General features: G+C 35.3%; 1 protein-coding gene across 4 annotated transcripts; it reads right to left on the minus strand.

Moving 5' to 3' along the window:
• Positions 1–17,240: 17,240 nt before the first annotated feature.
• On the minus strand, positions 17,241–112,800 carry LOC121383065 (uncharacterized protein ZK1073.1-like). Of its 4 annotated transcripts, none has more exons than XM_041512832.1 (14): positions 112,684–112,800; positions 112,423–112,473; positions 90,045–90,102; positions 88,395–88,512; positions 49,287–49,349; positions 48,791–48,851; positions 46,648–46,734; positions 45,020–45,097; positions 41,415–41,426; positions 34,017–34,132; positions 32,472–32,507; positions 31,254–31,398; positions 30,701–30,752; positions 17,241–23,277 (listed from the first exon to the last, which is right to left on the minus strand). In XM_041512832.1, the coding sequence occupies exons 1-14, from the start codon at positions 112,693–112,695 to the stop codon at positions 23,060–23,062; spliced, it is 1,107 nt and encodes a 368-aa protein (XP_041368766.1). In that variant the 5' UTR covers positions 112,696–112,800; the 3' UTR covers positions 17,241–23,059. The 4 variants fall into 4 exon arrangements, with proteins under 4 accessions (XP_041368766.1, XP_041368765.1, XP_041368764.1 ...); XM_041512831.1 differs by lacking the exon at positions 41,415–41,426 and adding an exon at positions 44,825–44,878; XM_041512830.1 differs by lacking the exon at positions 41,415–41,426 and adding an exon at positions 44,813–44,878.
• Positions 112,801–115,000: the final 2,200 nt, after the last annotated feature.

Consider the following 115,000-nt stretch of genomic DNA (forward strand, 5'->3'; position numbering starts at 1 on the left):
CAAAGTTGACTACGTTGAAACAAGACAATGTTTCCATTTGTCGGGACCTTCCAACGGTTACCAATACCTTAAGCCAAGATGTGCGCTTGGAACCCAACGCTACACCGATTCGACAGCATGCCTATCGGAGAAAACCTGGAAAACGTGCGACGCTGAAAAAGAAGGAAACGAAGTTCCATTGGTCAGGTGAATGTGAGAAGTCATTCAACCGTCTCAAGCAGAGGCGCTACTCGTCTCCCGTGATGGCAGCACCAGACTACCGAGTGCCTTTCAAGCTAGCTGTGGGTGCCAGTGACGTGGGTGCTGGAGCTGTGCTGTTCCAAGAAGACGAAGACGGACTGGACCATCCTAATGAAAACCTCCAACCAGAGAGTTTTGAGATGGAGTCTTCTTCTGCAAGAATACCCAATTAACATTGGACATATCAAGGGCACATCCAATGTAATCGCTGATGCCCTGTCCCGAAGTTGAACGTTATGATAATGTGTTGACATTCTTGATTTCTGTTTTGTTTATATATATTTTATTTGTATACCAGGGACTCAGAGACTCAGTGTGATTACTGGTAGTCACCTTATTATTACATGTGTTATAAATGCCCGTATGCGTCGGTTAACGCACATTTTTGTTTAAATGTAGTATATTTCCCTATTCCTAGAGTAGAGGAAATATCCTTTTTGAGGTGGGGGTGTGTGACGGTACATGCTCTTAAATTTGTTTCGCCTGTGGCGATTTTAATTGTGTTAGAGGGCCGTGTGCAGTTTCATTGCACTTAAGCCCAGATGGGCAACTTGTTACGTAATACTTCTGCGCGACGGTCCTCGATCGGTACGCCTAATACACACCCAGCCAGGTGCGGAGGCCATGTGGCTAGTAGTTTCGTAATATCTCCGGTAGTGCTGTTTATGGCCAGGAGATTGCTCGCGGTTGGCGACAGCCAGACTGAAGATCAGAGAGAAATATACCGACTCTAGTAGAGTTGGAATATGAGATGATACGTGAGGTACCGCCTTGTACCCCCAGGCAAAATCCTGATTTATAATAAATAGCTAGTGTTTTAGAGATATCGAGGAGAACGAATTAGGAAGGCTCCAGGGGATCACGGACGTCGTCCACTGAACGAAATATATTAGTTCAGACGGGACTTTGGTAAATATCATTTCTGCTCTGTGTATAACCTTGATGTGATTGATGTGACTTTTAAATATTCTAATACTGTATTATACCAATATTCTTTAGACAGTGTCTTCGGTCATCTGACGAAGTAAATCGTAGACTTCTTGTTCTAACATTATATGAGTATTTGGTAATATAAAGCTTAGCCAGTCATCCTAGCGGACCTAGGTACACTGTAGGTTATTGTCTTTATTGTGTTCGGTACCAGTATTAATTCTGTGTCACAAGGTTACTGAATGAGTAGTTAGGGTTAATTAAAAATTAACCCGTTAGGAATAGAGCTGTAATTCCTTTATTAATTAAGTTCCCCTGGAAGCGTTCCCAAATTATCACACGTTACTGAACGAGTAGTAAGGGTTAATTAAAAATTAACCAGTTAGGAATGGTGTTGTAATTCCTTTATTAATTAACTTCTCCTGGAAGCGTTCCTAAATTATCACACGTTACTGAACGAGTAGTAAGGGTTAATTAAAAATTAACCAGTTAGGAATGGTGTTGTAATTCCTTTATTAATTAACTTCTCCTGGAAGCGTTCCTAAATTATCACACGTTACTGAACGAGTAGTAAGGGTTAATTAAAAATTAACCAGTTAGGAATGGTGTTGTAATTCCTTTATTAATTAACTTCTCCTGGATGCGTTTCTCAATTATCACACGTGTGGGTGTGGTGTAACGGTGAAGTGATTCGCATATTGTGTAACTAGACACCTAGAGATTAACTAATTAAGTGATCAGTTCTGGGTTGTTATTATTGCTGTTATTAATTAACTACTACGGCTGTACATTTGTCAGCGTAGATTAATACAGATTCCAAAGTGTATTGTGTTTTGTTGTGTTTCTAGTGAGCTAAACGTGCTATAATAATATATACTTTATATAAGATCGTATCTCTGATCATACCTAGAGACGAGCCATACTGGGGTTTAACCGCCTGTTACAGAGAGATCTAATAGATATACAGTTAGGAGAGATATTTTGATAATCGTGTTTTATTCAGTTACGGGTATTATAGAATCCCCGTGACAGATATATAGATAATTAGAGAGGAAACCCGCAGCCAAGGGCTACTATTTTCTACTAAAGCAGCAAGGGATATTTTATACGTACCATCCCACAGACAAATGTGAAACATTAGCAGGAAGGAGAAATATCCCAATGAGCTGACTGACAGGGGTCGATCCTAGACCGATTGCGCATCAAACGGGCGCTTTACCTCTGAGCTATGTTCCGCCCCTCGAATGCAGAGATTGAGATAGACTGGGGATGATTCGTCTTCAATCATCTGCGTCTGATGTCTGTGTTTTGGAAACATTCCTAACTGGCCGAGCGTACGGAACTAAATGGAATAAGTCTGCTTAATTCTGGACAAGATGGAACACGGATTTCCCATTGTAAATAAGCAACATTAATGGAATCCCACGCTGCCGCAAGCATTGGGTTACACTTTTGGCCATAAACTGGGTTACCGCTGGGCACGTTCTTCACTTACATTAGGTGCAATCAAAGGTACTGTCCCGAATTTGCAGCCATTGTAAGATGTCTCCGACTAACAGAGCCTTTTTAACGAATAATAAAATCACACTTTAAATACATGTTCTTGTTTAGAACATCAGTTGATCCATACCTAGTGTATTTCTAATCGTCCTAATGTTTATAATAGCTTAAACCTTTTTTTTCACAATTTATAGTCTTTCATTCGTACAAAATTATTGGGAGATAAAATCTACAAACATTAGAACGACAAGAGACACACTGAATATATAGCGAGCGATATTCTAACCAGGAAAATACATTGTATATTTAGTAGTAGTTGTTAACAAAGCCGTAGGTTTACTAGTAGGGAATATGCTACAATACCAGCAAACTCAGGACAGTGTCTTTAATATGGGAACAATTATTTTGGTACAGTGCTAATGTTGAGATTTGAGTTTGGTACATTGCTAATGCTGAGATTTGAGTTTGGTACAGTACTAATGTTGAGATTTGAGTTTTGTGCAGTGCCAATGCTGAGATTTGGGTTTCGTACGGTGTTAATGCTGAGATTTGAGTTTGGTACAGTGCTAATGCTGAGATTTGAGTTTGGTACAGTGCTAATGTTGAGATTTGAGTTTGGTACATTGCTAATGCTGAGATTTGAGTTTGGTACAGTGCTAATGTTGAGATTTGAGTTTTGTGCAGTGCCAATGCTGAGATTTGGGTTTCGTACGGTGCTAATGCTGAGATTTGAGTTTGGTACAGTGCTAATGCTGAGATTTGAGTTTGGTACGGTGCTAATGCTGAGATTTGAGTTTGGTACAGTGCTAATGCTAAGATATGAGTTTGGTACGGTGCTAAAGCTGAGATTTGAGTTTGGTACATTGCTAATGCTGAGATTTGAGTTTGGTACAGTGCTAATGCTGAGATTTGAGTTTGGTACGGTGCTAATGCTGAGATTTGAGTTTGGTACGGTGCTAATGCTGAGATTTGAGTTTGGTACAGTGCTAATGCTGAGATTTGAGTTTGGTACAGTGCTAATGCTGAGATTTGAGTTTGGTACGGTGCTAATGCTGAGATTTGAGTTTGGTACAGTGCCAATGCTGAGATTTGAGTTTGGTACAGTGCTAATGCTGAGATTTGAAAATCAGCCACTCCTCCCCTTTATGTACGATTATATGGTGTCAGACATATGGTTAATGACCACAGATATTGAGATAGGAAACCCGATGTAGCCACTCCATCGGTTACTCTTTTCGATTAGCAGCAAGGGATCTTTTATATGCACCATCCCAAAGACAGGGTAGTACATACCACGGCCTTTGATATGCCAGTCGTGGTGCACTGGCTGCAACGAGAAATAGCCCAATGGGCCCACCGACAGGGATCGATGCCAGACCTAACGTGCATCGAGCTACAACATCATAGTGGGAGAATCATCGCTGTGTTCACTGCCAATATGTGTTGTTGTAATCGTCTCTCCTGGTCTTTGTAGTAAGTAAATTAGGACCCATCAAAAATCATTAGTTTATCATCCTGGTAACCTGAACAAAATGCAATGCTGGCGGGCATTGGGTTTTTTTTTTTAAGTTTCGGGTGTGTGTGATTTTTTTTTTTAATTTATTGCCTCTACTAAATTGAAACCTCAGAACTATTTTTACAGGGGTGAAGGTCAGTAAACCAATTTTAAAAATAAGGTGTTTTTAGAAGCATACAAAATAGTACAGATGAGGTGTTTTGTTTGGTTGTTTGTTTGTTGGGTTTTATGTATTTTTGTAAAAACAAATTTAATTTGAAAGACCTTGGTATTTAAATGACATCATTCCCTATAACAATAAAATTTAATGGATGACGCTTCCGGGTTTTTTCCTCATTAGATTTGGACGAATCACGTGGGTTAACTTTAAAAAAGACATTTAACAATGTATGCGATGCTGGATCGCCATGTGAGCGGGAATGATACACTAATGATCAGTTAACTACCTAAACAAAATTGTGAGATAAAATTAACGTTGGTTTTGTTTAATGACTCCACTAGAGCACATTGATTTCTTAATCAATGTAATCATCGACATTTTATAGTTCTGACATTCTTCAGAGCAATCCTGTATAACATGTATAATAAATGTCAAACGAAGAAATTGCAATGCCACAACAAAATAAACAAAGTATCAGTTTTCACCATTGCTTTATTAAATATCTATACATTAGGGTATTCAAAAACCGTGACTCAAATGTTTACCAAATGATCAGTATGTTACAAACGTCAGTGGCGTGCTTAGGGGGTTGTACGTCGTGAAACTACCCAAAGTTCTGCTCACGCCTAGGGTATCCCAAACATTTGGTAAATATTTTATTGCGGGAAGAAGTTAATATGAGTTTTAACTACCACCTAACAATAAGTTCTTCAAAAAGGTGTTTATCTTTCCACAATTTGAAACCACTATGGGCTTCATGCCCAGAGCTCTGTGGGAATCCTAAAAAAAACAATATGCATTGATATACTTAAAGTGCCACAATCATAAACATTTATAATCAGGGCCGTACCCTGACCAAAATCCATGGGGGGGCACTAAATTTTATAAATAATTTTTAACATACTATAAAGATTAAATCTTGACATTTCTATGCTATTACTGGAGATATATAAAAAAAAAAAAAGGACAAGATTCTCAGGGGGGGGGGGGCAGCTGCCCCCCCCCCCCCCCGGAGGGTACGGCCCTGATAATCATTTGATATTTGATTATATTAAAGACGCAAACCCTAGTTCAGCCCGTAAAATAAATAACACTTAGTCTGGTTAGTATTAACATATATGGATAAAGTTACAACAAAGTGAAACAATTAAGAGCCTATGACGTTGAAATGGACAGATATTCTCTAAAAGAAATAATCTAGAACGCATCTCCATAACCGTTACTTCTCAGAGGTATGTGGGGTTTTAGAATTACGAAACATGCATTTCAGGATAATTACAAACATTTCTGGTGTTTGGAAATAGAAATTCTAAACAATAAAATGTAAGTAATGTCAGTTGAATTATCAAAAACGTCTCTAATAGTAAAAAGTATGTCATAGTGTTTAAAAACTAAGATGTTACTTTAAATTAAGTCCTACAATATATCTTTTGGCCGTCACAACTTGTTTGGAATGTTGAATTACATATTATACTAAGTCAAAACATTTTTGAAAATGTGCCTAAAAAAAGAAAACTCGTGACATTCAGTATGAAATCAGGCACTGGATTTAATTTTTACATCATTTGTGAGGAGATTTTTAGTACAAAAAGTATTGCGTAACTTGCTGTCATTCAATGATCGAAAGTAGCTTGTATTTTAAATCAGCACCAACTTGCTAAACGTGTTTGTCCTAGTATACTAACGCGTTCTTGTTTAGATCTGTTAGACTAGTCTTAGAAGTGGCAGTCCTCTTACAAATCACAACGCAATAGTGGCGACCTTGTCAAAACGTCCGTTTGACTCCCTTGTGCAGATATGCGATTTTGAATAAGATCACTGTTTTATCGTTCAGGTTGAATGGTTAATTTGAGTAAATCCAATGTATTTCTCATCGTTGTGTTATTTTTAGTAGTGATGAATACATTGTATGCGAAACGTCATTAACTAGGACCTGTGACGTCAAATATATGGGGAAAATATTTCACTTCATAGTATCAAAATCGTTGATATCTTGAATCTTAAAATTGAAATATTTTGGTGGGTTTTTTAACGGAATTGCTAATTTCCAAAAATATAAACAAAGAAACAAAGATAGATGGACACAAACAAACAAAAACGAATAATAATAATTACGCTAAATGGACAGTTTTATTACGTGAACACAATATTATTCAATAGGCTACAACAAAACCAAAATGTCCTTTTGACGAATAGCGAATATGATTGTAGCACTTTAAGCTTGGTAACCAAGATGTAATTATTACATGAATTTGGTTGTTTACATCTTGCATCGATAAATTAATTAGCCATTTACTGACGATGAAATGTTTTGACAAATTCTATTTTACAAAACAAAATATCAACAATGAAAAAGACACACACACACACGCACGCATTTTAAAATCAAATATATCCTCAACAATAAAAAAAACCCTAAATATTTTAAAAGTCTGTCAGATCAGGGGCGTCGCTGGCGCATGGGGTAGTGCTACTTTTAAAAATAAATAAATTTGGGGGGAAAAGTCTTTAAAATAGCAAATTATTATCTCTTTCCTTGGTTTTGATTTATTCCCGTATCCAATTAGTTAATGGACAGTGAAAGAAACGCCTGTATATTGGTTTTAGACCTTTCCACAGAGCCGTTAAATTTACTCTGAGTTGGTGCCGGTGCAGGGATGCGAACCCACTACTTGCTATTGACATCTTGTTCAAGTCATGCCCATGGTTTAGAATTAGATAGCGACAACTCTGGCTACATTGAACGAGGTGAAACATCTTTAAAAACATTTTTTATTTTATTACATACTTCTTTTTCTTCAAAAAAGAGAGAGGAAAATAGAAGAATAAAACCCAGAAAAACAAAAAAGAAAACTCCTACAGAGCCGTACCTCCAGTTACTGTGTCCTCTCTGCTGATCCCCACTTCATCCCAATATTTATTTTTAATCAAAGTCCTTCATCGCCACAAAATGCTAATTTAGCATAACGTACAACAACATAATTAAATGTCTTTTTACATCTATTTTCATTGTTTACCAAAAAAATTCACTTTCAACACATGCCAGCTTGATGATACGCCAACTATGAATCATAGGACCCCCTCCCCGCACACCCTCTACCTTCTAAATCAACTACAGTCTTGTACTAGTACAAAGAGCCTACTGTAGCTGAAAGTTTGAGCAGTTAGTATTAGTGAGCATATATAATTTAAGACTATAATTATGTTTTAAAATCGATGGAATTAAAATACTTTTGGTGTTTCTGCTCTAAAATAGAATTACAACATACATAGATAAAACAAAAACACCCACATATACATCAAAAATAAACTACGAGCACAGAAGAAAGGCAATATAACAGAATGTAAAAAAATAAATATTATAATAATGAGTATAGTTTTATAGCTCGAGTCACCTCTAGCCCTCCCGTTGTTGATATGTTGTAGAGGAGGGCTAAAGATGACTGTGTGTAATATTTTGGCAATCGTCGACGACCAAATGGTAGCCAGCTACTGTGTCTAAATACAAAACAATTCCTAAATCTGACGTCACAGAGTTGACGTCCAGTCATGACATTAAACTTGCATGTTATTAACCAGTATCAACGTTACACGAAGAAACCCGACGTCTCTGTGCGAAACGAACCTGCGCTGTACTTTCGTGTGGTGACGTAGAGCAAAGTGTGTGTCTTCACTACAGAATATAAATAAGGGGAGGCTAGAGGTGACTCGAGCTAACTGTTTTAATACATGAGGTTTGAGTTGCCTGTAGTACATATTCATGTACACATGATTTAGAATAATTGTAGAAGTTGCCAATAAACGTTAGGACAAATAAAAAACTATGTGTGGTTCTGGTTAAATATGGGGGAAAATATAGGATAGGTAGGTAGGCTATAACTTTTTATTCATATTATTCCTCAAATATTCCAAAATGTTCTTAGCAAAGAGCAGTAAAGTAAAATTTCAAAGAACTGTTTCGTCCTTTCATTGTTTTGAAGATCAGTGGGTGGAAAATAACTTTAGGGTCGGCGAAAATGGCGAACAAAATTAAGGTCGGTCGGGTAACCGAAACCACACGTAGTTTTTTATTTGACCTTAGTAATAAAAAAATATAATAAAAATATAATACTGCGCCGGTAACAAACATAGTGCCAAAAATAAGGCAAAACATAATTTTTTTCTTCATATTGTTTTTGCTAAATTCATAAATAAAAATCATATGACAGGAAATTACATACTTTATACTTTTATTACTTTTTGTACAACGAATACATATTATAATTATTGCTATTACTACTACCGCAAATTTGTTTTACGATAACTTAAAAAGTGACGCAAAAATTAGTTTTGCTATAGATCCCAAATGTAGAAGAACATTATGGCAATAATGACTGCAAGATAATTAGACTTAAAAGAACGTAATCAAATAATCTTGGTTATTAAAAATATTATATTAGAGACACAGGTTAAGTTTGTTATTAAAACTAAATGGACTCAATCAGCTTGCATTTAGTATTACAGACTATCAACTTACAAATGATTAAAATAAAAATGACACTTCTATAACGAGAAAAATTAAAATAACACACTTTAGGGCATTAGTATTTACACTTACAGAGGTATAATAAACCCGACTTCTTGGCTGCTAAAATGATAGACAATAAACTTTGTTGTGACTATTGACTGTAAAGACCCCGAGGAACACGATCGACATGGGTTCAAGGCTATTAAAATTAAAGGGAGGTAACTAATGGCATAGCTATTAACAATCAAGGGACACAATCAACTTTGGTCCATGGCTGTCGATATTAAAGTGACATAATCATTTTAATTTAATTCGCACATTTCAATCAATATAAACAATAATAACAAAAAATTATTATAATCTACTTAATTAGCATATTCGAGTGAAACTAGGTTTTCAGTCTCATACGGAATAATATGCTCTTTAACTGAGTAAAAATAATATGTATACAATTAACTGACATTTCCTAATTATATAAAGCCTAGTTGTGTGAGTATTACACGTCATGAGGTACTTATCAACATAAAAGACTGACTGTTTAATCTTCTTTGTGTATTTGTGATTAATTTACCATTTCTGCGGGAGCATTTCAGAAAACTGTCACAGGATAACAAATAGTTTAGTTCTTCTAGAGAAGAAAGAACTTTACCGTTAATATATCAGTGTTGCTGTGTGTAATTAACTGTATACTAGTTAGCGGTAGTCTTGAAAACGCTCCCGATGGTGTCATTTTTATGAACGAAGTATGTTTCTAATATTTGTGCTATCAAAATATTAATATAAATGAAAAAGTCTGAAATTTAACTCGGCTATTAATTAAAAAGTATTCTGCCAGTCTAACTTAGTGGGTTTAAAATAAGCCAATACCATTTCTTGTTCAATTAACCTTTCGTAGATAACAGTTATTAAATATGCGTGTTTATGCTATGAAATTGTGCCCGTGGTGTTTTGACTACTTGAATAGTATTGGCTTTGACTGACACCAAAATTTCAACTTGCAAATTGCATTTCTAAATTATTTATTAAGCGTGAACATTTATAATGATTTTGTTAGAAAAAAAACTACAAGAAGAGATTGAATAGCTGATCCTTACAATGCTATAATAATATATTAATGCCACTGTTGCAAAATATCCATGTCATTATTTAATAAATAAACTCATTTTAAGAAAACAATTTGCATATAATTTTCTGCTCTTTATTTTCCACACACGTAACCAGATAAAAATAAATCAGTTTGCTAATCACGGACAGCCTATGATATAGGAAGATGACAGTACAATTGCTGCCAATAAAGGATACACACGAAAACAGGTCGGCACTGACGCCGGAAGTTCAAGAATGTCAGCTGCCAAAAAATCAGCGGTTGTCAAGGACATAAGTAAAATATTTTCATAGTAGAAATAAAGGTTAGTGTAAGCCTTCGAAACAACAATAATAGTATTATTATTAATAACAGACTATTTCTGAATCAAAGAAATAAATATACACAATATATCTGAATCATCATTGTTGTCATTTGTTCTATAATATTTTTCAAAGTGTATTTAGCTTATGTATCTTTTTACATGCATCAAGTATGCAATACTATTTCTATCAGTAATTTTTTCAGTAATAAACAGTCTCCTCATTAAAAATCCACAAAAGTCGACCTTTAATTATGATATTTAATTGAATTCCGAAATTTCTATTTTAAAACAGAAGAAAACAAAGTTGATTTATTTTTAAATAATTTAAAAACTTAATAGTCCTTACGTCAACAATGATAATGCTCGACATAATATTGGTTAGGCTATATCCTGATAATATTTATCTGGCACAATCTATTTCAGTATGTTTAAAAACATATAAAATCTATATCTGTATTTATATTTAATGGGTTGTTTTCTCTAAAATAGTTCATTCATTTTTATAACACTTTATGCTTAACAAAAATATCCATACACAATAATCTAACTTCAACGAGATAGTGCTACTTTAAACAGTCAGTTGTCTTTCACGAATTCTGTTCCTTCAACTTGTCGTACAAAATGTACTTCCGGCGCCCATGCTGATATCAGTCATGATCAACCAACAAAACTCAATTTTTATAGACAATAACTTGTAAAATGTGTAAAAGGTTTCTGCAAACAGTTTTTCTTCTTCTTCTTCTTTCCGCTGGTTATTAAGACACGGAATTTAGCTGGGTGGACTAGATGACAGGACGCATTCTTCTATGGGCGGACTGGTGCCCATCCTGGTGGGGGATGCGTTTTGACTGCCCAGGAGGTTCCGGTACCAGCCGTGAGGTTTGTCAGCTTCTTGCATGGACATGCTGCGAGTTCTGCCCGGCGGAGTGACGTATTCATTCGATGGCGTGTAGGCCAGAAGCGGCGGTATGCAATCACCGCCCGCTGAAAAATACAGAAACGAAAACACCTCTTAAAATGAAAAAAAAGAAGAAGTTTAAAATTCATTATATTATAATGGCTGTCCAGTATTGTGTTAAAGTTACTCCATTCAGCAACCTATATAATAACCACGTGTGTACAAAGAACACCTAGTTTATCTTGAAAAAATAAAATAAAATGCAAAATATGTGCATTGGAACGAAAGACCCTTTACCGCAATCAAAACTCGAATCTCAGCACACGGCAGAGTCAAAAGGATGTTTTGACAAGGTTGAGACTCCTAATAGTCTGAGTTGCAGAGGGACAAAATACAACTTAACCCTACACCACTTGGTACTCTTAATGTAGGTGTACTTTATGATTCATATTCCATTGCTGATTACACATTAGGACGCTTCAGAAAGTTTTGACTCTGCGTAGGTACTTATTTCAGGTCAAATGCAACATGGCCGCCAAAAGTGTCCAATTTTGTACAAATTACATGTTTGGGTCCTACATCACTAATTATGAACCAGTTGAAGCACCAATGGTTTTAAAATACTCGTAAGAAGATTGTTTGTGACTTAACATAATATAAGACCTCCTAAATAGTTGTAATTTATTTTAAATTATAAATAATAAACAACATAGCAGACCCAAATGACATCATTCATGGCGTGTAAACGCTTCCGAAGAACAAATACAACTAAAAACGCAACAAATGCAAATATATGCGTTTCGTATTGAGATGTAAAACTGACTGACGAGTAGAAACTGACTCCATTCAGGATATCTTATTTAGTAAAGCCAGATATTTGGATGACAATGTACTTCTCAAAATTAAAGCTCATGACTTTAAGAGCCATCAATATGGTTGTAGCAAACGTTAGATGTTGCAAGTGTTGCTATCACAGATTATGAAAGCAAAGAGAAAAAACAGCATCCGTATGTTGTGGCATTTGATGCGTTGCTTCTCGCTGGCATTGTAAGTCTACTGGACCGTGGCAAGGTATGTTAACAAAGCTGGTTTCAATGCCGATACAGTTGAACAGTAGTATATATCTTGGAATCCTTTATATTAGTTGTCCCTCACGGGGGGCCTATGCATGACATGGTGTGCTCAGTTCAATTAACAGCTGTTGTTCTCTTGAAAGTATAGATAATCTTGAAGACAGAAATACGAGGGAACAGTAAATGAAGATTCGAAAATGTGAAAATGGTTAAAACCTTGGTGCTAAACCCAGCGAAGGTGTGATAAAAATGCCATTTAAAGTAGCTCTGGAAATGCATACTGAGTGAAAATGCTAGTATATAAAAAAAATAGATTGAATGACAGTAGCTCTACTGCCTTGGCTGTCGCATATTGTTAAGTTCTTATACCAGTCCCTGCCAAGCTACTAACAACTTAGCTTGCTGACTTGTTAATAAAACTGATGCTGAAGGCAGTGGCATCCTTGATAACAATCCCACTGATGAAAGCACGCGTGAATTCCAATTCGACCTATATTGCCTGAACTACTTTAAATGATATATTCATCACATCTTCGCTAGATTTAACTCCAGAGTTTTCACAATTTTCAAAATATACACTATGTATAATAAATATTATTCAACTATATAGCTGCACTAAAGCCATCTTTGCTAAGGTGAGATCAATACGTGTTTCTCAACATCCAGACACAAAAGACCTTGTAACTGACCAATGATCCTAAATCAGATGCCATGACGTATAGATTCTGCTTTTTTCCACATACTAGTAATCTATCATTTAACATATGATATCCAACCTCTGCCACAACCATGAGCTTCAGTTTGGAGAAGTAGTACATTGCCACCTAACTCTATTCGTTTATCAAATAATATCTTCTGAACGAAGTCAGTTTTTGCTTACCGCAATTTGTCATTTCTATAGTTGGTGTTGCATCTTTACATACATTTTATAGAGTGACACTTGTGTAAGTCTGTCTGCACTAGAACTCTCAGACACATATTCATTTCGTCATTTTACCTGTATGTTTTAGTTGAATCTATTTACACGACATGAATGATGCTATTTGAAGATTTTAGAGACAAAAATGTTCCTTTGCAGGGGCAGATTATGCTTTAAGTAAGGGGGGGGGGGGTTCCGAAACAATATGTAAAATTAATGTTTATAATTTAAAATTATAAATTTTACGTGGACATCAATTTAGATCTACGTGGTGGGGTGTGTTTTTTTTTTTTAGCTGGGGATGGGTTCCGTGAAACAGGGAACCCTCCATAATCCGCCCCTGCTTTGCCAAAACATTTTTTTTTTAAATCTTAAGAGAATTTCTGTTGAACTATTTCTTGTCACAATACGTGAAAATCTGCGGAAAAAAAAGGTATAAAAACTATCTTATCTCTAAAAAAAATAAAATAAAAGTAAATATCAACTACTATTTATTACATTTTGTGTTATACTAGTTGTAGGATAATTTTCATACAATCATTCGAGACCATTTGTGCTTATATCGGTTCATAATTAATGATCTGGGACCCAAACACGTAAAATGTTCTAAACTGTACAATTTTGGCGGCCATGTTAGATTTGATCCCAATGAGTATCATCGCAAGGTCAAAATTTGGTGCAGCGCCCCGATTTGTAATCAGCAATGGAATATGTATCATAAAATCCACAGATATTAAGGGGCCGTGTGGAGTAGTAAAGTTCTATTCTGAGATGATACTGAATCTGGGCCCCGTTCCATAAAGCGATCTTAGCGCTAAGATCACCTTAAGTGCATATGTTAGCTGTGCAGTTACGGTGATCTTAGGGCTAAGATCGCTTCGTGGAACGGAGCCCTGGATCTCAGATTATGTGGACACAAAGGAACTGCATTGCCTGAGTCACAAACGATATTTTATGAATACAAAGCCTACAGAGATTGAGGCACAGCTATTAACAACTATTGCAATAATACATTGATATGTATTGAGGGTTTTACCTTTCTTTTTTCCTTTTTTAAACGTTTTGACTATTCCAAGTAGAGTAGCGCCCCATAATTAAAAAATGACGACTCAGTCTGAAAAGAGTTTTTGTCCTATGGTAAGATAACCGTGTGGCGCTGGAGGAATGATGTTGCCAGTTCTAATTGGTGTAACAAGATTACAATGTTTATAAAGCCTTAGTGATGCAGTGATTAATCATCTGGATTGAGACTGCAATGCAATGTTTTTTTGTTTTGGTTATTTTTTTCCCTTTCTAAATCAGCTCCAAAAGACTTCATTTCACCTCTAGATTATGTGGGGTTGGTGTAAGATTGGTTACTTATGGATGCCAAAAAAAATATTTATTTTTATAATATATGCAGCTGTCAGAGACAAATGAGTACAGTGACTCAAGGGGTATAATTACTTTGTCTTGAGAGGGAGAGAGACTGAGACACTGAGAGAGAGAGAGAGAGAGAGAGAGAGAGAGAGAGAGAGAGAGAGAGAGAGAGAGAGAGAGAGAGAGAGAGAGAGAGAGAGAGACACACACAAGGGCAAGTGGGAGAACAAACAACATGCCCTACCCATTTAGCATATTTTGCCAACCATTTGAACAATATGATCACAGCTAAACCTTTGCTAAGTTTACCAAAGTCAAAACAAGACTTTATCAAACAAATCTTTGAACATAACACCAAATACTGGAGCAGAAAGAATTTCACTAAACGTTTATACTGTACATGGTATTGGACAGGGATATTTATCAAGTGATGCTCAATGCTTACAATACTTTCAATATTAGTGAAGTTTAAATGATTGATGACAATCACATGTTGATCAGGTTGGCTCCACAGATGTGATGATTGATTATAAAAATTCATAATCAATTGTGTGTGATAATGTTAGCGTAACTGTTCTTTCAGTTTAGATGATGGAATTCATGTAAATATGTTGGGGTTGGTGTCTGTACCGGTGAACAAAACAAAAGGTTAGTGGTCCTTATAAATCAAATCCTTGTTATGTTCTTGTAAATCTAACCAAATATGTAATCGAAAGTTTAGATGATGGAATTGATGTAAATATGTTGGGGTTGGTGTCTGTACTGGTGAACACAACAAAAGGTTAGTGGTCCTTATAAATCAAATCCTTCTTATGTTCATATAAATCTAACCGAATATGTAATCGAAACTTGGTGCAAATTATTATAACCACTGATCGATGATGACATACCAACCGATTCACATCACTACCAATTATGGTTAAAGAATCTGGCAGACATGAGAAGATATAAGGAGGAGATGGAAAGACATCACTGAATACCATAAATCACCAATAACAAAGAGCACAAAAAACAAGGACTGCATGTAGTTTTCTTCAGAGATGATAAATCACAGTGCAAACAAGATTACAACTAGCCAAGACATAGACACAAACAAGGCTATGGAGAAAAGAAAAGCATGAGATGCATAAAAAAAGTGTGATGCCACAATAGATTAAGAAGGAAATCTAGTGCAATAAAGCCACTAACATCCTATACTAACATCTTTTGGTGGGAACATCTATCTCTGGCAAAATTTATAATCCATACACACTGTATGTTTAATAATGCATGCCAAATTCAAACAATAGTCTCCTCTCTTGTCAACGCGGTTGGTCTGGGATCGATCCCCATTGGTGAACCCACTGGGCTATTTCTCATTCCAGCCAGTGCTCAACTGGTGTAACAAAGGCTGTGGTATGTACTATCCTGTCTGTGGGATGGTACATATATAAGATCCCTTGCTGCTAATCGAAAAGAGTAGCCCATGAAGTGGTGACAGTGGGTTTCCTGTCTCAATACCTGTGAGGTCCTTAACCATATAACTGTAAATAAAATGTGTTGAGTGTGTCGTTAAATAAAACATTTCCTTCCTCCCTTCCTCTCTTGTCAAAACATTTCAATCAAATATCACCTTAGGTCCCTGGTATGAGTTCACAATGAGGAATACGTCCATACTGACACTTGTGTTTAAAATAGCCATCTGTTTTTCTACTACAGCAAGGCGGTCTTCAAACAACTACAATTTAATTAAATCATTTGGTATCCCCAAATTACAACTTTCCATCTATTTTAGTCTTAGCAAGTCCATGAACAACTGTAATTTCAGACCACTGACATTGATAGGCACGTTATTCCTAAATGTCATGTGTTGACAACGATCAATAAAACCAAAAGATGTCTGCTGCAATCAATAGTAAAATAAACATGGTTTGAAAAATCTGTAGAATCTAAATGTTAACAAATAAGATGCATAGATTTAATAGGTATAAAAAGCAATAATCATTACTTTCAGTATACCAAAATATCTCGGTAATCAAGTTCATGCAACTTCTGCTAGTTGAGAATCACATTGTAAACACACAAATACTACAAAAATCCAGTAAACGTTCTAGAGAGCTGGACATATCTAACACCTACCAACAAAGACATACCAAGTATTAAAAAAAAAAAAAAAAGTAACACACAACACACAGAAACTCTTCTAGGTGACAAAATACAGATCAAACACAGAGAATGGGGTGTGGGAAGTGGAACGGTGAAGAACACAAAATCATTGAAACACTCAACCTCAACTCATAAGGAACAAAATGTCACACACTGGATTACAAACTACCAAACCAACTTCTACGGAGTAATAAAAGAAAAGTATTAAGGTAACCAAACAAACTAAATAACACCCTGAATGATTTCCTGTTGTATCAATAACTGAACCCAAAACTGTCCAAAACCAGATAACAAGTTACCGTTTGAACAGTTTATGGTTGTTGTTTTTTTTTTGTTTTTTTTTGCAATATACTACTGAATCTCCAGACTTGGATGTCATTGTAATTTTAGAAGTAAAAATATGCTGTCAAAATGGAGGTGCTCACAAAATGACCATGGATCATATGTCAACATGTGTTTACATACATATGCAGCGGTCTTTAGAACTGTATCTTTAACTGAAAAAAAAACAACCCAAACAAATAAGCAATCCCCATATGCTTGAAAAGTATTTCATTATCATTTCATAAATAATTAAGACCAAATTGCTATTTTATAACTTGTTTATTTCCAAACAAAATTTATACATCATTTTATGAGGTTGGCTAGTTATAATATTGGATGAACATTTGGTTATATACTTGATTAACTATAATTGTAACTATGCTGCAGTTTTAAAGTAGCATTATCAAAGTTGAAAAATACTGTTTTGCTAATCAAACAGCTCTGGAATGTCATTATTAAAATCTGCCAATGGATGGGTTGATTATAATAATCCCAAGTAAAATTACATTTTTCAATCCCAATTTCACATACATGTACCATTACAAGAGACATCCTGAATTATTTTTTTATATATTTTTTTTCTCATTCTCCAATTGTTTGTTCAGTCCCAATCAGTGCCCCACGACTGGTATATCAAAGACTATGGTATATGCTGTCCTGTCTGAGAATTTGTGCATATAAAAGATCTCTTGCTGCTAATGGAAAAAATGTAGCAGGTATCCTTTGAAGTCTATCAAGTCTAAAAATTACCAAATGTTTGATACCCAACCACCATAAGTCAAAGTGCTCTAGTGGTGTCTAAAAACAAACTTAACTTTTAATTTCTGTTTTTTTTTTGTTGTTTTTTTAAGATACCCCCCCCCCAACAAACCCCCCCACCTTTCACTCCCCCCAAAGGAAAAGAAAACAAAGATAGACAAAAATAAATCAGATATGTCATAAATAACACATCTCTGATAATGCTACTTTATTAAATGAATACTGAAATAAAAGACTAGAACTTAATCTTTAATAACACACTCACTACAAATGAATAAAAGCAATAAAAAAAAAAAATGTCAATACAAAAATGAACAACAATTACTGCCATGGCAAAACAAAAATATACTTGTAAAAAGATAACAAAAGGGGAAAAACTGTTATCGAAAAATAGCCAAAGCACTAATACACACAACCTATATATATAGCATGATTCCTTCTCAGTAAAATAGTAAAACCCTTATACCAAATGATACATTTAACAAGAAGAAGAACAAGAAAAATCATAAAAATTAATTAAAATCAATACTCAATAAAAACACTAGTTGTTTTTACAGGCATTAAAATGGTTTTTCAAATACATATAACATACATATAAAGCGGCATATTTGACTCAAGCCAATATTGATGCATTTGTACTAAAGAAAAAATCAACTATATTGTAGTGGTACAAATATTCATGTACCAGATACTGAGATGGACCCACTAGTCTATATTAATAGAAATTTGCTAAATTTTGTTCAAACATATACAGCCTAATTAAATTTTCCTTAAGCAAACAAAGTGCTATGAAATAAAGCTTTGATATGCATGCCAATTGACAATTTTATTTTGAAATATATTTGGCAGTTTAAACCCTGATGTACTATATACATATTATGTCCAGAATATAAATTTTTATTCACGCAGATAACAGATATCACTATGGATGAATAGCTGCCTACATGAATAATACATGTATCGTAATTAAAACAAAAATTAACCTCAAACTAAATTCTCGAGTTGTTTTGAGTAACAATGTTCCAAGTTTACTGTTTGAATATTTTTTAATGGAATCCATTTATGATAGTAAAAACAAAATGGACATACTGGAAATAAAGACTTATAGCTACTTGTATTTGAAATGGCAGTAATGCATTAACATGGAATGAAGTCGAATATGCAGTCTTGATATCACAATATCATCCGAATATTTTAATGGTGTACAAGTCGACTACAAAACATGTAAAGAAAGTGGCCAGTTGGAGCTATAAAATTACCATGTCCTAGGTATTGATAATCCTAAACTGGATAATTTTAAAGAGTGTGTTTACTGGTTTAAACTGAAGACTGTTACCTAACTACTGCCACTTGAAATTAGCATTTAAACAGGTGAAAATTTAATCAAGTTAAAATATTTAACTGTGAATACATCTTATGAATTCAGGGCTTGAAATTAAGAATTTATCACCTATTGCAAAATGCTCAAATAGAACAATTTTGAGTCTGCCCGTGCCAATTTTAACACAGTAACTTTTGCAACAAATATAAAACCTAAAAAGTTGCTCTTCAATTGACAGCAATAATGTTTATCCAATGGCAAAAAAACCAGCCATTGGTAAATTCACTGATCTACGGCACTTCATATTGCAATTACGGTAACTGCCATTTGTGATGTCGTTAAGTTCGAGCCCTGCGAATTAAAATGTGTTAAAGCCATGACAGTTTGGTTAACGTCCAATAACAGCTGATGATATTACAGACAAGTCAGTGGTAACTAAACAACAAGTCTTAAATGACTGTAACTTCATTATCAAAGCATTTCCTAATATTGAAACTCCAACCTGAAACTGGGGCCAGAACTAGTAATAAGATGCTAATCAAACAAAACTCCAGGTCAGCTGGGAATCAAAATCTAAGAAAAGCTGCAACGAAAACCTACTTAAGTACACACATGTAGTCCCGTGCTGAAATTTAATTCATAACAAATCCTAGTATTAAAAACAGTAAAATACTTGAGGGTTCCCCATTTCATGTACAATCCCACGTGTGACTAAGATGTGAAAAATGAATTTAAAACAAACTTTAATAACAGTAACAATTACATTATTAACTATTAAAACATGGTAACAAAATGAATTAGATGCATAAAAAAACTATTAAAAAATAAAAAATTGGGCAATGTGCAGTTTGAGTATATATGCAAGTATAAGTAAACAAAGCTTAAAATAGCAATATCAATGGAATTAAAATATACTGTCTAGTATACACTTGTGAATCAAGGTCAACTCAGTGGTGACAGCAAGTGTTCAGGATTGTTAAATGTACTTTCCCCATTAGGAGCATCAGTTAGAATTAAAGTCATTTCTTGAAAATTAACCACATCATTACCAACAGTACAATGTGATGATAGTATTTTGAGTATGATAGAATTTGTTTGTACTAGAGAAACATCACACTAACTATACTCAAGCTGTAATTATTAAAATTATGTAGAACGTTTCTGTAAATATTAAGTAGTTCTATGATAGTATATGGTAAATGTCAATCACAAATAGGAAATACTGTAATGTGTTTAAAAAATTAATAATAATAAACTAGAATTTACATGTGGTATGTGGTTTCTCCACTTTTGGTTACATGAAAATACTGATTTAAGTAATACAGAATTTGTGACTACGTTCAGTTTTGGTAAACATATGCTTTATATGCTTCAAAGTTATTGTTAAAATAAGAATTTTTTTCAAAATATAACAAAATATTATGCAATATTCTGACAACCAGAGGTACCGTGAGCAAAAATAAATGTTTAAAAGTTAATTATAGATAAGTAAATGTATTTATATAAACAGATTTTATCGCAGAAATTAAATAATCAGGAGTTTTAGTCGTATTCAAGGTCAAAACACACAACACTCAATAGAATCCTTACCTTTACCAGTTTACAAATTATTCAAAATATATAAACACGTGTAATGAAACATACTAAAAAAACACACAAAAAACTATCTACTGTCGAGTTTATCTATCTATTATTTTGTACTGAACATGAGTACAAGACATTCAACAAAAAATAGGGTCCACATATGTATTAAAATTAATTAGTACTAGACTTGTATTGAAAATGGATTGTAAGAGAAATTCTTAACAATAAAATTGAGCAAAATTACTGGGGGGTTTTAAAAACTAAATTCTTGACCCAGAAGAATATAAAAATAGTTTTTCAGGTATCAACAATGATTTTGAATCTAAAGTAGCCTGCCCTTGGTACTGAACTGGAAAACCACATTCTGCTACAGAACCATGTGCAATATATAAAACTAAAGTAACTCATTACATTATAGCTTCAAATACAATGAGTAATTTAATTTTATAATATCTGTGATTAGCTTTTGTAACTGAGAAACAGACCACTGAACAGAGATATAATTATGGCAACCCATTTAGAGATCTGAACACTTAGATAATACTTATCCATAATCACATACATGAATACTGTGATAAACAACAAATGTAGAGAAAAAGAACATATTGCTAATACATGGCATCTGTCTTGGCACATTTGCCAGAGAAAAATAGACATTTAAGTTGAAAATGCCTGGGTTCTAGTGAACAAACTGATGGTCATTGTAAAACAATGAAATAAAATAAAATAAAATAAAAATGTATCAGTGTTTGTATAGTTATAAATACAAGTATTAAAGATTGTCATTTTAACAATCAAAAGTTGGAGCCAACATAATATTATTGCTTTATTCTCATAAAAATATATTCTAGTATTCTGAGTTAATATTGCTTAAATTTGTTAAAATGGGACAGAAAGCCCTATTTCAGGTTCAAGATGATACATAACAGTTTTTGAATCTGCACTTGCTGAATGGTAGACACATGTACATGTCAAAATGAAGTCCTTAGATAATAAAAACAGTATGATAGGTGTCATAACAATACAAATGAATCGGGGTTCAACCACTGCTCTTTTTTATTAATATTACTGTGCATTAAAAATGTCACAAATCAGATAAAAAATAGTACTGAGTACTTTCCATGAAAACAAAACAAAATAAAAATCAGTTCCTTGTAACATCGTTTCTTTCAGTCTGTTTATAAACTAAACATTCGTGAACCTTTGGATATATTCAGAATTTGCCAATTCATTGAACAAGTAAAGATTTTGAGCACTTTCAATATTTTCATTAAAATATCTGAGCTTCATGGATTTTGCAGTCCTTCAAAAACAGACTTGTGTACGATGAGCACTTCTATGCATAATAACAATCAAAAAACTGTTTGAATAACATCTAAAATGTGTACAAATATGTTTCTCTACTTACTAGTAAATGTTTTTAACAAAAGAAAATTCATGGTTTTGCAGGAGAACAAAGGCCATGGATATAAATAGACCAAAATGGAATCAATGGGTGCAAGATTTTAAAAATATTCTTAAACTAGGTTTTTTTTTAAACAATATTTATTTTAAAATAACATTTGTATTAATATATTTTAACTAGTTGTATTGTGGAATTCTAAATTTTTGTTTCACCTTTTATAATTCAATATTTAATGGTTAAAGTGAAGTCTGGGACACATAAAATAAAAGGATTTTCAAGGTCTAGGTACAAACCCATGCGTTTTTCAATGTGTTTTCAGGTCTTGGTTAATAAAAATTGATTCTTCACTTCATGCAAAAACAAATAATTGTTTTATTTTCCAATCAGATTGTGTTTTTTAAATCTTGTCTTTGTTTTTTTCCCCTTAGAACCAGTGATTTTGGGCTATGTACAACAAAACAAAATTTGAGATGGACACATAATTATGAAGATATTAATTGAATGTAAAGATAGATTAATTTACCAGCAGCCTCAATGACATTTAAAAAGAAACATTTTTAATTTATTATTATTATTAATATGGACTGTTATGACAATAATATGAAAAAGAACAATCAGCAAATTTTACTGGACAGTTCATATGTCAAACACATCTGTATAGAGTACGAAAACCCCCCAACCTAAACAGAATAAACTCTATATCATGAAAACAATACCAATAAATAGTACAGCAAAATATATAACCTTGTTTGCTAACAATGTAGCAACCAATTATCAAAAGAAAGAATGCATAGCATTTGGAAAAAAACAGTTCTTATTGGGTGGGTCTAACCATACATGTATGTTACTCTGCTAAAGGACATTTTCTCCATTGACAAAAAGTACACTCTAAATCATACGTCAGTATGACCTGGTGCAGACCTATACAATTTACAGTAAGGCAGATATTTGACAACTTTAAAAAATCCTAGCATATCCTGCCTCTAACCGGCGACTGACTGGCAGTACGTTTAACTCTTGGGTGGGCTTGACGCCACTGGGGAGTCCTCCATGGGAGCACTAGTGCTTATGGCGACGGGGGAGGTACTGTACTTGGGGGGGCTCTTGGAATAAATGCGAGTAGGCTGGTCGGCCTCCTCCATTGACATGCTGCGGGTTCGCCCAGGAGGAGTGCCGCACTCACCGATAGAAGCCGATCTCTGCACACGTGGCATCGGAACACCTCCAACTGAAAAATCAAAATCAAAATGTTGTTTTTATTAGATATCTGAAATTTTGATTTTTAATTTACTGGGCATAAAAAGCAAGCAATGTGAGATTACTGCTAAAGCAATGCATGTCCCCTACCAGGCCCAACAAATTCCGTATCTCCTAAGTCCAAGGGCCATAACTCTGTGGAAAACTGGGTCAATTGCCATGAAAGTTAAACTTGATCTGCACATGATAAAGCTATACACAAAACTTCAGCTCAATATCTCAAAGCATTTTGAAAAAACCCATCTAGAAAATTAAATGTGAGTCAGATGGAAGGACAGACAGATAGACATACAGAAGGATGGAGATGAAACCTATAGTCCCCTCCAGTTGGACCGGTAGGGGACTAGAAATAATTGCAAAAATAAATCTATATTTAAAAGACAAAATGGTGAAAACATATTTTATTTAATTTCAAAATTTAATTGTTTTGTAGGTTTATTTGGCCACATCTTGTTGGCCACCATGTAAGACTTTCCATTTGATGAGAATACAACAACTACAACTCTAGAGCACTAATGAGAATTTCCATAATGATTAAAACATTCAGTAGTGCCAGCAAACATGCTGGTACTCATTTTCCACTGCATGCTATGGCTGTCAGCAAATTATGCAGGCATCGAAATAAACAAAGTGCCTTTTAGGGTGTATATACTACCAAATCAAATCCCATAGACGACAATAGTAATATATGTGGCTAAAACTCCTACCTGCAACAATCAATCGACATAAACGCCACAGATATAAATACTACCACCCCTCACCCTTAAAGTGAATCAGAAAAAACTGGGGGTCAAGCTGCTCATTCCTGAGATAACAGGTAGCACCTATGACTACCCTAGTTCCGCACAAAATCTGAGTACTTTTTTTTACAGGTACCCCATACATGTTCCAAACACAAGCCTACTTAACACAGTATGTGGTACTAGATGAAATAAAACTGCATACATTTTTAGCTCAGATGAAACACTTTTATATTTACACACTTTTACACTATTATAAAGCAAATATAAGCAAAATATCTTCCACCCCCCCCCCCCCCCCCCCCCCACTTCCTATGCCAGTGCATACAAGGACAGCTTAAAATGCACATATACACAAGTTTGTATACACAACAAGCACAAAAATACATGTTTTGGTTGCTTAATGCCAAAGCAATGTCAACCAGACATTTTATCATTCTAATAAAATGGACACAAACTGCGTATCTAACCACTGAGGTAGCTATAAGCATCATAACATCATGTACCTTTCAACACTTATCTTGTATCATAGCAACACTTAGAGAAGAAACCTAATATACATCATTGTTGAATCACTTCAGACTTTACTTCTTTAGAAACTGGTTTTATAGTGATACCAAGTAAACTGGGTTATTTGTGATCAAAATGAGAGAAACTTTAGGTGGAAGACCATAGCCATTTGATAAGCTTCTATAGTGTTCAAACCAGTCCATCAGATCACTTAAGGTCAGGTTATGTATAATACTGTAAAGTAACAGTTCATTTGGAGAAAAAATGTTGTTCTCCTCAGTGAAGTGTCAACAATGTCTTCATGTTTTAGACACTCATTCTCATATAGGCCTACAGACTGAACTGATGGACAACATCTGACTTAATTAAAGAATATTATCAGTAATGCACATGCTTACTTCTTCTGCTTCAATCAACATTATTACACATGAATAGCTTTTCTACTAATGAGCATGGCCATATTGCATCCCTGGTTTCTCTTGTCTTCATGCTTTACATGAAGCACACTCAATGTTTGTAAGGGGCAGGACGTAGCCCAGTGGTAAAGCACTCGCTCTATGTGCGGTCGGTCTGGGATCGATCCCCGTCGGTGGGCCCATTGGGCGATTTCTTGTTCCAGCCAGTGCACCACAATAGGTACATATATCAAAGGCTGTGCTATGTACTACCCTGTCTGTGGGATGGTGCATATAAAGAACCCTTGCTGCTAATCGAAAAGAGTAGCCCATGAAGTGGCAACAGAGGGTTTCCTCTCAATATTCGTGTGGTCCTTAACCATATGTCTGAGGCCATATAACTGTAAATAAAATGTGTTGAGAGGCACTTGTTCAAATGGAAAAGACTCAAATGAAATGCCTTTTGAGCAAGACATTACTCTTATCAAATACCGGAATGACATTACTGACATAAAAAAAAAAATCAATATAGTTTCGTCAAGAGATATTATAAGTAGACCTACAGTCATCCCAGTCTTATAGTACTACTCGACTTTCAGTGAGGATATTTGAAAAACCATATGTCAAGTAAAGCACCATATTTAATGTGTTTATTTGTAGCCATGCATTAATATTATGATGTACAGAACATCAAAACAACACAGTCTCATTGATCTCATGTTGCACAAATTTAAGATGTGCACACAAATTGTTGATCATGACATATATTTGGTATCTCCCTATTGAAAAATTAGTAGTGCATTAAATTTTTTTTAAATCCTGATCTCACCAGGACTACATGTAGATGTGTTGGTCTAATTGTCAATTGGAACATGTTCTACAACTGTACACATTCCTCTCTGTGATATTGCGGCTACTTTTAGAACTTGACACACTGATCTTTCTCACTCTGAGGAATTGCTCTTATAAATATCAACACACTGCGCTGTCTGGCTCTGGTGTTTTCTTGTGATTCATTAATTTACACTTATTTTTGTGCGAGAGAGAGAGAGAAAGAGAGAGAGAGAGAGAGAGAGAGAGAGAGAGAGAGAGAGAGAGAGAGAGAGAGAGAGAGAGAGAGAGAGAGAGAGAGAGAGAGAGAGAGAGAGACAGACAGACAGACAGACAGACAAAGAGAGAGAGACAGAGGGAGATGGAGACAGAGACAGAGGGAAACAGAGACAGAGACAGAGAGACTGACAGAGAGAGAGTAGTTGAGTCATTGAACATGTTCTGAGTGGGAGCCATGGATGGGATGGGAACTCTATTTACGTGCCCATATCCACAGAGGTTCAGGCATGCCCACCCTGGGCTTAACCTCTGACTTCGCCAGTGACCAATTCCGGGGCAGGATGTGGGAGCCATGCAGTACCGGGATGTGAACCCAGCCTTAAGTCTGATATCTTAACCACAACAGCACTGTATTGTTATGAAAACCACTCTGTCTAGCTGTCACCAGAGCTACTTGCACTTGTAGATTGATCAGACACATTGGTAATCTTGGTACCAGAAGTGGGACTTGTCTTTCACTGAAGTGCAGTCAGAGCTTTACATCTCACTAATTTGGACACAACAGGTTTTCTGTCTGTTCTGAATACAGGGAGGTCTTTTTATAGAACAATAATGTTATTAACAACTGCTGTAGAGTTATATACATGTACATGTACGTACAGAAATACATTTGAAATTATTTTAATCTAATTCAGGTAGTGGTTTTGAGGTGAAAGTCAAGTCAAGTTAATAGAGGGGGCCTAAAACCTGTTGTAGTTTTTGAAAATAGAATTTACAGGTCCTTGACAGGTTGATGGGATAAGTTTGCATATATTTTTATATTCTAGCCGAAATCTATATTGTCTGACCAAAAGTAAGCCCCCCTCCCCACCTCCAGACCCCTGCCTGAATCGACATCTAAATGTTTTTGAGCTCAGCATGTTTGTACTTAATTGAGCATGCTTATTTTGGGTATACTTTTTGGGGGCACAGCTTGTGTTTATCACGTTAACTTTGGTGCAATCTAAAGCCCTGGCAGTCCACTGCTCAGGCAAATCTGCAACACACGTACTGTACTGATAGCCACCTGGAAGCAGCATGCTTCAACCTGTTGTGTGCTTGAGTCTTATATACAGAGTGATAATCTTTTAGGTCTTATGAATATTTAGCACTCTGGTTCAAGTAATACAAAATGTCAATAACAGTGTAGATTCTTAACAGACACTTGTACAAATACACAAAGAAGCCTTTTCTGGTTGTTTATAATGAATAAAAGAAAAACACTGTTGTGTCAACCAGTCATGATACTTGCATTACCACACCATCAAAACGCCAAACAATTTTACCACGCAATACATCTCTTGAAAGTTAAGATAAAATATGTTTTCACTTCTCAGCCTTTGCATGTTATAATGTAAAGTATGATTCATGGACCAATATGCACCTTTAGCAATATATATATATATATATATATATATATATATATATATATATATATATATATATATATATATATATATATATATATATATATATATCTATATATGTATATATATATATATATATACATAATTCAAAATAAATAAATAAATAAAGTAAATATAAATATATATATACTGTAGATCCTGAAATTAACACGTCCCTAAATTAATGTGAGTGATGGTCAGCAGACTAAAATGCGATATGAAATTAATGCGAGTAGCCTCCCTATGTAATATTACTAAGTACTTTACTAATAACACACATCTGTGTACTTTTCGTTTAAATCTGAGTTACAGGTGTCTTCAATGAGATCAACTCACTAACAGGTCCGTGTACAGGTCAATTAACCTGTTTAGTCCCTAGTGTTTTTGGTGAGATCAAGTCAAAACATATTTTTACAGCAATGATTTACCTAATGTGTATAGTTACCTAAATCTGAATAAACATTAGCATACATGTACCATTACAACTATATCTTCCTAAGATATGCCGACAAAGTTGCAGCGAACTTAATTGAACAGTAAAAACAAAGAAATGGTTGACCTCAGGATCAGCTTGCTAAAACCTATTTACACGCGATGAATCGTGTCAGTTTTTGCTGGACTATTAGACAATTAGACACGATGAAATGTGCTCCACTTATTTTAAATATATGTATTATAATTTTAATCTTTGCTTGTTTTAATAGCATGTGACACATAGCTTGCTGACTATTGCTGGACAAAACATAAAAATAAATGTGTAATATTATTAATGTGAATAACACAATCTTGCATTTTTCACATTAATATTATGATTGCATTATTTCAGGATCTATAGTATACACACACACACACGCACGCACGCACGCACAAATGCACACACACAGAGACAGACAGACAGACAACACACACACACACACACACACAGTCTCAGTGTTTCTGCCAGAAAGCCAGAAAGAAATGTTTGGGTATGGCACTATGGAAATGAATGAAACCAGTCAACAAAGGGTATGGGGGCCTCCCCTAGAAAGAAAATGGATTAATTTTAGGGTTAGAGTTCAGAAAATCATACAATAATGATAAAGAGTAATTAATTTTGTCAAAAGGTTCACATAAAAAAATTAAATCTGCAAAAAATGTGGGTATATGGTGCCATTACCATTTTATCCTCTGGCAGAGCCCTGAATTATCTCTATATATATGTATATATATATCTCTGTGTGTGTGTGTGTGTGTATATATACTCTTCAAAAAAAGAAACGCAAAAGGGTACAAATGGGTTATAACTCCGATTTTATGTTTCCTACTGGTTCATGCTTTGTGAATATAAGGTCATTGCATGTCCCAAACACATTCCCACGGTTACATTCGATAAAACGCAGCTACTGTACAATAAAGTTCCAAAATGTGAATATTCGCAAAAACGCAGCCACGTGCAAACCATGTCACCACTGCACGTGCGTTGTCTGCACGTGCAACATGAACACCGACAGTATAAAAGTGCAGGGTGTTCGCTTGCCTGGCCTCTGTATCTGGCCAACAGTTGACAATCCAGGACATGCCACGTCTCAGTGAACCGCAGAGAAACAATGCCATCGGCCGACTAGATGCAGGCGAATCCAGAACGGCCGTTGCCAGGGCATTCCATGTGTCCCCAAGCACCATCTCCAGACTGTGGGACCGTTACCAGCAACATGGATCAACACGTGACCTCCCTAGATCCGGTCGACCACGGGTCACTACCCCCGGGCAGGACCGCTACATCCGGGTACGCCACCTTCGGGAACGATTGACTACTGCCACCTCCACAGCCGCAGCAATACCAGGTTTGCGCAGGATATCCGACCAGACCGTACGGAACCGCCTACGTGAGGTAGGAATTCGTGCCAGACGTCCAGTTCGAGGTGTCATCTTAACACCACAACACCGTCGACTCCGACTGCAGTGGTGCCAGATTCATCGACAATGGCCTCAACTGCGATGGAGACAGGTGTGGTTCAGTGACGAGTCCCGATTTCTGCTCCGACGTCATGTTGGAAGATGTCGCGTGTATAGGCGTCGTGGTGAACGTTATGCGGCAAACTGCATGCAGGAAGTGGACAGATTCGGCGGGGGTAGTGTCATGGTGTGGGCAGCCATCTCACACACTGGCAGAACTGACCTGGTCCACGTGCAGGGCAACCTGAATGCACAGGGCTACATTGACCAGATCCTCCGGCCACACATCGTTCCAGTTATGGCCAACGCCAACGCAGTGTTCCAACATGACAACGCCAGGCCTCACACAGCACGTCTCACAACGGCTTTCCTACAGAACAACAACATTAATGTCCTTCCTTGGCCATCGATATCACCGGATTTGAACCCAATTGAGCATCTATGGGACGAGTTGGACCGACGCCTCCGACAGCGACAACCACAGCCCCAGACCCTGCCCGAGCTGGCAGCAGCCTTGCAGGCTGAGTGGGCCACCATCCCCCGGGACGTCATCCGTACTCTGGTTGCTTCAATGGGCAGGCGGTGCCAGGCAGTTGTCAACACACGCGGAGGCCACACCCAGTATTGACTCCAGATGACCTTGACCTTGGTGGTGTGTCCTATCACTTACTCACAATGGACTAGAGTGAATTGTGAACAATCCTGCAACATTTGGTAATTATCGGACTCACCATTCAATAATTAAATCAATTCTCCAAATGTTACGACAATGTGGTTTTGCGTTTCTTCTTTTGAAGAGTATATATATATATATATATATATATTAATGATGTATTAGATTTAGAGAAAAACAACAGTATTAGTCTTTCCAATATTACTATTAACAACTTGTATATATTTTTCTTCTGTAAATACAAAGTATACACAACATTCTTTCTTAAAATTTGAAAATGTAAAACTATTAAAATACAGTTTCCCATCTGTTCCCACTGGTCACATGATGCAGTCTAAAATGTTTTCACTTCTTGTAAAATGCATATTAAATGTTAAATCAGCTGTAAAAATTAATAGCCAAAAATTTTTCACTGCCCATAACACACATTGTACCACTTTAGTTACAGAAAAAAAAAAAAATTGCAAAAGCAAATTCAAAAACCATAACTGACAGACATATGATAATTGATTTTTTTTTTTTAACTTATCAGAGCAACTGTTTAACACATTTATACATGTATAATTAACAATAACCCATTATATAAAAAACTATTAAAATAACACCAAAAAACAACAAATGACACACAGCTAACAAATATACATACCTAGTCCAAGACCTTGTAAGAAGAACAAGAAGGTCTCTGCAAATCGGTCAGGCTGAAACAGATGTGAAGAAACTCAACACCACAAAATATATAGTCACTATCACAACACTGATTACATTTACTTTTTTACTACACACAGCATATTTCATGGGCTTACACATGTATTTCATGAAAATGCCACACATTTTAAGTTTATGTATTATTACTTCCCTTTTGTCTGAATTCTTTTGCCTTTTTGACACATATACTGCAGTGAAGTACAGTTGTTCTTTAAACCTGTATTCTGTGGGTTTTGTTTGGGTTTTTTAATCTCAAATACATACTGTTGCTTTATACAGACAAAACATTCAGAAAGAAAATGTTAGGTTTAAATACTACTTTTAAAGACATTTTGGCAAACATTTAATGTAAAAAATAAATTTTTAGAAATTTAAAAAAAAAAAAAAAAAAAGGAGAGGAAACCCAACAAATTCTATTCCAAAATGTCTCCCATTAAAAAGTTTTTACTTCAAGATGCATTTCAATAATTAACATTCAACACGAAAAGAAATACCTTTTCTTCCAGTACATTAGCAACCCCATCAACTTCCAGGAAGTCGACAAGTTTTTTGTCAATATTCTTTCTCATGGTATCAAAGAGGGCATGGACAGATTTGTTGAAGGATGCTTTAGTTCCAGTAACCATCAAGACTTGACATCTGTGACAATCAACGTATCTTGTTAATCTCAGACTACTTAAAGCAATTTAACATCTGTCACACATTTTCAACAAAGTTTCAAATTCCTCAGTTTAACATTTTCCATTCATGAAAATGAGGCAAATATATTTAGAGTTTTTGAGGATCAAAGTGGTGAATATACATGTAGAACAGCAAGCAGGATAATAGTTAGGTCAGGTCAGGTCATAGAGTTTAATGTTCACATTCAGAGCAAGCTTTTGTAGTGCACGCCTATCATGGGCGCATGTGTCAACTTACGTCTACTCCTTTGTCCAGTACAGGAAAATAGTTTCTGGCATTTGTCCTTTTGTAGATGTTTTTTCTGACACCTGTCTCATGAAAATCAATTCTTGGATCGAGCTTTAGCGAGCTCCAAGGATTGATTTTCTTGTGAGGAGTATCATAAAAATCATCTACAAAAGGACGAGTACCAGAAATATTTTGTAGTTCAATCAGTCATAATTTTAGTATAGTTATTATAAAATCCACTGCATTTTATTATACTGTAATGTGCTGTTACTTCTTCTCTCAGCTGATATATATTACATCACTAGATAGAAGGAATGCATGCACTGTGAGATATTACGTGACATCACACCGTCTTTACTAACAGAATGACGTAATCAACAGGTAGCAACAGACGTCTATCTCCTAGATGATGAGATAAATCACCCAATGAAAAGAGCACATTACCATCTAGGGATGTGTGCTTGACGGGTTTTCGAGAAAAGCTTTCTGGCACATTTCTACCAGCTGAATGAACTAGAACATTACATATACATGTACTTACTTGAATCTTGTTCAGATTTAATCACATTGGAATCAGTTTAACTTTTTTTAATGCCTCACTTTACATGTGATGTTTGACACATTATTTTTCAAACAATTAACAAGAATGATGAGGTTGAAAATATTTATGATCAATTACTGTATATGAATCTACGCGTATGTTTTCAAATATTGTGGAGACGTGCCTGTTCAACAGAAGTGACTTGATCATTAATTGGGTACAAATTATAAAAATAAACTGACTTAAAGAACACTAAACATACCTCAGTTTTCCAATAACATCCATCACGTTGGATCTCCTAAAAAAGAAAGGAAAAACCCTCCAATATAACAAACTTCAGCTCACAATTGTTACACATGACAGTAATCTTATGACATAATGCATATAAATCAGAAACAAGAGTTATTCAAGGACACTGGCTCAAAAATGGTAAGCTAAAAAACACCCCAAAATATTACTTGAAATAACAAAAAATCTGAATATGATCCAGTCAATAAAATATCATTTTCAAACATGGTACATGCATGTGAAACATTGTAAAAACTTGTACAATCTAAATGATAAATCTTTATCAAGATCAAACTCGTATCTCAGTGTTTAATGTAGATTTCAGTGACCAATGTACATTTTCCAACCTAAACTTGTGAAGACAATTTACAGGTAGCAACTGTGCATTATGCTAACACATCCTACATACATGTAATGAAGTAAAGTGGTGGATGAATGTCCATTAAACAATGGAAATGGAAATGTTTTATTTAATGATGCACTCAACACATTTTATTTATGGTTATATGGCGTCAGACATATGGTTAAGGACCACACAGATATTGAGAGAGGAAACCCGCTGTGGCCACTTCATGGGCTACTCTTTTCGATTAGCAGCAAGGGATCTTTTATATATGCGCCATCCCACAGACAGCATAACACATACCACGGCCTTTGATACACCAGTTGTGGTGCACTGGCTGGAGCGAAAAAAAAATAAACAATGGAAGTCATGAATATGGGACCAGCCTCGGTGGAGTCGTGGTTAGGCCATCGGTCTACAGGCTGGTAGGTACTGGGTTCGGATCCCAGTCGAGGCATGGGATTTTTAATCCAGATAACGACTCTAAACCCTGAGTGAGTGCTCCGCAAGGCTCAATGGGTAGGTGTAAACCACTTGCACCGACCAGTGATCCATAACTGGTTCAACAAAGGCCATGGTTTGTGCTATCCTGCCTGTGGGAAGCGCAAATAAAAGATCCCTTGCTGCCTGTTGTAAAAGAGTAGCCTATGTGGTGACATCGGGTTTCCTCTAAAAAAACCAGTGTCAGAATGACCATATGTTTGACGTCCAATAGCCAATAATAAGTTAAAAAATCAATGTGCTCTAGTGGCGTCGTTAAATAAAACAAACTTTTTCATGAATATGGTGTATCACAAGACATGCTCTGTGTGGAACATGCATAAAAAAAAATCATTGCTGGTACTTGGAACAAATGCTTGTGACAGCAAATTTCTTCTGTAATAGTCCAGATCACACTAGGTATGTACACCCCTCCACCCTCCCATAATAAGAAATAAAATTAAAATTAAATTAATTTTTTTTAATGTTATTTATGATTGACATATTTTTTAATTGCAATTGCAATGAGATAGTTGTCCATTCTTGTTTAATTTATGATAATGACATTTCAGTGTGTTTTAGTATGATATATTACTGGTATTAACTTAAGTCGGTATACAACTGTAAAGATCATTTTATTAAAAAAGTCTTATTTTGCTCTTGTTTTTTTTTTAGCGAGTATATTGAAGAACTCACGTCAAGTAGGCATGGACAAATCTCTTGAGATTCTTGGGGTTTATCTTGGATCGTAGCGACTGCTGGAAGCCTTCAATCACTATGTCGAGCTGGTCTTTGTTTTGAGCTTTTTCAAACTGAAATAACAAGGCAAATAATTATACAGCTATTCAAGTCGGCAATAACACAACACAAACATATGCTACAAATGTAATAATTGGCAATAATGTAATGTACAAAAATATTAATATTTCAATTACCACTGAGAATACTTTTACAATGTAGATGCATAGGTAGATGTTTTGTGTTGTATTTAATTGTTCTATACTACCTGGAAAAGACTAATATTTAAAATAATTGGAAGTTTGTTTGCAATCACACATCACCATACAGCTTGAACCTGTTAAATAAAATGTTTGTGTCAAGCAAAAGGAAAATATGTACAACAATAAGCAAGACACTATACATGTGCTTAGCTTCTTCAGTTATAACAATTGTTTAGTATTACAATTACAGTACTGATTCAGTCAGCACATTTTGTTGATGTTTAAGTATTTGCAACAATTTATTTTTAATTCAATATATGTTACATGTATACCCAAACAAAAATTATGAGCATCTTAAACTACATGTAGGTTGTAACTACATGTAGCTTGTGACAAAATTGTACAAGGATATTTAGGTATAAAGTGTAATATTCAATACAGCTTCACAATGTATAATACCAAAAGTTAAAGTTTGTTTTGTTTAACGACACCACTAGAGCACCAATGTAATGCTAAGACACAAACCATTCAAACTGAGGAATTAAGCTGAAATCCGAGGCGAGGAACATATTTTATACATGTTTATGTTAAACGTTTTCATCTTGATTTCAGAAGTACATTTGTGTATTGTGTTAACTCACAAAAGAGGAAGCAGAGTGTCTTTGGGAAAAACAAATGTTTTGTTTAACAACACCACTAGAGCACACTGATTTAATAATCATCAGCTATTGGATGTCAAACATTTGGTTCATTTCAACATATAGTCTTAGAGAGGAAACCCACTACATTTTTTCCATTAGTAGCAAGGGATCTTTTATATGCACCATTCCAAAGACAGGATAGCACATACCATGGCCTTTGATATACCAGTGTGTCCTTTGATTAGCTTCCATATGTTAGTTTGTTTTAGACTTCAATAACAGAGATTAGCCCAGCTCTGGAGTAAACATCCTTTACAAAGCTTACTCATGTTACATGCATCTGTATATACATGTATATATACTGAACAAAAAAAGAAACTTCCGATTTGTACATATAGTATTTGTTGTGTTAAAGAATTCATTGTGTAATGAAATTATATAGGTAGTATTAGCCTTGAGCTGTATTATCAGGATTTATGAATTTTATCGATTATTTTTGCACTGTTAATCGTCGACAACATGAAATTCAATTTGCACGTGCATGCATGGTTCGACATGTCCCGTGTAGTATTCGGTCAATTTGTTTTACTTGTCTTACTGACACTGTTTTCAAGTGAACGAAAACGCTTCAAAATTTGTAAAAAAATTAAAGTTTTTTACAATGTAGCATTTTTAGTATGCCAAAAATACCCAATAATTTACGCGAACGGGCGATTGGCATGCTTGATGCTGGCATGTCAACAGAAGACGTTGCAAGGCATGTTGGGAGTTCTAGTCGAGCGATACGAAATCTTTGCGTAAGATTTCGAACGACAGGAAGCACCAACGACTTGCCACGTCGTGGACGTCCGCGTGTTACAACGCATGGTCAAGACCGCTATATCATGAACACGCATTTGCACAATCGATTCCAAACTGCCACTGCTACTGCTGCTAACACACCTGGGCTTCATAATAACCGAATCAGTGGGCAAACTGTTCGTAATCGTCTGCGGGAGAACGGTTTCCATGCACGACGTCCCTACGTCGGATGCGTTTTAACGCAACGTCATTGTCTAAATCGTCTTAATTGGGCACGTGTACACACTCGTTGGATACGGCGATGCTGGAATACCGTTCTTTTTTCGGATGAATCCAGATTTTCTTTACAACGTGGTGATGGCAGGGTGCGCGTCTACCGTAGGAGAAATGAACACTATGCTGACTGTTGTGTTCTTGAACGAGATCGTTTCGGGGGTGGGGGTTCTGTCATGGTCTGGGCAGCCATTGCCCATGGTTATCGTTCACCACTAGTCGTCACTGATGGCAATTTAAATGCTCAACGTTACCGCAATGACATTCTCGCTCATCACGTCATTCCTCTGTTCCATAACAATGCCAACATCTCGATTTTTCAGCATGATAATGCCACCTCTCATACAGCTAGAGATACTGTAAATTTTCTTAGGACAAATAACATTGATTTCATTGATGACTGGCCCGCTAAAAGTCCTGATCTCAACCCCATCGAGCATGTCTGGGATAGTCTGGACAGACGATTGAGGCGTCGTCCCAACAAACCCGCTAACGTCAACGAACTTCGTCAAGCGCTCATTCAGGAATGGAACAATATTCCACAGGCAGAAATCAACACTTTAGTCAATTCTATGCACCTGCGATGCACTGCAGTGGTCAATTCAAGAGGTGGTCATACCCGTTATTAAGTGGGTGTTTGTTTTTTGAACCCCTACCACACTTGGTCAAAATTTCTCCCAGTTTCTGTTAACCTATGGCCATGATTTTTGCACCAAACGATGCATCATGGAACACTCTTTAAACGCATATATAACAATTATTCCCCCGGTTTGTTTTCATCAAGTTATGTGCAAGCAAAGTTAGCGGAAGTTTCTTATTTTGTTCAGTATATATCTTATCTGCTGTGGCAATGCATTCTCTATTGTCAGGAAACATTCCAAGCCAAAAGATTAACTGGCAAGTTTCCAAAAATAGCATCCACATGCACTATATTGCAGGTATACTGTAAATGATGTGTTTATTGCACAATAAGTGGCACAACCCATTTATACTGTCAGAGAACATTTTGGTTTTAAAATCTTGATTAGCGATATTTTTGGTCAACTGAAAATTTATTAGCAATCACGACGTGATGCTGAACAAAATGTTCCCCAACTGTTCATATATTTATCAATAAACCGATTTGATTTCATTTGATTCGATTTGCATCATATTTGAAAGATTAGAAAACAAAAACAAACTAATTAAAGCAATCGGAACATTTACATCTATTTAAAATATACAAAAGTTATAAAGCTCTTAATAAAAAACACTCCAAAACTAAAATGATTTACATGCACCGATGTCTTGATGAAAATTAATTTGATTTGCATCAAGTACAAGCAATGATATTAATGATTTAATTTTTTTTTTTTTTTTTTTAAACATTTAAACCAAAAAGGACTTGGGATGAAGGACAATAAGTGGTCATTATCCAGTCATTTAACACTGAGTACCGGTAATGTGTCATGTAACTTGATCATAATCACTAAAGTTATTAAACACTGCATATCGTATGCAAAAGAATTTCATAAAGAGAATGTGTCTCAAGATAAATAATGTACTATGAGGATTAGTAAAGAGATCTAAGCCAACATAAAAATACACATACATGTAATATCCCATCACTTTATTGTCTTCAGAAATAACCTGGTCTCAATAGCTATAATATATTTTCAGTTGGCTACTGATGAAGTAATCTCGACTAATACCAAAGAATAATGTAAAGAATAGCTATTTTGAGTACATGTAGATGAAAAATTCAATTAATTACATGTACATGTATATCATAAAGGCTCGTGTTTTTAGTTGTTTGGCTTAAACCCTTTGGATTAATTAATTCCTCATTACTGTATTCATTCATGAATAGCTGCATCACTTGTTAATTGCTTGGACCCTAAGTTGTTTATTTTCAGTTGTTAATCATCTGACTTCTATTCTTACTGGATGTTGTAATTTTTCTCTTATTAATATTATTACTTCTTAACTTTTTAAAAATTCTACAGTCAAACCAGCTATAAAGGGCACTGTGTACGACAACATAACTATAGTCCGTCCCATCATTCTATAAAACTGTTTTTTGTAAATAATTTCAGTTTGGTTTAAAGTAAGAAGAAAAGTAAAAGTGTTTTGGAAATAACAAAAATATACTATTTTTGTTTGCAATTTACAAATCAATTGGCTCAGAAATAACTTGTAGTAAATTTCATAGTATGAAAAAAGGCAGTCCCTATGGGACGAACTATAGAAATGTCACTACGGAACTGTCTCTTCTGCTCACAAGGAAAGGAATTGCGAATGTCTGTTCAATGATACTTCAGCACATTCTGAACTATGGCTATTTGGTGTCTAATACAGGGTTGTTTCCACACTTGGTTTTCTATATACGGTACACACACATGCACCTACATGTATTGCACTTCTATATAACTGTTCAATGTAAGAGCTACCTGCAGCAGTTGCCAATCTTTAACAGGTCCACCAGCTGTGGTCTGAGTAGACCAATTCCACTAACCACTATTGCTAATGGGGTATTATATTTCTCATATCTACATAACATTTATATAATTGTCATTGATCTTCTTTTTTTTCTTTAATGCCAATAAGCAATCCATGTTTGACAAATCATACTCAATAAATATATCATGCATAAATAAATATTAAAAAGTCAGCTGTGCAGTATCTTGTAATGTTGTATATAACATCCCCATATCTAAAGTAATAATGTTCTGTTATAAGACATAAAATGCAATATGCCAATATATATTTATATGAGTTACTTCAGTTAGTAAAACTTAGTACTTAAGATGTCAAAGTTAACTTGTTAAAGCAAAGTAAATAGACACATCTCAAACATTTACACTGTTTATTGGTTTACTAGAACAATGGAAGATGACAAATACTAATTACTATAGAGTACACTTGTACATAAGAACTATTTGTACTAGCTACTACGTATACAATATGAGAAACGAGTTACTTCAGTACAGAAAGAAGTGCTACACTTACATTTTACACAGAATGTGTGCTATAGTTACATCTTTTACAAACAATGTGTGCTGTTAATCTCAGATACATTATTATCACTGTCATAATGATCCTCTTTTTTTTTTCTTTTTACAAATTACAGTATTATCAAAATTAAACTGACCGATGTCATTTAATCTTAGTAATTTTCTCTAGCAAAAACCCCCGATATGATCCTGCTTCTAAACATATTGCTGTAATATTTTAGAATATTTAATCCTCTATAATATTATTCACATTACATGTGTATACATGTAAATGTGTGTGCTAAAATTACTTTTTGTTTAATTACTTATTTATTTTAGGGTGGGGTAACACTTTTGATCACAAAATAAGTGGGCCATTTGCAACAATTTGGTTTCATTAATCTGGTACAGGTACATTTACATTGGAAATCAGGATACATGTAAATAAAAATACTACATTTTAAAAAATTATTTTTGTACACATAAAATAACTTCAAAAGCTTTAAAAACTTGGACCCATTATACATAATCTATCACACTTTGTTAACATTTTACATAGACAATTATGTGATATTAATAATTAAATTGTTTAAGGGAAAGTTAATTTTGGTCTCATATACATGTAAGCAGAAAAGGGGACAGGTTTTCTTTAACTTTAAGACTACATGTACATAATTAACAATATAAAACTGTCAGTACATTTATTTTTAATTACACTGACCTCTGTAACAAACAAATGGTATTTGATTAGCTTCACTGGTAGGTTTTTGGACTCTATATATAGTATGCTTCCCTTTAGTGGAAGTTGATTTATTCATTTATAAATTAATTTCATCATGTGCTATATTAGTCAATTAAATAATATTCTTGTACAGTTTTCCAATCTGCATGTGCCTGCAGTTATGTTTTCGCCACATATAATTTATTATAGCAGCGTATTATTTTAATATCACATATTTAAAGCACCTTGCATATTACATGTACTTTACATTACATTCCTTGTCAACAGAGTGTTCCTTGTCAATAGAGAGTATGTCCAAACTTGTATAAATATGAATATTTTAACAGAACAAAATCAATATAAAATAAATATTATCTCTGCAGTTTTGCCTATTAATAGCCCCACTTCATTAATAAATTAATGTGCGTGCTTGTTACAATGTTAGTAGAAAATATTCATTCCAATGCCTAGACATGCAGTGTATTAAAGCGGTGTGATTAGTATATATTAATTTTATTCACTACAGGTCTAGTATAAAAATTAAAAAAATTAAATAAATTTTTTAAAATTAAAACAAGCATCCGTTCAAATGTGTATAATATACTTTATTAAAACTGACCACCAATATAAATGTATGTTAGTGGACTTCAAAGCTCGGTTATGATTAGTTTGTTTACTTAATTCTTCTGGCTTGAGCATGCATTCTGTGGGCATAAAATAAATAGTAGGTCCGAATCCAGCACCCTTTTTATTAGTGCTATACATTTGTACATATAGCATGAACCAATTAACAGTTCTGTTAATGGCATTTCAAAACAATAGCAATAAGTCCATTTTAAGTTACTGTAATTTCTTGTGTATTACCCGTAGGTTATACGTTTTAAAACATTGCAATTTCCCTATATTGTTTATCTGCTAAACAATGCAGAAACCCCACCCCCACCCCACCCCAAACCTACATATGTATGGTATGTCAAACTTTATTTGAGTTATTGAAGTCGAAACAAACTCGGGTACAGGAACCGATGTACTTTCGAAAAGCTGAAATTGCATAAGATCCTAACCACTCTGTTATTGTACACAGGGGATCACCATCGTCACTGTCATAATATATTTCTAACGTTTCAATAATTCCATCCTTATGGAAACCTTTCGATACATCTTGCTACCTACTGCCTCCCATGCTTTCACAACCCAGTTAACAAGTTCCCCATACGAAGCTCTGTGCATCCAATCTGTTTTTGTGTAACAGTGAATACACAATGATGCTTATGCCGCCATATCAAGTCAAAGATGAAAACAATTCACTAACTGTGTTCGCTAACTTACGCATGCGTAAGTAAGTAATTATTGGATGACAGTGGTAATGGCTATATTTTTTCGAGATTAGGTGCTAACCATTCAAGCTACTGTGGATTCTTTGTAGGAGGTGGCAATCTAATGATCTTTTTTACAAAGAAATGTGCTGCTAACTGCGGGTCATTAGATGCAGCGGGCAATACAATACACAAGAAATTACAGCACATTAAAACCCTTTCCCGGTATTAAACAGGATATAGTCTCAATAATTCTGTAGAAACAGATTCCTGTAAATACATGTATATAAATATGGATATAAAAATAAATAGAAACTTTCCATCTACTGTCATTAAATTGGAAACTACAGTGTTGAATAAAATGGGTAAAAAAATTTAATTAGAATATTAAATAATAAAAGATAGAAGTGACAGCTGGATACAGGTTACCTCTTGCGACATCTAGAGCCACAAAGACATGAAATAAAGAGCAAAAGCAAATAATTAGCCGTGTTATTAACTGACCGTAACCACATCAACTATCATGTGACAATACAATTTCAGAATAACTGATGACAATTTCAAAGAATAAAATGTTATAATCTTGTTTTATATTGTAAAACAAGAAAATATACTGTTGTATAAATGTTTTTTTTGAGAAATTAAGTCATAAGACACATGTAATTTAGAGGTCTTCCATATTTTTTTCATTCTTTTCATGATAAACATACAAACCATATACAGGAATGTGTTACAAATTTAAAAATAAAAAGCAGAAATGATATTTGGCCAATCCCCAACCAGCATTATAATTGGGAATAAATATTGTTTAAACAATATTTAAAAAGCTGAAAACTCTACAGATAAAAAAACTATTAGTTTTCAGTATTTCACATAAAATTCACTGTACTTTGTGAAAGAATTATGGGATTTACCCAGGCATTCTGTGGGTGCAAACATAAATGTATGCCCCTTCCCAAAACAAAGTGGCACTGAAAATTCCCAATTTCTGTACTAAATATTCCATTTCATTTTATATATATTTAATTACGTCTGTTCTGATAAATTTATTTAACAATGGTGTACTGCATTATTCAGTGGACTGAAAACATATCCCAAGTATGATTTACTTGTGCTAATTTTCCCAGTACCATCAGACATGACCCTGCCGAAATATTCTGGACAAATTAATACTTGCAATTACCAAAGCAGAAATGATCTTTAAATAGCTGAAAACTCTATAGTTAAGTAAAGATTATTTTAGAAATTTGAGATAAAATTCAGTATGTGGAAAAAATACTTTAAGCAAAAAAAACTGACATCGGACAAAAAGCTAAAATCACATCCCTGCATTAAAGGATGTTTTGCTAATGGACAAAAGGGAAATTTTCTTTTGGATTGAGTAAAAGTAGGTGAACAGAGTATGGTATATGGTTTGTATGTTCACACTGATTAATAAGAAGGATGACCCCAATAATACATGCAAATGCATTTCCCCTAGCATAAGGACATTAAATACACAACATTCATGAAATTAATAATGCAGACAAGCATTCAATCTCATAAACTAGGCCTTTTAATTTACATGCTCATATAAAACTGCATACATGTATACATATGCATATAATTATAAATATATATATGCTACACATAGGTAAAAATATCAAATATTCATATCATACAGGCATTAGCAGACAAAAATTCTAACAAAAAATATTGATAGCATGCAGCAAAAGCAACACAAAATAATTAATTTGGTAAATAACACCATAAATCAAATATAATGAACCAAATTATACAAACAGAATTCCAGCAAAACTAAACCAGTGTGGTTATGGGGTTTTTTCCCCCTCTCCTTTGCATTCAGTGTAACTTTTTCTTCTTTTTTTTCTCTTTTTTTTCAAACTAATTTGTTTGTTTACTACAACTCACTTTTATTGTAACTAACAAATGAAACTACATATTTTTACATTAATTTTTTGGTTTTTTAATTATAAACAAATAAAAAAAAAAATCTACTGAGTTTCAAATAAGAGTTTCGAAGAAAGACAAATGGATATTTTTTCCAACAATCATTAGAATTTTCTGAAACACTCACAAATCAATAAGTTTTAGCTTTATGCCTTATTGATAATTCATGGAAATAATCCAGTAAAACTAATTGGAAAACTAAATATAACTAAAGGATAAAGTAAAAGGTTAACTCAAATGTATTAAATGTATTATGAAGCTAGTGTAAATACTACCTTCTTTGAGTTCAGTTTTTAAAATAATAAATAATCCTGGTTATATATACTTTTTCCTCAACTCCAAACATAAAATTCACCTTCACAAATTTTAAACCACTTTTTAAGATTAAAAAATAAATAAATAAACTCCTTTCCTATTTCATTTTTAAAGACAATTTGTGCAAAATACTACATACTATCTTAAGTGTCTTAAGTCAGTGTTTAATATTAACAGTTTTAGTATATAGCTATTTTTTTTAATAAAATAAAAAAAATTGAAAAAAGAAAATTCCGAAAAAAAGAACAAATGAAAGTAATGTATAACTTAACATAATTATAGGATTTCTGCAAAAAGCTTCAACTGTGTATGATAGAAATTCTTAACAAATATTAATGAACATTTTGTTCTTAAACTTCACATGATGTACAATTTGTAGAATTTGTAGAATTGGAATTTATACACGTACCCGTGTATTAGTCAAATATAGAATTTGTAGAATTAGAATTTATACATGTACCCGTGTATTACTGTCCAACGTAGAATTTGTAGAATTGGAATTTATACATGTACCCGTGTATTACTGTCCAATATAGAATTTGTAGAATTGGAATTTATACACGTACCCGTGTATTACTGTCCAATGTAGAATTTGTAGAATTAGAATTTATACATGTACCCATGTATTACTGTCAAATATAGAATTTGTAGAATTAGAATTTATACATGGACCCATGTATTACTGTCCAATGTGTAAAAGATATGGGATCAAATTTACAAAGTCTGTTTCAGTCTAACACATGTTTTAACTACAAACATTTACAATGCTTAAACACTTGTGGGTTTTTTTTTAAAAAGCTTTGTAAATTTAGTCTTGAATATTTTTTTTAGTACCTTCCTTTTCAGTGTCAATATATATACTACCTTCTTTGTGTTATAAATTTCCTGGTTGAACTATTACTTGTTTATTTTCAAAGATACATTTTTAAAAGCAAAATTTCTGTTAATTTGATCATGTACAGGACTGGTTAAGGATTTTCGAAGCTACCTTAGTGCTACGAAATTGTAAAACCATTGTACTAGGGTATGTCGTCACTACAGCACACACCATAGTGATATCATAGTTTACGATGGTTTTACGATTTCATAGCACTAACATATTCTAACAAAAATTAATCCAGTCTGCCTAATGCTTTGACTCTTTAAATGTGTTCCTTGTTACATCAAAATTGGAAGTCTACATGTAGTTCCATTTAAGATCTGCAAAGTATAAATAAATCTGTTTATAACTACCGTGAAACCCCTCTAAACCAGACCATCTGAAAACTGAATTCCCTCAAAAGCAGATATTTTTCATGGTCCCTGTTTAAATATCTGTATAGAACATTACAACACCTCTGTAAACTGAATCTCTCTTAAAACCTCACTTTTAACTTGGACCGCTGTGTCTGTTTTAGAAAGGTTGCATTGCAAGTCATTTCTGAAATACATGTACAAGCATATTCAAATAAGGCTGGTTTTTTGTTTTTTTTGTTTTGGTGTTTTTGAAGGGTTTTTTAGTTTTTTGCAGAAACCCTAATAATAATAATATGTTATTAAGAAATAAACATTGTTTCAAATACATTTTGTAATACCGCAAACTTTTGGTCCAGCAGTATAACTTTGCGCACGGCAGAGGGCTTGCTAACCTAGGAAAATTTCAAACATACCATGATGAAATAAATGAAAAAAACTATTCAAATTTAAGAGACTGTTATAAAAATAATAAAAAAAAAATCAACTTAATTTAATGTCATAAGATTCATCTTAAATATAGTATATGACCTTACCGTTCCAAATCGATGAACAACCAGATAGGCTTCTGCTGTTGGGTTCATTCCAATCTGATCAAGTTTCCATGTGTTCATCTAATAAAGAAATAAAAAATAGTAATTTTATGTAGTAATTAAATCAGCATCACTTGGAAGGGTAATCATTATATTTCAAACAATGCAGATGGCTAACAAGTACAGGCACATGTAAAGTTTGTTTTGTTTAACAACAGCACTAGAGCACATTGATATATGAATCATCGGCTATTGGATGTCAAACATTTGGTAATTCTGACTCGTAGTCAATAGAGGAAACCCGCTATATTCTCTTAATGCAGAAAGGGATCTTTTATATGCACTTTCCCACAGACAGGAAAGCACATACCACAGCCGTTAACCAGTTGTGGTGCACTGGTTTGGAATGACAAATGAATCCTATCACTTGAATGGATCTACTAAGGTGGTTCGATTCTGCAACACAAGTACCTCAAGCAAGTGCTCAACCAACTGAGCTAAATCCTGCCCCAGTACAAGTACATGTGGACTAAGGAACTCTATCAACATGCCCATATCCCACAAGTCCAGCCAGTGCACCACAACTGGTACATGTATATCAAAGGCCGTGGTATGTACTACCCTGTCTGTGGGATGGTGCATATAAAAGATCCCTTGCTGCTAATCGAAGAGTAGCCCATGGAGTAGCAACAGCAGTTTCCTCCCTCAATATCTGTGTGGTCCTTAACCATATGTCCGACGCCATATAACCGTAAATGAAATGTGTTGAGTGTGTCGTTAAATAAAACTCTTTTTTTCTTTCTTTATATCCCACGAGAGGTTCTGGCACGACGTCTATCCCAGATTCGATCTCTGTTATGGCCAGTGGTCTGACTTGGGACATATTATCAAATGGAAGAGACAATACAGACATTGAATTAAAAATATATTTTAAAAAATAATAATATAAAAATAAAAAGACACATGAATGTCTGGTGAAGTAAAAGTAATTTATACAGCTAAATTAAATGTTCTACTTGGAAATAATCAAATGGAAGAGGTATTACAGACATGAAAAAACACTAAAAACCCAAATCCAAAACACATGAATGTTTGGTGAATTAAAAGAATTGAGACAAACTAAATTTTCCTCCACAGGTGTGGTATGTTTAGATCATTATAGTCGAAAACAAAACTAAGCTGTGTTAGTTAAATCCATTTTGGCATAACCACTGTGTATGTACAGTGACCTTGCACAGTACCCGTATCATGGCATTGTCCAACTAATCTGAGGATAATAAACTATTGAGAAGAAAGAACACACCTTCTATGGTTGATGGGATTTTTAACAAGCTGAAAACTTTATACCCTAATTCAATAATGGTCATGTGTTTTGCATTTCAGATCATATAGTCCATTAACTTGGGTGAAAATTGTTTTGTACAAAAATAAGAAGCTGAAATCAGGCTAAAAACTAAAATAAAAAGTCCAGACTGAAGGTTTGTTGAAAACTGCAATACCTTAACTTTAACACTATTTTGCAACTTAAAATTGTTAGACATGATGAGTAAAGATAATTTTGCCACATGGTGGTCTTGTATACAATAAATAAATATTCTTGCAGATATGCACGATGTTGCCGTTTCACTTGCCTTCTCTTTCATGGACTCCATGAAGTTGGCTTGTTGTCCAGTGCAGTGGATGAGGCAGGCTCCCAAAACCCGGCCAGGCTGTGCCAACTAAAAGAAAATACAGACATAAATATGGTATTGGTTATTAAAACAGTTGAAGCATCACAGGAGGTGCCAAAATAAGATACTGTGAAACGTGACCAAATCTAGTTTATTTACAGCTTGTAATACTTATAGACATCCAGAGTTCAAGCTGTTGTTTGTCAAATTGCTAAATGTGATTTAAAGTTGAATTTGGCAAAGATACATGTATGTGATTAAAAAAAATAATAATTAGAAAATCATGTTTCATTAGTATGTGTATAACTACATGTATTTTTAAAAATAATTCTATTAGAAAAATGTTACTTGAATCTGGCTACAAATTTGCCAAATTGCTATACATGTTTGGTGTCTCTAGACATCAACATTCAATAAACTGAAAAAATGAAAATATGTTTATGCATGTCCACATTGCCACATGCTGTTGAATGGGAACAACTATAACAAGTGTTATTAATGGTAAATACTTAGAATGAATGAATGAATGTTTAACGACACCCCAGCACGAAAAATACATCAGCTATTGGGTGTCAAACTATGTAAATACTTAGAATTACATGTATTATACACACTATAAATTTTTAAAGCTCTACGAATTAAACTGACAAGTTTTTATGAAATGAATATTCAATCAAAAGAAAAGCTCATACTACATAAAAAGATAGAGACACCAACTGTTTATAAAACGATTTTTTTTTATTTAAAACAAATTTCATCCCACCAAAATCAGATAAATACTGGCCCAGCGGAAATGTTTAAACATATATGGTACAAAATGACTTTGGCACAAAATAGCTTTCAATGTCTGGACAAGTATTTACCTATGCTTGAATATTGTTATTTTTGTTAATGTAAAATCACAACAACAAAAAAAACTATTAATAATTTATAATATTAGAAGAAAAAAAAATCAATCTAATTTTCATTACGGTACATATATAATCAGACTTGTAGTTTTGGTAATTCGTCTTGCCTTTCAATTCATTAGGGTAATTTGTCAGACCCTGTCAATACATCACATACACAAATGTGTCCCAATTGCAAATGCTACAGATTGCAAAAATCCATAAAAATACAGCAAACAGGACAAAAACCAAAGGATAAATATGAATATTTACAATATACCAATTGTTCGACTCCGATGACATAGTGACGTGGTTGGGCTTTTAATTTGAAAATGTATTTTCATTTTATATTATTATTCTAATTTATCAGGACAATATTAATGTTTAAATCACAGACAACACTTAGAATTTACTGGCACAGATTACAAGGAGTCTGGAAATTCATAATAAACCACTCTTAACACGGAACACTAGAGACACAACCTAACCAAATATAATATTTGTAAAAATAGGAATATCTTATCCTGATGTTTTTTATAAATGGTGTGTGGAAAATGGGAAGACGTTAGCTGTGTTTTGAAGTTTTATAAATAAACAAGCTTTGACTGCTCTGAAATAAATCTGGAAGTCCACACACAGAATTTTTCTAATGGTCTGAACATGAAATAACTAAGTATACCTTTTAATTAAATCATTTGTCAACCAAATTTTATTTGATAAAAATAAAATAAAGAAATGAACCTTTTAATTAAATTATTGTGGGGGTTTTAATTTCAAAGGGATCATAATATACACTGTATATAGTGTCAAACATAACAATGTCAACCAAACTTTATTTGATGAACCAGACTTTAACAGATTTTATCAAGTACGTGTTACTGTATATCCAGTAACTACATAAATTATCTAAAATTTTAGTTAATAAGACTTACTCATATAGACTGGATGTGTCGTGTGCATTTGGTCCCGACTGTTATGCCTGATGTGTCTGCAGCTTGCATTTTGGGTATATAAACCATATACTATTATTTCATTGCAGCTGCAACTCCACATACATTTTGAAGATGCAAGCATCCTATCTAGATGCTTTCACTGAAACTAATTGCATTTCAAATTGTTGTAGCCGGACCGCATCCAGTCTGTATGAGCCTTAACTATCCAGGTACATGTATGTCTATTTTCCTTGAGACAAAAGGGTGAATTAACATTGTACTTACTGCAAATCGCAGAATAATGTTGGCACCTGCACCTTCACCAAGTCCAACTACCTGTTTGACACTAAAACAGAAAAGAACCCAACACACATGTAATTGCTTAAACGATTTATAGACATATATACATGTGTACAAATTAAACAATTTTAAATGTATTATTTGAATTAATTAGTAAACTGTACAATTAAAATTTTCCGACAACCCCTGCAATTAAGAAAACGTCAACGAAAAAAAACAAGCAGTGGAAAAAAAAATTGTAATGTAGTCCATAGCAAAAAAAGTGTCCTGTAGAATGAAAAAAACCATGGCAATCTCCATGGGCAATTGCAGGGGTTGTCTTATAGGTAAATTCACTAGTGGGTTTTTTTTCACTTCTGTTTTTTTTCTAAGCATATATAGTTACTGTTAAAATATACTGCATACATGTATGTACCAGAACAAAGCATGTTTGGTGTTTAATTTCTTTAAACCATTATAAGTAAAGATGTAGAAAACCTACTCCAGTTGGTCCAACACACAAACAAGGTCTTCTCCAAGGCTCTGCATGGTTGGAAATGTGTAACTGAAAAAGAAACAAAATAACAGACACCTACATAAATACAGTCAAATAAATGTAATTAAAATGTTAATACATACAACACACTATCAATGCATTAAAACCCCCCATTAAATTTGCAAACAAAAACATGTAATTAGTCAATCATCCATGCACATAAAACCATGGATCACAAAATTATAGGAATAGCCTATATACTTGATGGCAGTTGGTTGTCCTAATATTAGCTTGTTTTAACAATTTTTCTTTTCACTACGCAGCCCAGGTACATGTACATGAAGCTTGTATAACTTTGCAATTTCTTTTTATCGGGAACAATAGCAGAGAATTTAATATTTGTTATTTTCCTCAATAAAATCAGCAAAGAAAAAGGAATAATTCTTTCTGCATTTGGATGGTCAATGAACATAAAACATTTTTACAGATGACAGGTGATCACAACTAGTTTCACTTCCAATAATGTTGTGCTACCTGGCTATAATGTGGTGAGTTTATGGGCAGTAATCAGTGTTTCTGCCAGAAAGAAACTTTTGGGTATGGTGCTATGGAATTGAATGCAACCACAGTCAACAGATAGAACATGGGTTAAGTTTAGAGAAAATCATACAGTGATAAGAGTAATTAATTTTGTCAAAAAGTTAACTTAAAAAAATAAAATCACCCAAATAATTTACCCTGGTAATGTGGAAGGGGTTAATGTAATTTTAAAATCCCTTGAAAGAACATAATAAATCAATGTGCTCTAGTGGTGTTGTTAAAGAAAACAAACTTTGTATACTTCTACTGTATGTACATTTGTATTAAATGTAATAACAATATATATAACCATTGCATATAGGTTTGCACAGATACATGCAAATAGTGAACCCTCTTTAAACTGGACACCCATGGAAACAAATAAAAAGTCCACTTTTAAGGGTCTCCAGTTTAGAGAGGTTCTGTTCTGTACTGATATTTAAAAAGAGATTGTGAAAAAGTCAGGTTTTTTTTTTTAATGGAATATTCCAGTTTAGAGGGGTTTTACTGCAATTAATAAAATACTGGTAATGTCTAGAATCAAATATAGATGTACTTGACAATATGACTTAATCAACAACTATTTAAAGGTTCTGTTGAAAGAAAAGCTATGACTTATTGTAAGTTCTCAAACTGGTTATCATTTTTGTCTGATATAGCAAAATACCCTTTTATGTTCTTGGACAATCTGCTAATGTATAGCAGATTATCTGTGGGTTTCTTTTTATCATCATAACTGGGGATTCCGGTAACATAAACAACTGTCTGTATCTTAGGTGGAGTTGTGTAAACAGTCTGCATGCACTACATATAAATATAGCTGCGATATTAGTGATACGATCAAGTCACATCACAAGACTATTAAAATAACTGACGTTTTGCCAAACTGTCAGGGCTTCTAGATTGTGGTAGCCCCATTCCCATGGCTAGTGATATTCAGTGTTGGGCTAGTAAATAACTACTATTGCCATGCCCAACGGCTAGTGAAAACCAATTTGTGAAATGTTGCAATTAAGTTTATTTTGTAAATATGAATATCCTGATCCCACCCCCAACCTCCAGTGTTAGTGTTTTTAAGCTTTATCTCCCTCTTTAGGTGACATACATCTGATGATTACTATTATTTAGTAAAATTGTATTAACTTAAAGTAAAGAAGAGTTAGTGAATTTTTAATCGTGGCTAGTAAATTTAAAAAATCACTGATCCCATGGCTAGTGGATTTAAAAAAAATTCTAGAAGTCCTGAACTGTAGTCAAATATCAGGACATAATATTATACATTTGTTTTTAATTTCAATATTAAAGGTTATTGAAAATCCAGCATTAAAATAGGGGGTTTTTTGGCTTAAAGGGACATACCCTAGTTTTTAAACACTAAGGCATATTTGTTTACTATTAGAGCCGTTTTTGATAACTGAAATCATACTTTACTTAGATTTTATTGTTTAGATTATCCATTTCCGTACATTTGAAGTGTTTTTGGTCATTCTGGTGTCTTTAATATCACAATATACATTTTTCATATTTTTAAAAATGCACCTGCACCTGAGAAGTAGCAGTTATGGAGTCGAGTTTTAGTCTATTATAAAAGGGTATTTCATCATTTCAAAGTCACAGACTCATGTAACTCAACTGTAACTTTTTCCAAATGTGTTACAGGTTTATAGATTAACTAAACTTCGTGTTAATTTTCACGGGTTGAAACTAGGGTCTGTCCCTTTAAAGGGAAAATTACCCTTGAGGATAGTAACATAATTCTCCCCCCCCTCCTACCCCCCCCCAACTGCAGATGTATAAGAACGTAGTGAAAATAACCAAGAATGACATCATGTAGAAACAAGTATTCTGAGAGTACTGCTAAAGGTTCCATTAGACCAAATCAATTCCTATTGCCGATAATGTTAACGTTTACTAATAAAACTGATATAAGCAGTGTTTCAACACACCCAGGAAGTACAGCAATATAAAGTGTGGCACCTCACATGTAATCTAGCTGCAAGAAAATGGGGGATCACGTATCATTTAAGAGATTTAATTTATGTTTTTAATAGCAACCGTCATTTTTGCTGAAAATTGCAGTTCCATTTTTGGGGGTACCCCGCATTAGTTTCAACCTCTGGTATATACTGCATAACAACTGTATAACAAATAAAAGTGTATTTATTTATTGTCAATGGATAATAGTATTTGCACAAATAATCAATGTCACATATTACTACCAATCACACCCACAGCTGCTTTTACTCCGTAAATATTTGACGGTGCACATCGAACCTTGACACGGTACTCTCTTCTTTGGTACTATGCAACCTATAGCAATTTATGTCCCCTACCAAATAGTCCTAGCTCCTAAGGTCAAGGGCCATAACTCTGTGAAAAAAAATATGCAAGTTGCCATGAAAGTGAAACCGGACTCAGTGGTGTCCTGGTTAAGCCATCAGACATAAAGCTGGTAGGTACAGGGTTCGCAGATTAGTACCAGCTCTCACCCAGAGCAAGGTTTAATGACTCAATGGGTAGGTGTACGGCCACTATACACCTCCTCTCTCATAACCACTAACAAGTAACTCACTGTCCTGGACAGACAGCCCAGATAGCTGTGGTGTGCCCAGGACTGCATGCTTGAACCTTAATTGGATATAAGCACGAAAATATATCGAAATGAAATGAAAGTCAAATTTGATCTGTAAGACATCATAATCAGCTCAGTTTAGCACTCTACCACTGAGCTACATGTACCTGGTCATCCACCTGTATAGGAAATGGGTAAACGGGAGGGGAATAACATACCCTAGCAGTTTACCTTGGGTTAATTTAACGTTTACTAGTCATTAACCAGCAATTATTGCCTGTTAATTGTCAGCAATGTTTTATGCACTTGATTTCTGTGACCATTTATTTTCCACATTTTAATGTATATTTTACCACATGTACATGTTTGTATTTTCACGATTATATACCTGCTTCAAAACCAAAAACCCTTTGTTTACTTTAGATAGGCACTATCATTTACAGTTTATACTTTTAGATTACTTTTGCAGTTTAGATAATATGCATTATTATTTAATCTCCACTTCCCATTTACATGGGACAAGAAAAAACTTGAGAGAGGACACCTGTGAAGATTAATGTGATCTGTACTATGTAAGGTGTGGTGGGATTAAAACACATGCCAGACTGGCAGGATGGATAAATTACACTCATATCTGTTCAACAAGATAGGAATATAATACTAAAACACTGATTCTTGTTAATACTACAGGGTTTCTGTCAAAGGGCACGACTTAGGGTAAAATTACATACTCTAAAATCTTGAAAATTAATGAATACATTTTTATAATTTTTAGATAGATGATAACAAGTGAACTGTTGTTTAAAATTTGTGAAAATTTTTTAAAATGCACTCTCCAATATCAAAACATTTCAAACCCATAGCCACCATGGTCAAATAGGGGCATTGACTTCTGATCTGTTTTTTTTTTTTTATTACACACACTTAAATTATTTTCTGGCAGAAAGCCTGTACCAATGTTAAGGCAATGTTAGATCTTAATGTTAGTATACTTGGATGTGTAACAATTTCTGAGCATCCCATGATGAAGTGTTCCACAACTGGTATATATCAAATGCTATATAAATTTGTATATGTATATATGTACATGTATGTTTTATCTTATCTTTTGCAAAGAGCGTAGTAAACATTTCTTGCCGCTATAATCAGTCAATTAGCTTTCATGTGATAAGGCAGCTGGTTTTATTTCTCATATTAACCTATTTAATAACACAGCCCATGCTGGTAGCTTGACTCTTAGATTATTTAGAGTTATTAAAATTAACTGAATATACCAGCTATTTAAATTATATATATGTATGTATGTATGTATGTATGTATGTATATATATATATATATATATATATGTATGTATGTATATATGTGTGTATGTATGTATGTATGTATGTATGTATGTATGTATGTACATGTGCATGTACATATATATGTATGTACGTATTTAAGAATGAATGAACGCACTGGCTCAGGAATTTTTTAAAAACTAAAAACATTTTATTTTCTAATTTTGCCCCAGGGATTCGAAATTGATTTTAAATTTATTTGGCTAGTACTATGTTTTGTTTACAGCCGGATACGATGTATTTGTTTTTAAAAAAATTTGTTAGGAAAGGGATAACAACAAACCAACCACTGAAAAATGGACCGGCTTAGAGGCTTAGACGCAGGCTTAGGCGGCGGGTAGTCGGGTGGAGACTAAGATATCCTTGAGACTTGGATTTTTTCTATATGCAATAACCGGACGTGCTGTAATAGGGTTTTTCATAACAGTTTGCAGATTTAAAAACTCCTCCTTCATAAGTTTACCAATATCAACGCTACGTCGACTGTAAATTATTGGAAAAATTATTTTATCTCTTTTAACAGCTTTACCAGATTCAACGTTGATTCCAAACGGCTGTTTTGTCTGTAATGTACGAATCCAGAAGGCCTCTCGTTCAAGTCTCAAGAGGTCTGTTTCGTCTTTTGAACCAAGTATCGGGGGTTGTTCAATTAGAATTATTTCAAGTTTTCATCTAACGAATGGTCAGGTAGATTGAAGTGATTGGCGACAGGGGTGTCAACTTCATGCCGAATATCATACTTGTGACAAACTGCTCTAATTCTCAGTTGGTTTTGCGTTTGTCCTACGTACCGTTTTTTACATAAATTACAGGTGATCAGATATACTACATTTTTCGAATCACAGTTCATGTCTGTCCGAATTTGATATTCAATTTTGGTCTGTTGACTTTTGAAAGTCGACTGCATTTTAAGTAAGTTGTGAAGTCTACACCTGTACATGTACATATATATGTATGTATGTATGTATGTATGTATGTATGTATGTATGTATGTATGTACATGTACATATTATATATATGTATGTATGTATGTATGTATGTATGTACATGTACATGTACATATATGTATGTATGTATGTACATGTACTGGGTACACTGTCCATGCACGTTTGTAACTGGGCTGTATATTTATGTCCAGAACAGGATTCAAGTGTATGGTTAGTGTTTGGGGTTCATTAATGAGAGAAAATTCAATGTAGTGCAATATGACCTTACACCTCACTAATGAGCTATGCACTCACCCTATGTTAGAGTCAATACGTTGGAGTCAGTACGGAGCTAAGTGGATGAACATAGCACCTAGCAGTCTTAAACATGGCTTAACCATGTCTGCAGTGCCGGCCACACAACACACACAACACACACACACACACACACACACACACACACACACACACACACACACACACACACACACACATTTCAGTTTGTTTTGTTTATCAACACCACTAGAGGACATTGATTAATTAATCATTGGCTATTGGATGTCAAACATTTGGTAATTCTGACTCGCAGTCATCAGAGGAAACCCGCAACATGCTTATGTACATGCTTAAAGTGGCTGAATTTAAAACGTTTGTTTGTTTTGTTTAACAACACCACTGGAGCACATCGATTAACTAATCATTGGCTATTGGATGTCAAACATTTGATAATTCTGACTTGTAGTCATCAGAGGAAACCTGCTACATTTTTCCTAATGTATAAATGCACTTTCCCACAGACAGGAAAGCACATACCACAACCTCTGACCAGTTGTGGTGCACTGGTTGGAATGACAAAAAACATACACAGACAAAGATGGAAGGATAAATGACAACTAAGTATTGTTATTATGTCCTAACACCACAAGATCAAAGGTACCGTACTAAGGTGAACTCTTCAATTATAATGGAGCCAGTTTGTACACAGGTGTTCTTTTTGTCCCCTCAATCTAGAACACTGTTTATTGGGAGACTATAGAGACAAAAAGCCATGTTAAAGTTTGTTTTGTTTAACGACACCACTAGAGCACATTGATTTATTAATCATCGGCTGGATGTCAAATATTTGGTAATTTTGACATAAAAAATATAGTCTTAGAGACGAAACCCGCTACATTTTTCCATTAGTAGCAAGGGATCTTTTATATGCACCATCCCAAAGACAGGATATCACAGGCCATGGTCTTTAGTATACCAGTCCTGGTACATTGGCTGGAATGAGAAATAGCCGAATGGGTCCATGCACCGACAGAGATCAATCCTAGATCAACCATGCATCAGGCGAGGTCTTTATCATTGGGCTACATCCCCCACTCCCCTCATAATACCCCCTTCACATATACGGATTTTTCTTACGAGTCCTTAAGGATCGCCAACTCGTAGTCAATCGCAAGCATCCATAAATAACTCGCTGGTATCCATAAATAACTCGTCACAACTCGCAGACACTCTTAAGGATCCGTGAAAGGAGAGGCAATTTTTTTGACATGTCAAAAATCTTCTTATGATTGTCCATGGATTGATTTTTCCGTAAATAACTCGTAACAATCCGTAAGTATCGTAAACCGCTCGCAACAACACGTAACCATCCGTAAACTCCTCGCAAGAATCCATAAATGACTCGTAACAATTTTTTGTCATTACGGTTAGTTTACGATTTATTTATGGATTATTTATGGATTATTACGAGTGCTTACGTGTTCTTTACGATTTCATTCGGGTCATGTTACGATGGCTTTATGGATTGTTACGAGTTATTACGAGCACTTTACGTGTAGTTACGAGTACTTTATGAATAGATACGTATACTTTACGTATTCTTACGTATTGTTTACGATTTGGGGAAAGGTATAAAAGCTGCAAAATCAAACACTTCATTTTCAGTTGTTATCAAGAAGTCATAGAATTCACATCTCTGCATATCTACTCTACAATATCTACAAGCATCTCGGTGGAGGAATATCTGGTAGCTGCTGGGCCTCGTCCTCTTCCCTCTGGGCTAGTTGAAGGAGCAATTGTAGAAATTGTTGATATAACTGCAATCTGTTTCTCTCATATGCCATGTTTTCTCTCTGGATGTCAGTTGTCGAATGATGATACATTGAGATTTGCAGGATTTATATATTTTTTGGCAAAAAATCGTAAGGACTCGTAAATACTCATAACTAACTCGTAACTATTCGTAACAACATGTAAACAGGTCGTAACTAACACGTAAAAGCTTCGATGAATAGTAACATTCCGTAATATACTCGTAACAATCCGTAAAAAGCGCGTAAAATGCCCGTACGCTGCTCGTAGTTATCCGTGACAACTCGTAACAAATCGTGGAATTTTGCCATAAATACATCGTAATAACTCGTAATAATCCGTACTAAACCGTAAATAGCTCGTAATAACTCGTAACAACTCTTAAATCGGTTGTAAAAGTGGCCAAATCGTAAGGATCCGTGAATTTGTGTGATCCGTAAGGACTCGTAAGAAAAATCCGTGTATGTGAAGGGGGCATAAAACTGTGTATGCTTGTACAGCAGTGGGCCTAGAATTAATTTGACAGGTTTGGATCATTGTTTTAGCTTTTAAAGTATTTGTAATAAAGAATGAATGGATGAATGAATGAATGAATGAATGTTTAACGACACCCCAGTGCAAAAATTCACATCAGCTATTTGTGTGTGAAACAAAGGTAGGTTTGCAATAAACAGTGTTCGGGGCAACACAAAAAGATCCTCATGAATATGAAATGTCACAATATTGTTTCTGCCAGGTTTTTGTTAGTTTGTCAGCTACATAATGTCAACTGTGCATGACTCACTATTTTGACATGATCTTCATAAATATTTCAATTACTGATTGCATGGACCGATTATCATATTTAACATAACAGCATTCCCAATACACTCATAACGAACTGACAGTAACGGAACTGGCAGCTAGGATATGTGTTTATTGTGTATATAGCACACATATAACATGACCTTGAATCAGTCATGCAGCACTGGTCAGTATAAACATGAGGCTATAACCACCACCTCCCACTGAAGCCTTGTGATCGATGCATTCAATCTGGTTCCGAGCTGGTATTGGGACGAAAAGCCAGTACTATAAAGCTAGCAGCATAAACCTAATTACACGACAACTGCCCTAATGTAGGTGATTTATATTCCTTCAATACACAATATCTTTTTGTAATGTCTGCATACAACTATTATAAGCATCTTGAATAAAATACCCTTTTATTGGTGTGCTTGAAACATGTAATACACATCTGTATCAAACTTTGTTTTGTTTAACGACACCACTAGAACACATTGATTTATTAATCACCGGCTACTGGATGTCAAATATTTAGTCATTTGACATATACCATTTTAGAGAGGAAGCCCACTACATTTTTCCATTAGTAGCAAGGGATTTTTTTTTATGTGCACTATCCCACAGACAGGATAGCACATACCAGTATTACCACAGCATTTGATATATCAGTCGTGGTGCACTGGCTGGAATGAGAAATAGCCCAATGCATGGACCCACCAACACAACTGTATTAAGTCAGTATGTTGCTAACGTTAGTTGACCCACACAACAACATTCCACAAGAAACAATCTCAGAAAGTAAACAGTGCTGCATGATTCACTGGAATTTGGCCTGAGGCAGTAAACGTGCATTTGTATCTGGGAGAGACAAGAAGATGCATTAAATAGGACAAAAGGAGTGATTATAACCATCTCTTTGGATGAAATATGTTATAAGTCATCAAAAAGGCTTTGTTTTTGTTTAACATAATTCAATTTTCCAGCTGAAGAAGAGTCACAATAGCAGTGGAGATAAATGTTGTGGAAACTGAATCATTAATCAACACTGGTCTCCAGAGGACAGCATTGTGCAGCCTATATTAACTGAGAGAGAATCAAATGTCATGGGTAATAGGTGCAGCTTAGCCAATATACTTTCCATCAACGTGTATACACAAAAACACAAAACATAATTTAATCAGTGGCTGTAGAAGGTGTTTAACATAATTGTGGTACATGTAAATATAGTTGCAACACCAGAGGTGGATCTAGGGGGGGGGGGGGGGACAGGGGCCCTGGCACCCTCTAGATGTTGCGATAGTTATAATTTTATTATATATTAAAAAAAAAAAAATTAATTACGATCCCCATCCAAACCTCCCCCAAAGTTCCCTTGGCATCCCACCTCATGTTACTGGAGCCCATGTTACTTAAATGGATTTTCTGAAGCCACCACTGAACACTATCAAAAGTTAAGAGAATAAATTAAGGTCCTTGTAGACTGGATGTGGTGCATAAATGCAGTTCAACTGTTACATCTATGATTGTGTTTTGGGCATATACACCATCTACAATTTTGTCATTGTTGCTATATATAGCCAGTGTTTCTGCCAGAAGGAAATTTCTGGGTACGGCACTTTGGAACTGAATGAATGAATGAATGTTTAACGACACCCCAGCACGTAAAAATACATCGGCTATTGGGTGTCAAACTATGGTATTGCAAATAAATAAAGTGATGATCAACATCAATATAAAAATTCAAGATTTAAACAAAAACAGTGTAAAGAACTGTGCAAAAACACAAATACATGTGTATCACAGATAGATACTGAATTTTACTCAAAACTTCAATTTTGTGCTGTATTGGCCATTCTCAAAAAAACATTTTTACACCCCTGCACCCCGGTGAGGTTACAGCACACGCAGGGGCTTTGGAACTGAATGCAACTACAGTCAACAGGGGTATGTATGGGGGGGCCTCTCCCAGAAAGAAAATGGGTTACGTTTAGGGTTAGGGTAAAGAAAATCATACAGTACAGTGCTGTCCGGTGTATATTGGTGTACCTAAGCATTCAAAGACCATTTTCTATGTGAACACTGTGAAATACTTAATAAAATGTGTCTCTCACCAATGAAATAGTGAATAATCTGAAATACACTACAAATTGTTTTATGTCTGTAGTAAAGAAACATTTTAAAATGGTGCATAAATATAGGTACCCCCTTGTATCCAAAACGATTTGCATGTCCGGTGATTCGGCGCAGTAGATGTGGATTGTTGACCCCGCTATTTATAGACCGCCCATGACCTCACTTTGAAGTTAAATGCTACACTATTGTCCCAGGATTATTTTAGTACTTTTTGGTTTTGTCTTGTTAAAAATATTACTATGAAAATGAACGATCACACATGACCCATCTCATGATCAGTTTCGGATTCGTTTTCTTGATTGGCACAGTACTGCAGATGTATACATGTTCATTGTCATGCATGGCTAAGATGCCTACATTGATTTTTTTTTCTCTCAGGTTGATTGTGCACACATGTGGATTTTATTTCGCTTTTATTTTTTGCAACAATGTGGCAATCGTGAACTGGAATGACTGTTAATTAAGGTGTAAAACTTTCGTTTTGTTTGCATTTGTCTGTGTTTTCCTTTTGAGTTTAAATACAAATAACCAAAAAAAAAAATTATACCATTTACTATAATTTTAAAAATGCAGGAAAGGTGTTTTAAAGCCTGGTTTTAACATTCTTAATATCAATAAGGCTGAACTACTTCGTGTTTATATACACGAAAACAGGTGAATGATTTATTTTGAAATTATGATATAATTATTGATAATTCTTTTTCTTTTTTTAAATTGCACCCTTAACAATAAATATGTTGATACTTGATTACTCATTGAAAATTGAATTGAACTTTAATTCGTTAAAAACACCAACAACATGACAACTTCCTAAGCATATTTAAGCAAAATACCAAGTGCGCCAAATCACCGGATGCGCCGATATATCGGACATGGTTGTAATGATAAGAGTCATTAAATTTGTCAAAAGGTTAACTTTAAAAAAATTAAAATCGTTAAACAAATTTGGGTATGGCACCATACCCATTTTACCCTCTGGCAGAAACTCTGATAGCCACATGCATTTTTGCAGATGCTCTAGATGCTCTCATTGAAACTATGTACAGTGAAACCCCTCTAAACCGGACACCCTCAGGACCAAGTAAAATGTCTGATATTAAGAGGTATCTGGTTTAGAGAGGTTAAGTTCTGTATCTATTTTTTTTAAAATGACCCTGAAAACTGTCCGGTTTTGGGGGAATTCCAGTTTACAGATGGTCTGGTTTTGTGAGGTTTCACTGTATTTTTAGCCGGACAACATGCATATATGAGCCTTTAATTATGCTGTCTTGGACAGAAGGACTGGCACTCATCAGAACTTGCTTGTGCCAAAACAGCTTGCTCCAAGTGTGTACATTAAATTAATTGATCTATCTGACCTCGATAATCCCTCTGCTATCACACAGCTTATTTTAGCAAGCTGCATATAGTAGCAAGGGCTTCTTTTAGTACACCAGGACATATAAAACTTCCCTCAAACATAACAGCATATAACATAGCCGTAACAGGATGCTGTTTGAGTAAGTGGCTACATCTACTGAATGCAGTGAGCTACCCTGTATATAACTATATAAATTAACCTTTTTGAGCACTGACTAAAACAGAAAATAACCTAATGTCCCAATGGCTCTAATGAGATGGATTGATCCTGCAAAATATTATTTGTATGACAGGTATTTATTACCTCTTCTACAGAACCATTAAGTGGTCAGGCTGCTTGTGCTATCTTGCACATGCCAGTGCGGGTGACCCCTCTCCCATCCACCCCAAACCTTTTCCTGTTCTGGACGAATTAAGAGCCAGTGAAAGTCAACAGCTTATTTTGAATGTGCATGTTAAAACCTATGACCTGACCTGACCTGACCATACCATTAAATGCTGCTTTAGTATGCAAAACCTTTGGCTTTATTAACCGTGTATATATATATATATACTCTTCAAAAGAAGAAACGCAAAACCACATTGTCGTAACATTTGGAGAATTGATTTAATTATTGAATGGTGAGTCCGATAATTACCAAATGTTGCAGGATTGTTCACAATTCACTCTAGTCCATTGTGAGTAAGTGATAGGACACACCACCAAGGTCAAGGTCATCTGGAGTCAATACCGGGTGTGGCCTCCGCGTGTGTTGACAACTGCCTGGCACCGCCTGCCCATTGAAGCAACCAGAGTACGGATGACGTCCCGGGGGATGGTGGCCCACTCGGCCTGCAAGGCTGCTGCCAGCTCGGGCAGGGTCTGGGGCTGTGGTTGTCGCTGTTGGAGGCGTCGGTCCAACTCGTCCCATAGATGCTCAGTTGGGTTCAAATCCGGTGATATCGATGGCCAAGGAAGGACATTAATGTTGTTGTTCTGTAGGAAAGCCGTTGTGAGACGTGCTGTGTGAGGCCTGGCGTTGTCATGTTGGAACACTGCGTTGGCATTGGCCATAACTGGAACGATGTGTGGCCGGAGGATCTGGTCAATGTAGCCCTGTGCATTCAGGTTGCCCTGCACGTGGACCAGGTCAGTTCTGCCAGTGTGTGAGATGGCTGCCCACACCATGACACTACCCCCGCCGAATCTGTCCACTTCCTGCACGCAGTTTGCCGCATAACGTTCACCACGACGCCTATACACGCGACATCTTCCATCATGACGTCGGAGCAGAAATCGGGACTCGTCACTGAACCACACCCGTCTCCATCGCAGTTGAGGCCATTGTCGATGAATCTGGCACCACTGCAGTCGGAGTCGACGGTGTTGTGGTGTTAAGATGACACCTCGAACTGGACGTCTGGCACGAATTCCTACCTCACGTAGGCGGTTCCGTACGGTCTGGTCGGATATCCTGCGCAAACCTGGTATTGCTGCGGCTGTGGAGGTAGCAGTAGTCAATCGTTCCCGAAGGTGGCGTACCCGGATGTAGCGGTCCTGCCCGGGGGTAGTGACCCGTGGTCGACCGGATCTAGGGAGGTCACGTGTTGATCCATGTTGCTGGTAACGGTCCCACAGTCTGGAGATGGTGCTTGGGGACACATGGAATGCCCTGGCAACGGCCGTTCTGGATTCGCCTGCGTCTCGTCGGCCGATGGCATTGTTTCTCTGCGGTTCACTGAGACGTGGCATGTCCTGGATTATCAACTGTCGGACAGATACAGAGGCCAGGCAAGCGAACACCCAGCACTTTTATACTGTCGGTGTTCATGTTGCACGTGCAGACAACGCACGTGCAGTGGTGACATGGTTTGCACGTGGCTGCGTTTTTGCGAATATTCACATTTTGGAACTTTATTGTACAGTAGCTGCGTTTTATCGAATGTAACCGTGGGAATGTGTTTGGGACATGCAATGACCTTATATTCACAAAGCATGAACCGGTAGGAAACATAAAATCGGAGTTATAACCCATTTGTACCCTTTTGCGTTTCTTTTTTTGAAGAGTATATATATATATATATATGCATACATGCTGAAAGTTATAATCTTAAAATAATACTCATCTAATGAAACAATACCGTAAAAATACCCAATTTATATAGTCTAGAATGCAATTAAATTAATCAATAAATATATAATGTTCTTGAACAAAATATAAACCCTTAAGTTATTTTTCTTTTGTTTTTGACCTCATACATCATATACAGTGGATGTACATGTACATTGTAGTTTCAATCGATCAGCTTTCACATTCAGGTTCCACCGATCTTGAATCGAGGATTTCCATAGAATCAATATTCCAGTGACTTGGCATTCAAACAGCATTCTTTGTCTTATTAACAGCCATCAGTTTTTATACATCAAAGATCATTTATAAATTATTGAGTTCCACTTGACAAGTAGGCCAAATGAAAGTTCAGCCATGTTTATGTTTATGTTTATTAATATTGTTTTCGATAGCCATTATATGATACACATGTACATTCAGCATCTGAGTTTCTTTAATTTACGTTAAATGATATTAATTAGTGTTATAAAAAAAACAAAAAAAATTAAAAAACAAACAGCACTTATACTTAATGGAACAGTAAACAACATTGCCCGAACATTATTAAATATACATACTACACACATAATATATGTCTTACAATCTGTATCCATGTATGTACATGTTTTTAGTGTTAAGATAAAACATGGTACGTCCGGTATGTCAAAACTGAATTACATCAATTTTTGGAAGTAAGTATTAGGGTTTGCCATGATCATCACAGAAAAAGTAATGAAAAAATATCCCACCCTTAATCAGCTTCCTATATTTTGTGACAGCAAAGGGTCATATTAATTAAATTCTACTTATAACCAAAGACTAAATATTTCTTAATGTCTTTTAAGTTTAGATGTTTTTCATTTGGCTCTGTATACTGGATATTTAAATGCAGTATCAACAATATATACAATTGTTGCATGACTGAAGCGAGAAAGTACATGGATATATACACATGTATACGGTAAAAAGGGAGGGTTCATGGGAAGGAAGGAAGGAAGGAAGGAAGGAAGGAAGGAAGGAAGGAAGGAACACATGAATGACAAACTAATAACTCAATTATCAAAGAATGAAGTGACAAATAAATAAATGTTTTATGAACAAAAACATAATTAAAAATCCACAATTATCAAATGTATCAAACATATGACAAACTACTGATAGAAACCTGTCACACAGATGTATTACATATACACGAGGTACCCTGGAGCTGGGTGGGGGGTGGATCACCTAGAGATTTATTACACCTTGATATACACGAGGTACCCTGGAGCTGGGTGGGGGTGGATCACCTACAGATTTATTACACCTTGATATACACGAGGTACCCTGGAGCTGGGTGGGGGTGGATCACCTAGAGATTTATTACACCTTGATATACACGAGGTACCCTGGAGCTGGGTGGGGGTGGATCACCTAGAGATTTATTACACCTTGATATACACGAGGTACCCTGGAGCTGGGTGGGGGTGGATCACCTAGAGATTTATTACACCTTGATATACACGAGGTACCCTGGAGCTGGGTGGGGGTGGATCACCTAGAGATTTATTACACCTTGATATACACGAGGTACCCTGGAGCTGGGTGGGGGTGGATCACCTAGAGATTTATTACACCTTGATATACACGAGGTACCCTGGAGCTGGGTGGGGGTGGATCACCTAGAGATTTATTACACCTTGATATACACGAGGTACCCTGGAGCTGGGTGGGGGGTGGATCACCTAGAGATTTATTACACCTTGATATACACGAGGTACCCTGGAGCTGGATGGGGGTGGATCACCTAGAGATTTATTACACCTTGATATACACGAGGTACCCTGGAGCTGGGTGGGGGTGGATCACCTAGAGATTTATTACACCTTGATATACACGAGGTACCCTGGAGCTGGGTGGGGGTGGATCACCTACAGATTTATTACACCTTGATATACACGAGGTACCCTGGAGCTGGGTGGGGGTGGATCACCTAGAGATTTATTACACCTTGATATACACGAGGTACCCTGGAGCTGGGTGGGGGTGGATCACCTAGAGATTTATTACACCTTGATATACACGAGGTACCCTGGAGCTGGGTGGGGGTGGATCACCTAGAGATTTATTACACCTTGATATACACGAGGTACCCTGGAGCTGGGTGGGGGTGGATCACCTAGAGATTTATTACACATTGATATACACGAGGTACCCTGGAGCTGGGTGGGGGTGGATCACCTAGAGATTTATTACACCTTGATATACACGAGGTACCCTGGAGCTGGGTGGGGGTGGATCACCTACAGATTTATTACACCTTGATATACACGAGGTACCCTGGAGCTGGATGGGGGTGGATCACCTAGAGATTTATTACACCTTGATATACACGAGGTACCCTGGAGCTGGGTGGGGGTGGATCACCTAGAGATTTATTACACCTTGATATACACGAGGTACCCTGGAGCTGGGTGGGGGTGGATCACCTACAGATTTATTACACCTTGATATACACGAGGTACCCTGGAGCTGGGTGGGGGGTGGATCACCTACAGATTTATTACACCTTGATATACACGAGGTACCCTGGAGCTGGGTGGGGGTGGATCACCTACAGATTTATTACACCTTGATATACACGAGGTACCCTGGAGCTGGGTGGGGGTGGATCACCTACAGATTTATTACACCTTGATATACACGAGGTACCCTGGAGCTGGGTGGGGGGTGGATCACCTAGAGATTTATTACACCTTGATATACACGAGGTACCCTGGAGCTGGGTGGGGGTGGATCACCTAGAGATTTATTACACCTTGATATACACGAGGTACCCTGGAGCTGGGTGGGGGGGTGGATCACCTACAGATTTATTACACCTTGATATACACGTGGTACCCTGGAGCTGGGTGGGGGTGGATCATCTACAGATTTATTACACCTAGATATACACGAGGTACCCTGGAGCTGGGTGGGGGTGGATCACCTACAGATTTATTATACCTAGATATACACGAGGTACCCTGGAGCTGGGTGGGGGTGGAACACCTAGAGATTTCTTTATAACTTTCAAGACCAATTAATTGACAGACACCTGGCCGAGGGTTATCAAGACAGACAGGCTGACAGACATCATGAACTGTGATATCTACTTGACCCTGCCCTAAGGGCTTACAAAGTGGCCTCAGGTAGCCTCTACCTGTACCGGTGATAAATAACAGTACAGTAACCTGAAAAACAACTGACTAAGCACCTCGACCAAGCACCTCAGGGTCAGTGCCCATATACACGTAGTTTTCACATAATCCTGGCCTTCAGTTTCCTAAAGAAATACGTTTGGCCAATATGGACTCCAATTTCAATCCAAAGGGATTGTAATTACTTTCTCAGTGGCAATCAGTACTTACATGTAAATGTAATTGTAAATTAATGATTAGCTGTCGTGCATTACATTGGTACAGTGATTAAGGGTATAATTGACCTCACACAAGAAACTTGATTCCAAAGTTTAAAATGTTAAACAGTCCCTTGTGAATTCCATTTCCATCAAAAATGGAAATTAATGAAATGCAGTAAATCTGGGCTAATTTATAATGGTTCTATTCAAAAGTACCATTATACTAGAAAATCAGTTTTGGAAAATACACTTTTTTAAAATTAATGTGCAACAAGGCTGACCATTTATTTTGTATCCTCAAAATTTCATGGAAGTTCAGATACAAAAATCTATTACTGTAGACAATACAACATATTATCTGCCTGTAATAAACTGAATATATAACTGACAGGTATTAAATATATAAAATAGAATGCAGTCTTTGCCAGGAAAAGCAAGTGATTACTTGCATGTCACCCCTACCCCCACCCATCAAACACACACACATGCATGCCTGGAACATTTTAGGAGAGCAGCAAATTGATCGCTTTGCAATATATTTTTATAATTTTATTTGACACTTCAACTGATTGCTTTTCCAGCATCTTCAGCACACTTTGATTTTGCCCATGGGGTTGTAGATGTATAACCACAGGCAGGAACATTGTAGATATTAATAATCATGCACACTAGGAAGATGAAATGACCAGACATATAAACCAATGAGCAGACCGACACACATGAACATGAACATAACCAACAATACAAAATATTAGTAACTTGGATTATATGCACATACCATATATGATTTGTGATTGGACATATAATGGTGAATTTTATCAAAAGTTAAAGTTAAAGTTGGATGTCAAACATTTGGTAATTTTGACACATAGTCTTAGAGAGGAAACCCGCTACATTTTCCATTAGTAGCAAGGGATCATTTATATGCACCATCCCACAGACAGAATAGTACATACTATAACGGCCTTTGATATACCAGTCCTGGTGCACTGGCTGGGATAAGAAATAGACCGACAGGGTTTGATCCGAGACCGACTGTGCATCAGGCAAGTAAGTGCTTTACCATTGGGCTAGTTCCCGGACCCTAATTTTGTAAAATGGCTGTATACTGATTAGACAAAGAGAAATAAGGACAGATCTTTAAAATAATATTAATGAACCTTATAGTTAAACAAGTTCCATAGAACTTCAGTCACATGGAATTATTTAGACGTAAAATTTATTAACATTTGTAAATGTGTATATCATTTGGACATTGTCTGTAAGAGGGAAGCTAGGGGTCCAAGATACATGTTTACAAAAACCATACACTGCATACATGTACTGATAACGAGTATATTATTATACACATGCATATACACAGCAAATTGAATTGCTCCTGTGCTATATACAAATTTTTTAGCAATTTAATGGACAGAAGTATAGTCAAATTTGTTTAAATAACGTAAACAACATAATAAGCATTGGAACTGTTTGAAACTATACATATATATACACAAATAATATTTATGTATATATAGGTCTGCCATTTGAAGTATGAGTAAATGGACCTCTTGGAATGCAGAATGAACATCCATCACTCCAGAAAGCACATTAAAGCAGTATGAAACCTGTTTAGTGTAAATACATGTATGATAGAGTTATGTACATGCATACACCTGCACGCATACTGTACATACACTGAGTTTCACAGACAGCATACAAAAGTACCAAGGAAAGAATTTTAAAATACCAAACAAAGCGGCATAATATATTAATACAAGTATAATGCATCACATATACATGAATGCCACCAATTAATGCTTCCTGATGTCTACATGGATGTGTGTGTTTGTGTATGTATGTATGTATGTATGTATGTATGTATATATATATATATATATACTGCAAACATATACTGAGTCTGTGTACTGTGAATGTACCCCTAAAAAGGAATATATATAAATGTAAAGTGTGTATATGTACATGTATATGCATGCATGCTTGTGTGTGTTGTGTTGTGTTGTGTTGTGTGTGTGTGTGTGTGTGTGTGTGTGTGGTGTGTGTGTGGTGTGTGTGTGGTGTGTGTGTATGTGTGTGTTGTGTGTGTGAGTATATGCTTAGTCTTTTCTGTTTATGTGGTTATTACTGTCAATAATTCTGCTCATTGGTGCTGACAATAAATCAATAAAGATTATATGCTAACACTACTTAAAAGATTTTCAGGTTTGGAGAATAGAAGAAAACTGGCTAGTATTCTAGCTATACATGAATGACGTGTAGTTATATGGACAATGAAGGTCAGAATTAATATATGCATGAAAACATACATGTACATGTATACTAGTATATAGTACTACAAAGCAATAATGTGAATTCGTATCAGGTTAAATGAATGATAGGGAACAATGCATCACAGTCATATTCTGGACATTGTACGGTTACCTGTACAGCAAATCTAAATGTTTATTAAATTATTCAATATTAATTAGCACACATATCCAAGTGCAATTTTGCAGAGGATCGATGACCTGCATGTTAGAAGATTAATTGACATGTAATTAAATGTTCACATAACCGACATGGACGACTCAATCCATACTTAGACACTGAGAGGCAGTTATTTGAGTTCTTGCTGGCCATGTAAGCCATGCAGACATCACATTCATGCCCATAGAAAATTGTTTGTATCTCACTTTATTACCAAACGCTAAGTCCTGAGGTGTTCTTGGGAGGGTACCTGTGGAAGTTCAAGGTGAATGCTTAGACAGAATTTAAAAAAGCATCATCAATAATTTACTACCAAAATACAACATATACATATATATATACATACACACACACAGATATATAGATATATATAATATATATATATATATATATCAATGGTATATATATCACTTGTTATATGGTATAATAATACTTTCTTATGTTTGTTATGGAAAACAAAGGAAACAACAAGCAAAACAAAGCAGACAAAAAGAAACTGAAATGTGTAACAAAAACTTTTAAAAAGTCAAGCATTTTAAAGTTTGTATTTTAGTTTTTAAAAGAAAATATATACATGGACTAATTAAGACAGTGTAGCAAAATGATAAAGACACTGATTGAACAGAAATTAAATATAATATTAGCAAACTTGTATATGTGTGCTTTCACCAAAACAATTACATAGCTTAATTACAGTCAATGAATAAACTTCATTTGATATGCTTTATCATGTAAAATATAGGATGTCACATACATACACACACACACACACACACACGCACGCACGCACGCACGCACGCACGCACACACACACACATACACACACACCAAAATGACAAATGCAAAGTAAACTAAGTTTAATAATCATCAAGGATAAATGTTAAATGAAGTACATACAATTAGGTTTAAAATGTATGTACAATATACATGTATATATATGTATAACCTCAATTAAACTTCATTGATTTTAATTGTATTTATTGGTGGGTTAATTTGTTTATTAACTATGATTGGGCTGGGACTAATTTGTCAAATGCAAATAAAATAAGGGTGTGTAACTACAAGCTGGTGAATATTTTACTCGTGTGGTCAAGTGACAAATTAATTAACATCCCCTTTAAAAAGCTAAAACTTAATTGCATGTACTTGATGATGGGACATACATTTGAAAAATATTTGTGATCATTCAAAATGTACAACTTCTGTTTGGGTTAATAACACCCTACATTGTGTAATTCAGTGGTTAAATCCAGCACAATTATGTACATTACAGTTTTGTTTGCTGACAATGCAATATACACATGTACATGTATGGTACGCATTTTGTTCAGAATCAAGTCGCAATTCCCTATGCTTGAGTGCGTCGTTAAATAAAACACTTCTTTCTTTATTCCCTATGCAACTGTCAGAAATCACTACACAATTCTGAAACGTTAAATACCAGTTGCTAATCAATTTTCCAGCTGATAGCAAATGTTGCTAATAAAAATTTTGAAAACTAAATATATTCCCTGAAAGCTCTCTGGTGGTTTTTATTTGTTGATCAATAGGAAAAATGCAATTCTGGCAGCATTTCTCAACATCATCTGATGCACCAGAAACTTGATTCAGGTTTTGTCAAATTAAAGCTACATGCATATTATAGATTTCAAACATCAAACCCTTCCGCCTACATGCATAATAAGGATCATGGATCAATCACAGATACAAAGACAGTTTACCTCAGCACCGGATTCTGCTAACAGTTTAACAAGAAAATCATTGATGTATCAAAGACATATTATTAGATTTATAGGTTTGCTGGATTTTGTCATGGAAAACTCTAATTTACATGTACTTTCGATCGGAGTGTTTGAAAATACTTGGGGATTATTAAATATTAATCCATAAAATGACTGTAAGGCCCATTATATACAACATATAACATGGCACCAATGATTTTCTTTAATATTACATGTATGAAAATGAATTTACAATAATTAGGCCATCATTGATCTAAAGTTTCATACTTTACATATACATGTATGTATGTATACACTAGCTGTCAATGTCTGTTATAAACAGGCATCCAGATTTCACGGAAACAATCATTTCTGGTAGCATGTCAGCAAAATCAAGAAATGGAAGTACATTACCCATTATCATGATCACATGAAATTAGTTTCTAATGGTTTCCCAAGGTTTCCAATTATCACAAGACATGGAACTGAAAAGTGTTTTCCATAACACTTGAAATCCTGAGGCCTGTTAAAGGTGCATACCCTAGTTAATCTACAAACCTGTAATACACATGGATAAAGTTACAACAGAGTGAAATAAGAGTATGTGACATTAAAACCGGAAAATATCCATAAACAATAGACTAAAACTTGAATCAATAATCGCTACTTCTCAGAAGCATGTGTTTTCAAAAAATATGAAAAATACATTTTGTAATATTAGAAACAATGGGATGACCAGAAACACTTTGGCTCTACGAAAATGGATAATCTAAGCAATAAAATATAAGTAATGTTTGATTTCAGTGATCATAAACAGCTCTAATAGTGAAACATATGCTGTAGTGTTTAAAAACTAGGGTCTGTCCCTTTAAAAGTGCTTAAAAACACAACTATAATAATATTATGAGTACATTTACTAAAGTGTTGGCAAGTTTGTTTGTTTTTATTTAACGATGCCACTATATAGCTATAGAGCACATTGATTTTTTTTATCTTATCATCGGCTATTGGACGTCAAACATATGGTCATTCTGACACTGTTTTTAAGAGTGGCTACATAGGCTACATTTTTACGACAGACAGCAAGGGATCTTTTATTTGTGCTTCCCACAGACAGGATAGCACAAACCATGGCCTTTGTTGAACCAGTTATGGATCACTGGTCGGTGCAAGTGGTTTACGCCTACCCATTGAGCCTTGGGGAACACTCACTCAGGGTGTGGAGTCGGTATCTGGATTAAAAATCCCATGCCTCGACTGGGATCCGAACCCAGTACCTACCAGCCTGTAGACTGATGACCTAACCACGAAACCACCGAGGCCGGTCGGCAAGAAGATAAAACCATCCAAGGGAAGACTAATTAATAATTGATTGCAATTAATGTACATAGTGTTTTAACATGTATACTATGATCCCATAAAAATCTTTTTCCATCCAATTCATTTGAGATTTTCTGCTGGTTTGTGCATACATATAATATGTATATATATAATATATTTACTTTTATTGATGGTATCAACACAAATGACTATAACAAATGAAATTCACTTGCCCTATTCTAGAAGGCAAAAGTTTAAAAAATATATATATAATAAAAAATAAAAAAGTAAATGTCAACCAGTGGTAAAATGCCATTTAATGAGCAAGGTAAAAATAGTTTTAAGCCTAAAAGCCAAAGTCAATGATGTAAGTAGAAAATAGCTGACAGGCAGCAAAAATCACTAGTCGTTTACATTCCAGATTATTAGTACAAGGAATGAAATCTTTTATTTAGCGACGCACTCAATACATTTTATTTACGGTTATATGGCGTCAGACATATGGTTAAGGACCACACAGATATTGAGAGAGGAAACCCGATGTCGCCACTTCATGGGCTACTCTTTTCGATTAGCAGCAAAGGATCTTTTATATGCACCATCCCACAGACAGTATAGTACATACCACCGCAGGGCTAGAAATGAAAAAAAATAATCTACATGCACCAGGTGCATGCTGAAAAAAAAGTTACATGCAACATTAAAATTCTGCATGCACCAAAAATAAGGTAAATCCTGTTAACAATGAGGAAAATACTATTTTAATTACCTGATTACAGTGTTGATTTTTTTTTTTTTATACGAAGCTATTCGGAATTATTCGGCAATACCTATATTTATTTGTTAACAGTACCGAAACGTTATACAACTGCGTTTATTACCGATTCTTGATCAAATTTGATAATTTCACCCAACATAAACGCCTTACAGAAATCTATAATAGGCCTATTACAAAAACGTACGAATATTTGTGTTTTATATTAGCAAGTTATCAACTTTTTTAACTCGATAAGATCTGTTGGTATAATATAAATTAGCCTATGGAATTCGATGAGAAGTTGCGATTGAAATAATCACTGGCTGACTTCGAGTCAACTATGCGAGTAACGCACCTGCACGTTCGCAATCATCTGATCAAGTGTCCATATCTGAGGTCGAAAATGTTCAAGGCAGTTACGGTACTTTGTATTGATCACAGATCTGGCAGAGTTCAATTTGTCAGTGACGACAACAACTGTGTTATGTGCGTGAATACCCCAAAGTTGGTCTCGACCACCTTCCCTAATACCGTTCACGGATATAACCGAAATATTGCCAGCAATTTTCGCAAATATATTTCACGGAAATGACCGAAAGGGCGCCATTGTTGTAAGTAGGATTTTGGGATACAAAATGGATGAGCCCATAAGATAAAAGTTATCGTTTTCATATGGTGAACAGATTACGAAATGCATACGCAAAAATTCAACAACTTGAGTCTGAATCTGGTAGACAACAGGATACTAGTATACGCAATACACAGTACTTGAAAAATATTAGCAAGCACCGCGTGCACCCAGTTTTAAAAGTTACATGCACACGTAAAAATCAGCATGCACCAGTGCATGTACTAACACTGCATTTCGAGCCCTGCACAGCCTTTGTTACACCAGTTGTGGAGCACTGGCTAGAACGAGAAACAGCCCAATGGGTCCACTGACGGGGATCTATCCTAGACTGACCGCGCATCAAGTGAGCACTTTACCACTGGGCTACATCCTGCCCAGTTTATTAGTACACGTACAAGTATTACATGTAACAGGGCTTCTAGATTATAGTAGCCACACTGCCATGGGTAGTGATATTCAATGTTGGGCTAGTACAAGTAAATAACTACTACTGAAACACCAGATGGCTGCATGGTGAAAAACAATTTGTGAAATGTTGCAGTTAAGTCTTATTTTATAAATATAATATCCTGATCCCACCACAACCCCCAATGTTAGTGTTTTTTAAGCTGATCTCCCTCTTTAGGTAACATTACTATTATTTAGTAAAATGATATTAACTTAAAGTAAAGTAGGGCTAGTAAATTTTTAATCATGGCCAGTAATTTTTTTAAATCACTGATCCCATGGCTAGTGGATTAAAAAAATATGTCTAGAAGCCCTGATGTAAGTCCACAATGTAATACAATATGTTCTTCATCTAGCACTTCAATGTTTTCCACCTCGTAAAGACATTAAATACACAATGACTAATACGTACACAAACAAAATGAGCTCTGATATAATCAATAATAAATAAAGTGTTTTCCATAAATATCATTAGCCACCAGACAGGTAAATAGCATAGGTGTTGATATACAGATTGGATTACATGTATGTGTGACATACACAGCTGGATTCAGAAACCATGTGTTCAAAAACCTGTGAATTTAATTTATTAAGATAGATCTATTACTAATGATGAGATTTTTGTGGTAAATTTACAGGCTCTCATAAGTATTTCACTTATAATGTTATCGACCTCATATAAACCAATGACCAACGACACACATGAACATTAACATAACCAACAATACAAAATATTAGTAATTTGGATTATATAAACATACCATATATGATTTGTGATTGGACATACAATGGTGAATTTTGTCAAAAGTTAAAGTTAAGTTTGTTTTGTTTAATGACACCACTAGAGCACACTGGTTTATTAATAATTGGCTATGACAGTGGGTTCCGCGTAACTGCATAGTCTCCGTGCAAATAGACTATTAGTCAATTACCCGATCTAGTCATTTACGCGAAAGGCTACTGCACATTACGGCAATCTCGTAAAATAGCCCGATCATGTATGTATACACTGGCTACACATCTTCGTTCCGTTTAATACTAAACTGGTATCCATTGCATCGGAACGAAGTAGTGTAAACAGTGTACATTTGGCCGGGCTATTTTGCAAGATTACGCTCTGCTTAAACGTTACACTTTTTTCCTTTGCATATTGCACTATCTTCTGATGTGAACAAACGGTTACATAATCCATCCGACACCTCAAACATAATAATAATACCAAATATTCAATTAGCGTAATGGCGATCTTGCGACCGGTAACAAATGATATCATGCAGAATTCAGCGTAGGCCTTATAATGTTTGCTTATTTTAATAATCACGGTTATTAATTTTAACGGTATGCATTCAACATGTATGACAGCATTGTCTGGAAGATCTGTAACTTGTTATTTTTACTTCGTAAAATCTTTGAACCAAAGTAATAAAAACAGCCCGACAATGCGTGTCAATTTTAATACACATGCCAGTTCAGGGCCGAAACACATGTAGGCTATCTCAAGGACTGAGTTCAGCCAGACCAAGCGAAAACAAAACGTTCGGTAGGCTGGTTTGTGTGCTTCAAGTTAAACCAAATGGACATGATGAACACCAATCAAATAGTTCGCGAACGTTAGGAAGAATGTTCGTTGGCTGAACTGAAGACAGCTCTCGGGGCAAATATACGTCACACTTCAGTCAGCTGACACCCGCATGTCAAGAGACATTGTTGCGGACATTAAACAATACGATTACGCAAAAGTAAATCTTGATGTATATTTGTAGAAAAACAAATAGTTGTTCGCATCAATGAATACCTAACTGCAGTTTTTGTTTATTCCTTTGTCTTTGTTAATTTTGTACCTATGGTCGAGAGCACACATGCAGATCGTGATCACGGGAAATGAACATGCAGTATTTATAGGCTACAAAATGCAGTTAAATGTACACTGAATAAAAGTAGTTTACAATAATCATATTTGTTAGATAATTTTTGCTATAAATTTGTAAGACTGTGAGGTGACATTTAATAAGTTAGCTGGATTTTAAAAAGACCGTAAATTTTAATTTTATTAACTTAAAAAAAAAAAAAAAAAGGAGTATACTGTGAAGTCGGCAAGCAGAAATCACAATCAGTTGATTGCTCATTAATACCTGTAGTCATTTTCAAAGAAACAACTATTTTTCTTTTGTCACTTTATTTTATTTAAAGTATACTTGTAATACAAAATTACCATGATGATAACTAGTTTAACGTGCCCATATACCACTAGGGTTTCGAACACGCCCATCCTGAGTCCGACCTCCGATAAGATCGGTGGCCTGACTCGGGATGGGGGGTGGGGGGGGGGGGGGGGTGGGGTTGAAAATGGGCAGAATTTTGAAAATAGCAATTAGTAAAAAAATTAATAGAATAAATAAAAAAAAATAAAAAAAGGTTACAAGCCAAAAAAAAAAAAGAATTGACTGCTCGGCCGAATATTTATATAATTTGGAGCATTTTAGAAGGGCAGTCCAAAATTAAATAAGAGAAGAAGAGAGGATCGAACTATTTAATAATATTATAAAAAAAAAAAAAAAGTAATTTCGACATAAAATTTTGAATGCAGATCTAAAAGTTTAAAGTCCGATCGATATATCCACGCGAGTGGCCTCGTTAAGGCCCTTTGGGTGCACAGCTTAAAGGGACGAGATGGGTTGCATACCGTCAAGAAAACCCCTAGACTGACAGTCGATAGACGTTGAAGGTGTAGTGCTGTGCTGAAATACAGATCTTGAGAAGCCGTATCCGTCTGAACGAGAGAGAGTATCAGACTAGGGTATAGTCCAGTCGTCATGGGTTGGTATAGTGGTGCGGACGGGTCCGACTCCGGAGGATACGAGATGGTATCACTATAAAGCAAGGTAAGTCTAGAAAAAGAGTAGTAGGGGCCGACCCCGCTTCCTATTTCTTCTTAGAGTGGGGCGGTCAATCTTCCAGTGCTGCTAGGACAGGCTCGGACATGTAGAGACTAAACGCGAACAACCGTGGGGTTCTGCAGAATGGCCGTCATACAAGTCACGAAAAAAAAACCAAGTCGACAGTCAGACGGAGAAATGACGTGGAGGCAAGGAATCTCACTAAAAAAGAATCCAACCTGGTGGTGCAGGCTGTCGAAACGAGAAGCGTTCCAGCGTTCAATCAGTTCCAGTGGCTGCATACATCCCAGTAGAAAACTTCATTTCGCTGACAAAAACAACAAAATGAAGGACACCCAAGTCGAGCACACGAAAGCACGTGCAGTGTGCACACGCGAAACAAACACGTCTTACCGCGGGGAGCTCCAGACTGGGAATCCAAAATTACCAGCCCAGCTCTTTGATCGTCGACAGCTCAGTCGCTAAATAAACCTCTTCTCTAGTAATCTTTTAATGATTTTAGCAACCCAGCGGTAAACATTAATTGATCTCACATTCACAGCTTCTCACAACAAACTTCAAGAGAATTATTTTATTTGCCGATAATCCCTTTATTATGTATCTATTAGCTAAAATAAACAACAATAAAAACAGTTATCCCACACAAGATAATTTGTGAATGGACTAAACAATTAACCAGCATATACTACTCAAGTTTTATTGACTACTACAGTCTGTAATACAGATTTACGATATCCGGCGGTGTCACGTGACACAACAAAGATGGACGACTTCGCAGGTGTGTAATAGATTAGCAGTTGTTGATTACAGCACTTAAATAATTTATTTTAAACTACAACTTGTTTTGACATGAAATAAAGGCATGCTTAATTTATTTTGTTTAATTATACACATTTTAAATTGCTTTTCTGCTATTTTGGTTTGCAATTACACGCATTTTGATCCGAGAATCTATTCAATTAAACGGCACGTCTTGCATTCAAACTGTTGGAAATGGGTTGGTGTTTCAACAAATATTGCAATTAGGCGATATATTCAATTACCCGGCATGCGATTAGGTGGAACCCACTGTATATGTCAAACATTTGATACTTATGACTCTTAGTCATCAGAGGAAATCCTGCTATTTCTTTTATTAGTAGCAAGGGATCTTTTATATGCACTTCCCACAGACAGGACAGCACAATACCACAGCCTTTGATCTACCAGTCATGGGGCATTGATTAGGATGGAAAAAACCAAATCAGATGTCCTTTTATATCTCACAGATAAAAGCATACATTTATTAAAAACATTTATACATCAGCAAACTTAAAGTAACTTAAATTTTGTACTATATATTTTTTTCACCATAAAAAGGTTTTTAGATTATTTGTGTATAGACTATAGTTCTAAGATAAGCGGAATAGATAGATCGAGTCTTTAAAATAATATATGGTGCCAATCATAGATGGTTTGCTTTAACATCAAACCATGGACAAAGAAAAGTTGGAAAACTGTTTAGGATATGCATATAAGACATGTAGCATATGATTAAATTATATACAATTAATTTATAGAAAAAACAAACATTTGTAATTGTATAAAAAATTGTTGAGCTATTCATTCAGGAGTATTAAAGCACAGGATGTATTACTTATGACTGTGCATAATTTTCCTACATTAGGTCATGTCATGCATCTTAACTAAATCTTATGAAAACATTATACACTCAGGTATACCTGCCGGTCCTGTAATGTTGGCTTGTAAACAAATGACCTATTGATAGCAACACATTATTAACTAAGTTAATAATGCAAAAATATCAAATGGTTTTATAACCTGAATATTACGGGTAAGTCATAGGATATACTGTAATATATTAGGATAAGGTCAGATGAATGAATGAATGAATGAATGAATGCTTTAATGACACCCCAGTATAAACAAATGAAAAAGAAAAATATTAACTGGTGATGAATGAATATGAATGAATGAATGAATGAATGAATGAATGCTTTCATGACACCCCAGTATAAACAAATGAAAAATAAAAATATTAACTGTTTGGTAAAAATGAGTCAGGTCAATTTTTGTATATATATGACTGCTCAGAATACGTAACTTCTGAAGGAACATGTTATGTGCATGTACTGAAACTCAACGTCTTAATTGTCTTGTGTAGTATATCGATCACAGACCATTACATCGCAATTGGATTACTGGTCTTAATGCCAATAATATAGCACATACGTTTTTAGCAAACTTGTACATGTATGCTACTGTGATACAGGCATGTAAACATTATTAAATATTCATGAAATAAATATAAATAATTAATAATAAGTTAAATAACATACATGTACTTGAAAAGCTTGGGTAACATAAATTCTTTTTTCAACTGTTAGAATTACAGCCATACATGTAGGTGTGACTGGTGGTAATTACAAACAGATCACAGGAGTAATCAATATGGCATTAATTATTAACAAGAATTCTGCGAATTAGTCAGTGTAACCGGTTAGTACCCGGTAGGTTATGTGGTACTTCTCAGCCGTAACAGATTCGGTTACTACTTTGTTTCGAAAGTTCATCTAGAAGGCAAAATGGGTTGCCAATCAGAATGAATCATACAGTACTAAACACCAGATACATGGATCAAACTAAAGAATCAAGCTTAACATAAACATTTTCAGTCAGTTTAGTGTTTAGAGAACCCATTTAATTCCCAAGAGATGAAATCCTGGAAGATGTTACATGTCTAATGCAATTAAAATGATGTTATAAGAAATATAATAAACATAATTAGAAACGTTATTTTGTTTGGGTATTATTCGTTACACTTAAAGTGCCATCACCTGAGAAAATAGTGAAAAACCATGCACTACGAACAAAAACGTGATTGCAAACTAAGCATTTATTGTGGAAAAAACCCAAGACGTAACTGATACAATACCTGACCTACTGTTTGAGATTTATTTCAATGGCTGAATATACTGTCACCTGCTTTAAGGAATGAAACAATGCACCCACTGTTACCACATATGCATGTACATGTATGCATGTTTCTCAAGTAGTAGCAAAGGGTATCACTGCATGTGGATTTTAAAATAAAAGACATGTACTCTATTGACAGGACATCACATACAACAGCTTTGATAACACACGTACTAGCAGTAGAACACTGAATTTCAACCCTGCAGTATCCATAGGGTAATTAAGTAACACTCTCATCATTTGGGTGTAAATGTGGAAGTGTATCCAGTTTATAGTTCAAAAACTATCAGAGACAGTTTATTTCCAATACTATATGCCACCCAAAAAACAAAATACCTATATATGCAATAATAAAAATAAAAAAAATTATAACTAAATTAAATTAAAATACATCTGATAACCTGACCCACAAATAACCCTCATCTGCAAGACCTCATGGTAAAAGGGGAGCTATCACTTTCGTCCTCATTGCTCCCCTAGCTAAGGCTATACATGTAGTTTAAGGAAAGCATTTTAGCTTCCCACACATTTAAGTTTATAAAGTATCAATATACTAAATAACTCCTCATAATCAAAGTTACGAGAACAATTAATAACTCCCCTCAATGTACTTCTTTATGGTGAGGTCTGTTCCTGATAATGATACCACTAGAGTACATTGATTAATTAATCATTTTCTATTGGATGTCAAACATTTGGTAATTCTGACTCGTAGTTATCAGGAAAGCTCAGGAAATCTGCTACATTTGTCCATTAGCAGCAAGGGATCTTTTACATGCAATTTCCCACAGACAGGACAGCACATACCACAGTCTTTGACCAGTTGTGGTGCACTAGAAGAAACTCAATTAGTTTAATGGTTCCATCGAGGTAATTCGATCCTGCAACAAAAGCACCTCAGGCAAGCGTTCAACTGACTGAGCTAAATCCCGCCCCTATTTCAATATTAATGATCATTATAACATCTCAACTGTAATCCACTCCAATTAAAGTATGCTTTTACATGTATGTACGTGTTCCTGTAATAATGAATAAACTACACAAAGGTTGATGGTACTATAATTCAATAAGTAGTCGTTAAGAACCTTAGACTTACTGTTAAGAATATTAAATTCATCACTATAACTACAGATGATTTAGTCTATAATTTAACCTGAATGATAATATTAAACTCATGAAAAATAAATGTATCAAGTTAAATACAGTGCACTTACATGTACTTGTACATGTACATATACATGTACATATCAGGAACACATTTTAATTGCATAATTATAATTACAGTGAAACCTCTGAAGACCGGACCCTCTGTAAACCAGAATTCCCTCAAAACCGGATGTCTTACAGAGTTACTTTCTAAAAACCAGGATAGAACGTAACCTCACTAAACCAGATCCCTCTTAAAACCACACAATTGTATTGGTCTCAAGGGGTGTCCGGTTTAGAGGGGTTTCACTGTATTATTATTATTATATTTGGATATTGATTGTGATTACAAGATAAGTATACATACATGCATGGTAGCACATGTACAATTGTAATCAAATTACACTGCACATACAATACATTTTCTTAAAGGATCTTTTTCACCAAGTTTCACCTATACAACAACAGATTTCCAACAACCTGACATAGGCTATTCATTACATTTTCCTATTCATTACCTGAAAGCCTATATGTATATGTCTGGTAAATCCCAGACATGGCTTGAAAAATTGACTAGGTAAAGTTGCATGTGTTTATTTTACCCTTGCTGTTAGCTTAGCTAAAGCACATGTTGCTCATCACACCCAACCAACCCTTTCTCTTACCATGTGGTGCTATACATACTTGTTACCGTATCTTACAAGAACTGATAGTTCCATACAATTACAGATGTACAGGAGCCACTGCTGTTGGGAGGTGTCTGCTGTGATTGGTAATTACCGGTACTATAGTCATTCTGGATTGCATGTGTAGGATTCATCTCCTGATAGCCTATGTTCCACATAAAGGGCATTTTCTCATGTAGCTAACTTTTTCTGAAAATGAGTGTATAATGTTATCAAAGTGCTTTTCACGAAAATTACTTGATGCCTTAATTTAGTATTATCATTATTTTGTTGTTATGGGGTGTAATTAAACATCCATCTGTCCATCCAAGTAGGAAACACTGGCTAAATGTGAAACATTTTCTTGGTAACTACGCACAATGTAATTTACGTTGCACATAAAACAGACTATAGGTTATACTAACAGTCTTGACCAGGAAAGGCAAATGATTACTTGCACTCCCTTCCACACTCAGTAGCTAGGAAATTTAAATTAGGAGAGGAGCAAATTGATTATACCTTGCAATAAAATTGTTTAATGCATTTTATTTGAAACTTCATGCGACTGATCATCTATTGTCCTTCCCAGCCTCCATGAACAGTGTTCTTTGTAAATAATTTCAGTTTGATTTGATGTAAGAAGAAACGTAAAACTTTTAGAAATAACAAAAAACAAACACAATTTAGAAAACAATCAGCTAAGAAAACAAGGTTCCCTGGTGGGAAGGACTATAACACCATTTCAGGAGAGTAATTTTCAGCTCGCCTTGATTTTATTCATGGCAAAGACTGTTTATACAATTTACTTTGCTTGTATTTGGTGTCTGTTATAGTAAGGTGTTTTCAGTTTTTAACAATCAATATAATATTTGTCAAAACTCCCTCATTCTCTGGACCAGATTGGCTTTTTTCCCCATATAACCAGTGATCAAGAAAATCGCTTAAAAGTTAAAAGTTGATGAGTAAGGGTAAATTTGATGAATTATTGTTCAAAATTTAACTAATCTCGACAGTTTAAGAGAAATGATTAGTAAACTTGTAAAAATGCTGCATAATTTTACTACTAACAAGAGGTCAATCGACTCCATGGGCCTAAACGGTCATCTGAGTACATTGTTGACCACACCTACTGGATTCATGGAGTGCATGACATCATTTTCATGGGAGTACAGAATAAACAAATTCACAAATTTTTTCCCCATGGGTCAAGGAAGCTTCCCACTTATTTAGTAGTAAATGGTCTAGTAGGTACACATGTATGAAGAAATCACAGTTTAAATACATTTCTCTACACAATTCTAGCAGTATAATTTTCACACCTCTCAAGTCACAAATAGGAAACTCAACATAAATAAGATTTAGAAGATAAAAAATCTTCTGACCTTTACATATATGAAAGTCACAGACTCTAGTTTTAACCCTTGGAAATGGATATAAATAAAACTAAAGGCTATGAACATAGTACATGGGTGTTGCAGGGATTGATCCAGGCATTCTGTGGTACTGAACATGGGCCCCTTCCCAAAAGCATGTGTATCTGAAAATTCCCAATTTGTAAATATTTGTGTAATTATGTCTGTTCTGATAATGCCTAAACAAAATAATATGTGTTTTATTCTTAAAAAACAGGATAGGTGTAGGTAGACTTCTTTTTTTTTAAAATCAAATCAAACCGAGAAACAAACATTAATTGGCTGAGGTGTTCCAAATCTATTTTACCAATATTGCAAAAAATCAGGGATCATTAATAAACAAAAAAATATCAGTCACTAAATAAAATTAGGGCAGGTTGGGAAACCGGAAACACACATATTTGTTTTTAGGCCTAAATTAATTCCACAGTGGTGCCTTGCATCATTCAGTATCTTTAAAAACAAATCTTCCCAATGACATCAGACATGGGACCTTCCCAAAAATATTTGTTGTGTATTTTAGCCTCAGCAATTGAGGCTTGACTAAAAACAAAGCAAATATGTACCTGTATATCGCTGATCACTGGACATTTTATTGCTACTGAATGGCATCATAATGTCCCACAACATATATCCAATACCTAGGGGACTACCATCATGTATAAGCAATACACATATTAATTACAAAAGGCACTTCCCATACGCCTGCCAAGTGTGAACTGATTAAGTCTTGTTTTTACTTATTTATGGGTAATTTGCAAACCACTTAATGGTTGTACTAAATGGTACCCATATTTTTATGACAACAAGCCCACTTAACATACATGTACAGATCTGTATAGTCATTGTTTACCCATATGTTCATAGTTATGCTTTTGGCAGACTTTGTTAAACAATCAAGGAAACCATAATAAGACAAGAAATAAGCATTAATATTGGCCAGGAGGTTTTGAGCATGTATACAGACAACAGATCACAAAGAAAAGGTCATTCAGATACATTGCTGCAAAATTCCTTAACATAAACAGAATACGTTACTTGTGCAACAAAGAATGAATGCTTAACGACACCCAGCACGAAACATTCACTGCACTGGTCACTGAGTAAATTATGCATGCTTAAACTGATGATCAGTATATGGGGTTTTTTTATTGTTGTTTGAGGTTTTCTTTAGTTTAAATTACATGTACATTTTAGGACCTAATAACCATGTCTTCTAGTTTTTGGTGTAAAACATATATGGTACTTTTTCAACATGGTATAATTAGACCATATGGTAAAAAATTACCATGTTTTGTAAATGGGTTAGTAACCAGTACTAGTATTACACCAAGCACTAGAAAACATGGGTATTCAGAATTAGGTCTTAAAATGTGTTTGTGGGTTGTAACTTGTTAGTATTTCATAGATCAATCTGACTGCCCTACATGTATCATATGAGGTCTATTTAACAGCAGTTATACAATACCCCATGTGCTTCACATCACCAATAATTATAGAAAGTATATAGTGTATAGCTAGCATACATGAAATTTATACATTGCGAATATGTGACCTAAAGTGCATATTCACAAATAAAGCATGTTGCAATAGTAATTCAGTTTACAGTATTTAAAAAATGGACAATTATTTGTAGGGTGTTCATTATATTTGAATTTTCGGTATGAGGTGGTTTGAGAAAAGTAAGTAGCTATAGGGACTATCTACTGAGTATAGTGATGACATGAATAACTGTATTGGGGGAAAAACCCCATGGCATTCTAGTTCCAATAAGACAGACTAGCTGGTAGATATTCTTATGCTGACTGCATTATTTTTAACACATTTTGAAAATGTTTAACAGCATCCCTACACAACAAATACATCCGCTATATAGGGTGTTGAACAATGGTAGATACACCATCATAGTAATACATGTATATAAATGACTTGATGATCACCATATCAATGCACAAATTCAAAAATTAAGTTAAAAACACGGTGTAAAGAGCTGTGCAAAAATATAAGTATCACAGGTAAGTATATTAAAATATCAAAGTTAACATTTGTAAATATCTACTCTTCAGTTATTACAAGCATTTTTAGTGGAACTGTACATTCTCAGTCGGAATAGTACATTTCGAAATGCACTATTCTGACTGAAATAGTGGTGAAAAAAAAAAAAATTCAAGCCCTGACTTTTATTAAGTTAGACCTGACATTGACCTCCGGACAGCCAATATTTACATCCTGTATGGCTGAGTGATCAGGATAGGGTGTCCATCCACATATCACTAACCATAACAAAGAATGGCAATGTCCATGACTGATTTCTTGACCTTTCTGTCAGTTTCATATTACAGTCTCTTCAGCTAAATCCTTAAACAATTATGCTCCAGCAATAGATTTTTCTAAAGGGTCTTTGATATATGTACTGTGAATACACAACAGGACTCCCTAATATTGATTCTTCACACAGCCGGACAAAAAAAAAATTCCTGACAATCAAGCAAATAAATATACAGTTAAACCAGGTTTGAATGACTTAATGAATAAATGAATGTTTAAAGACACCCCAGCACAAAAATACATCGGCTATTGGTTGTCAAACACTGGTAAACAAACTGGGTTTAAGTAGCCACAAAAGATGGCCCAATCAATAGTTATTTAGTAATGAAGTGCATTTGTACATCACAGGATCGAACCATCTCGGTGGATTCATTCAACTGATTGGGATTTTTTCTCGTTCCAACCAGAGTACCACAACTGGTCAAAGGCCGTGGTATGTCGTTTTCTGTCTGTGGAAAAAAGTGCATGTAAAAGATCTCTTCACGTATTAGCGAAAATGTAGCGGGTTTTCTATGATGACTATGTGTCAGAATTACCAAATGTTTGACATCCAATAGCCGATGATTAATTAATCAATGTGTTCTAGAGGTCTCATTAAACAAAACAAACGTTTTATATGTGCATCTAAAGGTAGATTAATAACTCTCTGAAATATGTGGGTGTATTGTGGTTCAGTATAAATGCACTTGTTCAGTCATGATTCAAATAAACAAACTTTTAAATAGAATAAAAGATTAGGCTAGCTGCCACACAACTCTGTATTGTTACAGAATAATAAGTCTGAAAGCTAAACAAAATACCGTAGTGGGGTCAGGGACATATATACATGTAGTGGTGATGTTTCTTTAATTCTAAATACATTAGCATTTAAATACACACCAAAAAACTTTCAAATCTGAAAGTATGCAATCTTTATTTAAGTATATGTAGCAATGCACATATGACTTAAAGCTTCTCAACAAGGAAGAATAACAAGGCTTTAGATCTCACTAATTTGGGCACAACCAACGGGGACTTTTCTGAGTGCAGGAAGGTCGTTTTAGTTCAATACTGCATTAATAGCTGCAGTAGAGTTGTCAATATTCAGAAATGCATTTCAAGTTATTACAATCTAATTAAACTTAACATTTCAGTGGTTTTGAGGTGAAATGTTTTGAGATCAGGCTGACCATCAGCATGTTTGTACTTAATTTGGGAGTGATTATTTTGGGCACAATGTTTATCGATCGCCTCGACTTTGATGCAATCTAAAGCCCTGCATAATGAGTATGAATATTACTTTTGTATACACAATGGGAGAGTGGGTGGGTGGTCTTATATTTCAATGGATTTGCATTTTCTTTCAACACATAATTCATTATAAGTTTAAACAAATTCATGCTTTAGCCAAATAAAATAAAGCCGGACTTAAAAACAAATGACCTTTTTTTAGTTCAATAATGTTACTAATTAATAGCTGGATAACAGTTGTACTTATTCAGAAATGCATTTCAAATTATTTTAATCTAATTACAGCTCAACATTCCATTGATTATGAGGTGAAATATTTTGAGGTCAGCAAGTTTGTACATTGGGCATACTTATATTTTGGGCACACCCTTTATTGTCTCAACTTTGGTACAATCTAAAACCCTGATGTGTGTGTGTGTGTGTGTGTGTGTGTGTGTGTGTGTGTGTGTCTGTCTGTGTGTGTGTGTGTGTGTGTGTGTGTGTGTGTGTGTGTGTGTGTCTGTGTGTGTGTCTGTCTGTCTGCATGCATGCATGGTGTGGAGGTATGATATACGGTACATATGACAGTGAATTTTATGTTTCTCCTTGCTTTGTTCATTCACCAATCCCCACATACTGCTTATTATGTACATGTACTTGTATGTCAGTAATAGCCTGAGATTCCAGTCAAATTTTTTACAAGTTTATAATTCAATTTCTTGGGTCTGTGATGAAAATAATATCCTTTTATCTTTCTTTCCTTTGTTATATATATATATATACTTAAAATCATGCAATATAACCTGATAAAATAAATGATAATCCTAACTACAACTGAAAACAAAATTTCATTCTGACCCATGCATGGAAAAGACAAAATGAAAAAAAGAGTGGAGATCTTAAAACTGTACAGTCAAGAGTTTTATCTCTGAAGTCTGATTTTACAACTGCATGTAGCTATGGCACAGATTAAAAAATATATATACTACATACAAGTGGACACTCTTAGTTAGACTTCAGTTCACATAATAAAAATATAAACAGTTTACACATCTGTAGAAAATATATTCAAAATGTGGACATAATATCTGTTGTTAATTTAAAATGGAATACTGAATTTCAATTTTAGGATCAGGGTGGAAATACGGGGCATCAGGGGAGATTACTGAATGTTACTAAGTATTAATATAGAAATTTATACAGATAATAAAACTCTGACAGTACTGTGCCAAGACACAGAACTACAACCTACGAAGTTCACATGCACATTTTAAACATACAAAACATGAGACAGCTATCTCTTGAAATTCTAATGCTAAGCTCAGACTGCCAAATGTTACAACATAATTGGCCAACTCAACGGTTGTGATGTAATTTCCCCAACTTCCAACTTACGACAGATGTGCTCAGATTAACAACTAAACAGGCGTAGAAGTTGTATACAACAAAAATCCAGTTGTTAGAGCACTTAGACTGGCACCCCTGTGCGTGCTGTAACCTCACCGTGGTGCAGGGGTGTAACATTCTCTTTGAGAATGGCCAATACAGCACAAATTGAAATTTAGAGTAAAAGTCAGTATCTATCTGTGATATTTGTATTTTTGCACAGTTCTTTACACTGTTTTTATTTAAATCTTGAATTTTTATATTGATGTTGATCATCACCTTATTTGTTTGCATTACCATAGTTTGACACCCAATGGCCGATGTATTTTTCGTGCTGGGGTGTCGTTAAACATTCATTAATTCATTCATTAGACTGGCAATTAAACAGTCGTAGAAGTCATATGACAGCAAAGACAAAAGTTTGCCAACTTTGTGCTGACAGTTGGTAGTCTGAGACTAGCATAAGATCAGTGTTCAGTTTATAATCGAGTGACATACTCAGCTGGGAGGTCTGGGGCTTCGTCCTCCTGGCCTGGCACATCGACGTGGATGAATGCAGCTCGTTTGGTGATTTCTTCCATTGAATAATGGGACAGGAAATTGGTCCACATCGAATCTAATCAAAGAAATGGTGACGGCAATAAAACAGAATGTCAGTAAAATAAATCTAGTTCTCAGACTTAATATTTGCTGTAATATGTGAGCTGTTGCTCGTATTCAAACCTGTACTGTACATAAAATACGTTTTTAAGCGCGGGATCAATTACTTTTACTGTGTTTCAACATTTTATTGTGCTCATGCAGTGATGGCGTGAGGAGTATTTCTGGTTTTATTATGATCACCGGCCTCGGTGGCATCATGGTGAGGCCATCGGTCTACAGGCTGGTAGGTACTGGGTTCGGATCCCAGTCAAGGCATGGGATTTTTAATCCAGAAACCGACTCCAAACCCTGAGTGAGTGCTCCGCAAGGCTCAATGGGTAGGTGTAAACCACTTGCACCGACCAGTGATCCATAACTGGTTCAACAAAGGCCATGGTTTGTGCTATCCTGCCTGTGGGAAGCGCAAATAAAAGATCCCTTGCTGCCTGCCATAAAAGAGTAGCATATGTGGCGACAGCGGGTTTCCTCTAAAAAACAGTGTCAGAATGACCATATGTTTGACATCCAATAGCCGATGATAAGATAAAACATCAATGTGCTCTAGTGGCGTCGTTAAATAAAACAAACTTGTGGATACAGGTTTGGCACACTGCTTTTTTATGTATTTTAACAAAAATATCATGGTGACCAAATGTTTAAATCAGATGAATTACCACTGCATGGTCTTATATTTAAATGTATGAGATCAACATCCAATCAATCATATATATATATATATATATATATTAATAGAATCTATCACTGTTGTGAGGTATAGATAAGGCTATTCCAACCCGAGGGACAAAAACATTTTGTCCCGAGGGTTGGAATTGCCTTATCTATACCTCACAACGGTGATTGATTCTTTTTCTTGCCCATTTAATTACAGTAACAAAACATTCATTTTGTAAGCTAGTACGGTCTGTAATCTAGAACGATTCGTATACATTTCACCTGCCAACTCATTTAATCATACACGGAAAAATATAGCCCACCTTATGCAACGACATAAATATATAATGTTCAACTTACTAATAAATATAAAGTTGAAAATATTAATTTGTTTAAATATTTTTAAAACAATGATACAACATGAAATGGCAAACAGAATTTTGAAAACCATAAGTTATGACGTCAATCGTCGTAAAACATGAGTTATGATGTGATGCGTATGTAGAAATTGTCTAGCCCTCGGGTCGGACAGATTTTTCTAGCACCGTGCAAAAGCTGGATAAACCTGTCCAGTGGGCAAGAAATATATATCTCAACTTTTTGGGTTTTAAAACTGATTACATGTATATCACCACTTTAGGCTTCAGAAAAGATATGTACAGGTTACTGAACAGAATTACATAATATGCATCTTCAACATTTTAAAAAATCACAATAGAATCTAATTTTCTTAATAACATAACATATTATGTTATATATGTACGTGTTACTTATGTATGTAAAAGATCATGGCTCAGTGGATTAAAAAATGATTTGGAATAAAATATTACTTACGATTGCATCCTAAATCGTGAACAGTTAAAACAACAAACTGCTTGTGCTTCAAATCTCCCTGTGAAAACAAAGATATTTTTAACTATATATTACATGCTTGTACATTTGTATTTCAATGAAAATGTTTATAATATTTTATATCTCATAATCATATATATATATATACTCAAGTCACATTAAAGGAACGTTTTTAACTTTAATAGCCATTTACATGCTGGGATCAAAATAGTAAGTAAAATATGGCCTGCTGGGTGTGGGTAATTTTTGGCATGCTTCCATCAGAGAACTGTTTAAGCATGCCTGGCATGGGCACAACCTTTGACTTTGCCAGAGAGTTTTGTCTATATGAAAGGCAGGCCTGCTGGTTTGGGGTTTTTGTTTTTTAAATAGCCGTCCAAATTGAAACAAATATGGCCTGCAGGGTGAGGGAATAGTGTGTGGAAAATTAGGACCTTTAAGATGTATCCATGACTAAACAGCAGTTGAGATAATCGTACATACATTTGTCTCTTCAAAAATTACTGGCAATTTGTTTGGTGAATTTTTATTTCACCTGCTAGTGCTAGGTCTAAAAAATTGATTATTTTATGCAGGTCGCTATTTCAAGCTTTGAATTATAGGTTCAGCCCTAAAAAAAAAAGTCTACACAGAGATCAGTATATATATGTAATGTACATGTATATATATGTCATGTATATGTATGTACATCACAATCTGTATGTAGGGAACATATTGTTTAAAAAAAAAAATGTCAGCAACATTTCTAGTCAGTTGAAAATTGATTAGCAATTACAGGTTATAATATTTTTAAATTGTGTAACAATCTTTAACATTTGTGTAGTGAATCCTAAAATGATACTGTAAAAAGAAAACTGTTCCCTTGTAAAATAATCCAATAGCTGATGCTTAATAAATCAATGTGCTCCATTGGTGTCATTAAACAAAACAAACTTTCAACTTTCATCAACGCCCCTTGAAACCAGTTTATAGAAAGAGTTCACTGTATAACCGTAATGGTACTTAATGAGATGATTCTGTTCTGACGCGCAGGCCTAACTCGCAATAATATTATGTTTACAAGTAGTGACAGAGCCGTGTCCTTGGCATATAATAGGTGTATTCATGAAGTGCATGCGGCTCAGTGATCCATTTTTTTTCCTTCCCAATTCATGAAGGTATGCAGGCATCCTAACAACACATTGAAAGCAGAATATCTCACTTGGGGGTGTATGTGTACATGTACATGAGCATGTATGTGCAGAACAAGTACACAAGGGCCACTAGCTGATCTGAACCTCACACACAGATACATGTTTACAGACATAACAGAAGAAGAAAGGAATGTTTTACTTACTGATGCACTCAAAACATTTTAATTAAGCTATAATTATATGGTGTCAGACATATGGTCAAAAAGTTAAAGTTTGTTTTGTTTAACAACACCACTAGAGCATATTGATTTATGACATATGGTAACGGCCCACACAGATAATGAGAGGAAACCTGCATGCTGCCACCACATAATGGGCTACTCTTTCCGATTAGCAGCATGGGATCTTTTATTTAATGCAGCATCTCACAGACAGGATAGTACATATCATGGCCTGTAATTAATTGCTACACCAGTTGTGGAGCACTGGCTGGAATGAGAAATAGTCCATGGGCCCACCAACGGGGATCAATCCTAGACTGATTATACTGATGACCAATATACTGATTGTTCAGCATTACAAATAGCAAAGAAAACTATGAATGAATATTATTCCACTGTGCATATCCTTTCCTTTTGTAAATTGTTCCTTGTTGTATAGCAGTGCAGAAAGTAGTGCAAAACAAGGTTACATGATGTCAATTTGACCTGTCCAAATAGTTGTATCAAAGGAGTATCATATTAATACATGTAGGTGGCGCATTGTGATTTTCCGCAGCTTTACTGCTGGGTTCAGGGTACTTTTTGTGCTTACATTTTATTATAATTAAATGTATACACTTCACTGCACTCAGAAGATCTAGCCGCCTACTTTTCCCAAATAGCCTCCCACTTTCAAACAAACACGTAATGAGCACCTGAGATTATATATACATGTAACGTAACAAAAAATATAACATGAACCTTTAGCTCTGAACCAAGTTCTATTATGCCTCATCATCATAATTAAAAATAATGATACACACACACACACACACACCGCACATACATATACACCAGGTATATATATCTATATATAAAAAGATAATCTGTCCTTTGATCTCATAATATTGGGGAGTTTTATTCACAAAATGAATTAGATAGCAATAAAAGAAATACATGTACCTTTACTACATGGTGTGCTGTTTTTAGACACTGCAAGTTCATTGACGGAAATATACCACTTAGTTTCCAACAGCTGATGATTTAATTAATATGCTCTAGTGGTGTCATTAAACAAAACAAACTCTTAACTTTAACAAATTTATACCACCAGTTGGTTAATCATCTTATTTCAAAATGGTTATCAATGCACTGTCCATGTATGTATTTGTAAAGAATTAAAAAGCTAGTAACCTGTCGAAGACGAAATCTGTATGAATATTAACATCATTTAGTGACTAGCTAGCAAATAGTGATAATTAATATAAAGATGAAATCGGTAATGAACATGCATCGAGGTCTAGATCAACTAGCAACACTTACAGACTGTCTAGCCAGAGAATATTTAGGTGCACACCAGTCAACCTCAAACAGACACTAACAAAATATATACATATCTTTCAATTATTTTTAGGCCATAATCACATATCTTTAAATGTTTCCGATATCGTCTAGCCTAAGGTTATAATTGTGTAAATTATAAATTTATGTATTTCTTGACAAATTCACTGAAATGCAACAAGTAATTTTATAAACTATGGCACTGGCAGCACGTTGTTTTATTTAGTCTAGTTAAGATTTGTAAACTGAATTTAGTTATACATTTTAAAGAAAATATTATCACAAAATCACAAACAATGTTGTGTGTGCAGCTTAACACAGACAGTCTATATTATACCAGTATAGTACTAAAAATATTCCTGTTTCTCCTTGTATAGCATGTTAAATTTTACATAATTATCAAACCACTATAAAAAATATATGCACATTTTTATTTACTGTATATAATATTTACTATTTACATGTATCAGAATGAACACGAATATTTAAAAAATAATACTTGATTAAATGGCAACTTAAATTTAAGCAATTTTGTTTATTATTTATCATTTATTATTTATGTTTGTAATTGTATTAATTCTCACATTTTCAAAGCTGATATCCCTGTAGATGAACTAAAACTAAAATTAGAAGGAACACTCCAGGAATTTGGTAAATTTTTCATTCCAGCCAGTGCGCCATAACTGGTATATCAAAGGTTGTGGTGTGTGCTATCCTGTCTATGGAATGGTGCATATAAAAGATCCCTGCTACTAATGGAAAAATGTTGTGGGTTTTCTTTCTTAGACTGTGTCAAAATTACCAAGTGTCTGACACCCAGTAGCCAATGATTAATACATCTATGTGCTCTAGTGGTGTTGTTAAACAAAACAAACTATAACTAACATTTTGTCAGTACGTATCATAACATGATTTGCTAAGCAAAGTTCAGAGATCACGTACCACACAATTCTAAAATGTTAAATATTATTGCTACTCAATTTCTAAGTGATTACAAACTATCACTAAAAAAAAATGTTTCCTGCACTCCATTATACTAATGTGGAGGAATAAAAATTAAATGTATTAAGAAACAAAACACTCAGAAAATCCCACATCATGCAGGGCCGGTTTCTGCCAGAGCCCCCCACCCCCAACCCCTGTTGACTGGTTGCATTCAATTCCATAGCACCACACAATCCTGATTAAAGCATTTGTGTTGCATCACTTACAAGTACAACATATAATACCACCAGCTGTCTTTAATGGACACCCCAATAACACCAGTGGAATTTGATGACTTATAATGAAAGTGGCATGAATTAATCAGAATCTATGAATAATTGATTAATATTTTATAGTTATATACACCTAAGGGTCAATGGCAACATATTTAAAACACATGCATAATTAATACATGCATTAATTCTGCTCATTTCATATTGTCCCAGACATTAATTTTCCAAGTGCAGAAACACTGATACATAAATTTTATTACAAGAAGCCAGCAGATAATATTGCAGAGACTGAAACATTTGGTAAACTTACATATAGTCATGTATGCTAGCTGGGTTCTACTGTGACTGATAATGAGCAGTATCAATAATGGAAAATGCCAGACCGATCATCAAACAGATCAGAATTTGCACGCCTGCCCTACTCGACGCCGCGGATCAATAAGATATCCATTCTGGAGTCATAGGAAAAGCTTGAAGCTAGATGTATATATTGCCGACTGTCCAAAAGATACCCAGTAATTATGGACCATGCAGCGGCTACTGAATGTCGTACAGCAGCAATATATGCATGATAACTGTGGTCCGTGCAGGACTTGAAACAGGAAGTAAAATATGGCCGGCTGTTGTTTGTGTTTCTTAAATACAAATATATCCGGTTAAAAGAATTTGTATGTCCTAGCAGCAATGAAAAACATATGGCCTGCTGGAAATAAGATTGCACAGAATGAGTGGAGGGTTTAATTGGGACAGTGTGAAAAATCAGGATATCTAAGATGTATTTCAGCGCATGATGGAATTAAAATATAACAGAATCAAGAGCTAAATAACAAATGAGATAAACGTACAAACATATCTCTCTCTGTCTCTCTCTGTCTGTCTGTCTGTCTGTCTGTCTGCAGGCATCGAAATAAGCATTGTGTCTGGTAACCCATTTACAGGTTACCACAAAATATAGTCTGGTAACCTATAGGTTTCCACAACTATATGAAAGTTAGAATTGAATTCCTGTTACTACTACGCGGTCGTTCTGAAATTGTAACGGTGCGCGCTAACATCGGTACGAGAAACGTAATCCGGAAGTAAATTTATCTAGTGGGCACTGCTTAAACGTGGATTGCCAAAATTGCTTTGCAATTGCACAAGCGCGCACGAACATCGGTGCAATTTTGTACGAGAAAACAAAACGCGGACATAAATTCACCTAGTGGACGCTGCTTAAACACGGAGTGACTTGCGTGCGAACATCGATGCAATTCCTGACGAGCTAATGAAACGTAGAAGTCCTGAATGCATTGCCTGGTTTACATTCGGAAACGAAACTACCGTTACGTTGAATTTTTTTTCGAGAACGAAACACCGTTCTCGACTTTTCTAACATGTGGTAACCTCCCGGTAACCTGAACGACCGTTCTCGACTTATTTCGATGCCTGTGAACGTCTATTTCATCAACTACATGTACATGTAGGTCTAAAAATGGACTGCTTATTAGAAATGATTACAAACTACTGCAATATAATTAAGCCATTCTTTGTAAAATACAAATCAACTTGTGAGATTTTATAATGTATCTTTAACACCCACTTGCATATAAGCAGAAAGTGGCATGTGAGTGATGATGCAGAATTTGATGACATAATTAGCATAATAATAACAAAATTCCTGTTCTGCAATAATATCAATGTTTGGTCTCTTTAAAAAGTTCACCCTTTAATATATTTTATAGTTTTTCAGCATTATATAAAATTTCTTGTAACTGATCAGAAATTTGGGCTAGTGCTTTAATTTGGTGGGCTAGTGGAATTTACAAACCCATTTTTCTAAAAAAAATTGTCATACCCTGAAAATGCATACATGTTCATTAGTAGGCAGCATCGTATGATATTTTGCTTCTTTTTACACTCCGCCTATTTTGCATGCATTGTAACTATTCACCTCAATGCATTTAGCAGATATATGTATGTGTGTGTGTGTGTGTATATATATATATATAGCGCTGCTATGGTTATCAAAGAGCCTTTTATACTTTCTAGTATGCACATACATGTGAATATACTGATGGAAAGAAATACATGTAAGGGACCACATAAAGAATAACAGGAAATATTGACTGCAACCAAAACCCTCATCTACAGCTTCAGGAAGTTAACACTGTTACATGCCAATCAATTATCACACACTACTGCGATTCAATCACACATTACATCTCTGTGTTTTATACAGACATAACTACTCTAGTAGTAAATTAAATCTACCAGCCTCAGTTGTGTCGTGGTTAAGCCATAAGGACATGAGGCTGGTAGGTACTGGGTTTGCAACTCGGTACCAGCTCCCACCCAGAGCGAGTTTTAACGACTCAGTGGGTAGACCCCTGCATGTGCTGTAACCTCACCGTGGTGCAGTGGTGTAACATTCTCTTTGAGAATGGCCAATACAGCACAAAATTTAAGTTTTGAGTAAAATTCAGTATCCGTAAAATTATGTGATATTTGTGTTTTTGCACAGTTCTTTACACTGTTTTTGTTTAAATCTTGAATTTTTATATTGATGTTGATCATCACTTTATTTATTTGCATTACCATAGTTTGACACCCAACAGCCGATGTATTTTTGTGCTGGGGTGTCATTAAACATTCATTCATTCATTCAGTGGGTAGACCTGTGTAAGACTACTACACCCTCTTCTCTCTCACTAATAACTAACTCTCTATCCTGGACAGAAAGGACCGGCCTTGGTGGCATCGTGGTTAGCCATCGTCTACAGGCTGGTAGGTACTGGGTTCGGATCCCAATCGAGGCATGGGTTTTTTAATCCAGATACCGACTCCAAACCCTGAGTGAGTGCTCCGCAAGGCTCAATGGGTAGGTGTAAACCACTTGCACCGACCAGTGATCCATGACTGGTTCAACAAAGGCCATGGTTTGTGCTATCCTGCCTGTGGGAAGCGCAAATAAAAGATCCCTTGCTGCCTGTCGTAAAAGAATAGCCTATGTGGCGACAGCAGGTTTCCTCTCAAAATCTGTGTGGTCCATAACCATATGCCTGACGCCATATAACCGTAAATAAAATGTGTTGAGTGCGTCATTAAATAAACATTTCTTTCTTCTTTTTTTTGGACAGAAAGCCCAGATAGTTGATGTGTGTGCCCAAGACAGGGTGCTTGAACCTTGATTGGATATAAGCACGAAAATAAGTTAACTCAGTCGGTTGAGAGATCACTTGAGATGCTTGTGTCGCATGATCGTACCACCTTGGTGGATCTATCCAACTGATTGGGGTTTTTATCGTTCCAACCAGTGCACCACAACTGGTCAAACTTTAACTTTCCATCAGCATGCATACATTATCTTACAATACCCTAGTGGAGATAAGGTGTTTGCAGCTAGGGGGAAAGTACATATACTACTCAAAAGAATTTAAGGGTCAGACGATATTTTCGACATTATTTTCTGAATGTCAATTATATTAGCTAGACCATAATGCCACGCATGGTATTGTTCCATTTTGACAAAAGTGGGTCTAAGCTACCCATAAATGAATTAAAATCCACTGTCATTGACACTGTCGACTAGTTCTAATGGCGAAAACATGCTTACATCTGCACGTAAATTAGGGCGAAAGCGAAAGGTCTGCTAAGTGCCCATAACTTGCTTTTTCACAAAGCGCTTCATTTGCACGCTTTGCATGTGTATTCCATGTTCCCAATGCTGAATTTCCGTATAATTGGAGCTTGCGTTCGTGTACGGTGCACACTCCAAATTCGACAATGGTACGACGTCAACTGACTATCGAAGATCGAGGAAGGGCTATTGCTTGGCTTCAGGATGGCAATACGCAAAGAAATGTTGCTCTGAGGCTTGGTGTCAGTCAGAGTGTCGTTGGCCGACTGTGGCAACGGTACCAAGCAACGAATTCTGTTCGAAATCGTCCACGTTCGGGAAGACCCAGAAGCACTACAAATAGAGAGGACCGCTACATCACCAATATGGCTCTACGTCAAAGCACAACCACTGCACGCCGATTACGTGACAATCTGCGGACTGCGACTGGAAATCGAGTGTCTGATCAAACCATACGCAATCGTCTGAGAGCCAATAATCTACGCTGCCGTCGCCAGGCTGTTCGACCACCACTCCTACCACGTCACAGAACGGCCAGACGTCACTGGTGCACACTTCATCTGCGGTGGCAACGTGTTCAGTGGGGTCGAGTGATGTTCACTGATGAGTCCAGGTTTAGTCTCCAGTTCAACGACGGTCGGGTTCATGTCTACAGACGTCCTGGGGAGCGCTTCGCTGACGTTAACGTTAGACAACGTCACCGGTTCGGTGGTGGCAGCATCATGGTGTGGGGCGGCATCTATATCCACCACAGTACCCCCCTCTATGTGGTGGATGGCAATCTGAATGGAATCCGCTATCTGAATGAGATTATCCGGCCGTTGGTTCTCCCAGGCCTTCAGCAGATTGGCGGCGGGGCAGTTCTGCAGGATGACAATGCCAGACCCCACTGCGCCAGGGTGGTAACGGACTTTCTCAGACAACAAGGTATCGCCAGGATGGATTGGCCAGCATATTCGCCTGACTTGGCCCCAATAGAGCACGCCTGGGACGAATTAGGCAGGAGAGTCTCAGGATAACCATGCCCCTCCGGCCAACCTTCATGATCTGGGTCAACTTCTTATGGCAGAGTGGCAGGCCATTCCCCAAGAGTTCTTCAGACGTCTGATCAACAGCACGAGGCAACGATGTGTCGAGTGTATTCGCGCCAGGGGTGGATTCACACACTATTTAACGAATGTTTTAATGTGTAAAATCCATGTTTGACAACCTTCAACTTTGACAGCATGTCATGTGACTTTCTTGTATACAGTGACGTTTATTTGTGTTTTTTTGTAAATATGGAACAATAAATTAAATTTTTGGTGTAGTTTACATCATCAATCTAATACACTCTGAAACTTATTTGGTTATAAATTTTTGACCCTTAAATTCTTTTGAGTAGTATATATAGCCCAGTAGTAAAGAGCTTGCCTGATGCATGGTCGGTCTAGGATCAATTCCCGTCGGTGGGCCAATTGGGCTATTTCTCGTTCCACCCAGTGCACTACGACTGGTATATCAAATGCCTTGGTCAAAATTACCAATATTTGACATTCAATAGCCAATGATAAATAAATCCATGTGGTCCAGTGGTGTTGTTAAACAAAACAACAAACTTTAATTTTTGTTTGATGGTACTCACACATTTTAAACATTAAAATTCTATGCTATGTACAATATGCATTGTTGTTGAGCAGCCATTACACATACATAAATACCATTTGGTGTTGTGACTTTTAAGTCTGTAATTTATACATTGTACAGTACATATGCTGTTTGGATCAGCACCATGCTGGCCTGCCAGCAATTCCACATTACAATGTATGTACTTGTAGTTCCTGAATTATTCAAATCTACTTATCCATGCATTGAGTTTGAGCCAAATACTCTCTATAATAGCAAAAACAAATATCCCGGAAACTGAGAACACTCAATAAACTCCCACGTCTGGTACAGCCAAACCTGCCAGCAGGTTTTTCATTAGTTTTACAGCTACATGTAGAAATGGCTTATACATATGTACATGTAGTTATACTCTCACCTTGAATATCTAGCATTTTGAATTTGTGTTTTGAAAATAGTGCAACTGCAATCAGAATACATATGCAGGGATTTACCGGACGCACAAAACTTGCGTATAGGACGCACTAAAACTTAACTGGACCCGCAAAAATAGAGATACTGCGTCCCGTGGGACGCATAAAATATCTGACATTTTCAGTAACCCTGTCCACTATCAAAGATATCGATCATTCTGTGTAACACACTATTTCTTTTCTACCTATAAACTGCGTATTCAAATGGGGATTCCCCATATCGAAAACAAAAAGTTTTACTCTCTGGGAACACTGCGTCTTTATCCTTTGCTGTGCTTAATCGGGTAAAGTTGGTAATTTCCGGAAAGAGATCGCGGATTTGCGATCATTCGGAACTTCTCGTCAACAGGCCGAACACAATCGGAAATTCCCGGGCGAATAAAACAAAATTGGTTAAATGTTCTGATTTGCATTAACAAACAAGTAGCACGATTCATAAACAACGCATGGTATTGTGAGTGTCATTTAGCTTGCAGGAAATGGTTCAAATAATTATACAGATCAAAGTGAAATGTTGATTTTGAAAGAATAAACAATGAATACCGACATTGATTTCCCGAAAGGAAAAACAACACAGCTTGTTAAATTTACTTTAATGAAACATAGTATACATGTGATTTGTTGTCCGCAGCTCTCTGTCGTTTGTGTGGTTTTGGGACCCTTTGTTTTCAGGTTGGGACCCCCAGAATAAGGCTGGAATTTTTTTTTTACTTGTTTCCTATTACATGCTGGAAAAATATAGGGTAGGTAGGTAGGAAAAACATTTTATTTATGGATATTAAATAAAGGTGTTGACTACCGGTATCCAAAATAACCTCTGCATGTATAGAAATGCATTATGCAAACCAACAATACCATTCATCGCAGTGTTTTCCCTAGAAATGAAGTAAGGCATGGTAAAGTGACGTTTTGGGGGCATATTTTATGTGCAGTTTTAAATATAAGGTTTATTTTTTTCCATTATACAATTTTCAAAAGGACAAAAACCTTATGGCCATTTTATTTTCTATATCTATTTCATAACTTAATTTTAAAAAGGAAATATGTAGTACTATCCACATAGGTGTGTTTAAAGGCTTCTTTTCACATGGGCAACTTATAAATTTATAAAAGGCAAGACATTTTGATTTTGAGGGCAACATGGTGCTAACCTATCTGTGGGAGAGTACATACAAAAGACCCCTTGCTGTTTAATAATAGGCAGAAGGTTTACTCTCATACTAACACTTAACGTCTGTACTGGTCCAGGACAGACTTGGTTGAACCTTAATTGGATAGAAACCAGTAAATAAGTTATAACAATTTCTTTTAATGAAAACTAAAAAGAAGGGTTCTATATTTATCTGTCCAACAATAACATTTAAACATTTTTTTATGAATATTATCTTTCCTAGTGTATCTAAGAAATGGTAGACTTACCAATTTTATAATTTGCAATGTTAGTTTTATTCTGTATGCATCCAGTATTAAAGTACACACTTGGTTTGAAGCAATCAATTGGTCCAATGAATAGAAATGCAGTACAAATGCTCAGGATGCTCAAACGAATGTTGAAAAGTAAAGTTTGTTTTATTTAACGACGCCACTAGAGCACATTGATTTTTATCTTTAATATCATCGGCTATTGGACATCAAACACAAACACACGAAACGCATCGAGATCTTACTGACATATTTAATCATTTGATTTGGCAGTAAATTCCATCAGTATCGGTAAACATTCCCTCCCCTAGTTTATCAGAAGGTCACTAAATTTCTACAAGGCCAGTTTGTCGCTGGAGTAAATCATTAAATATAGTTATTATTATTATTAATCGGAACACCTCGCTACGCTAGATGTAGAGTAAATTGGAAAAGATCGCATATATTCGTGAAAACAATTTTCCGACTCTTCACCGGATATCTCACGAAAGTTACCGAACTTCAATTTGAAGGGAAGTAACTCCACCAATCGTTAGAAGAAAACATTTCGTGGCTAACGGGTCGCCAATAAAACTAAATTTGCGACAGTAAAACCACCGATATACGTCCGCAAATCGGAAAACACAGTAGGGTTATCCCCTAAATGACACCAAATTAGTGCTTGTGATAGTTTTGTAATGTTTTCGTGGAAATCGTTGTTATATTAAAAAAACTTTTTTGGATATACAAAAAAGGTTTTAGGGTCGGCAGGTTCAAATTAGGGTCGGTCGGTTAACCGGAAACAAACAATATTTTATGATACGCCTAAATACACACATATAATCACTGTTATACATAAACAGTGGTATACATGTATTGGTATTTTATGTACAGGCTGTCAATTTAGCACAATTCTGTGCTTCTGTAAATCCCAGATTTTATGTTGGAAGTTTGAGATTATGAGATTAAATCCAAAAATATCTATATTACATTATTTTATGATTTCAATGGAATCCTAAAAAAAAAAAAAAAAAAAAATTCTGTGTTACATACACTTGTATGTATTTGGAAGTTGTGTATCTGGGGAGCAGTAATAAAATTATACATAATATATGAATATACTTGAAAATACACATGTATATTATGAGTGTCTTATCTTTGCTATGGCCCAGTTCCAGTTCGTTAATTATAAATACTTCTGGTATATAAATTGCATGTATAAACATTTAACCTTTTGATTGACTTCCATTACCATTAATGACCAATAAAAACTTTATTACAATTGTAATGACATTATATTATTAATGAAGTTGACTCTAGAACTGTGATTTATTAAATATCAAATTAAAATGTTATTTTTAGAAATGTAGGTTAAACAGAATTTGCTACTCATGTTTTTAATATGTAAAATATCAACCTTGTTTAGATTTCATCGGTATTTGTCTCAACAGAGCATTGACAAAATTTATACCAATTAACATATAGTCTAGACTCGGTTGATATTTTCCACATTATAAAACACTCGTGACAAATACTCTATTAACAGAATGTAAATTACAGACCAATGGAATGCATGGCAGGGCCTTGACCAACCAATATATACCATGACATGCATATTTATAGCTGTCAGTTATGATTTACCGGACTGCATGCTATATATATAAATATATATATAAATGTGATGTGATATCGATAGATTAAAAATATAATATACATGGAATTAGCCTAATGCAATGTTCTTTGTTGTGAACTACACAGTGTAACTTAATAATAATACTCCATGCCAACTATTAATATATGGACAATGAAAACATGAAATGTTTGGCCAATAGCCATACAATCTCACCTTGACACAAAAATAGCCTACACATATACAGACACCTCTTCTCCACCTCAGTGCTGTAATACTTTCAATCAATCTTGAACAGTTACAACAATTAAAAAATAGTATGAAGTATTCTCATTTATGTTAATCTTGAATCCAAGGTGTTCATCAACATCAGTCTTCAACATTAGCAAACTCAAGGCAAGCTGAAGATCACCCTTCTTAAATGATGCCAGACAAGCAATCATATGAAATTTTAGATGAAATTCATTAAAACATTTATTGCCAGTGTGGAGGCAAATGGGGGTGTTCACTCCCCTTTCCTTGTGACATGCACAATTGTATATCCTCTAGGAAGTTAAAACTGGATACTGCTGGCTTATAATTAATTATCATCCTCAACATCCCTAATTGGCATTTGCTTTTAACTTTAAATTGTGATGTTTGGGGTTTTTTGCAAACAACATCCAATTTGCTGTTATTTGCTTGTTCATTTTGAGGGGTTTTTTCACAATTCAGAAGCATTTTATTAACATTAAAGTTCAAATCTTTAAGTAAATTGTACACATCTTAATATAAAATTTTATAAACCTCTAAAAACATTAATTTTACAACATTTGCAGTTAAGATAGAAAATAATAAGAAAAGAAACTCACAGCCACATGGCCCATAACAGGACTATTTCTCTTATTAATTAGCAGCAAGGGTTCTTTTACATGCATATTCTTTCAAAAAGGACAGTCCAGATATCACATCTTTTAACTGATATTATACCATTTTGGCTGACATGAGAAAAAAACACAAATGACCATTGTACAGGATAGAACAGTCATGATGACATAATTATTTCCAGTTACAAAATACAATTAAAATTTCAATAGATATATACTGCAAACATGTGTATGCAATTGCAAGGTAAATCCATGCATACATTGCTCAAAAATTATTTTAACTTTTAAAACTATTTTACATCCATATATGTTTGGTTTAGAAAATGGAATTATCAGCACTACACTGTACAATAGATCTATTAATAAATCACTAACATCTGTAAAATTCACAGCTACCTGACACATTAGCCACATAAGCATGAATTCTTCTTTATTGATTTTGCACATCACTGTATTCCTTGAATTTTGCCTCTACATGCCACATACTAGTATTACATTACTTTTATCATCCTGTATTTTAACTACATGAAGGTTATTATTCAATCAGACAACTAATAGTGAAGTGAAGCAATTACTCATATTGCAAAGATAACAGAAATATTACCCTACCATCCATAGGCATACATATATTGTTATTATTATTATTGTTGTTGTTGTTGTTGTTATTATTATTTTGTTTATTGGTCAAAATTAATATATTTCTTCAAAGCTATTTTATATTTTATGAATTATTAACTACAGTTAGCTTTAAACATTGTTACTATACCAAACTTACGAGTTTTCATCATCACAATTTCAAAGTCAGAACTTAAACCCACATGTACATCATAACATGCATACACAACCATAAATTACAACTGTGCATAAACATGACAAACAGGAATTTTTATCATTCTCGAAATGTATAATTTATCTGACAGTATTCATAAAAGTTTAACTCCTGAAAAGGAATTTTAAGCAGACTAGTTCACTAGAAAGTTTAAAGAATCTTTTATTTTGCTGCACTTTTAATTGTCTGGCTAAGAACATTTTTACTTATTTACAACTATCCAGCAAGACTTACAATGACATGCATATGTACCACATATATATCTCAAATCTTGCATTTTATTTTGTGATTGACAAGTTGATACTGCATTATTTCGACAGGTACGGTAATAGGACAGTGACAAAAAGTAATTACTGTTTGCACCTGACTTTCAATGGACCTTCGAAAACTGAAAATGAAATATATCCAGGATTAAAGTTAAATTTGTTTTGTTTAATGACACCACTAGAGCATATTGATTTTATTAATCATTGGGTGTATATGGATGTCAAACATTTGATCATTTTTAATAAGTACAAATATAGTCTTAGAGGAAACCTGTAACATGTTTCTATTAGCAGCAACAGATGTTTTATATGCAATTTTCCAGACAGGACAGCATATACTACTGCCTTAAATTTAATAAATACAAGTCATGGTGCACTGGTTGGGACAGGGAAACAAAACCAGAGTGGGTCTACTGAAGTGGTTCAATAGCTTAATTTGTTTCCTGTGTTTCGTCAATGTCATTTTAAAAAGTGCAGTTCTCTTTAGATAAAACACTTTAATCACTTATTACCATTAGACACCAGCCATGAATGCTATAAAATCAGAAAGTCTGATGTGATTTTAACCAGTACGGGATCCCCTGTTTCACATAAAAATTGTGCACTGCATGCTCGCTGCTAATTAATATTAACAAGGCAAAAGAAAAGCACAGAAACATATGTGTTTGTTTAATGCTATAAAAGCTTTTAAAACTTTTTATGAAGTCATTGTTTACATTTAACATTCATTTGGTCACATATTATAACTATGATTTAAAATGTCCAAAGCATATTCTTTTAACTGTATACCTCTAACCCTCCTAAAAGTATACATAAAAACATTTAATTTCGCAGGGATAAAGGATATTGTTATTAACTGATATGTCTTTCTTTTTTTTCAGTATAAGCTGGTAATGTATTATAAAATCACCCACCCCTCTGAAAACAAAAAGAAGACAAAACACACATACATATATACACAAATGTACATTTTATATGCTAAACATTTGTGTGATGGCCATTTAAAATCCATGTATATTATATTTCATTAAATTGATAACACATTTTCATAAAGTTGTTATTTCACTTATAAGGGTTTCAAATCAAATCAAACATACTGTGTTACACATGAACTGTAATACAGCCAATAAATTTCTAAAATTTGCTTTCGGGTTAAAGATTCATTTTCTAATCTAGCTACCGTATATCTTCGCCTATAAGTCGAATTTTTTTCACCCAAACATTATTTTATAACTTGGAGGGTCGACTTATAAGAGGGTAAAAAAAATTCACCCAAAAATATTACCGTTTTGGGGATTATTTTACAAGTTTTATTGTTGAAGTATGCCCTGTATTTATACTCAAATATCTTAATTTGGCACATTTATTTTTTATAACCTTTTTTTCCCGGCATTATAACGGTTTTGGTTATGCGAAAAGGCATGCGATCTCACTCACATACCAAGACAACAGTCCACTTAGTTAAAATAACAGTCATCACTAATAGCAAAAATGTAAACAATACTAACTACCAGTTGCCTGAGTTTATTTTGAAATCTGGTCACTGGCATTAATGGTTGTTCAAACAATGTTTTGTCGGTGATTAACTTCATGAACATTACCGAGCTTTCCCTTAAAATAGACTGCAGTTCACTAGAGCAATAGGGACACACATCATTTGGTACAAAAACCAGTGTACTTTCCAGAGTTATCCTCCTTAAATGTATTAATATGGCGGCAAAACATGTACTTTCAGTTTTATCGTAGTGATCTGTTGTCAGTGTTGATAAATAAAGTTGTTGTCTGTGCACAAAACCATGCTGTACAGTGCCATACAGTGACTGTCAAACAGCTTTCACTCTCTACTAAGGGAATATTTCGTTTTGGTGCTATGTAGTTTGATTGGCATGTTGCGACGTACAAAACGTCTAAAACGTGAAAAACGAAGTTTGTAAAATAATTTTCTTTTGTTCAGATATTGTACATTATTGTTCTCATGTGCTGAAAGTAAGAAATACTTCAATATTTATAACTTGTTTTTCATGGGTCGACTTATAAACGGGTCAATAAAAAAATACGTTTTCAGGGCTTGAAATTAGGGACTCGACTTATAGCCGAGATCGACTTACAGGCGAAGATATACGGTACATGTAGGCTAGACCGCTGACGACCAGAAGAGAATACTAGATCCATTTTAGGTATTGATTTGGTGGGCAACCACTCCACGTAGGACCAAACACTGTATTAATCAGTTTAATTCCAATTAGAGCTGGGCGGTATTGATATTTCTGGTTCGGTATCAGTATTTTGGGGGTGATTTACCTTAGTATCAGTACGGTATTCGGTATCGACAGCTATACCAATAATGAATATTGAGAGATATTTTTGGTATACCAGACTATAAATTTGCATGACAGAGTTAAAACCCACTGGCTCTTTTCATATAAATTCCAAGCACATAGCCTTCTGGCTTTAGGTTAGGATTAGGTTTTGTTCAAGAATACCAACATAATGTTTAATTCTGTAATCATTGCATTTTTCATATGAAACTGACATGTCAGATTTTCTGTATTAAATTTACTCCAGAAAGGTACCTTTAGGGCAAATTAACACATGAAGAATTAAGTCAAGACCATTTGTGCTATTCCGTAAATGAAGTTCAGTTCATTCCTTCATACTATATTATATCCTATTGGCTTTATAAGCTGTGCGTGTTCGGCTATGATATATTTACAATTTGATGGAAATATGGTTCACACACTCTTATTGTCAGCTTTTTTTATTTACTGTAATGTCATTAAAAAATGTATAGTGTAATGTCACACTTAATGGCAGGAAAATCTGTTATTCTGCCATTATTGATGACATAAGATCAGTGTTGCGGAAAATTAAAATGGTCTTTAATGGGGTGCTACAATGAAATGTGGCTGTCAAATTCCTATGCACTTAACAGATTATATATGCATGCCCATGGATCAAGTAAAGAAAAGTTGGAAAATTAGTTTTGAAGTTGTTGGGGTGGGATTTAGCTCAGTTGTTTGATCAAAACGCTCAACAGAGGTGCTTGCATCATAGAATTGGATCATCTCAGTGGACCCATTTTCTGATTGGTGTTTTTCCTGTTCCAACCAGTGCACCATGACTGGTATATTAAAGGTTGTAGTATATGTGCTATATGCTATCCTGTCTGTGGGATGGTGCATATAAACGATCCCTTGCTACTAATGGAAAAATGTAGGTTTCCATGGCTAAGACTTCATGTAAAGATGACCAAATGTTTGACATCTAATTAATAAATCAATTAGCTCTATATTGGTGTCATTAAACAAAACAAACATAAAGTTGTTATTTGCATCTTACTGCCAAACAGCTTGGGAAAAGACCGTTGCTCATTTATATAAAGGCTACAGTGATTACAAATCATACAAATGTTTAATTGTTTTGTATGATGCTCTGCTTGTTTTGACCAAGGATTCTTGTTAGCAAAGCTGATAAAGCAAAAGTTCAAAATCAAGTTTATTTTATCCATTCATTTCAACTTGTGTCATCCTTATGCCTGGTTTCATTCAAATTGTAAAACACCAGAGAAAATCTATATGGGAACACAGTCGCAGACAAACTACGATAGATAAACAGATCCGATGCCAACATCTATGATTGTATACATGTACGTATATATATTCCCATTAAAAACCTGGTTGCTAACTGCTACAGATATCTGTGAAAACTATTTTTGTAGGGGTGCAAGCCGATTTTTGACAAAATTCAACGAAAATGCCCGAATCTGTATAACATTTATTTGTATTAGCAATACATATACTGCCAAACAGATAAATATGGCTGCAAATGAATCACTATACATTTTTACATGGATTACAACCTATATTGTGGGTAAAATGATGGAAATATATGGTGAAAATGGTTTAGACCTGCTCATTATACCCGGAACTCTATATTGTTTTTGCCCGAATTTGATATTTTCTCCAGCACTGGGTTGGGGGGGGGGGGGGGGGGGGGGGGTGCAGTTGTGCCCCCTGTCACATACGCATATAATGAATCATGATTCTAAAGTTGCTAATGTTTAGTGAGATAGAACTTTAAAAGGCACTACAGTGACCTTGTATCTACCTGTTAAGCTGTTGAAAGTCAAGCTGTTGAAAGTCAATCTAGTAATCTAGATTACAATTATACCCTTGTTATTCTGTATAGTAGGTGAATCATTGATGGTACATGGTGTGTACACATAATTCAGTTTACTACTGGAAAAGCATTTTGGGTGGTTAAAGGGACATTCCTGAGTTTGCTGAACTTTTTAAGATGTTATCGACTAGCAGAGACTTCTTAACGATTGTAATTGCATATCAAATATATTTTTCTGCACAAAATATTAGTGGCTATATATTAAACGTGTTTCTGGTTGTTCTAATATTTGTACTAGGTTAAATTTCATCTTATTTCCTAAAATATAGTTTTTTCGTATGTATGGAATTATTTCAAGATAAAATCCAGTTTGGGCTTCTTACAAATATTAAGACGACCAGAAACACATTGAATATACAGACACTGATATTCTAAACAAGAAAATATATTTAATATGTAAGTTTAATCGTAGAAATATTTTATTAGTCGGAAACATCTTACAATGTAGCAAACTCAGGAATGTCCCTTTAAGACTTGCAGGCTACATGTATGTGCATATATGCATGGTTCCTGAATTGCACTTTCTAAGTTTTTTTATGGATGATTTTGTTATTAATAATTTATGTCATTTTGAGTTAATAGTTTAATAGTTTATAGCAGCTTAAATCCAAGAATACTCTGATCAATGCATTTTATTAAAAATATATAATTTTACCAAAATATATTTGTTAACAATGATAATAAAAACAATATATATAAAAAATATGTATGCCAATTAATTAAGATTAAAATTTAGTACCCCCATCCTGAATAGTTTCAAGTGATCACATAGTACTGAGAAATGCATATAGACACTTTCTGCTGCTTCCGTGTCAGGTTTATATATATAGATCTATGTACATGTATCTAGTACATGCCATTGCCAGATATATTGATTAAGAAACATGTATAGCACTTAAGGCTGGTCAAATTGTAAATACTCACTACATATATTTCAAAGGATCGAAGTGTCACACAAAATTAATGTTTCATTTTTAGATTCATCATAGCTGAAGGTTCAGCTCGACCAGGGTTTTATTTCTAAAATGTGACTTGACACCCATGGTTTTGATTTTGGGAATTTTAGCATTAATAGTTTTACAAAATTTTGGGAATTTTCAGTTTCATTTAAAAAACATCTTAGTAAGCCTTGTTGGAATCGAAAAGACTAACACAATACATATATTTGTATTTATTCAAATTAATATCTAGTCTTATGCATTGTTTTCAAAATATGCCTTTATTTAACAATAAAAAAAATTGAAATATTTACATTGATTGGGAATTTTTTACTCCAAAACTGGGAAAGCTTTTGAGGAATGGTGGGGATTAATGGTGCCGATTATCAGTTTAGAAACATAGGTGATAACACCCTGTTGCCATTTACAGAAATTGCCCAATTCAGTTTGACACACGTGTCTTTGTATGGTAAAGCTATACACTAAGAAATATTTTTACATGGGACTTTCACAATGAAATCAAGCAACACTGACTAAATTAGTTTGATGAATGGATATGTCATTCTTGCTTTGTCAAAGTATATTTTAAAATACAAAATGGGTAGTATAATGTGGTTCAGTCCATTTCTCTCAGTAGGTGACAAAGAAACTATTTATGCATGCATTAATTAGAATTTAGTATGTGTACACATCAGAATAAAATGACATCTGATTGTGTGAATTTACAAAACAAAATAAAGAAAATTAACTACTTAGAACTATACATGCATACTGTATCTAGTCTGATAATATTTTGTACTGCGTGTTCTGGGGATTTTCATACAAAGCAAGAAAGTAACAAAATCTATGGTTTGTTTGCTTGACCCAGCCTTGACCCCAAACAAACCTGCTGCAAGGAATTTTCTCCAATCTATGTAGGAAATGTGTCAGTCACATGCATTTAAACAAAGAAAGCTTCAGGCCACAGGATATACTGTATATTTTAAGTGTACTAGTACATTAGTTTTGTGTGTACATACACGTGCATTTGATAAACATATACACCAGTATGGGTACATACGTGTGCAATAACAATACTCCCATCATCATCACATACATGTATAATAGATGAGTGGTGGAGAAAATGGTTTTGTAATTACCATCAGGTTATTTATAAAAGACTGGTAAACTGGACTTTTTGATTTCTCATTGGCTTAATCCCACTGGACATTCCAAATTCCATAGCACCATACCACCCTCTGCCTGTTACCAGCCCCAGTCGGACTGCTGGTGTTCCCTTGCACCTGCCAGTGCAGGCGGTCCCTCCTCCAACCCAACCCACCCCTTTTCCTGTCCTGGACAGAGGAGCCAGCTGAGGCCGGCACCTGTGCCTAGGACAGGTGTGCGCTACATTAGCTTGCTCTGAACGTGCACGTTACACACTGTGACCTGACCTGACTTTTTTAATAGATGTTTGATAAAAATGTACAAATGTATGCATGGTTGGGCACACACACACACACACACACACACACACACACTGACTCCCACGTAATTGGATATATTTGCAGTCCAATTGATCGGCAGATACATGGACTAGTTATTGCCAACCATGCATGTTATCATTTCTGGAACAGCCAGACATAATAAGCACCGATCATAAATCTTAGAAATAATAAATAACATTTCATAACATTAATAGTTTGGTACCATACCAATAATGGGACATGCAGTCCACTGTTTAAATGCTAAATATAAAATACAGGTGTACTTTGAAGACATGGCTAACAAAACTATTTTTAGAACAATTTATTTTAACCAATATAAATATAAATATATATACATAAGACAATGGGATTTTGTTTTATTGTTATCTCAAAATATTAAAACTCTTTTAAAAAAAATTTGCTTTGATATGGGCTATCACAAAACACTGTACATGCATTATACATGCATTGCAATGATGCAATACTGTATACCAAAAAAATCTATATGATCCATGTGCTGCATAAAGTTAATATTTAATGTTTACTTCTTTACCTTTGTCAATTTTTGTTTTGTGAACATTTATTTCACAAAACTCTTCACTTAGTATTATAACTCATAAGAACCCAGCGCGTCTTAACAGGTCCATATTATTAATCTAATACATCCTTTGGAGTAAATCTATAAATAGGAGATGCATGCACATGTATTTAGCCTTGACCCACAACTGGGACACAGTCTGGGGGAAATTGCAGTGAAAAGAAATAAACCATAACTGAATTGCAACATAATTACATTTATTTATTTTTACAAATAGCATCATGACACCACCTCTACTGACATCCCATCTGCATACTACCAAGAATATATATATATGTATATATATATATATCTGTAGGCCTATAGCACCAAAAACTATGAAAAGCATAAATTATGAGAAAGAAAGGCTGAGTAGCTTAACATGTCTGCTCATAAGAATCTGTTAACAAGTCAATATTCTTCCATCCTGACATGTAACACTTTATTCTGTCTTTCTGTATATGTGTATAAGTCAATAACATGACACCAGACTGGGCCCGACAGTTGAGAATCGCAAGAATACAATCACTGTCAACTGACTGCCATGATTAACCATTCAAATCAATGGTTTAAAAGGTCAGACTAGAAAATATTATTAAAGAATGAAAAATAAATCTTACCTGAATATACACTTTAAACCGGCCCACTCGTGGTGCAGAAATTTCTCTAACCTAAAAGACAGTGAAGAAAATATATAAAAGCGGGTCTTGCAGCGATTTGACATAACCAGCCTTTTTTGGAATCACAGCCATAATAAACATTCCTGTTGGAATCGATGCCAAACAAAATCTTACGATGCCATTGCACAAATCCATTTAGAATGATAGAATTGCGATCCAAATGCAGACGATAGGTTTAAAATAATAATAACATGCACTTACTTCCAACCCCATGTTGATGCATTTATAGCAACTTAAATCCTAAATTCACGTTCTAGTGCTTTTGTTTACTCTCGATGTTCTTTCGTCTTCTGCTCGAAGCGTATTAGACTGTTTTTGTCATTCTGTTACGATACGTGGTTATTTTTAACATTAGCCAACAGCGTACCAGTCGAGTTAATGACTTTTTGTTGACCAGTCCGTTCCATTTAGCCTAGAGGGAATACAGGGGCGGATCGGGGGGGGGGGGGGGGGGGGGGGTGTCAAAGAACTCAAGTTCTAGAAACCTTGGATTAGTTATTATAATACAGGCGCGGATTCAAGGGACTGTCCGCATATCATCTAAACTTCGAAATGCCCTGAATAATTACATGTATAATGGATTTACTTTTTTGTTTACCAGTCCGTCCCACCTAGCTCAGAGTGCATACAGGTGCAGATTTAGAGGGGTTCAAACAACTCAAGTTCTAGAAACCTTGACTCATATAATATTATGTTAACTTATAACACAGGTGCGGATCCAAGGGAGGGTTCGTATACCCTCTAAACTTTGAAATGCCCGAAATAATTATTAGGCCTATTATTGGATTTATTTTGCTTTAGTGAGGGAGAAGTTGTTTTTTTAACGACACCACTAGAGCAGTGTGTCCTTGGGAACAAAAAAGTTTGTTTTGTTTAATAACACAACTAGAGCACATTGATTTATTAATCATCGGCTACTGAGTGTCAAACATTTGGTAATTTTGACATAAAGCTTTAGAGAGGAAACCCGCTACATTTTTCTATTAGTAGCAATTAAGGGATATTTTATATGCAACATCCCACAGACAGGATAGCACATACCACGGTCTTTGATATACCAGTCGTGGTGCACTGGCTGGAACGAAAAATAGACCAATGGGTCCACCGACGGGGATCGATCCTAGACCGATCGCGCATCAGGCGCTTTACCACTGGGCTGTGTCCCCCTTGAGCATCAGTTCCTGGTAGTGTCACCCAAGCTGGATTGGTCAAAGGGTAGAGACTAGACTAATATGGACCGGACAGGCAGAGGACGTGAGTCAAGCAAGACAACTGTCTAGGACAAGCAAACTCCAAAATCAAAACAGGGCTGGAGAGGCTCAGAATCCTAGTAAGGAAACTCTCCTAGGAGAAGGAAAACTCCAAACTCAAACCAAGTCCACTGAAGTAGAGTACAGAAGCTATGCATCAGCATTAGCGTGGAAACCAAAATGAAATATTTGTACATGCGCTAAGCATGATGCCGCCACATAGGCTACTCCTGATGATAAAGCAACGGGGATTCTTTTATAAGCATTTTCCAATAAATGACCACCCCATGTGCACTCTTGTCACATTAACTCATTGATAAAAACTCAGTTCATAAATTGCATTATTTATATATATATATATATATATATATATATATATATATATATTGTAGGTCTTGAGAGAGGAAACCCGCTGCCACATCGCAGTGGGTTAATCTTTCCGATTAGTATTTTATATGTAGCATCCCACAAACAGGATAGTACATACCACTACCTTTTTTACACCAGTTGTGGAGCGCTGGGTGGAATGAGCTATAGCCTAATGGCCCCCCCCCCCCCCCCCCCCCCCCCCCACCCCCCCCTCCCCCCCCCCCCCCACCCCCCCTCCCCCCCCCAACCCCCACCCCCCCCCCCCCCCCCCCTACCCCCCCCCCCCCCCCCCCCTCCCCCCCGCCCCCCCCCCCCCCCCCCGCTCCCCCCCCCCCCCCCCCCCCCCCCCCCGCCCCCCCCCCCCCCCCCCCCCCCCCCCCGATCGGGATCGATCCCGTTAGATGAAAACTTTGATGCTAAGCTACAATCCCAGGATGTTATCTGTACAGTCTGATGATAATGAAACTGTGAATTGACACAACTTTTATTTTTAATTGCGATGTAAAAAAAAAAAAAAAAAAATCACTCACCATAATTAATAACGATCAATTCATGTGTACAAATTTTATTTTACACAGTTGCCACATTTACTATAGTCCTGTTCAATTGGTTATACCCCCGTCACACCAGAGCTACGTTGCCACTGAGCTCCCGCTGCGACCAAAAAATGTGGAAAGTGCGGGCAAAGCGCAGTAGGATCTCAAAGAACGTGTTGGGAACGTACTGGACGCTATCTAGAACGTGAGAGGTTCCCCATGAGCGCCAGACTTCCGCGCTTGTTTTGAGCAGGTACAAAACAAGCGCGGAGGTCTGGCGCTCTGACCCAAAGCGCACTGGGAGCATAACGGGAACTACCTGAGCGCAACATGAGCGCAATGCAATCTATTTGAGCGTGTCGA

Source organism: Gigantopelta aegis, chromosome 10 (genome assembly GCF_016097555.1).
Source record: "Gigantopelta aegis isolate Gae_Host chromosome 10, Gae_host_genome, whole genome shotgun sequence".
NCBI classification, from domain to species: domain Eukaryota; kingdom Metazoa; phylum Mollusca; class Gastropoda; order Neomphalida; family Peltospiridae; genus Gigantopelta; species Gigantopelta aegis.

Excerpts from the sequence above, each read along its gene's own strand:
- LOC121383065 (XM_041512830.1), bottom strand. Across the intron at positions 90,103-112,422 it reads GGTTTAAAGTGTATATTCAG|GGAGATTTGAAGCACAAGCA; the intron begins GTAAGATTTATT and ends TTGTTTTCACAG. Across the intron at positions 46,735-48,790 it reads ACATTATTCTGCGATTTGCA|TTGGCACAGCCTGGCCGGGT; the intron begins GTAAGTACAATG and ends ATTTTCTTTTAG.